Here is a 131161-nt window from a genome sequence, read left to right as displayed (position 1 = left end):
TTATAAGTATTGCTTTTATTGTTTTTCTTTTCTTAGAGCCAGTTGTTAACTTCACATCTGTGTGTAGATTTTGCTTATGTTACCCACTTATTTATTTGGAAGGAAAATTCTGAAAGAAATCGTGGTGATGTGGCAGCAGTGTATCTGTTTCTCAAAGATTAATTGAATAGAATAAAAATGTCTTACCTACATCTACCATGACCACAAGGAGAGCATGGAAGGCCGTTGGATGCTTAGCGTATTTCTAGAAAGGCTGTCCTGCTGTGGACGGTTGAGGGCCACGCTGAGATCCTGAAGGGTCATGCACAAGCTGTAGCTGAAATCTTAGATCTAATCACCTGCCTTCCAACCTCCTGCCTGTCCACTCCAATGACCAGCAACCTCTCACGCCCTCAGTCTCTACCCCGGGGAGAGTAAGTCCCCAGCTGCCGAAGAATAGCCCGCCTCCTCCAAGCTCAGGACTCTTCTCTATCCCCATCTGCCTCAGGCTGGCCAGGCAAAGTCCAACTCGGATCTCACTCGCTCTCCTCCTCTTCTGTTCTTCTGGAAAGCCTTTCTGTGCTTCTAGTGCTTAGCACAGCTCTTGGAGCCCGGGAAGCGCTTAATAAACATCTGTCACCTATCAGTCGCTCTTCCACTGCGCCTGGCTGCTCCTTTATCCTCATCGTGGCCTTCAATCCTCCACCACTCAGTACTTCCGGCCGCCTTTGCTTTCCCATTCTCTGGCTCGACACTGTTCGCTGCTCTTAATTTGCTCACTCGTCCTATAATATCTGTTCATTAATTGATTAATCAACACGCATTTCTTCTGGGCTCTTGTAACTCCTTTGAGCACTTTGCTTTCACACCTGCTTAATGGGCAGATTCCACTGTATGTTCTGTGCAGTGCACCGCCCGCTGTCCACATACGTTTTTACCTCTGAGCATGGGTAAGAGAGCTGAGAACCCATATCTACGGAAACTCGGATAGGAGCAGAACAGACTGGGCAGAGCAAACAAGGGAAAAGAGGGAAATACGACACTCTGGGATCAGTTCCAAAGATCAAACGTAATCTTTGGGGCCCAAGTCTTGACTGTAAGAACAACCCTGAGACATAGGTTACATCAGTTTTTTACACAGTTGACACTTATCCGCAGTGTTCATCCCCCACCCCACCCCCATTCAAGTCTTTATCATGCTGTCTATATACGCCTTTCTTTGTCTGATACCATTGTCTTTTGTGGAATCTGCCAGCAACCTTCTTAAGGAAAAAAGAATTTAGGGTAAATCAAGGCAGACTCACCATTCTTGAAGAGACTTATCTCAGGCTCAGAGAATGTGGGTGAAGACAGCCAGGGGAGGCCAACGCCCAGGGCTGGTGTCCACGGGGGAGCCATTGGCAAATGTTTGACTAGGTGGCGCTTCCTTTCTGGGACCCTCACAGGGGCCAGTCAAAACAGGTTGAGTCCATGCTTTGCTGCCCTATCTCGGGGTGCCAATAGTGTGGGGATTATAATTGTCCAGTCTGAGCCAGGGCTCTGAGCCAACAGCACTTTATTAAAGGCACCATGGTCCCCTCTAACGAGGGGACCCCTTCTTCCAGGACGTTTTTTATAGGGTTTGATACACAAATATGCAAAAGAGGCATGACAAAATATGGAATCTCACTGGTTGACAGACCTTTCATATGGGCGGGGTCACAGGTTGGGCAAAGCATGAGGCATCTTCACTGACTGAGTGGTCACAAGACAGTCACCTGCATGTGTTGGATGAGACAACACGGTCCAAGGTACGAGAATAAGTTGGGGGACTTTCCAAAGCCCGAAGGCGCCCCACCCATGCTGGGTTTGGACATGGAATCTGAGTAAAACAGGACAGAGAGATCTTAGTCAGCATGCTTGCAGCTGCACAAGTGAGCTTCACCACTGATAAACAAGTAGTGAACACGACATTAAAGTCTGAGACCCAATCATAAAGGCCTACCATGAGAACCCGCATCATCTAATTATCCACCTCTAACCACTTACTCTCCCAGTCTTTTGAAGCTGATTAAATTTTGGGCAAAACCTGACAGGCAGGGGAGGGGCAGGTAGGTGGCATGGTGGGTAGAGTGTCAGACCTGAAGTCAGAAAGATCTGAGTGCCAATCCAACCTCAGAGCATGGGCAAGGGCAGCTGAGTGGCCCAATGGAAAGAGTGCAGGGCCTGGAGTCAGAAAGACCTGGGTTCAAATCCAGCATCACACACTCACTAGCTGTGTGACCCTGGGCAAGTCACTCAGTGACCAGTCCCTTGGCCTCAGTTTCCTCACCCATAAAATGACCTGGAGAAGGAAATGGCAAAGTGCTCCAGTATCTCTGCCAAGAAAACCCCAATGGGGTCATGAAGGGTCAGACACGACTAAAATGACTGAACAACGACCATGGACAAGTCATTTAAACTCTCGATGCCTCATCTTCCTCATCCGTAAAATGGGGATAATAACAGCACTCACCTCACCATGCCGTTCTGAGGGTCAGATGAAATGATATTTGTAGTATTTTACAAACGTTAAGGCACGACTTCAGTGCTGGCTATCAGTAGTAGTGTGTGTGTGTGTGTGTGTGTGTGTGTGTGTGTGTGTGTGTGTGTGCGCGTGTTTTTTCCTTTGGAAGGAAGAGACGCTCCAGACCTGTGATTTCATCAGAACAGAGATCGTGGGGTGGAACCTCCCTTCGCTGTGGAGACTGGCAACTCCACAGTTTGTAGCCTTTGGATGGTCCTAGAACTTCTTCTGGGGACAAAGGAAAGACCCACGCTGAATGCAGTCCGATGCCCACAATAACACAGCCAAGCTCGACCCCAGGAAAAGCGACTAGTGCATACCTCCTGGTCCTTTACTGCGGAGTGGGCCCAGGGACGCTGAGCCCAGTTCTGAGCGTCAGGCTGACCAGATGCATCCATTGGTTTGATAAACTTTCCCCTCTGTTTTACTCTTTGTTATGAGGGATGGTTCTCTGTGAGAGATGATTAGGACAGAAAGATATGGAAAGACATAAGCCACAGGTAATTTTGTTTAGAGTTGCTGAAGGTACTAAGGGGTTAAGCTATTTGCTCAGCGTCACACAGCGACAGGAGTCAGAAGTAGGACTTCAAGTCAGGTCTTCCAGACTCCAAGCACAGGCCTATACCTGGGTACCTCTCTGATGTAAGTATGTGTGTACCTATGCTCCATCTTCTACCTAACAGAAATGGCCAAGCTCTGCTGTTCCTATTTTTTTTTTTTACGTAAGAAACAGTTTTAGATAAACCCTGGTTTGGGGCTGGGGAGCAGAGTGAGTGTGTATATGTGTTTGTGTGCGTGTGCGTGTGTGTGTGAGTGTGTGCACGTTTGCTGGGGCTGTCTGAAGAAGGTCTCTTGCACTGCAGCGGTTTCTGGCTGGGCAGTAAGAGCAGGCAGGAGCCTGGAGCTGCCCCAGACCAAGAGAGGCCCCTGACCATGTGTCACACTGCTATTTTCAGTCAGAGGACTTTCTCCTCTCTGTACAAGGGCACAGCTGTGGAAATACAGGCTCCTTCAGAACCTGGCAGGGCCTGGGAAGCCAGGAAGCACAGGGCTCCCAGCCCAGACAAGTCACACAGGTAGTAAGTGGCAGGGCTGAATCTGAACCCAGATCCTGACTCCAAAGCCAGCACTCATTGCACTGCTCTAACCTCATCCAGGAAAACAGTGGTTCACTGCCAGGAGTCTGGGCTCTCATTTCTTAGCCCAAACCACTCCCCAGGGTCAAAAGCTCTGCTGCTGAGAAGACATGTGAGGCTGGGTGTCCTCTCAGAGGGCCCCTGACTCCCAGCCCCTCTCACCCTCTCTTCACAGTCTCCCAATCTTTCTGCCCCCTCTGAGAATCACCCCCAAGCTAGCCGTATCCATGGGAGACCACAAGGGCATGGCCTACATTTCTAGATCACAGCAGTAGAACCTGCAGGAGGAGGAGGAAGGCTGGACCAAGGCTCAGGAGAGTCTAGGCTCTGCCACTCAGTGGCCAAGTCCCTTGCCTCAGTTTCTTCCACCTGCTCCCCCTGTACAATGAGAAATTGAACCAAACAACTTTCAAGACGCTCCCCAACTTGACCACTCTGTGAATCTTAAGAAATTCATTAGTTGGACCTGATCAAGGCCATTCCTCAAAGGCACACAATGGTAACCCCACAGCTGAGTCACAGGCTCTGGGGTTGAGCCACTGCTCCAATACTTACTGGTTGTATGACCTTGGGCAAGTCACTTAACCTTCATGCCTTAGTGTCTTCAACTGAAAAAATGGAAGCAATAATGCTCCCACTCTCTACCTCAGAAAGGTGTTGTGGAAAGATAATTTGGTAAGCCTTAAGGAATCAGAAAAATGGGTATGATTATGGTTGAGGACACCTCCCATCAGAAAATCCTTCTAAGCTTTCCCTCCAATGTCTGATGCTTTGATAGAAGGGAGACAGAGCTCTCCTTACAGGGAAATTTTTGCAAACTCATCAGACTTATTTTTAATTTAAAAACACATATTACCCATCACAGACTAGGGGTCATACAAGGAAGATACAGACAATCTGATCCCCAGAAACTTGAGCTATTTTAATTGAGTCCCTCACACTCCACTGTGTCTCCTAAGGACTGAAAAAAAAATGATGAGTCTCCCCTTAATGACATTTCTAGGAATCTCTCTCTGGTGTAAAGCCTCTCCCTGAAACACCCAAGAAGGCTTTCCCGCATTCTATCGGTCGGCAGGTATTGGCTTCTTCTCTCCATTGCGGTGGTTCTAATGCCACACGAGGTGTGCTTCCCTTCATTCAGGACGTTCATCACTGATGAGTTCTCTGGTGCTGAGTGAGAGCTGAGCGGTCACCAAAGGCCTTCCCACTCTCACTGCCCTCATGGGGCCTCTTTCCAAAGTGACTTCTCTGGTGTCCAATACGAGCTGAGCTGTGAGTAAAACACTTCCTGCATTTAGTGCAGCCATAGGGTCTCTCTCCAGTGTGGATCCCCTGGTGCTGAGGGAGAGTGGAGCGGTCACCAAAAGCCTTCCCACACTTGCTGCACTCATAGGGCCTCCATCCAGCGTGGCTCTTCTGATGGTCAGTGAGAACACCCCTTTGACTGGATGTTTTTCTGCAGTGTTTGCATTCGTAGGGTCTCTCTCCAGTGTGACTCCTCTGATGCCGAACGAGGACTGAGCTGTGGATGAAGGCTTTTCCACACTCACCACATTCAAATGGCTTTTCTCCTGTGTGGATTCTCAGGTGCTTTCTTTTTTTCCCTTTTTTTTAAATTTTAATTTTTAAAATTTTATTTTATTTATTTTTTTCCCTCAGGTGCTTTCTAAGAGTTGAGCTGTGAGTGAAAGCTTTCCCACACTCATGACATTCATACAGTTTCACTCCAGTATGAATTCTCTGTTGCTAAGTTAGATGGAAGTGCCGACTGAAGGCTTTCCTACATTCACTGCATTCATAGTGTCTCTCTCCAGTATGAATTATCTGATGTTTAATCAGGTCCGCATTACCTTTGAAGGTTCTTTCACATTCATGACAATCATATGGTCTCTCTCCAGTGTGAATTCTCTGGCGGCGAATCACACTGGAGCTCCAGCTAAAAGCTTTCCCACCTCATGACATTCATAACCTTTTCCTCGGGTGTGAATTTTCTGATGAGCCATAAGAGCTGAGGAACAGCTAAAGACTTTCCCACAGTTACCACACTTACAGGGCACCTCCCTGTCATGGATTCTCTGATGAGCCATTAAGTCTGAATTCTGTTGGAAGCCCTTTCTACAAGTGCCACATTTATACGGCATCTCCATAATAGGAACACACTGATAGGAACCGTGGTGAGGGCTCAGAGTGAACTTTCTTTCCAATTCCTTACATTCTTGGCCCCTCTCTCCTAGAAGGATTTTCCTGTGAGGGACATCACTCTCCCAAAAACCCCCCTTCCATCTCACCACTGTGAGAATTCCTGCTGCCTCTCCAAATCTGGGACCCTGGGGATCAGCACTTGGGAATCTTCCCATTATCAATCCTTGCAAACTCTACATCATCAGCAACATTTTGCTTTGGCATCAGTGTCTCCATCGCAGCTTTAGACACGGGACCTGAAATATTCAATAGAAAAGGAAATGTGACTTTTTCCCTGGATGGGAGAATTCCCAAGAGGCAGCTGACCTGAGAGCCAAGAGACGCCGGACCGACTCTGAGCAGCTTCCAGGAGACCATGGCCAAGTCATTTGTCTCCCTTTGGACCTCAATGTCCTCCTTTGTAAACAGAAGTCTAGGGCAGGGTGGCATGGACCCCATTGTTAGTCTGGTGAAACCATGCACTCCTCACAATCATGTTTTGTTTTATTTTTTAAATCCATAATGGAAGGCAATGCTAAATTTAGTAAAATGAAGATGTGCTCTTTCTCCCATCCACAAGTGGGGGTCTGCGGACCTCAGGTGAAGAACCCATGGTCTGGGGGATCTCCAAGGCCCCTTCCAGAATCCTCAAGTATGGTGAGAACTGATGGGCCATGGCCTAAGTCTGTGCCCATGAACCCAAAGAGTGCCATTGTTCAGTACTGGGGAGGAAGGGCAGCAGAGACCCTATCTATATGCCTAGTTTGGAGCCCCCAGGATTGTGTGCCCTGGGGGCAAGAGGGCTGAGCTTAGAGAGGGTTTGTCATCATGGGGATATGACGGGCCATGATGGTCAAGCGTTGCTTCTTAGCACAGGCCAGACTAGCACTCAGGAGCCTAGAACAAGATTGGAGCAGGAGGGCTCACATGCCGCCAGGGCCTTTGGTCTCACGACAGCCCCCCGACTCCACAAAGCTCCTTCCTCACACAGTCCCACCACGGCAGTGGATGTCATCCCCATTTCACAGAGGAGGCTACCAAGGCCCAGAGAGGGTGTATCACCAACAGCACGTAAGCGTCCGGGGCGGGGCCAGCGCCTGTTTCTTTTGGTCTTGGCATCACCCCACCCTTGCACTATGCCGGTCACAGACATCCCCCCCCCCCGCGCCAACGCTGGTTCCCTTGAGCTGAACTGTCCATGGTTCCAAAGGAAGCAGCCACCCCAGGGCTTCCCTGAAAGCCCCAGGTCTGATGCTCTCCCCACTGCCCTTTGGGAGGAGGCACAACAGTTCAACACAGCACACATTAAGCACCTAGTGCATGCAGGTCCTGCACTCAGCCCAGACAGCAAGTTGGAGAGGGAGTATCTGAACCTGGATCTACTGTCAGGACCTCTTTGGCCTGGGGACTCCTCAAAATCCAGTTTGGACACCTACATTCCTAGCGGAAAGGAGCCTAAATTTCCACTGGAGTTTAATAACAATGTCATTTTTCCCCATCCAAGGTCATAGACCCCCTTGAACTCAATCCATGGACTCTGACCTAGATGATCCCAAGGAGTCCTCTCTGCTCGGATCTCAGAGCAGGAAGGGGCCAGCAGCCCTCTAGGCCACCCTATGCCTGAAAAAGAATCCCCCTGCTCCCACCCAGCCTCTGCTGAAAGAGCCCTGTGCTGGGACGCACTGCCCACAAGTCAGCCGGCCCCTTCCACCTTTCCTCTTCCATAAAACAAGGGGTTGGCCCAGCTGGCTTTTCTAGGGTGGCTGCTGGCTCTAAACCTATGCTCCTTCCTTGGGTGAGCCTGGTGAAGGGAAGCTGTCTTGAGGCATTTCCAAGGCTGCCCATGGATTAGGCAGGGTTTGCTTGGAGCCCAGGGGCAGAATCAGGGGTAGGGGTGGAGGTCCCAGAGAGGCAGAGTTAGGCTTGAAGAGTTCTGAGGAGGAGGGCTGTTCCAAGGGTGTGCCCACACCGAGCTGTTCCTGAATCATCTGAAGCCACACTCTTCTTCAGTTGTTGTGTGTTCCTCCATTTTTGGTCACGATGACTGTTCAATGAGAAATAAAGGTCACTTGAGTCAGTTGTGAGGTTAGGAGACCCTGCCGGCTAGCACACGCCAAGCTTTAGCCAGACACAGAGGCTGACCCTCCCCCACATCTCCCTGCTCTTTGCAGCGAGGTGGAGGACTACCAGAGCAGAGTGTTATGTACATTTCTAGACTCGGTCATCCTACCTGATGTTTTTGCTTCCCTGTGTTTTTTGGTTGTATGGGAGGGTTCAATTCCAAGAAGGGTTAGAGGCGAATGAGGGGCAGGGGCAGGGCGCAGAGGGTATTTACAGAAATGACTGCTATAAAAACAAAAGCATCAGCAAAACTTATCACAGTCAATAACTATAATACAAGGTGGCCTCTAGTAATGACGGTAAGTCAGAACTAGAGGTTTTACAAAGTGATTTCCTCCTGAGAGTTCTTCAAGATGGACATACAAGGCCTGTATCCCTACGGTGCAGAGAAGGAAACTGAGACTCACACAGGTTTGAGGACTCATCCTGTACACGTGGCTAATAGCTGCCTGAGCCACAATGTAATCAAATGCTCCCCCCTCCACTTGGCCCCTGCCTTCCTCCTGACAACAGCCACGGCCAGCCAAAAGCATTACTGGGTACCTGTAGGAGCTGAGAGTTCCCTCTCCTCTGAGGTCTTTTTAAAAATACACTTTCTTGTGCAAATCAAAACAAGTCTGAGGTACCACCTCACACCTATCAGATTCGCCAGCATGACAAAACAGGAAAATGATAAATGTTGGAGAAGATGTGGGGAAATTGGAACACTAATGCATTGTTGGTGCAGTTGTGAAATGATCCAACCATTTTGGAGAGCAATTTGGAACTATGCCCAAAGGACTATAAAATTGTGCATGCCCACAACAATACCACTTCTAGGGCTGTATCCCAAAGAGATCACAGAAACAGGGAAAAGGGACCCACATGTACAAAAATATTTACAGCAGCTCTTTTTGTGGTGGCCAAGAATTGGACATTGAGAGGATGCCCATCAATGGCGGAATGGCTGAGCAAGTTGTGGTATATGAATGTAATGGAATACTATTGTGCTACAAGAAATGATGAGCAGGCAGACTTCAGAAAAACCTGGAAAGACTTGTATGGTCTGATGCTGAGCGAAGTGAGCAGAACCAAGAGAACATTGTACACAGTAACAGCCACGTTGTGCGGTGGCTAATGTTGATAGACTTAACCCTTCCCAGCAATACAAGGATCTAAGACATCTCCAAAGGCCTCATGATGGAAAATGTGATCCACAAAGAAGAAAGAACTATGGAGTTTGAATGCTGATCGAAGCATACTATTCGCCATTTTTTTTCTTCTGTTGTGTTCTGTTTCCTCTTTCTAGTGGTTCCTCCCATTGGTTCTAATTCTTCCTTACAACATGACTAATGTGAAAACATGTTTAATAGGAACGTATATGTATAGCCTATATCAGATTGTGTGATGTCTTGGGAAGGGTGGTGGGGAGGAAGGGGGAGAAAAATTTAAAACTCAAAAACTTATGAAAGTGATTGATTGTTGATAAATCAAATAAAATAATAAAATAATAAAAATACACTTTATTGACACTTTTTAGAAACCACTGCTGTCATGCCAATACCAGGCCCCCAAAAGAACCCTCCCTCGTAAGAAAGTATGGTTAAAATGAAACAAATGGACATACTGAGCACATGGGACAGTGCATGCCTCCCACTGCACCAGCAGGCTACCACCTGTCTGCCAAAAGGAGGGAGATTTGTTTCCTCCACAGTCTTCTGGCGACAAGACTACTCAATGAATTAACCAAAGCCAAGATGTCCTTTTCTGCCACTGTGGATGCTGTACTTTCTTCTCTTCATTCCCCTTCCTCTGCCTCTTTGAATCCCCTCTACTTGTCATCTGGGGGAACAGTAACAATACTCCAGGACATTCCTTTACCATGTCCATCCAGCTGTCCCCCAATTGCTGGGTCCCCGTTTGGTCTCCAGGACCATGCAGCTACAAGAGCAGCTAGGACTGCTGTATTGTACATGGGGCCCTCAGTTCTGTGGTTGTTGGCACTACAATACAACCCCTGGCCTGAAGGGCGTAGATGGGACCCCTCTTCCCGTAAGGGTCCCCACCAATCTGAGAGCTGTAATTCTACAGCTATTATAAAGAGACCAGGCAGCCAGGGATGGCCAGGTCATGCACGTAGGATTGAAGCTGGGAGGGACTTCATTGTACAAGTGAGGAAACCGAGGTCCAGACAGGTGAAGAGACTGGCAGGAAGTCAAACAAGCTCTGAGTGGCAGGACCAGGCCTCCAGCCTAGAGTGTCCAGGCTGTGGCCGAGGCGGGAGGAGCCTCCGAGGAGGCCCAGCTCCCCTGGGACCTGGCTGTGCAGGGAACCAGCACTGCGTGGCCTCCCTGGGGGAGACCAGAGGGCCAAGAGGAGGGTTTGACACTGACCAGATTCATCGTCACCACAGGCTGGTCCTCCTGGTCTACCTCCACTGGGCCCTCTGCCCCCATCTTGGCAACATCTCTGGGAGCTGCGACCCAGGCCACGGAAAGAGGGCAGACTGGCCTGGGAAGGTCCCTCAAGCAGGCAGCCCACCCCGATCTGACCTCGGAGGGACCCTCCCCACCTCTGCGCCATTGGGTGTGACCTTTTCTCTCACCAGGGGAGATTTCCCACTTCCCAGGAGAGGGTGGGGGGCAGGGAGGGGTTCTCTCTTCCTCACTCTCCCCCGGAAGTGCCTGGGTCAAGCTCTCTACTGGGGCCAGCCTGGCTGGAGACCTCCCTCCCCCTCCCTCAGCCCCTCTAGCAGATCCGCCCCCCCAAGAGAGGGAAGCAGCACTTACATAGTGCCTACCGTGTGCCAGGCACTGTGCTAAGTACGGTACAATTATTATCTCACTGGATCCTCACAACCACCCGGGAGGCAGGGGCTCTTATTACCCCATTTTACAGATGAGGAAACTGAGGCGAACAGAGACATGAGTCGCCCAGGGTCTCACAGGTAGGAAGTGTCTGAGGCCGGTTAACCTCAGTTGTCCTTGACTCCAGGTTCACTGCTGGGCACCCCCAGCTGCCTCTAACGAGAAGAGACAGCCTTTCCCAAGCCCAGCAGGTGCCTGCTTGGGTAGCTTTAGGTGCAGAGGAGACAAGGTCAGCAGAGGCCAGCAGCCTTGGCCACAAAGTCCGGCCCCCATCTTCAAGGCCCTCCCCAGCTCTTCCGGCCCTTGGTCACCCCACATCCTTTCCCCAGTTACCCCCAAACTGGCAGGAGGGCAGAGTGCTGAGAGAGCATCTAGTTCAAACTTGGCTTTTTAGAAGTGGGGAAACTGAGTCCCACAGAGGGACAGGGCCGTCTGGGTCCCAAGCGCACTGCCCGCCTCATTTACCTGGCTGGGGAGCCAAGCGCTTTACAAACACGATCTCATTGGCTCCGCACAACTGCCCTGGGACACGGGGGCTATTCTTGTCCCCATTTTACAGGGGGGGAACTGAGGCAGGCTTGCCCCGGGGAAGTGACACTGGACCACCTCTGCTGGCCGAGAGCCTCTGCCAACGAGCTGCTGCTGGGAGACCCTGGGCCACTGCCCTAACCCCCCCCCCTCCACGGGACTTAGTTTCCCCCTCTGTAAAGTGAGAGGGCCGGACTGGAGGATCTCTAAGCACCCTTCTGGCATTGACATCATCGATCACTCAAATCAATAAGAACTTATTAAGACACGACGGCAAGGGGGACCTAGCTCTCTCCGGGGCTCGGTTTCCTCATTTGTAAAATGGGGGAAAGGAACGAAGAAGGGGTGTCCAGCACCAAGCCCATGGTCTCCAGCAAGGCAGCGTTTCCATGGTGACCACGGCGGACACGACGTAATGACGTTACGCACAGGGCGCGGGGCGTTGCTCTAGTGACCCACCGCCTCCGCGCGCTTGCGCAGCCCGAGCCTCCTGCCGGGGGGTGGACAGGGATGAGAGCAGAGAGTGCGGGATGGAGGCGAGGAGGACTCCGGGCCGCCCTCCCTAGACTTACCTCGCTCACGTGGGCTCCGAGCCCTGCTCGGGCAGCCACTTCCGTTCAAACGGACTCGGGGGAGCGTCGCCGCGGCTGCGCGCGTGCACAAGAGAGAACTACACTCCCCAGGGGCCTTTGCGGCTAACAGTTGTCCTGGTTGGTGACTGAGTGTAGGCTCATGCCCACAACTCGCGTTATGCTAGGTAGAGCACGAAGCGAGCGCTGGTGGGACGGGACCCCGCTGCCCGCGGAAGGTGGGGGGCTGTAGGTGTGATGGGAAGTGGTTCGGTGACGCTGCCCATACGTTAACCGATAGCGCTCCCGGAGATATACTCAAGGAATGACTTTACGACGTACGAATTTACAGAGACACCCTTCCTAAGTCGGGGTGGGGGTGGAAGGATGGGAAGTGGAAAGAGGCAAGGGGGAAAAACCACGCACCATCACTACTACCGCACATTATGCTCTGCAAGGGGGCGCTGCGAACGCCCAATCAGAGAGCGCAGCGTCCTGCCCTCGTGGCTACTGGGAAACGTAGTCCTGTCCCACCAAGCAATCATGAACAAGATTCTGCAGAAGTTGAAGCGTGAAGAGGCAGGGAGAGGGGCAATACCTGACCCCGTGTACTATTAAAGAGATGCTGAAGAGAATCTCACACACTATTAATTTATTAACAATCTCCCTATCGCCCCGTCGCTCCGCCGAGAAGGGGCTCAGCCAATCACGCGGCGCAGAACGCGGTGACGCCACCCGTATGCAGCCTGATCCAGACATCTGTATCCCCAAAGCAACTGCCCGTTATTCCTGTAGGTGTACGGCCTGATCCAAGGGGGAAAAGCCCATTTGTCAGAAGGGATGCCAGCTCCGCCCTACCCTGTAGCGAGCCCCTTTTCCCTTCCCTCAAAAGGTTCGCCCTGAAGGCTAGGACACTAACCCTGGGCAGATTATCAGGGTCCCGCGAGCCTTGGAGGAGTTCAGTCAGTCACGTGGAGCGAAAGGTCTAACGTCATCTGTCACTGGCAGATTCTTCAGAGCCTGGACTCCGAGTCCCCACCTTTCTTTACTCCCGCCCTCAGAGGCAATTCAGCCTATCAGGAGCAGCGAACTTTCCATGTCAGTGGTCACTGGGCAGATCGGGCGAAGGGGTGTGAAGACACCGCCCCAACACGCCTCCACCCACACAATCCAATCTTCGTTGTGGGGAAAGCCGGGAAGAGTGAGAGACAGAGAGCTCAGACAGTGACTGCGTCGAGAACGCATCCCCACACTTTAGTTGTGGAAGGCGCCTGGTCCGAACTACATATTCCATGATGCTCCGGGAGCGGAGCGCCGCCTCCATTGGCCAGAGGGTCTCGCGGGAGCAGAGAGGCGACTGCAGCGCTCTCCTGCCGCAGCCCCGCCGCCGCGCTAGGGGGCGGCCGTCTCTCTTGGGAGCCTCCCGGCCTGGGAGGTAGAGGCTTTGGGTTCGAAATCTGACGCGTTTACCCTAACAGAGGAATGCAAGCTACTCCACCGCGTGGGCTGCCAGACTCTCCCTGGAACCCGCGGTACCTGAAGGCCTCGAAGGGAGCCTAGAGGCCGTCTAGGGCCACCTGGGGCGGCTAGGGGGCGCCCGAGCGCGCGCAGCGCCCGCCTGTAGCCCCAGACCCTACTGGCTGGTGACCCTGTAGTGAGCTGGAGGGGGAAATGGCGGCCCTCTCCAGTATGTTTGCCGAGAAAACCCCAGGTGGGGTCCCCAGGGGTCCCAGAGACAGGGCTGCGCAACAGCAGAGACCCCTTGTACAGATGGAGCCCAGAGTGCCAAAGCCATCGCTTGAATTCACTGAGCCATTCTGTCTGTGGTGCGGAAATAGAAGGGCAGGAGCCCGGCACGTGACCAGCACGTGACCAGCAGCGAGGCTGGCGGCGCATGGGCTCGGTCAGCCAGCCTCTGGGCTACCTCCGTGTGCCCGCCATATTGGAAGGCCAAGAGGCTGTCCACGGCTGGAGGCGCGTGCCCCCGGGCTTAGGGAGCAAGATGCGTTTTGTCTTTGAGCCGCTTTCATTTGTTTTTATTCACTTGTGTATGCTATCATGTTTGCTTTTGCCGAGCATCTTTTCAATGTACAACCATTATGTCCTAATGGAGGACACGGACTCTTTTTATTGACTGTATCCCCAGTGCCTGGCACATAGTAGGGCTTCATGTTTATTGAACTGGCTACAGCCCTCCCCCAGTGAATCTGCTTGTACTTTAGACTGACTATGTGTACGTATCCCATTTAGAACATCAGCTCCCTGAAAAGAAGGGACTGTCCCGACTTTCATGTCTGGATCTATCGCTAGCACTTGGGGTGTAAGGGTAAGTGCTTAATAAATACATCCCGGACCCAGGCAGCTTAGGCTAACTATTCCTTCCACAAATTGGAGCTCTTCATATGAAGTGGGCTGTTACTTGTAAATTCGGGGAGTGTTTGGAGCTTCATTTCAGGTATGGACAAATGGCAGTCCATGGACATCTCAGTAGCCCTAAGCCAGTGCTGCTTTCCAGAGATGGGTGGTTCGTGTGCTCTTCTGGCCAGGAGAGACTAATGTTGGTACCTAGGTCCTCTTGGTCTTGCAGACAGCACAGTGGATAGAGTGCTGGGCCTGGAGTCGAGAGGACCTGAGTTTAAATCTGGCCTCAGACATCTACCAGCTGTGTGACCTGGAGCAAGTCACTTAGCCCTGTTTGCCTCAGTTTCCTCATCTGTAAAATGATCTGGAGAAGGAAATGGCAAACCTCTCCAGTATCTTTGCCAAGAAAACCCCAATTGGGGTCACAGAGAGTTGTACAGGACTCACAACTCAACAAGCAGAAGCTAAAATGATAACCCAGAGAAGATGACTCGTGGAACTCGGAGCCAGGCCTCTATGGTAAACATACAAATGAGCCTGAGATTTGTACCAGAGAGTGCACCATCAATGGATATGAATTTTGTCGCAAGGGAGCCTCCTTGCCTCAGCTGTCAGTATGTGACTAGTATGGAGAGCCATTGTATTGCAAAATCTTTAAGACGGGATGATGCTATCAAGAACGATGCCCTGCATTCCTGTTAATGTTTGACCGAGAACCATTTTTAACCCATTCACGACTTAAAATTGTCCCTTGGCTAAGAGTTTGATTGAAGGAAGCCTCCCACCTAGCTATGAGAAGGGGGAAGAGGAAGGGAAGAAGCATCTATACTGCACCTACTATGTGTCAGGCACTGTGCTAAGCACTTTAAAAGCAAATATTATCGATGGCCACAATCAGGAGAGCTGAGAGGAACCAGCCCCACTGCATTGCTTGGGTGCGCTATCAGGAACTCCAGCCAGGGGGCAGAGTCTCGCTAAAGGAATCCACCGAAACTATAAGCATTTGAAAGACAGGCAACCCACCCAAAGTAGCCCAGAGAATATTCATGGTCCTGAAAAGACCACAGAATAGTTCACAGCCACTCGTTCCCTCTAAAGGAGTCAGGCATGCTCTACAACCCGGAGTTAAAGAACAAAAGAAAGCCTACCGAGCAGGTTCCACAAAGTCAGACAACAAACGTTAAGTGCCTGCTGCGTGCCAAGCAGTGCTGAGGAGTGGGATACAAAGAAGAGGAGAAGACAGTCCCTGTTCTCAGCGAGCTCACAGTCTAAAGGGAAGACTGCCTACCGACCCTGTAAAAACAAGTCAGGGTAGACTAGAGAGAAGCAACTGAGGGAAATAGGATAGGCTCCCACAGAAGGTAGGACTTCACAGGAGAGATAGATGAGCATTCCAGCCTGGGGGACAGCCAGCAAGAATGCCTGGAGTGTAGCAGGGACAGTATTACTGAATCACAGGATACATGGGGGAGGGTGGTGTAAGGTGTAAGAAGACTGGAGAGGGTGGAACCTGTAGATCATGAAAGGCTTTGAATGCCAAGAGAATTTTCTATTTGATCCTGGAGGTGATGGGGAGTCACAATGTAGTAAGAGTATTCAGCTGGCATTCAGTGAAATAGAGGACTTTCAAGTATTCCTGATGAAAAGACCAGAGCTGAAAAGAAAATTTGACTTTCAAATACAAGACTCAAGAGAAGCATGAAGAGGTAAACGGGAAAGAGAAATCATAAGGGACTTATTAAGGTTGAACTGTTTACATTCCTGCATGGAAAGATGGTATTTGTAACTCATGAGACCTTTGTCAGTATTAGGGTAGTTGGAGGGAAAAAATTAGATAGATAGATAGATAGATAGATAGATAGATAGATAGATAGATAGATAGATAGATAGATAGATAGATAGATGGCACAGGGTGAGTTGAAGATGAAAGGGTGATATCTGGAGAATAAAATTAAGGAGTGAGAGAGGATTATACTGAGAGAAGGAGAAAGGGAGAGGTAGAATGGAGTAAATTATCTCACATAAAATGAACAAGAAAAGGCTTTTACAGTGGAGGGGAAGTGGGGGAGGGTGAGAAGGAATGAGTGAATCTTATTCTCTGTGGATTTGACTTAAAGAGGGAATACCGTACATACTCAATTGAGTATGGAAATCTATCTTACCCTACAGGAAAATAGGGGGAAGGGGATAAGAGAGGGGAAAGATGATGAAGGGGAGGGCAGATAGGGGGAGGGGGTAATCAGAAGCAAACATTTCTGAGGAGGGACAGGGTTAAAAGAGAATAGAATAAATGGGGAGGGGGGCCTCAGGTTAGGATGAAGGGAAATAGAGTTAATTTTCCAGAACATGACTACTATGGAAGTGTTTTGCATGACTACGCATGTATAACCTGTATCGGGTTGCTTGCCTTCTCAATGAGGGTGGGGGAAGGGAGAAAATTTGGAACCCAAAGTTTTAAAAACAAATGTTAAAAATTGTTTTCACATGCAACTGGGAAATAAGATATACAGACAATAGGATATCGAAATCTGTCCTGCCTTACCAGAAAATAGAAAAGGAAGGGGATAAGAGAAGGGGTGGGGGGAGATAGAAGGGAGGCAGATTAAGGGGAGGGGTATTCAGAATGCATGGTGTTTTAGGGTGGGGGGAGGGATGAGATGGGGAGAAAATTTGGAATTCAAAATCTTGTGGAAGTGAATGTTGAAAACTAAAATCAAAAAATAAATTTTAAACCCCCCCAAAAAAAAAGAAAAAAAAAGAGTATTCGGGTGGGAGGTGGAGGAAGGTGTGATGTGGTCAGCCCTGCACTTGAATATCATTTTGACAGCTGAGGGGAGGATGGACTGGTGTGGGGAGAGACTCAAGGCAGACACACCACCCAACAGCTACTGTAATAGTCCAGGTGTGAGGTGATGAGGGTCTGCACCAGGGTTGGGCAGTGTCAGAGGGGAGAAGGGGCCATACTGGAGAGGTGTTGTAGAAAGTGAGGAATCAAGAATCACCCCTAGGTTGCCAGCCTGGATGACTGGAAGAATGGTGGGAGGAGGAGAGGGTTTTGGGGAAAGATAATGAGTTCCATTTTAGACATGTTGGACATATTGAGTTTAAGATGTCCATGGGATATCCAGTTCCAGATGTCCAAGTTTGCCATGCTAGACTGGAGGTCAGCAGAGAGGTTAGGTCTATCGATCAATAAACATTTATTAGATACCTACTACATGCCAAGCACTGTGCCAGAGATACAAAAAGAAGTAAAAACAGTTCCTGCCTTCAAGAGCTTACAATAGAGTAGGGGAGACAACATACAGACACATATATACTAATGGCTAAACACAGGATAAATAGGAAATTATTAACAGAGGGAGGGCATGGCAATTAAGAAAGGCTGGGGAAGGCTTCCTATAGGAGGTGGAATTTTAGTGGGGACTTCAATGAAGCCAGGAGGCAGAGGTAAGGGAGAGAGCATTCCAGGCATGGGGGACAGTCAGAGAAATTGCCTGGAGCCAAGAGATTGAAGGTCTTGTTCTTGGACCAGCCAGGAGGCCAGTGTTAACTGGTGTAGGGGAGCGAGGTGTAAAAAGACTGGTGAGGTGGGGTGTGGGGAAGGCTGTGAAGGGCTTTGAAAGCCAAAAAGAGCATTTTATATTTTATCCTAGAAACAATAAGCCACTGAAGGAAGGGGGGAAGGTTTGGCATGATTGGACCTACACTTTAGTGGTTGAATGGAGGATGGATTGGAGTGGGGAGAGACTTGAGGAAGCAGACCTCCCCTCCAGTAGGCTCTTGAAATAATCCAGGGGTAAGGTGAGGAGAGGCTGCCCCAGGCTGCTGTCGGTGAAAGAGAAAAGAAGAGGGCATGTTGGAAAGATGCTGCAAAGGTGAAATCCACAGGCCCTGGCACCATATTGGATGTGGTAGATGAGAGATAATGAGGATTTCAGGATGACTGAGGGACTGAGAGGATGGTGTTGCCCTCTACAGTAATTGGGAAGGTAGGAGAAGGGAAGGGCTTAGGGGGAAAGATGAATTCTGTTTTGGTTATATTGAGTTTAAGATGTCTACAGGTCATCCCATTCAAGACGACTGAAAGGCAATGGGAGATGTGAGATTGGAGGTCAGCAGAGAGTTTGGGGCAGGGTAAGGAGACTTGACAGTTGTCAGCATAGAGATGGTCATTAAATCCATGGGAACTGATGAGATCACCACGTCATAGAGGGGGAAAAGAGAAGAGGCCCAAGGACAGAGCCCTGAGGGACGCTGGGGTTAGAGGGCATGGTCTGGTGGAAGATCCAGCAGAGGAGATGGGGGAGGAGAACAAGCAGAGAGGGTGTCCTCAGAACCTGCAGAGAAGAGAGGACCGAGGAGAAGGCTGCAGAAAGGGCGCGGAGATGAAGAAAGGCTGTTGGATCTGGCCACTAAGAGATCAGAGGGAAGTGTGGAGGGTAGTTTGGGTGGAATGATGAAGTCAGTGCCAGGAGGCAAGAACAAGGTGAGAGGAGAGGAAGTGGAGGCACCTATCATAGCAGCCATTTCCAGGAGTTTAGCCACAAAGGGTAGGAGAGATGTGGGATGATAGTTAACAGGGATAGAAGGATCAAGTGGGGGGGTTTCAGGATCGGGGAGACATGGGCATGTGTGAAGGCAGTAGGGAAGGACTCAGTAGAGAGGGAGAGATTGAAAATAAGTGACAGTTGGACGACAGAAAAAGGGGCGATCTGGAGGAGGAGATAAGATGGAAGGTAGAGGGGTCAGCCTTGGACAAGAATCAGGCCACCTCATCATGTGAGACAGGAGTGAAGGAGGAGGGAGGGGCAGAAGGCAACTGAGCAATGGGAGATGAGGAGGAGGAGAGAAAAGGATGCTCACATTGAATGGTCCAAATAAGTAGATTTGAGATCTAGCTGCAGATGGGCTTTAAGGGTCACAATAGCTCAGGAGGAGATGCTTTGGATGGTGAGGACACTATGTCAGTGCCTGCAGGGATCGGGAATTCAGCAGTCTGTCCATTCCCGAATGAGATCTGTGTCGAGGTGGGAGGAGGGGAGTGGGACTGAGTCTAGATGTTTCCTCCTTTGAAGCCCCAGAAACCCCTAGGCAGTGGAGGACAGCCATGAAGGCTGAAGAGAGCAATAGCCTGGCCTGGGCTATCTACAGATTCAGGATTCAGCTCGCAGGCTGGTAAGGCTGAGGATCTCGAAGGTGCAGAGCTGACCACAGGTCTCTGCTGAAACCCAAGAACACTCAGAAGTGACTCAATTGACTGGTGATGCTTTCCCAGTGATGGTGGGAGCGGCTACTACACCCAGAGCCGGGTGACACCCACTGAAGACATGCACGTGATGCTTACTACTGCAAAGGTGATGGCCTGAAGGCCCATGTGGTGGACTAAAACATCATCGGGAAATGTTTAACAGAACACATAAAATAAAAAGCATCCTAGGTAATGTTAATTTACAGTTTTATAGTGGCCCGCAGGGTCTGTTCCTCTTTGAGTCTGACCCACAGAATGATGCACATTGGTTGTGTCCTGTTGCCACATGGATTCTTATCAGATGTGCCGTGCGCTCGGGTGACTGGTTCCTGTCTGCACCTGGTAGGCTGCGCCGTGCATAGCATAGGACCGCCCTATCTGGTCTGCACGTGCAGTGACTAATTACTCTACCGACTCTATCCTGCAGTTTGGCGTGTGTTCATGCACACTGCTGCATGAAGTTCCATTTGGATGACGATCAGCTGCGCCTATTTGTGCTTATTAATGAATAATTATAGTGGTTAAAGATATTATGACCTGCTACATCTAATTTTGCAGGAATGCACACTATTTTTTTCTGGCTATGAAGAGTAGCAAGGAACCTCAATGGAGAATTGCCATATTCTCATAATGCTTTATGGTCAAGTTAACGTCCTCCCCAGGAGAATGCTCGAACTCCCCAGCGCACGGCACTTTGGGCAAGTCACTTCATGCTGTTTGCCTCAGTTTCCTCATCTGTAAAATGAGCTGGAGAAGGAAATGGCAAACCACTCCAGTCTCTTGGCCAAGAAAACCCCAAATGGGGTCACAGAGTGTTGATCGTGACTTAACAACAACAGATAAAGGCTTGATTTTGTTTTGTTCACTTGTCTAGACTGAAGTGATGGAGAAAAGGTTGATAATGCAGAAGAACTGTAAGAATGTCTCATGGGTACAGGCCTCTGGAGAGCTGGTTGTTAAACATTTGCCAGCATACTACCAGCTCCAACGAGGACAGAGAAGTGCTAAACCTGAGAAGATGAGAAGAGAGAAGCTAGAGAGAAAGCAGAGCAGGGGGAGAAATGACCGCTCTAGGTTTTACCCCCAACAGTTGAAAGCCAAGGAGGTGTCTGCCTATAACCCCCAGCTAAATTCAGATCTGCCTTCCTGTTAAAGTCAGTATGGAGGCAGCAGCCTGAGTCGGGTCCAAGCCATGGACAGAAGCAGCTAGGCCACTTTCCATGACTGTCTGAGCTTAGCAGGCATGTGTGAGGGCCAGTGCAGCCCCAAGAACTGGAACCACGGCCCTTCCCACCCCTGTGAGTGATGGCTATTCCCTTGTAGAAGAAGTGCCAGCGGCGCTGCTGGGGATGTGGCCATGGCGCTCCACGGGCAGGGCTCGGGGACTGGAGAGATGCCAGACTCCCTTCTCGGGATGGAGGATGGACAAGAAGGTGGCGGTGGGGTGTATTCCATCTGATGCCTGATGTACCAATGAGTGCAAGCCAATTGTTCTGATTTCTGCACCGCCCCACTCGTTAAGTAAAAGTTCTTGGTCTTTTCAGGGAGGAATTCAGAGCAGGAGTGAGGGCACAGAGCATTCTTGTTGGACAAGAAGGGAGCTGGAATCCAAAGCCAAGTTGATGGAGGGAGGGAGGTGATGGTCTAGGGTACCTGTTACCACAGAATAAGAGCCAGAGATGACAAGAGATGCCTAGAGATAGATGCAGAAGAGAGACAGGGATAGCATGAGGAATGGGAGAGACTGGGGTGGGTGAGAGACACTGAGAATCAGAGAGAGATGGAGAGGGAAGACCACAGTGAAGGACTCAGACAAGCTGAGTCTGACAGGGAGGCTCAGAGACAAAGGGAACCAGTCAGATAAATGGTGATAAGGAGATGGAGAGAGATAGGCACGCAGAACGGCTGGAAAAGCCAGATGAGGCAAAGACGCAAGCCTTTCCCCTCCCAGATCAAGTCTAGAAAGGTGTCTCTTTGGTTCCTCTGGACACTGAGCCAGGATATGGTCACAGGGCACTCCAAGATTTCCATCCTGGTAAGCCATGGAGAACCCCATCTGGAATGGCGTCTAGATGTCACACATAGGAGGGATATGACAACGAGGCCCAAGAGGACTCACAGGATCTCAAGTTTGGAAGAAACCTCCAAGGCCCTCCAGTCCCACCTATCTCTGAATAAACATCCTTTTCCTCTAGCTGCCATTTGAAGACCTCCCGTGACCTCCTGGAGCAGCCTTTCCCGTGGTCAGACTGTTATCGGGAATGCTTTTCCTGACATCAAGCCTCTACAATTTCTACTCCTTGCATTTATTTCTGGAATTAGAACAAGCCTCATCCCCGTTGCTAGATAGGACAATGGATAGGGAACTGGACCCAAAGTCTAGAAGAAGAGTTTGTATTCAGCCTCTGCCACCTACGTGACCTGTGTGACCCTGGGCAAGTGGCTTGACCTCTCTGCCTCAGTTTCCTTATCTGTAAAATGGGATAACTGCACCTACTTCTCAAGGTTGTTGTAAGGATAAACTGAGACAGTATTTGTAAAGCTCCATGCCAACCTCAGAGCACTATACTATGCTAGTTATTATTCTTATTATTTTCCACAGGACAGTACTAATACTTTTAGACAGTTAACATGTCCCGCTCCCCTAAAATACAGTGTGGTAGCTGGACAAGGGACTAGGGTCTCTTTAAAAGAAGACAGTCGGTGTCAGAGATCAGATGGATCTGAGATGATGGTTGCAATGGAAATAATTGCATACATATGTTTGTTTTTTAGTTCACCCAATTAAGTGGAGAGGCAGGATGACATGATGGGAGAGAGCCGGTCTCAGAGCCACCTCCAATACATGCTAACTGTGTGGTCCTTGCAATTCACACCCCTTCTCAGTACCCCAGGCAACTCTCTGACTCAAGATTGTAAAGAGGGTGCCAGCCTTTGCTGGCAGAGGGAGTGAGCCTCCTTATCTGGGAAATTCACTACGTCAATGAAACCAAAAGTCCAGTCCCCATCCAACTAAGCTATTCATCAGGAGAGATGTGAACCAAGACCTGTCATTAAACAGAAGAAAAAACAGGTGAAGAGATTGGTGGGGCTACCATGGAAAGGTCCTCACTCCTAAGTGTGATCACAGCAGTCTGTTCTTCCTGGTCCACACGGAGGCGAGACAGGACACGAAGATATTGAGTGACAGCAGGTGCATTCTGGTGGAACAGGAATTCCAGAAGGCCATCAAAAGCTATTTATCACATGAGCTCTACCTGCCCAAGCAGAATGAGTCGATTATATGTGGGTGGGATGAAGCTGGAATTCACTCTGCATGAGATGCTTGGAACTGTCACTTATGGGGAGAACTCACATTTCACACCCATTCGTTGGCATAGCAGGCAAAGGAGTCACCATATAAATTGTTATACACGCCCTGCCTTTCTTTGGTGGGGACTTCATTCTCCATCCTTCCTCAATGACGTCAGTGCCTGGCTGAGTCTCTCCCCTTCCCAGCTCCTGCTGTCATACGAGGAGACTGCCACATACACACTGATATTCCCTCAAACACCCCAACCTCTCTGTTCCTTACTCTATTCAGCTCCTGTGACCTACTCCTGTGCCCCACCTGAGCTCTGCACGGACATGATCAGTCATGTCCTTGATCCTAATATTCTGCCCTTATGTGCCAAATGGCAAACTACTCCAGTATCTTTGCCAAGAAAACCCTGGGGGGGGGGGGTCACAAAGAGTAGGACAGGACTGAAAAACACCTTAACAGCAACAAAGCTCCTCTTTTAAGAGCATGAACTTGGAAATTCCTTCACCAGAGCACAGTCTTCTACCGTTTCTTTCCCCCTCTGCCTTATAACCCCTAGCCCATGGAGTTCATACTCAACGGGACCCCTAATCCTCCTGCACAGCTCCGCTCTCCTCTCTTCCCAGGCCTGACCCCAGGCCAACACCACACCACCCCCTACTCTAGAATATAGCCCACTTTTCTGCTGCCCATAATGACTTACCGAACACCAACCTGGGATTGTCTCCACACCTTTCTCCTTTGCTTCTGTTCATATGCTGCTAGAAAGGAGTTAGAGGAAGTTCTGAAACTGGGCTGATTCTCTGCCACCACCAAGAGGGTGCCCTCATCACCTCTCACTCAGACTCCCTGTGTCTAGTGTGTCCTCCCTACCAACCAGCTTCTACTTGGCTGCCCGAGGGATGTGCTATAAGAGCAGGTCTGACCATGCCATTCACTGCCTCCTCAGAAACCGCCATGACTCCTATTACTTCTAGGGTCAAATAAAAAGTCCTCAATGTTATTCAACACTCTTCAGAACCTAGTCCCTTCCTGGTCCCTTTTTAAGCTTTTTTTTTTTTAAAAAAAAGTGTTATTCCCCTCCAGCCATACTGACCTGCTCTTTCTTGCACACAGCCCTCCAGTTCCCATTTCCATGCCTTTGCACTGGCTGAGACCCATGCGTGGAATACCCTCCCTCCTCACCTTTGCCTCTTGAAATCCTTGGCTTCCTTTGAGACTGGGCTCAAAAGCCCCCTTGTACAGGAAGCCTTTCCTGGCTCCCTTCCCAACCTACCCTGGCTGCCAACACCTTCTCCTCCAAGGTTACCATCCATTCCCCTCTGGATGTATCTTGCACCTACCGAATTATTTACTATTATCTTCTTTGTTAGAATATAAACTCCTTGAAGATGTGAGAAAATTGGAACACTAATGCATTGTTGGTGGAGTTGTGAAATGATCCAACCATTTTGGAGAGCAATTTGGAACTATGCCCAAAGAGCTATAAAAATGTGCATACCCTTTGACCCAGCAATAGCACTTCTAGGGCTATATCCCAAAGAGATCATACAAATGGAAAAAGGACCCACATGTACAAAAGTATTCATAACACCTCTTTTTGTGGTGGCGAAGGATTGGAAATTGAGAGGATGCCCATCAATCAATTGGGGAATGACTGAGCAAGTTGTGGTATATGAATGTAATGGAATACTATTGTGCTGTGGGAAATGATGAAGAGGCTGACTTGAGAAAAACCTGGAAAGATTTGTATGGTCTGATGCTGAGTGAAGTGAGCAGAACCAGGAGAACATTGTACACAATAACAGCCACGTTGTGTGATGACTAATATTGATAAACTTAACCCTTCCCAGCAATACAAGGATCTAAGACATCTACAGAGGCCTCATGATGGAAAATGCTATCCACATCCAAAGAAAGAACTATGGAAGTTGAATTGCTATTTTTTTTCTCTTCTGTTGAGTTTTGTTTCCTCTTTCTGATGGCTCCTCCTATTGGTTTTAATTTTTACTTACATCACTAATGTGAAAATATGTTTAATAGGAATGTAAATATATAGCCTATATCAAAGTATGCGCTGCCTCGGGGAAGGTGGTGGGGAGGAAGGGGGAGAAAAATTTTAAACTCAAAACCATATAGAAGTGATTATTGATAAAATCAAAATAAATTAATAAAAAAAAGAAACAGAGAAAAAAAAGAATATAAGCTCCTTGAGGGCAGGGACTATTTTTACCTTTCTGTCTTCACTGGTATTTAGTGAATGCTTGTGGACCTATAGTTTAATTCTCAGAAATAAAATGCTGGTAGGAGGTAGGTAGTCTCACTGTAATCATTGGGAAGTTTTCTCTGCCGAGGCTAGATTTCCAGGGAAGTTTGCAGCTGCCCCCTCCATAGCTCTTCTTCTGCTCGGCAGAACTGATCTGAGCCTTTCTTCTTCCAAGGGAAAGCCCTTCTGAGACAGTCCAGATGCCCCACCAACTAAATCATCTCCATGGGCAAAATATCCCCAGTGCCTTCAGCCTCTCCTGGCGTGGAAGGATCTGGACGTGCTGCTGTTCTCCGCTGATCTGTTGGCACTAAATGTGATCATCCAGATGGGTCTAAGCAGGGTGGCCGAGGTAGGAGCCCAGGCGCTGAGCCCAACTCTGTTGCTTAGCCTGCCTAGAGTGTCCCTGTTGGCTTTCTTGGCTGGCTCAGCCCACTGCAGACAAAGAACGAAAGCCCCAGATTCCGAGTCAGACGAGCTGCCGGTCAGCAGTGCCTCTTTTATCATGCATTTGGGAAATAGACCTTTCCAACTTAAGTTCAAAGTGTGACAGGTGTGTCCCTGGTCCATTTTTTGTTATCAGATTCAGCCGGGGTTCTAGCCAGGGAAGAGTTTCCTGAACCCTGTCTTCCAGCTATTCCTTCCAGCTTTGCCTCATTGGCAAATTTGACATGTGTACCATCTATGACTTAATCCAAGCCTCTAATAAAAATGTTAAGTAGCCCGGGGCCAAACACAGATCCCTGGGGTATGCCCCTAGAGACCTCTCAAATAGACATCAGACCATTCCTTCAACTCTTTCAGTTAGGCTTTTCAGCCCATGCCAAATCCCTCTATCATGATCTAGCCTATCTCTCTCTTCCACAAGAATAGCACGAGTGATTTTGTAATACTCCTCTGATCAAACACTTTGTTTAAACTATCAACAGAGGAAAGGAGCTATGCCCTACATGAGCTAGTTGGGTTTTTTAAGGACATTAAAAGCCAAATAGTGTCTAAAATGTTTTAAATATATTTTGGTTTATTTCATTAAATATGTCCCAATTACATGTAAAAATTTTTAACATTTTAAAAAATTTTGAGCCCCAGATTCTTTCCTTCCCTTCTATCCCTCCTCTACCCCTTGAGAAGATAATATGATATTGATTATATATGAGAAGTCATGCAAAAGATATTTCCTCATTAGCCATGTTGCAAAAGAAAACACACACACACAAATAAAGGAAGTTAAAAAAGTATGCTTCAAATGGCACTCAAAGTGCATTAGTCCTCTCTCTGGAGGTGGGTGACATTTTTCATCATGAGTCCTTTGGAATTGTCTGGGATCATTGTCTTGACCAGAGTAGCTAAGAAGTCTTTCACAAATGATTATCTGCATAATATTGGTGTTAATATAGACAATGTTCTCCTGGTTCTGCTCACTTCACTTGGCATCAGTTCATATAGGTCTTCCCAGGTTTTTCTGAAACGATCACCTTCATCATTTCTTAGAGCACAATAGTATTCCATCACAACCATATCGCACAACTTGTTCAGACATTCCTCAGCAGGAATTATTCTCCACTAATGCCATATTGGAACTGGGTGATCATTGCTTTCTCTCTCTGAGGTTCAACTGTCCTTATCCTTGTAATAATATGCCCTAGAATTTTGACAGAAGAGATCCACTTCCCTGGCTCAGCATCTGCAGGCACCATCTTTTTTTAATGGAGCTATCTGCCCTTCCACAGTTCTGTGGTGCCTCTCTACTTCTCCATGACCTTTCACACATAGCTAACTAGAGGTATTTTCAAACATCACACCCACCAGTTCTGGGAGTCCCTTGGGATGTTGTTCACTGGGGCCCACTGACCACTCCAGAGCAGTTGGGTGTTCATTTAGAATCCCTTCACTTCTCTTGGTTTGCAGCCACTTTTAGCCATTTTCATTGGGTCCCTGCCAGCTGGAGCCCCACTCCCGTTGGCAGAGGTTATGAGAATGGGGCAGCCCTCTCTCTTCCCTGCTGTTGTTTCTCCAGCCTCAGCAGTGGGCCTGCCACTTCTCTATCTCTTTCTGGCTCATAGAGTTTCAAAACAAAAATTTTAAACTCCACATTCTTGTTATCTTTGGCCTTCTTCACTAACTTCAACTCATACTGACTCTGTCCTATTTCCATATTCATTCTGTAAGTGGCCCTTGAAGGCTTCCATCTTGTATACCTAATTTTTGAAACTATGAGAGTTGATAAGTTCCTTGTGCCTCCAAACTGGCTTCTTTAAACCAAGCAACCATTCAGTCAATCAATAAACCTTTATTAAGCACCTACTATGTACTAGGCACTGTGCTAAGTGTACCCCCCCTTCCTAATTGAAATTTTTGTGTCTTCAGGATTTATTCTTGAGAATTTCCCATCCTTTTTGGGCAGGTTTCCCTTTTGGAGCCTTAGGCCAGAGGAGCGTTAACTATCCATTGTCTGAGCCCTGGGAAATCTGTTCTCCCAAGATCTAGGGTGTACTTCAGATTTATGCCTGATTTTCCTCCATAGCACAATTCTAAAATGGAGTGATCACTTCTTGCTAAGGTTCCTATCATTTCCACCTCAGTAACCCAATAGCAAAGGCAGTGTGGCCTAATAGAATTTTGGCTTTGCAGTCAGGAAAACTGGGGTTGGGGATTTGAATCTTGCTTCCAGTACTACTAGCTGTGTGGCCATGGGCAAATCACTTAACCTCTCTGAGCTGTAGTTCCCCCAATCTGTATAATGGTGACCTACCTCAAAGGGTTATTGTGAGGGTCAAAAGAAATGGTACATGTAAAGTGTCTTAGAAACCCTCAAGGGGACTCTGGGGGCCAGTGCCCTGCTTGTCTTGAGCTTTGTTTTCCCCTGAGCCCCGAGAGATGATCACAAAGAGATTGGCAAAGCAATTTCTGACTCTCCCAGCACAAGTGGGTGATTTCTCTTCCTCCACCTGCTCTCCTCTAGGGCTGAGATCAGAAATCAGAGGATAGGATGAGGGAAAATGATTTGCATGCTCCACCTCTCCCTTTTCCTTTCCAGTCTTCCTACCCCTGACCTTGCCATTTAGACTTCCAGGAGAGAAAAGAAATGGCCAAGGCTGGATGACCGGCGACCACGTGGAGAGGTGAGGACACTCCAGCAGCTCTACCCAGAAACCCTCCAGATCCCATTTGGATGCTGGGCTGAGGGAAGCTGCTTTTCCCTTTTAATCCATGATCACAAGACAGGGAGGTAAAGGCCTGTGGAATCCATGACCCAAGGTGGGGTGAGCTAGACATAGACGGCAGATTTCTTTTATTTTAATATTTTGAGTCCTATTTCATTCCACCCCCTAGATTCAGTTGGGACCCAGTCAGCAAGGGAGCCTCTTTAGGGCTGCTGTTACCAACCATGCTCTGCAATGAGCAGGCTAGGCTTTGAATGCTGAGCGCCCTCTAGTGGCCAGTGAGGATACTGCAGCCTCTTAGGAAAGGGCGATCCCAGGGTACATGTATCAGAAAACAGATAATTGATCAATTAAGCCCTGGGTGAGAGGCTCGAAGGAGGCCATTACCTGATAGGCAATTCAGATATTGCACTCTAATTAGACAGCCTTGCTGGATCGTTAGCATTGTGATAGATATACACTGCCTTTCTATAGATTCAAAAGAGGCGTTGCTTGGGCTGTAAAACGGAAGGGCCTTCTACAGGACTAGAATCACAGCTAAATCAATATTAGCTATTGCTGTTGTCATAAAGCTCAGGGAGTGGATGGAGTCCTGCCTTGGACACAAGAGCCACCAGAGTGAAGAGTCTCTGAATCAAAGTTAGGTGGTTTCTGTGTGCTCCAGGCAATTCCCTGGGACCGACCCAAGTCCCAGACTGTGGGGATGCTTCATCACTGATCCTTCTGCATATTTACCTCATACCGTTATTAGTTTGCGCTGTGGCTAAGAACTACATCCAGAACAGAATTTCCCTTCTTTGGCTCTTCCACATTTTGGAGGATGAAATGATGATTAAGGTAAGTCAAGAGACTGCTCTGCTTTGGCTGAAAGAGAGCTTTTGCAGCTTTCTAGCCAACCGAAGGCCCCATTCAATTCTAGGCTTGGAATCCATTTAACAAACTCATATTTTTTTCATCCTGTCTAGGTGATCCAAAATGCACACCAATGACAATGTTACTTTTGTTTCTGCCTTTGTCCGTGGTCTTTATCACCCAAACCCCGCACTGTGGTTCCTGGATATCCTCATATCTACATCTCTTTTTTTGGGGGGGGGTGAGGCAATTGGGGTTAAGTGACTTGCCCAGGGTCATATAACTGTCAAGTGTCTGAGGCTGGATTTGAACTCAGGTCCTCCTGACTCCAAGGCCAGAACTCTATCCACTGTGCCACCTCACTGCCCCATAACATCTCTTCTAAAAGCTCCTTACCCCCTTTTACCTATCCCAATGTTCTGGAACAAGATATGCCCTTTGGGATATCTCAGTGATACCAGCAGGTAAGTTTTGGCTCCCGGCATCAAGGTTTGCCTGGCTCCCTGCTCATACTTAGATATCTAAGGCCATCGGTTGGACTCATGGCTCCTTCCTTAGGTTTTGTCTCCTATGAACTCCGTGTCTCTTCTGCTATTCTTCCCATCTTGTATCTGCTGCCATCTGGAGGCTTGGTGGGCACACAAAGACAGTTTTCTTCCTCCCCCATCCTTTTCAGTTGAAAGGCCTTTTGATTGGGTTTTATAAGACTACAAGTAAGTGCATTATCACATGGAAGGTTGGAGCCAGAAGAAACCTTACAACATAGAATGTCAGAGATGGGAGGAAAGCAGAAAGTCAGTTTGAACATGGAATGTCAAGATTTAAAGGGACCTTAGAATATAGAAAATCAAAACTGGGAGGGACCCTAGAAGCCAGAATGTCAAGTCTGGGGCAGGGGGGACCTTAGGACATGGGGTGTCCTAAGAGCTGGGAGGGACCTTAGAACATTCCTTGCACAAGGTCCTGTGTTAGGTGCCAGGGGTTCAAAGATTCAAAAGGAGAATCCTTGCACTTATATTCTCCTAGTGAGATATGACACCAGGATAGACAGTGGTCTAGGAAGATGTGAGGAGGCAGAGAACACTTTCAGGAGGGATCTGAGAGCATAGAACAAAGCGTGTTAGCACTGGGAGGCACTTTAAAGATGTTGTTCTGTCCATCAGTCATGTCCAACTCTCTGTGACCCCATCTGGGGTTCTCTGGGCAGAGATCCTGGAGTGGTTTGCCATTTCCTTCTCCAGCTCATTTTACAGACGAAGAAACGGAGGCAAACAGGGTGAAGTGACTTGCCCAGGGTCACACAGCCAGAAAGTGTCTGAGGCCAGATTGAAACTCAGGTCCTAATTCCAGAGTGTTCTATCTACTGCACCACCTAGCTGTCCCACCTTAGAGATAATCCAGTCCCACTACTTTGTTGAGAAAACAGAAGCCCAAAGAGGGGAAGGGACTTAGCTCAGATCATGCAGCAGTTTAGAATTACAGAATACTGAAACTGGAAGAGAACTCAGATCATCCAGTCCAAACCCCCTTACTTTAGAGATGAATAGGGAATGGTGGCAGAGACAGAGTGGGAGAGATACAGAGAGACATGGAAAAGTAGAGAGAGGGGTGAAAGAGAGAGAGTAGAGAAAGAAACAGAGTGAAAGAAAGACAAAGTAAAAGAGAGAGACATACAGAGAGGAAGGGAGGGAAAAAGAAGGGTGAGAGAGAGAGAGAGAGAGAGAGAGAGAGAGAGAGAGAGAGAGGGAGGGAGGGAGGGAGGAGGGGGAGAGAGAGACAGAGGAGAAGGAGAGAGGAGGAGACAGAGAGAGAGAGGCAGAGAAGGAGGGAGGGGGGTAGAGAAGAAGGGAGGCATGAGGCAGAGCCAGAGAAAGGGAGACAAAGGTAATAGGAAACTGGAGATGAAGGAGGGAATGGAAAAGCAGAGTGGCAGTAACTGTTTCCTGTTTCCTTAGGAGGGGTCAGGGAAAAAAATGGGAGAGAGAGAGGAGCAGGGAGGCCAGGCCTGGGCAACAGTGAAGAGAGGCACAGATGGAGCCCAGGGACTGGGACAACCGAGGAGGCAGAGAATGAAGGGAGAAGACAGGGATAAGAGATGAAGAAGGGGAGGTAAAGAAGGGGCGACTGGAGAGGATGAGCAGGGCAGACACAGAGGGTTTGCTGCAGGAAGGGCTCAGACCATGGGCTGTCAGCCCAGGAAAGGTCCTAGGGATGGACTTAAACAGGAGACAGTGAGGCCCAGAGAGACAAAGGCCCGTGCCAAGAGTCACCCGGGTCACAGGGAGCAGACCAGGACTGAAGTCCAGCTCTCCCGCCTGCCTCTGAGAGACTCCTTCCACCAGGGTCTTCTGTGGCCTGTCAGGGTCCCTCTACCTTTCAGCCACGCTCTCACCTGTTAGGTATGTCCCCTGGATTTCCTGAATCTTCTTCTGGGCCAGAGCCACCACTGGAGAGAGCTGGCCAAGTCCTAAGGGCGGAAGTGCTGGACGTGGAATCACAAAGACCTGGGTTCAGATCTTACCTCAGACGCTAGTTCTGTAACCTTGTGTGAATTACTTAACCTTTCTTGGCCTTAGTTTCTCATAGGAAAAATGAGATGACCTCAAGGTCACTTCCTATTCTAAATCCGTGACCCTATTATCCACTCAAAACCATAGCTCATGAGCCCCAGTCAAGGAGCTTATTTTTCATAGTCAGCCAGATGACACAATTAGTTCAAAGTAAAGGCATTATGACAAGAAAGTAGCAATCATTCCCTATTACTATGAGGAATAACACTGTCCACAACCTAGCAGTCATCTGGGTCTCCTCGCTACCTCTCATGCCCCATATCCAAGCTGTTGCCAACATCTGCTGATTTCACCTCTGCAGCATCTCCTTCTTTCTTCTGACTCTGCCCCCCCCCCGGCAGAGACCCCCCTCATCTCCACACTTGGGTAATTGTAATAGCCTGTTTGGTACACCTTATACCCTTCCATGTACTCTTCAATTCAGTGACACAAACCTCCTGGCTGCTCCTCAAACGATACTTTGTCTCTCAGCTCCAAGCATTTTCTCTGCAAAGATCTCGCTCCTCTCCTTTGACTGCTGACCTCCCTGGCTTCCTTGAAGTCCCAACTAAAATCCCACCTACCTAAAGTGATGCAGCTAGCCAACGTCTAACAGTAGGATCTGAACTCGGGTCTTTCCGAGTCTGGTACTCCACACTGTGCACCACCTAGCTGCCTTGCCTCAACAGCACTTTTAGATAGGCAGGGCCCTCTTGTATCTAGTCATCGGATGACAGAAAAACCCGGTTGCTTTTTCTACCCCCACAACAAGACTGTCATTCTGAGAGCCTTGATTGTGAGAGGCACTGAGCTATTGAAACACAGTGTGGCTAGTGATCTAAATAGCACCTGAGAGCTCCCAGTGTATTTCCTTACCTGCCGCTGCTCAGAGGAAGGCATCTGTCATGGGCCTCTCTCTGACTCAGGGTTAGAAAGCCCTTGTAACTCTTTACAGAACTGTCTGATTGCTAACCTATACGGGCATAGGGCCTATACCCATTCAGTATCATTTTAGGGCTATCCTTCCAACAAGCCACCAAGAGTTGTCTAGGTTGGATGACCCCCTCCCCTTCTGTTAGTCTCATGTCAATGAAGGGCAGTGGAAAGGTACAGGAGCTAAACCTCATTTAGGTAGAGAAGCTATTCCAAAGTCTGCCTTTACTGTGTGTGTGCATGTGGCCTTAATGGGATTAGAGCCCCACCTTGGCCACAACCATCTCCCCCCCTACAGTGTGCTGAATAGAGGCAGAGAAGCAAGAGGAACTGCAGGGTGAGGACCCCTCCTCCAAGGCTCAGAAACTCTCCTGCGGCTAAGGCCAGCCTTCCTGCCTGTCTTGGCTGCCTGGGACATTGAGGCCATCCCACCCCATGGCTCCTGGTCTCCTGTGAGACCTCAGACTGGCCAACTTCCCTCAGCCCTGCCCTTCCCTGCCAACCCCCACCCTGTCCTATCTTAACATGCCTCCCTCCCCACCTGGGACTCCTCCATCCGGCAGCCCGGCCTCCTGGGGGTTCCCCGAGCAAGGCCCTCCATGTCTTGCTCCAGGCTGTCTCCTCTCTGGCTGTCCCTGTACCTCGAGCACCCTCCCTCCTCAGCTCCAGGCTAAAAGCCCCTCTCCCCCATCCATTGTTACTTCCAGGGCCTTCCCTAGCTCACTGGGTTCCTACTCACCTTGGATAGAGCTTGTTTGTGTATTTCTGTTTGTCTCCCCCACTAGAGAGCTGGTTTCTTGTCTTCTGCCCCTTTTGGGTCCCTGGCACTTAGCAGCACAGTGCCTGGCACATAGTGGGTGCTGCATATTCTTTACTGGCTGACTGGCTCCTTTCCCTCAAGCAATAAACATATAAAAATCCTTTCTGTTGACTCTCTTACCCTCTGGGGCTCTGGTCTCCATTCTGTTCTCAAGCTCCTCCCTGACTTCTCTGCTGTTAGTGTCTCCTCCTGCTGCTCTTTACCCCTGCCCTGTGTGGGTCCTGCCCTGCCCCCGTTCCTTTCCCTTCCCTTCCCCATTCCCCTTTCCTTCCCCTTCCCCTTCCCTTCTCTTCCCCATTCCCCTTTCCTTCCCCTTCCCCATTCCCCTTTCCTTCCCCTTCCCCATTCCCCTTCCCTTCCCCATTCCCCTTTCCTTCCCCTTCCCCTTCCCTTCCCCTTACCCATTCCCCTTTCCTTCCCCTTCCCCTTCCCTTCCCCATTTCCCTTCCCTTCCCTTCCCTTCCCCTCCCTCCCCCATTCTCCTTCCCTCCCCTCCCCTCCCCCTTCCCCAGTATGCAAGAGATGGAGGAGGGATCCAGGCCTGGGGAGTCACAGATGGTGTTGGGGCTGGACACCTCAAGCCGCCTGGAGGGAAACAACCTATCTGATTCAGAGGGCCACCGGCTAGGGCCAGTGGAGGTCAGGAGAGAGGGCACTGAGAGGGGAGGGGGAGCAGAGGGTGGGCTTGGAGATAGGAGAAAGTCCGAGATGAGTAAGAAGACCAGTTTGATTAGATGAAGGGTGTATGGAGGAAAGGGATGTACGTGCTAGAAGGAGAGAACTGGGGACCTGGTTTCAAATCCTGCCTCTCTTACTACCTGGGGATGCTTAAGCCAGTCCTTGAATCTCTCCTGGCCTCAGTCCCTTATCTGGACAGCCTCCAAGGTCCCTTCTAGTTCTGGGGGGGGAGAGGTAAATGAGTGGGAAGGGAAGAGGCTAGAGAGAGACATTGGGCAGGGCCAATCGCCAGAGGCCCAGAGACTGGTGGGGCAGACGGCAGAGTTGTCCCTGAACAGTCTCCCTAGTTCCTTGAGGACTAAGCCATCAGTATCTTGAGGGACCCAAGAATGTAGGCCTGGCAGGGTGTCTTGAATAGAATTCTGATTGTAGCAGGCCCCTCCTCCCTCAGGGGCCTAGGCCTCGGTATGGTCATCCTTCCTCTTCAGTGACTCAGGCAAACTGCTCCCCGAACCTCCTGCTTGGATCCCAGCACCCCAACTCCTCTCTATCCAATGGACTGCAAGGTTCAGGATCCCCAGTCCCTAGCCTGAAGACTCTCAGGGGTCTTGATCCTCCAGCCCCCAGTCCCAAGGCTCCCGGGAGTCCTGATCGTCCAGCCCCCAGCTCCCAGCCCCACAAGGACCCGGGGTCCTGATCTTCCAGCCCCCAGACCTAAAGTTCCCAAGGGTCCTGATCCTCCATCTCCCAATCCCACAGGGATCCAGGGGTCCTGATCCTCCAGGCCCCAGCCCCAAGGCTCCCGGGCGTCCTGATCCTCCAGACTCCAGCCCCACAGGGAGCCCTGCGTCCCCGCCTCGGACAGCTACAATAACCCCCATTCATTCCTCGCACAAAGCGGTCCATTGAGCCTGACCCCGAGGGGGAGGGGGAGCCGCCCCCGAGCACACCCATTGGCGGGCAGCGCTGCCCGTCCAAAGCCTAGCCCCGCCCCCACCCCCTCCACCCCGCCCCCCCGGCTTTCCCACGGCCCGAATCCTTCGAGAACTTCCCATTGGCCGCGGGCCGGCCCGACTCCCTCCTCCAACCTCTGATTGGTCAAGCCGCCGGGCCGGGGGACGCTGATTGGAGGAGACCTGCTCCCGGCGCCCCCGCCCCTCCCTGCGCCCAGGCCCGAGCCCGAGCCCGAGCCGGACAGGAGGGGACAGGAGGGGACAGGAGGGGACAGGAGGGGACAGGCGGGGACGGGCGGCCGAGGCAGGCCCCCGAGCCCGCAGCCGGCGCCCCGCGGCGGCGGCTGGCCCCTGGGACTTCAGCCCCGCCCCCGCACACCTGCCTCACCTGCCTCATCCCCTTATAAGGCCGCAAGCGCCCGGCCCCGCCCCTGGCAGGTGTGACCACGCCCTCCGTGACGTCACGTCTGCCTAGCCCGGCAGGAGGCCGCTGTCGCACCTGGGCGATCCCTCTGCTCCTCTCCTCCTGGGCTCCAGGTAACCCGCCCTCCCCTCCCCGCAGGTAAGGAAGCCCCCCAGCAGGGCAGTCCTGCCAGGTGCGCGCCAGGTGATGCCCTGCCTTCCCCCTCCCCGGGAGCCCCCCAGGTGATTCCCCCAGGTGCGCCAGGTAATCTGCGGCTCCCCCCTCCGAACCCCCTCAGCTATGCCAGGTTATCTCCTGGTTTCTCCCCCCCCCAGTCCCCACCTGCAGGTGCGTCAGGTGATCCACTCCCCTGGGAGCCCCCAGCTGCACTTCCCGTGCCCAGGTGATCCCCCAGGTGTGACCAGTGATTTCCCCCAGGTACATAAGTAATCTCCTGCTCCCCCTTCCGTAGCTCTCCCCAGGTAATATCCCCAGGTGTGCCCAGTGCTCTCCTGCTCCAGCTGGAAACCCCTCAGGTTATCTCCTGTCCCCCCTTCCAGTGATGCCTTGCTCCCTTGGGAGCCCCTATTCCCCTCTCCCACCCCCAGTGAATACCCCCTCCAGGTGATCCCCTACTCCCCCCAGCCCTCTTTGTAGGTGATTCACCTGTTCCCCAGGGACCTCCGTCCAGATAATCCACTGCTTCCTCCCAGGAAACCCCTCAGGTGTGTCAGGCAGCTCCCCCAGGTGAGGCAGTTTAGATGCTGTTCCCCAGGTAATCCGAAGTATGCCAGGTAGCCGACCCCTGCTCCAGATAATACTCTGCACACTCATGTAACCCCCAGGAACACCAAGTAATCTCTTGATACTGCAGGTAACCCCCTCATTGCTAGGCCATCCCCCAGGCATTCCAGGTAACCCCCTGTTCCCCCCCCCAGGTAACCTCTAGGTGTGCCAGGCAATCCCCTGATTACTTCAGGTAACCCTCCAGTGTGCCAGGCAATCTGTTCTCCCAGGCAACTGCCCCCCACAACTCCCCTCTCCAAGTAGGGGAGATTAACCCTGTGCACCAGGTAACACCCCCCCCCTTTTCAGGCAGTGTCCTCCTCTAGCCAGGCAACCTCTACAGTGATTCAGGTAGTTACCTGTTCCCCCAGGTAACCCCCCAGGGAAGCCTCTAGTGCCCTGACTAATCCCCTGCCCTTACTCATCCCCCTCACTAAGCCCACCTACCACAGGGCAGTAATCCCCCCAAGCCAGGATACAAACCCCTTCTCCCACACCTTTCCTCTCCAGATGATGCCCCTCCCAACACAAACACCCAGTAACTGTCCACAGTGCCAAGGACCCTCTCCCTTACCCCCTGGCATGTGCCAGGTAACTCCCCCTCCCCTCTCTCTTCTGCCAGTGACCCCTCCCTTCCTTCTGTACCAGGCGACTCCCTGTCCCCCCTCTTTTTGCCAGACCTCCAACCAGATACTCTTGGGCTAAGCACCCTATGACCCTCCCCCTACACACACACTCTGAGAGCAAGTAAGCTGGGGCCATAGGTTATTGAGCATCTGAGGGGCCTTGTGCCAAAGGGTTGAAGTGGCAGCAGTTTGTGGGGAGACTGGGGGCCTCGGGGCAAGGCTGGGGGCAAAGGCAGAGTCACCCAGTTAGTTCACTGAACGAAGTGGGAGCCAGACTCCAGGATGCCTGCCTCGTGGGAAGGACTGGGGGATGGGATGGTGGCAAGTTCTGACCTGGTCTACTAACAAGGGCCAGGGTATGACTTAGTCCATGCCATATTCCACCCCCCCAGTACCGACTCCTGGACCCTGCCCTTCTGGCCCAGGACCCCCAAGCTAAGACATTCAGCCTCCTTTCCTCCCTGTCTCCTTCATTCCCTTACAGTCTCCTTAAGGCTCAGGGGAGGGGAACAGAGGCAATAGTCAGCGGGACAACCTGGCTGTTTGGGACTTTGGAGCTGGGGAGATGGGTGCCAGCATCCCTAAGGGAGAGGGGCACGCCGAGCTGAGGGTGTGGGGTCCTGAGTGGAGTGGGACACTTGGCAGGGGCCTGGCAGAGGGCATATGCTAGGGTCTTCAAGGGACCTTGGGGCTGAGTGCCTAGCCCTCTGAGGGGTCTGGACCTTGGTCTGGGTGGGAGATGGCGAGGGGATGCAGGAGGGTAGTGGCTGCTGAGGGCCTGGACCCTCGCTTATCCCTAGCCCAGGATCCACATCTGTGCTTACCACACACAAGCTCTGTTGGGCCCAGGTCCCTTCTCGCTTGGGCAGGGGAGCCGGGGGGATCCTCCTTCCTTCCATTGGTATCTCCAGGTCAGCTCCTTTCTTGTCCCCGGTGGCGGGAGAGGGGGCCCCCTGAGCCCTTGAGAGAAGCCTGAGTGCCCAGGTTTTTGAGCAGTAGAGTGTGTGTGTGTGTGTGTGTGTGTGTGTGTGTGTGTGTGTGTGTGTGTGGCATGGGTGTGTATCTGTGTGTATCTGTGTGTGCTTTGAGGGGGGTGCTGGGGACAGGGAAGACTGGTGGCCTGGGTCCCTGAGGACCCCAGGGCTGCCGGGCTTAGTGGCTGAGACTGGGAGGCCAGGGGCCAGGATGCCAGTGGAGGCAGAAGGCGAGGGAGAGGAAGGCAAGATGCCAGAGTCTCTGAGCCTGGGCAGGGAGCCTGTCCCGAAGGGGACCGGGCTGCTGGCTGGAGGGGCCAGGGCTGGGCCCAGAGAAGGGCAGCAGCCATTGGCTGGACAGAGGCCGGAGTCTTCCCAGGCCTGACTCAGCCCCTGAGCTCTGGCAGGGGCGAGGCTCTGGCCAGACTGGCTCACGTCTGGACACCTGCTAATGTGGGCCGGGCTGGGAGCGCCAGGCAGGGCGGGGCTCCTGCACGCCCTCTGTAGCTTGAGTGTTTCCTGGGCCACCAGCCTTCCTCCCCTCCCCCTCCTCAGGCCAGCGAGGCAATGGGCTGATGGGCTGAGGGGAGGAGGGAGCACTAAAGGGAGACTTTAGGAAGCTCTCTTCCAGCTCAAAATCCCCTGATCTTAGGGCTCCCTGTTATGGGTCTAAGTTGGGGGAAGGGGCTGGATAACTGAGTGTTATCAGGTGGAGGCTCAGGATGCCAGGGTCCCTGAGGGAGGAAGGGGCCACAGTAAGGGGGAGGGGTCAGGAGGCTGAAGGGGGCCATGGTGAGGGCAAGGATGCCAGGTTCCCTGAGGGAGGAAGGGGGCTCAGGAACAAGGCTGAATGTATGAATTGGGGGTAGCTGAGTCCTGGGGACTGGTGGCTTATGGAGAAAGAGACTCTGATGCCTCTTGCCCTGAGTCAAAGTGTGCCCCCACCCTTTGCCCAGTGACCTGAGTAACAAGTAATAAGGCCTGACAGGGGCGAGGCCCAGGCCCTGGGCATCTGTGAAAGCAGGTGGGGCTGGGCAGGCGGTCCCGTGTCTCCTGAGCCAGAGGCACTAGTGAGGCGGGGGGCCAAGGGAGGAGGGCACATCCCAAGGAAAATCGAAAGTCTTCCTGGTCAAAGGCCCTGGGCCTTGAGGTGTGTCCTGCTTGCCAGGGGTGCCGGGGATTACAGTTTCCAGGATGGAGGCGAAGAGAAGCAGGCTGAGTGGGGCCCTGAGGGACGCTGAGGTGAGCCCTCAGAGGCCTGGGGTAGCAGGCAAGGAGCTGAGAACCCTGGGGAGACCCAGAACCCCGGCAGGAAGGCAGGGATGGGCACTCCATCAGTGACTGGGGAAGGACAGAAGATCTGGGGGCAGCTGGAAAGGGGGGGCCTGGAGGGAAAGAAAGAGCGGAGACCGACGTGGGCAGAGGGAGTAGAGGCTCGCCAGGGTCCTGGGCAGAGTTGGGGTGGGGCCCAGAGGTGAGAAGGGAGAGCCGGATTAATGATGATGATATAATTGGAATGATAATAGCTAACGACTTCAGCACTCAGAAGGATGTACCTCTGAGGGGAAGGACTTGCCAGTAGAATTATTCCCTTTTTACAGAGAAGGAAACTGAGGCCTGAGGGTGGGGCAGGGACTCCTGTGTGTGAGGGCCACAGGCTGGAGCTTTGGAGCATCCGAGTTAGGGGTGTGAGGTCCTAATGGGGGCTGAGACTGGAGGTAGCCCCCAAGCTTGGGGGGATAGAGGGCAGTGGTGAGGCTGGAGGGCAGCGGGAACAGGGGCATCCCGGTCACAGGAGGAGGATAGAGGGCAGCCGGCTGGGTGCTGAGGCTGGGAGAGTATCTGCCGGGAGGAGGGCGGCGGGGGCAGGGGTGGGCATGTGTGACATCAGGGGTCCATGAGCAGGTGCACAGAGATGGGGGAGGCCCCAAGGTTGGCATCACTGGTCTCAAGGGTGCATGGCTGGCTGGTGCTTCCCATGGGGCTGTCCGAGCTGTCTCTCTGGGCCTAGTCCCCTGTTGGGAAGGTGACAGAGGCCCCTTGGCAGCCTCATTCTGTCTCCGAGGGCCCTTTTGGCCTGGACGCCTGCTTTCTGACCCTGGTTGAGGCCCTGCCATTCTCTGGGCCTTGGTATCCCCTCCGTTGGGTGGGGGGGTTGGCCCAGCTTGGCTCCTCACGGCCTCCTCTTGCCCACAGGCCATGGCTGCGGCCAGCACGGTGCGGAAGGCAGCAGGCCCGGTGCCCGAGGCAGCCCAGCCTTTCCTGTTCACCCCACACTCGGGCCCTGGGCAGGTGAGCAGCACGGGCACCCCCCAGGTGGAGTGGGCCGCCCGGCGCCTGGTATGGGTGCCATCCGAGCTGCACGGCTTTGAGGCAGCCGCCCTGCAGGATGAGGGCCCCGAGGAGGTGGAGGTGGAGTTGGCAGAGAGCGGGCGCCGGCTGCGGCTGCCGAGGGACCAGGTCCAGCGCATGAACCCTCCCAAGTTCAGCAAGGCTGAAGACATGGCAGACCTCACGTGCCTCAATGAAGCCTCCGTTCTGCACAACCTACGGGAGAGATACTACTCTGGCCTCATCTATGTGAGTGTGCCCCCAGATGTCCGCCTTCTCCCCCCTCCCAGGAGCTCCCCATGCTCCAGCTGTGTGTCCAGCCTCTAAAGCTTGTCCCCAGGGCCCAAGCCCAAATTGGATTGATTGATCAGGACCCCAGGTGTCAGACCTCTGGGCCTCCCTCTATCCTCTCCCCATCCCTCTCACTGGGAGCTCTGGATTCAAAACCTGGCTTGGTTCTGCCCTTTGTGAGCTTGGCCAACTCCCAGAATTCCCTGCTCTGGGCCTCAGTTTTTCTGCCCGTCAAAAGAGGGGGGTTGAGCAGAGCTACCTCTGCAGGAAGTGGGGATCCCGTCTGGCCAGGAGCTGAGCTTGTGGGGTGAGGCTCAGCCCGCTCCCGTCCATACCTCTGCCAGAACCCAGCGCTGGTCCGACTCTGCCTCTGGCTTTCTGCAGGCCCAGGCCAAGAATCTGTCCCTCTCTGATCCTTAGCTGTAAAGTGGCTCCCTCTCATGCCTCTGGGCCATCCCTTGCTGGCCTCAGTCTCCCCCAGGAGCGGTGTGGAGGCCCCTCTGTGCTCCGAGGGCAGATGCCTGAGCCCTGCCTCTGTCCAGGACACCTCTGACCTCTTAGGGCCTCAGTCTGTGCCTGCAGAAAGGGGGAATGACATCCTCCCAGCTTCCGCCTCGGTGGACTGCTTTGGAGGTCTCAGGGCATTGGCCCAGCCCCCACCTGCCCTGACCTGAGGAAGAGGAGATACAGATGTGCCTGTGGTTCATCCAGGGCTGGCTGCCCCTGCCAGCCACTTTAATGCTCATGGACGAGACCACCCTATCCAAACCCTTCACTTTGGAGATGGGGAAACTGAGGCCAGGGAGAGGTGGCCCAGATGACGCCTTGAGTGACCAGAGGAGGGGGGTTGAGGTTTGGGGCCCCCAGGAGGCCGGGGCTGACCTGGGCAGGTCACCTGGAGCTCTGGGCCTCAGCTGCCCATCTATGAAACCAAGAAGGCTGAAGGGCCCCCGCCTCTCCCCTCCCCCTCCACCCTGGGGACTCAGGCTTCCCTTGATGCTGGGTGTGGCCATCCCAGCCTGCCCTTTGGTCCCCGCCAGGCTCAGATTCTGGATGCTTCCTTGGGTGTTGCCCTGGGAGCAGGTGAGGCCGGGAAGGAGGAAGCTCCCCCTCTCTCATTGAGAGAGCATGGGCCTCAGTTTCTTGATCTGTTAAGTGTGTGTGTGGGGGGGATATTGTGTAGTAGGCAAGAGACAGGCTGAGAAGGCGGCTCTGTCTCTTCATCCTTGGGCCCATCTGGCCATGACTTTGCAGGGAGACAGGCCGGCTCCAGGCCTCCTGAACCCCCAGGCCCAGGCTAACGCGTCCCGGCACTTGGGGGGGCACCCCTCATGGAGGCGCCACCAAGCATGAGCTACCTGGCCTGGGAATGTGGGTGGGCGGGCCCGCCCTCCACAGGCGTTGAGAGGTGGGGGGGGTTGCAAGAAGAGAGGATGGTGAGATCTGTCTGGGTGCCAGGCCCAGGGTGGGGCCCCTCACCCACCCGACCGGTTGCTCTGGCTCTGCCAGGAGCGGCCTCCCTCCAGCTCTCCTCCCTCCCCACCTTGGCCGCTGCCCCCTCCGCACCCCTCCCCCTTTCCCTCTCCCTTTCCCTCCCTCACCATCCCTTCCTCCTCCTCTCCCTCCCCCCTTCCCACTCCCCCCTTCCCACTCCCCCCTTCTCTCTCCTCCTCCCCCTCTCCTTTCCTCTTCCCCCCCTCCTCCCCCTCTCCTTCCCCCTCCCTCTCCCCCTTTCCTCCTCTCCATCCCCCCTCCTCTCCTCTCCCTCCCCTCTCCTTTTCTCTCCCTTTCCCTTCCCTTCCCCCCAGGGGTCCCCAAGGTCTAGGAGGGGCATGGTCAGGGTCACTCTGGTCTCAGGGCCTGCTGAACACCGTGTTGACATGGTGCCTGTGGGTTGGCCAAACACTTTGCATGTGCTGTCATTAATCAACACCAGCCAAATTCCAGGCTCAGATCTGTACTCATTCATACATTCGACAAGCATTTATTAAGCACCTGCTGTGTGCTCCCCCCCTTTCCTCTCAGTCACCTGGGAGGGGTCACAGAACACGGCTGAATCACCTCCGTTTTATCGATGAGCCAGACCCACACGGCCAAGTCCAGGCCTCAGGCTGGAGCCTGGGGAGCAGGACCCTCTCTGACTCTCTTCCCTCCCCGCAGACCTACTCGGGCCTCTTCTGTGTGGTCATCAATCCTTATAAGCAGTTGCCCATCTATACGGAAGCCATCGTGGAGATGTACCGCGGCAAGAAGCGCCACGAGGTTCCGCCCCACGTGTATGCGGTGACCGAGGGGGCCTACCGCAGCATGCTGCAAGGTCAGGTGGGAGGGTCACCCCCAAAGTGAGGCAAGCGGGCCACAGGGGGCAGGCCTGAGGGCCCCCCAAGAGCCTAGATGAGCCCAGCAGCCTCTGCAGCTGTCTGCATGTCCTGTGGCAAATGGCAGCAGCGGAGGCCGCACCCTCCCTGGGTGTCTAGAACACCCTTGCTCTGCCTGGCCCCAGGATGGGGGCGGGGACGAGGGGGCACAGAGAGGAAGAGAGCCCTGCGAGGGCCGGGCCTCGGATCATGAGCAGCAGCGTCCTTGGGGGTCAGAACGGCAAGGCCATGCTGACAGTACAGACTGCTTTCCAGATGCTGCCCAAAGACCTCTGGAAGAGAAAAATGGTGTCAGGAAAGTCAGCGTGAGCCAAGAGCTTGAGCAGGCACCCTAAGAAATGAGCCTGGTCTGAGGCTACAGGGAGAGGCATCGTGCCAGATGGGAGGGCCAGGCCGGGGCCCACTCTGCCCTGCTGCGGCCAGGCCACATTGGGAGGACGAGGCTGTGAGGCATGGGAAAGAAGCTGGCCCGGGGGCTCAGATCCCAGCTCTGCCCCTTAGCTGCTGGGCATCCCTGGGCTGGTGGGTTCCTGTGTGCGTGTGTGCGCGTGTGTGCACACGTGTGCGTGACAGAGGGTCCTCGTGTGTCTGTACCCAGGAACCTTCCCAGCAGAGGGGCTTCCTCCGCAGGGGCTGCTTGGCCAGAACACACAGGGCAGTCTTCCACACTCAATGACAGTGCGGGAGAGGAGCTTAGGGTCCCATTGTGGACCTATGCCTTGTGCCCAGGGCGCTTCCCCAGACTCTGGATGAGCTACAAAGACTGAAGCTTTTAAAAAAAATCTTTTTCAGTTAGCAAGCATTTAATTTGTGTCCCACGAGAAGAAGAAAATGAGCACGCATAGCTGAGCAAAGCCGGTGCCCACGTTGGCCAGGCTCACTGAGGCCTAGTCCTGTGCCTCGAGGCCAAGCTCTGGGCAGCCCAGAGGGCCGGCTGCTCGAGACCCCTGTGGTGACGGCAGCCTGGCAGGTCCTTGGAGCCAGCAGGCATCCTGTCTAGCTAAGCAGCCCATAGAGGACAGGACAGGGGAGCTGCAGAGGCGCTGCGAGCTCATCCCCTACACCCCTTGCTTCGCAGAGGGGGAAACCAAGGCAGGGCAGAGATTGACCCCAGGTCCCTCAACTGGGCCTGGGCCCAGTCTATGGGGCCTCATGGGACTTGGGGTTCGGGCAGGGGGGTCAGCTGCCAGGCCTGTGGGCTGTCAGCAGCATCTCAGTGACATCTGTCTCTGTCCCCTACAGACCGGGAGGATCAATCCATACTGTGCACGTGAGTGACCCCCACCCCCAGATTCTGAGGGAGGCGGGATGGCTTGGGGAGGGGGGAGTGAGGCCTGCTGACCTCCCCCTGCTGCCTCTCCCTCAGAGGCGAGTCTGGGGCTGGCAAGACAGAAAACACAAAGAAAGTCATTCAGTACCTGGCTCATGTGGCCTCGTCCCCGAAGGGCCGGCGGGAGCAGGGCGCCCCGGTGAGTCTCCCTCCCGCCGCCCATCCAGGCCCCGGGTTCCTCTGCCCCAGACCCCCCCCCCAAGACCTGTCCATCCAGGTCCTTAGCCTTCCCACCTCAGGGCCCTGCTTCCTGCCCCTTCCCTCCTGGACTCTCCCCTGCAGCACCTCCCTCGGCTCTCCTCTGCCCACCTTCCCTCGTGGTCCAGGTGGGGAAACTGAGAGCCAGCATGGGTAAGGGGCTTCCCTGAGGCTCCGCAGTGAGCCCTGGCTTGGCCTTAAAGTCGCCTGTTGGTGCTTTCTGATTATCAGCCCACCCCCAGCCTGAAAGTCAGTGCAGCCTCAGCCCCGAGGCCCTGAAAGCAGCTGGCTGCTCTGCGAGGGCGGGGGAGTCCAAGGCCCAGAGCTGCGGGGATTTGCCCAGATTTGGGCCACACTCTGGCTTCTTGCCTCCTTAGCTAGGGGGGCCTGCTCCCGTGACTTGTTCAATCCATCATTTCTGGGCCAGGGGAGAGGAAGGGGCTCTCTGGTCGTTAGGAGCCATGGAACCTCTAAAAAATCCTGGAGTGCCTCCGACTTCCTCGTTTGTAAAATGGGGGTAACGAGCCTTGTAGCACGCAAAGAGCTGTGAAGATAGGGCCGTGATGGTTCCGAGGGCAGAAAGTGAGAGGCCAGGACCCAGGGGCCCCCAAAGGTGGCACCTCTGCCCTCTGTGGGATGAGTGAGAGGCTGGGACATGGAGGCCCCCAAAGATGGCACCTCTGGGGGATGAGTGAGAGACCAAGGCCCAGGGGCCCCCAAAGGCAGCACCTCTGGGGGATGAGAGGCCAGGACCCAGGGGCCCCCAAAGGTGGCACCTCTGGGGGACAAGTGAGAGGCCAGGACCAGGGGGCCCCGAAAGGCGACACCTCTGCCCTCTGTGGGATGAGTGAGAGGCCGGGACCTGCGGCCCCCAAAAGCGGCACCTCTGCCCTGTGGGGGACAAGGGCACAAATGATTGTCCCGAAGCAGAGTGGGTCTGGATCAGGGGGAGAGGAGGAGCCCCAAGAAATGGGAGCTTTGGGAGGCCTCTCAGAAGAGGTGCAATGAGTGGGGCTCACAAAGATGCCCAGGGACAGGCTCCTGGCCCAAGGGAAGAAAAATGAGCTCAAGGTACCAGGTGGCCAGTGGAGGCCTTGAATGCCAGGATGAGGAGGGCTGTGTACTCCCGGACCTAAAGCGTGAACAACTAACCATGGGGGCCCTCCGTGTGTCTGTCCTGTGTTCCACTTGCCGTGTCCTGGTCCGTGTCCTGTGTTCCCGTGTGCTGGGTCTGTGTTCTGCCTTCCTGTGAATTCCCCAGACCCCTGCCAGCATGGTGGCCTATGTGAGTAGCGGCCTCCCTCTGCCCAGACCCACCCCCCCACAGTGCCCTGACCCCACGGCCTCCCCCAACCCCCACCCCCACCCCGGCTCAGCCTGCCGGTGACCCCTGTCCCTGGCCCCTCAGGGTGAGCTGGAACGGCAGCTGCTCCAGGCCAACCCCATCTTGGAGGCCTTCGGGAACGCCAAGACCGTGAAGAATGACAACTCTTCTCGCTTCGTGAGCCGTGGGGCCCCGGCGGGTGGGAGCTCCGGGTCTCCGACCCCCCTGTGGGGGACCAGGGCTGGGCAGAGCAGAAGCTGATGTCCCTGGGAGCCGCGCAGGGTGGGCGGGGGACGGATCCCGGGGAGGAGGCAGCGGGCCTGGGGAGTCACCCAGGGCGGGGGGCTTCCACAAGGGGCTGAGGCCTTCCCTGAAAGTGGGAGCAGGCAGAGAAGGGAGGAAGAGCCAGCCCAGCGGAGACAGTCTCCAATTTCCTCTTCTCTCCCGCCCCAGGGCAAATTCATCAGGATCAACTTCGATGTGGCGGGTTACATTGTGGGGGCCAACATCGAGACCTGTATCCTTGGGGCTGGGGGCTTGGAGTGGGGGGCAGCGGGGAGGAGGGCTGGGGGCAGAGGTGGGGAGCATCTGGGGGCTCAGTGTGGGAGGCAGCGGGGAGGAGGGCTGGGGGGGCAGCAGGGAGAGGGGCTAGGGGCAGAGGTGGGGAGCATCTGGGGGCTCAGTATGGGGGGCAGCCACAGAGCTTGCTCGGGTGGGGTCATTGTGGCCTGGCTCCTTGACCGCCCTCACCCCAGACTTGCTGGAGAAGTCCCGGGCCATCCGGCAGGCCAAAGACGAATGCAGCTTCCACATCTTCTACCAGCTCCTTGGGGGCGCCGGGGAGCAGCTGAAAGGTCCGTGGGCTCCTCCTCCCCAGTACGCAGTCATAGGGAGGATGGGGCCCCATAAAACCAAAGGGCTAGTGGGGTCCGGAGAAGAATGCCCTCCCCCCCGTTCTCTGCTCTCAGGCCCCTCCCGGCTTAGGCCAGATCTGAGACCTTCCATGGAGCCCCCGCACTCGTTCTCTGTCCTCTGACCCTGGGATTCTCTTTCTTCCTCCTCTCCAAAGCCCCAGCCCCTCAGAGATGGGGGCCGAGGCTCTCCCCTTTCCGCACTCCACACCCTCTTTTTTTGCTCCCTTCCCCTCTGCCACAGAGGACCTCCTCCTCCAGCCGTGCTCCGAGTATCGCTTCCTCACCAATGGGCCAGCTTCATCCCCAGGCCAGGATCGCGAGCTGTTCCACGAGACTTTGGAATCCCTGCGTGTCCTGGGCTTTACCCACGAGGAGATTGTCTGTGAGTGGGGCTGGGGCCTGAGCTGGGGCACTGGCTTCCGGTCCATCTGCCGGGCCTGAACAGAACATCCCCAGGAGAGGCAACTCCCAGCAGGAGGGGACCCAGCTGCAGCGTGATGCCCGGGTTTCATGCCCAAGTCTGATGGCTCCACATTGGCCATGTTTCCCATGGTGCCCTGCAGTATTGACTTGGAAAGAAGCATGAGACAGAGAGAGAACCCCAGCCAGAGACATGGTTCAAGGCCCAGACTGGCCCCGAGTTGGGGTTGGAGTCTATCAGTCATCAACAAACACTAATTCAGCCCAGCTCTGTCGCAGGCCCTGGGGGGTGGTGTAGAGCAGCTCAGTTAAAACTGGAAAGGCCAGCTCTTAGAGGAACTTGTCTGGCCCTAGTCTTAGAGGGGTAAACTGAGGCAAAGAGAGACTCCATCACATCAGCTTAGAGCTAGAATCACCTGGGCTTCTTTGGCTCTCCCAGACCTGAGCACTTCCGTTTCTAAAACTGACTTCCTTGGGCTTTTCTGCGAGGTTGATAGGGCTGTTTTCATAGACGCGCAGAGGCCCACATGTTACTGGCTCATTTCAGGTCATAGGTGTCAGTCGCTGGGCCCTGCCCATTTTTCAGGTGAGGGTGTCTTCCTCTGTCTTCCTCCAAGAGCTGCCGGCTCCCCTGGGGGCCCATAGGCGCCTCTGGCTTTTCCTCTGGCTTTAGGACCCAGCCCAGGTCTCCGGACCTTCAGCCTCATGCTATCTCCAAGGGCTCAGCAGTCCGCCTACAGACAGACTGGTTTCTACACGCAGAGCCTGGGGTGCTGTTCCCATAAAAAACAATTATGGCAATTAACCAAGCAAGCTGACGATTGTGATCGAAAGCTGAGTTTATAAAAGGCTGCAATGGAGCATGGGAATGGAGGAAGTTTAGCTAGAGTGCTAGTCATATGGAAAAAACCTGAAGGTCTTAGTGGACCACAGCTCAATATGTGTCCATGGCTCCACAACACCTACCATGATTGTAAAGCGCTCAGGGAGAGGAGATGAACTGGGCTGTGTAGGAGAAGTAGGTTTGTTTTGTTTGGCCCCAGGGGTAGCACATTTATTAAGCACCTACTTGTGCCAGGCAGTGGGGACACAGATCTATGAGGGAGGCAGCCTTGCCCTCCAGGAGCCCATGTCCCACACAGACAGGCCCCAGACCCGGGGGACTCACTAACTCCTGGGGGATCAGCAGAGAGGAGGCGTCTGAGCTGATCTGCCACAGGCTGAGGCAGAGGGCAGGGCACATCCTCCCAGGTCCTGATGTCCAGGCCGGGCCGAAGCTTGGGTTGGGGCTAGCCGGATGCTAGCTGGGCAAGGCAGTGCCCACCTGCAGAGGCCCAGAATAAGTCTTGGTGGCAGCTGAGCCCCAGGGCTCGGGCCTTCTTGGCAGGGGTGTTCAGACAGAGGCTGGAGGACCGTGGTGGGGGCTGACCGTTGGTAGTGTCTCGCCATCAGGGCAGGTGCCTGCCTGTCCCCCACCCCAGGAGGGCAGGGTGTGGCCAGCCAAAGAGCAGGCCTTTGGAATGCTCCCAGCTTCCCCCACCTCCCACCTCCGGCCCAGAGGGCTCTTCAGTAGCTGAGGAAGGACACTTGGCATTCCAGTCTGAGCTCCTCAAGACCTGACCCAACAGATGGGGGATGGGGGATGGGCACCAGGCAGCTTGGACCAAGGCCTGGGCCGCCCTGCGGCACTCAGGAGGAGCGAGGGGGCCTGGGGTCAGATCTGGGAGCAGGGGCAGTGAAGGCCTGCTGGGCCTGTTAGGTGGCTAAAGAGAGAGAGAGAGGCAGAGGCAGGTCACAGCCTGCAGGGGCCTGGGGCCCAATTTCATTCTCATACATTCCATGTGCACAAAAGAGAACCAGGCCCTGCTCACCAAGGGCAAGAACCCAGGATGGGGCCTTGGGATGCCCCTGCAGGTGGGGTGAAGGGACAGTGATGAACCCCTGCAGAAGGGTCCCCCAGGAAGGTGTGAGGAGCTAGGCAGAGGAGGGGCAGAGCCTTTAGAGATCAACAATGAGATTTTTGAGGCCAGAGTATTGGGCAGAACTGGGGAGGAGCTGGCCAGGGGACAGCGTGGCTCAGCTCCTCTCTCTCCCAACTCCCACAGCCATGTTACGAGTGGTATCTGCTGTTCTCCAGTTTGGAAACATCTCCCTGAAGAAAGAGAGACATTCAGATCAGGCCACCATGCCAGACAACACAGGTAGCCCCAGGGAGCTGCCAGGGGGCAGTGACTGGGATGAGGGTCTGAGAGGTGCTTTAGGAGACAGCGTCGACTTTGGGGGTAGTGAGCTCCCTGTCACTTGAAGTGTTCAAGCAGCATCTGGCTGATGTAGCTGGAATCCCTGAGCTGGTACATTTAGCTGTACCTAGGTAGCCCCTGGGGCCTCTCCCTCTGTGTGTGTGTGTGTGTGTGTGTGTGTGTGTGTGTGTGTGTGTGTGTGTGTTCCACACATCCAGTCAAGTCCTTGATAAAAGTGTGCAATGATAACAGGGTTGAGAAGTGTCACGGCATTTTAAAATGTCAAAAGGCTTTCCCAGCGACCCCCAAGCATCACAAAGCACCAAGATTCTCTGCCCCTTTGGACGGATGTTTGAAGTCCTCTGATTGGTGCATCAGTGTTTGAATAGAGCCTTCCCACTCCCGCCTGGCAAGCCTGCCCTTGGACCCAAAAAACAGGCAGGCAAAGCCGAGACGCACCTTGACCCCTGGAGAGGAGCAGGCTCCTGGGCTGCTGGCCTGGAGGGTTATTTGGTTACTCTTTCTGTTCTCTTTGCCTGGCTGTCCTGGTCTAGTTTGCTTATCTAGCCCTGCGTACTTGTACAGGCCGTATCAACTTGTATGCCCTTTCCCACATTTCTCTGAGTTCCTCACTTCGTCCTCCTTTTGGTACAAGAGGTCACTCAGCCACCTGCCCATTTGTTTAGCCATTCCCCATTAGGGGCAAAGTCGGAATTAGGTTTCGCTACTACCACAAAGTGCTACTAGGAATCTTTTGGTATTTATAGTACTTTTCATTCTGTGTTTGGCTTTTTTTTTCTTTTTGGTGAGGCAATTGGGTGAAGTGACTTGCCCAGTCACACAGCTAGGGAGTGTTCTATGTCTGAGGCTGGACTTGAACTCGGGTCCTTCTGACTCCAGGGCTGGTGCTCTATGCACTGCATCACCTAGCTGCTTCTGTCCTTGGCTTTATTGAGGGTTTGAAGAACAAAGGATAGGGGTGCTTTAGCCAGTCAGTCAACAAGTGCCCCCTCTGTGCCCAGTTCTGGGGATACAAAGAAAAAGCAAAAACAGTTCCTCCCTCCCCCCCCACCCGCCAGGGAGTTTTCCTTCTAATGGGAGAGACAACATTTATAAATCTGAGCATGTCAATACAGAGCAGATGGAAGGTGACCTTAGAGGAGGCATCACTAACAATTTCAGAGACCATGATGGCCTTCTGAACATGGTGACTTGAGTCAAGGCTTGAAAGAAGTCAGGGACGCTAACAGTTGGAGGCCAGGAGGTAGAAGAACAGCTAGTGCAGAGGCCGACAGTGGGGATGGAGTCACGCTGGTCATGTTCAGAGAGGAGCAGATGACCAGGGCAGCCAGCCTGTGGAGTACCCAGAGAAGAGCACACCATATAGAGCTCCACCAACTATGTATTAGTGTCCCTGTCTTTCTTCAACCTCTCCAACTTTCACTATTCCTATCTCTTGCCATCTTTGCCAGTTCACTGACAGGGAGGTGAAACTCGGAAGTATTCTGAATCATACTCCTCTCATTACTAGTGATTTGGAGGCCATCTCTTTCCTATGGTTGATAAGTTAGCAATTCTTCTTTTGAGAAACTGTTCATATCCTTTGACCACTCACCTATTGGGAAATGACTCTGGGTCTTCTATGTTTTATTATTTCCCTGCATCAGGCCTTTATCAGAGAGATTTTATGTAATTTTTCCCCTAGACTAGAGTGGCCCCTATCCTGGCTGCACTGATTTTGTTTGTGCAAAAGCTTTTTTATCTGCTGTGATGAGATGATCTTTTTTATCTCCTGCAATCTCCTCTATCCTTTGTTTGGTAAACGATTCCTCCCCTAAAATGGCTAAACTCGTTGGGGCACATGGGCGTAATTCAATAATAACTGCACCATAAGAAACCAAAAATAAGAGAAAATTGGAGCCCAGGAAGGTGTATCAGAACTGATGGACAGAAAGAAGAGAAAGCAGGAGAGTGATGGTGGGGATAACATCAGTGGAAAGAACAAAGATGCTGAAATGCTGCCTGATGAGCCCAGAGAAGGTCACTGTTATCAGGAAGATGTGCCTCTCACCTGTCTGTGCAGCAGGGGCTCTGCACACGCTGGCAGGACCAGCCCATTTGGCTGAATGCTCACTCTCTTTTTAACATCCTTATTGGGAGGGAGGGGAGGAAAAGGTTACAGATGAACCAAAGTCAATTTTTTAAAAAGATACATCTAAAGAAATAAAATCTCAGGCAAAGAAAAAAGCAAATTCTTCCCTTAGGTGTAGTCATGAAAGATTTCTCCACCTGTTTTCCTCCAAGAGGGCTCAAGACCTTAACCTGCTTCTTTCCTCCCTGACAGCGGCCCAGAAACTCTGCCGTCTGCTGGGCTTGGGGGTGACCGATTTCTCCCGAGCCCTGCTCTCCCCCCGCATCAAGGTTGGTCGTGACTATGTACAGAAGGCTCAGACCAAGGAGCAGGTACCGACCAGGGTGGGTGGAGGGAGGGGATGGCAGGAGAAGGGCACCCTGGGGAACTGGGAGGGAGCAAGACAGGAAAGGGCGCGTGCCTGGGGGAAAAGAGCTGATTTCTGGTCAGGGTGAGGAATAAGTTCCTCCCCACTGAGAGCTGTCCCATCATGGAATGGGCTGCCAGAGGAAGGAGGGAGAGGACTGTGACTGACCCCATGTGAGGGGTGTTGTGGGAGGTAGGGGTTAAACAAAAGCCCTCTGAGAATGTCTCCTTTCTGCCTCTAACCCCTCATGCTCCTCCATTCTGTCTCTTCTGTTTCTTCTGTCCCATCTCTCCCCCGTCTCTGTCCCTTTCCCCCTCCCCCTCTCTGTCTTCATCCCTCCCCAGACCTCTCTCTCACCCCCTCTGTCTCTGCCCCACCTCCCATCTCTGTCCCTCTCCCAGGGCTCTCACTGCCTGGGGTCAAGGGGACGCCTCCCCAGGTTGGGGGTGGGGGTTGGCCCGAAAGGCCTCTCAGGGCCTGTGTGGCTCAGATGTCCCTCTGATGGCTCCTGCTGTGGTCACGGCGCAGTTGTGGCTCCTGACTCCATCCTGTCTCCAACCCTTCTGGGCCCTCTCTTGCGCACAGGCTGACTTCGCCTTGGAAGCCTTGGCCAAAGCCTCCTATGAGCGCCTCTTTCGCTGGCTTGTGCTTCGCCTCAACCGTGCCCTGGACCGAAGCCCTCGCCAGGGGGCCTCCTTCCTGCTGGGCATCCTGGACATCGCTGGCTTCGAGATCTTCCAAGTGAGATTTGGGCCTTCCCCTGCCCTGTTCTTGGCTGTCCTCAGCGCCTGTTCTGGGCCTCCTCCCACCCAGGCCTCAACTTCTCAGCTTTTCCCCCTCACCACACCGAGGGGTCACCAGCTAGGAAGTCTATGTCTCCTTCCTTGTTCCCTCCCCGTGCCCTCTGTGGCCCTCACCTGTCATACTTGTCCCGTTAGCAGGCCTAGGACTTGGGGTCCTTGTCTTCATGCTGTGGTGGAAAAGCTAAGGGGGAGATGGGCCTGGCCTGGCTGTCCAGCCCCGCCCACCTGGCCTGCCCCACCCACTCTCTGGCCCCTCCCCCTGACCAGCCAGCCCCATCCACTCTCGAGCCCCGCCCGCTCACCTGGCAGGCCGCTCTTTGCAGCTGAACTCCTTTGAGCAGCTGTGCATCAACTACACCAATGAGAAGCTGCAGCAGCTCTTCAACCACACCATGTTCGTGCTGGAGCAGGAGGAGTACCAGCGCGAGGGCATCCCCTGGACCTTCCTGGACTTTGGCCTCGACCTGCAGCCCTGCATTGACCTCATCGAGAGGCCCGTGAGCGCCGCTGCTGCTGCTGGGGGGAGAAGAGGGGCCAGGAGGGAGGAGGGCCTTGGGGGGGGCTCCCAACTCGCTGACCCCATGCCGGCCTCCCCCCCCAGGCCAACCCCCCCCGGGGCTCCTGGCCCTGCTGGACGAGGAGTGCTGGTTTCCCAAGGCCACGGACAAATCCTTTGTGGAGAAGGTGGCCCAAGAGCAGGGCAGCCACCCCAAGTTCCAGCGGCCCCGGCAGCTGCGCGACCAGGCGGACTTCAGCGTGTTGCACTACGCCGGGAAGGTGCGTGCACGTGTGTGTACGCGTGAATGTATATGTGCGTGTGTGAGCACGTGTGTGGTATGCCAGGGCAATGGGGAACCAGGCTGACCCCAGCGAGCTCCATCTACTTGGAAGGGGCGTGTGTAATGCCTGAAAATGAAGGAGAGAACAGTGATAGCGGATGGGAGTGAGCCCAGGATTCCAATTACGGACAGGCCCCCCCCCCATCCCATTTTATACTGTCCGGATGTTGGGGGGAGGGGTAGAAAGGAGTTCCAGCACTTCCATCCTTACGTGACTGAGCCTGAGAGGCAGGAGCCTGACCCCTGCCCCGCCTCCCTCTCCTCCCCACAGGTGGACTACAAGGCCAACGAGTGGCTGATGAAAAACATGGACCCACTGAATGACAGCGTCGCAGCCCTCCTGCACCAGAGCACGGACAAGCTCACAGCGGAGATCTGGAAGGACGGTGAGGACGGCCGGAGGGTGCCTCTGACTGCCCCTACTGACCCCCACCCCAACCCGTAGGTCCTGGACACACTGCCATGCCGAGCCTCTAGAAAGAACCTCCAAAAGCAGACCTCTAGCCTAGGAAAAGAGGGCACCTAGCCATTGGCAGCCGTGAGACAGGAGACTTCGGAGCCAGACGTGGACGGGGGCTTCATCGAAGCTCCTGGAAGGCTTTGTGTGTGACTATATGTCCTCCACCATATGGGGCCAAACCCTGACCGCCCCGCCAAGTATTCCTCCTTCCCTCCCTCCTCTCTCCTCTCCCCTCCTCTCTCTCTCTCCCCTCTCCTTCTCTCTTTCCCTCCCTTCCTATCTGTCTTTCTGTCTTTCTCTCCCTGTCTCTCTCTCTCTCCCTCTCTTTCTGTCTCTCTCTCTCTCTCTCTCTCTCTCTCTCTCTCTCTCTCTCTCTCTCTCTCTCTCTCTCTCCCTCTCTCTGTATCCCTGTCTCTGTCTTTCTGCCTGTCTATTTCTCCCTCCCTCCTTCTTCCACCTCTGGGAGTGACCCTCCCCATCACCCCTCTTGACAGCTACCTTTCCCCTCCACCCTAAGACCCTGGAGTACCCCGCCCCCACCCTGTCTCCCAGTAGCCCATTTCAGGTTATCTCGTGGCTTAAGTCACTTAAGTCACTCTCTTCGGGTGCCTCCCTGGCCCTGGCCCTGCCCTCTGGGGTGACCCCTGCCCCTTCCGGGTCTCCCTGACTCCTGTCTCTCTGTGGCCCGGCCTTGCAGTGGAAGGCATCGTGGGTCTGGAGCAGGTGAGCAGCCTCGGGGACGGGGGTGCACCTGGGGGACGCCCGCGCCGCGGCATGTTCCGGACAGTGGGTCAGCTGTACAAGGAGTCCCTGAGTCGGCTCATGGCCACGCTGAGCAACACCAACCCCAGCTTTGTGCGCTGCATCATCCCCAACCACGAGAAGAGGGTGAGCGCCTGGGACCCTCGAGCCGTCCTGGATGTGGGCCTCTGGCCCCCAGAACCCTCTCAGAGCCTGGCAGCACACAGCAGGGGCTTAATGCATGCTTTTGGAACTCACCCCCAGGTTCAAGCCGTAGAGGAGCAAAGCTAGGTTTGGAGTCAGGGGCTATGTTCAAATCCTGTCCCTCCCCCTTCATACCTGTCAGGGTGGAATTGTAAAGTCTTTAAGACCCCTTCCTGCTCTGAGTCCCCACTCCCACCGGCCCCTGCTCCTGTTGGATTTCTATCAGGAGCCTTCAGGGACGTTCTGGAGAGGCTGCAACTTGTTGAGCTTGGGGTCCACTAAGAGCCCGACCTCCATTTCACATGACCTATGGTAATAATAAGACTAATAGCTAACATTTGTGTAGCGCTTTAAGCTCTATAAGCAAGGTGCTTTACAGAGGTCACCTCATTGTAATGTCTAATGAGGCTTCCTCAGTCTTTGGCTGGTGAAGCTAATTTTTGAAACCTGAAAGTAAGACGATCTTTGTTCCGAGTGGAGTAGATTGTCTTGGCTTCAGCCTCACATCCCAGCCAGTCATGCTTCTGGTGGCCATTGCCCCACGCTCCAGGCGTTCCTCTGCAGTCACAGGGCCCTCACACAGTATGCAGCAAGCCTCTAAGCCCACCCGTGAGGCACTAGTACATTGTGGACTAGACTGTCTGTGCGAGGAGGGTCAGAGAGCCCTGACTGCTGAGGGAGGCCAGGATGACCATGGGTCAGAGAAGGAGGAGGAAGAGGGGGAGGAGGAGGAAGAAGGAAGGGAAGAGGAGGGGAGGAGGAAGAGAAGGAGGGAGAAGAGGAAGAAGAAGGGGAGAGGAGGAAGGAGAAAAGAAGGGAGGAAAAGTTGATCAGGGTCGGGGCAAGGAGGAGGAGGAGGGGGAAGGGGAGGGGAGGAGGAGGATGAAGGAGAAAAGAAGGAAGGGAAGAGGAGGGGAGGAGGAAGAAAAGGGAGAAGAGGGAGAGGAAGGGGGAGGAGGAAGAAGAAAAGGAAGAAGGGGAGATGAGGTGGGAGAGTGGAAGGAAGAAGAGGAGGGGGAGGAAGATGAAGAGGGGAAGGAAGAAGAAAAGGAGGGGGAAGAGGAAGAAGAAAAGAAAGAAAGGAAGAGGATGGGGAGGAAGAAGAAAAGAAGGAAGGGAGGGGGAGGGGAGGAGGAGGAAGAAGAGGAGGAGGGAGCTGTCTAAGGTTGTGCAGCCAATTTTGCCAGGGGCTCTCTTCCCCACCCCCCACCCCTGCCCCCAGCTCCAGCCTGACTTCCTCTCCTGTCCCAGGCAGGGAAGCTGGAGCCTCGGCTGGTGCTGGACCAGCTACGCTGTAATGGGGTCCTGGAGGGGATCCGCATCTGCCGCCAGGGCTTCCCCAATCGAATCCTGTTTCAGGAATTTCGGCAGAGGTGAGCAGTGGGCCGTGGCGGGGCTGGAGCCGAGGGAAGGGGCTGGTTGGGGCTGGTGGGAGGAGAGGGGACTCTCCTCATGGCCCTCCCAGGGATGGCAGGGGTAGGAGGGGCGGTGATCTAGCCAGACGGTGGGGTAACAGGGACATCCAGGCCTGCACTCCCTGGGAAGATATTCTAACGCCCTTGGCCTTTGACTGGTGGCCTTGCTGCGGCTCCTCTCTGGGAGGTGCCACCATTGGGAGACACGGCCAGGTGGGGAAAGGGGCTCTCTCCCCTGACCCCCAAATCACAGTCCGGCCACAACGTCGAACGACAGAGTTGTCCAAATAGGAAGTTGCCAGCTAGGCTGCCCGAGACCCCAAGTCCTTGCTCTGGGCTCAAAGCTTCCTAATTAATGGCTCCGAGGCAGGGAAGGCCTACGCGGGTGGGTGTATTGGATGGCTGATGATTGGGCTAGAAGGAGCCGGTCCTGCTGGCCATGGGGGTGGGGGGCTCCCAGGTGCCCGGCCCTCTCTCCTCCTCATCCACCTCACTGTCCTTCCCTTCTCCTCGGCTCACTCGGCAGGTATGAGATCCTGACTCCCAATGCCATCCCCAAGGGCTTCATGGATGGGAAACAGGCCTGCGAGAAGATGGTAAGGGCTGGGGCGGGGCCTGAGTGTGCTAAGTATGGAGGGGCAGGGCTGGGCTGGCCTGGAGGGTAGGGCGGGGCTCCTCACCTTTCACCCCACCCCATCCCAACTGACTCTCCCCATGCTCCCCGCCCCAGATCCAGGCCCTGGAGCTGGACCCCAACCTGTACCGTGTCGGCCAAAGCAAAATCTTTTTCCGGGCCGGTGTCCTGGCCCAGTTGGAGGAAGAGCGGGACCTCAAGATCACAGACATCATCGTGTCCTTCCAAGCGGCTGCCCGAGGATACTTGGCCCGAAGGTGGGCAGAAGGCTGGCTTACTCGGGATGCCCTGGCTCGATCCCTTTTCTGCCCTTGAAGGGCTCCCCACAGGCAACTGAGCCCCAAGGGGCCTCCCCCATTTCTGAGCCAGGGCCCCGGGGGAGAGGGGAAGGATGTGTGATGAGGGGCCCGGGAGCCTGGGGCTTGAATCTATCCAATGACAGCAGGTAACAAACGGGCAGCTCACCACCTTATCTGGTCTAGAGTAACTTCCATCTTGTTTCAAAGGAGGGTATTAGATGAGGTGCCCTTCCCTACCCCCGGGTGCCCTCCTCCACCCCCGGGTGCCCTCCTGAGCCTCTGCGGGCAGGTGGGCTGAGCCAGCCCCCCCCTGGGCCCACAGGGCTTTCCACAGACGCCAGCAGCAGCAGAGTGCCCTGCGGGTGATGCAGAGGAACTGCGCCGCCTACCTCAAGCTCCGCCATTGGCAGTGGTGGCGCCTCTTTACCAAGGTGAGGGACTGTCCCATCCTGCCACCCTGTGGGGAGCTGAGGGGGGGACCTAGAAATCAGCCCCATTTCACAGAGGAGGACACTGAGGCCTGGCAGATAGCAAGGAATAAAGGCAGGATGTGAGCTCGGCTCTCTCCACTGCCCCTCTGTCTCTCCCCAAGTCCAGCCCCAATCGCTGCCCGTTTTGTCTATGGGGAGATGGAGCTTCTAGTGCTTGTGGGTGGCACAGCTAGACTTTGGGCAGACAGGGATTTGTAATGTATCACACACCCTCCAGGTGTGAGTACAGCCCCTCCCCAGCCTGCCTTCTCATTTCCATTCTTAGCTGACAGAGGGTGCTCACCACTGTCCCCCCTGCCCCCTGCCCCTGGCCAGCCAAGGGAGCCGCCCTCCCCCTGAGGTGACCTCGAGCCTCTGCCCCCCCTGCCCTCTGCTCCCTGCCCCCAGCCAGCCGAGGGAGCCGCCCTCCCCCTGAGGTGACCTCGAGCCTCTGCCCCCCCTGCCCTCTGCTCCCTGCCCCCCAGCCAGCCGAGGGAGCCGCCCTCCCCCTGAGGTGACCTCGAGCCTCTGCCCCCCCTGCCCTCTGCTCCCTGCCCCCCAGCCAGCCGAGGGAGCCGCCCTCCCCTGAGGTGACCTCGAGCCTCTGCCCCCCTGCCCTCTGCTTCCTGCCCCCAGCCAGCCGAGGAGCTGCCCTCCCCCTGAGGTGACCTCGAGCCTCTGCCCCCCTGCCCTCTGCTCCCTGCCCCCCAGCCAGCCGAGGGAGCTGCCCTCCCCCTGAGGTGACCTTGTGTCTCTTCTGTATGTATCTTTCATGCTCCCAGTTCTGCCCACGTGTTGTTGGCCCCATTAGAGCATAAAGCCCCAGCAGGGCAGGACTAGCTTAGCCCAGCACCTGGTACATCATTAATACTTGTTGGTCAATTGACAAAAGTTTGGGATTTCTGGACATAAACCTGGAAGGGCCCTTAGAGTCCCTCCCCCTCTCACCATCATTTTACAGATGAGGAAATTGAGGCCCAGAGATAGGAAGAGCCATGCCCAGAGGGTACAAGGCCTCTCAGAGTGGGCAGGGGAGGTGTCCTTTAACTACCCCCACCCAAGTCCTTTATTTTTCCTTTTCCAAAGCATTGCTATGGAGAAGTGTGGGCTCTTAGACCCTGGCCTGTCTGGCCCTTCTCCCATAGCAGGGTCCCTCCTCTCTGCTCTCCCCTCACTCCTCTGACCTTCCCTTCCCCCTCTCCAGGTGAAGCCGCTTCTTCAGGTGACCCGCCAGGATGAAGTACTCCAGGCACGGGCCCAGGAGCTCCAGAAGGTGCAAGAGCTGCAGCAACAGAGTGCCCGTGAGCTGGATCAGCTCCAAGAACGAGTGCACCAGGTGAGGTACAGGGATGAGCTTGGGCCCCCTTCCCCTCACCATCAGAGTGACCAGCATAGGTAGTGACCTCTCTGTCCATGGAGGGATGAGCCTGGCCCCCTTCCCCTCACCATCAGACTGACCAGTATAGGTAGTGACCTCTCTGTCCATAGAGGGATGAGCCTGGCCCCCTTCCCCTCACCATCAGAGTGATCAGTATAGGTAGTGACCTCTCTGTCCATGGAGGGATGAGCCTGGCCCCCTTGCCCTCACCATCAGAGAGGTCACTACCAGTATAGGTAGTGACCTCTCTGTCCATAGAGGGATGAACCTGGGGCCCTCAGCTTGGTCTAAAATGGTAGGACCACAGCAGACAGATGGCCCAGGAAATGCCCCGTCTGGCAGATGGGGAGAGAACAGCTCAGAGATTATCGGGTGGGAATCACTGCACAGAGGTAGAGAGCCATCAGGAGAAGACTGGAGACCTTGCAGGCCATAGGGAGCTATGGGAGATTCTAGAGCAGAGTGGGGATGTTGTTTCACCCTGAGGTTGTCAGAGTGTGACCTTGCACATGTGATGGTGTGTCCAGGGTGTGTGTGACCCTGCATGTACACAGGCTTGGGGAGGGTTCATCAATGAAGAATGGGAGAACTGAAGGGGTGGGGAGGAGGGAAGGCTTCAGAGGAGAGGTTCCAAAACAGGGTGACCACGTGGGCAGAGCCAGACACAGGTAATGACATGTCAGGCTCAGGGTCAGGAACCCGGTACTACGTGCAGAAAGGGGCGGGCAATGAGGCCCAAGAAGCCAGGGCTCCCTTGTTGAAAGCCTCGAATGCCAGGATCAGAGGCAGTGCCTCTGGGGCCAGTGGACCTGCCACCTCCTTGACCTTTGCTCCCCTGCCCCTCATTCAGCTGGAGGAGGAGAGAGCCCGGCTCTCGGAGCAGCTGCGGGCAGAGGCTGAGCTGTGTGCCGAGGCCGAGGAGACCCGGGGCCGCCTGGCGGCCCGGAAGCAGGAGCTGGAGACGGTGGTGGGCATGTTGGAGGCCCGGGTGGGTGAGGAAGAGGAGCGTAGCGTGCAGCTGGAGACGGACAAGAAGCGGCTGCAGCAGCATGTGCAGGTGACCAGCCTCGAGTGCTGCCTCTGTGTGACCCTGGCCAGTCACATGGCCACTCACTGCTCTTTGAGAAGGTCTCCACCTGTGTCAGCGGAGGGAATTGCCTCACCTGGGAGCCTCCTTCAGTCCCTCTCCCTGGCTTCCCTCTTGTTTGGTGGGCATGACCTGTGTGGGGCGGGAGGACCAGTACCACCTGTGTAGGGAGCTGGGCCACCTACAGAGTGAAGGTGGGCCGCCCAGGGCAGGGGCACCCGAGAGGCAGGTGGGAGGCAGCCCCGTGCTGTGGTGACTCTTCCGCTCCCTCCACCCCAGGAGCTGGAACAGCACCTCGAGGCAGAGGAGGGGGCCCGACAGAAACTGCAGCTGGAGAAGGTGACCACTGAGGCCCGGCTGAAGAAGATGGAAGAGGATCTGCTGCTTTTGGAGGACCAGAACGCCAAGCTGGGCAAGGTGGGCCACGTGCCTCCGCTGACTCCTCTGTAAGATCAGGGGGTTAGAGCAGGCCAAGCTCAGGAAGCAGCGGCTGCTGCTGCTGCGGACCTGTGGGGGATGGTAGTGAGCTCCCCATCACTGGAGGCCCAGGACAGGCAGGGGAGCCCCGCTGACACATGCCTCCCCCTGTGTCCCCAGGAGCGGCGGCTGCTAGAGGAGCGTCTGGCAGAGTTCTCCTCCCAGGCGGCTGAAGAGGAAGAAAAGGTGAAGAGCCTTAGCAAACTCAGGCACAAATATGAGGCCGTGATGGCCGACATGGAAGGTGAGACACGCCCCACCCCGCGTGGGTGTGCCTCCCTCTGCCACACCACGTTCTGTGTCCCCCCCAGCTCTGCCACGCCGTGTTCTGTGTCCCCACCAGCTCTGCCACGCCGTGTTCTGTGTCCCCCCCCGCTCTGCCACGCCGTGTTCTGTGTCCCCCCCCAGCTCTGCCACGCCGTGTTCTGTGTCCCCACCAGCTCTGCCACGCCGTGTTCTGTGTCCCCACCAGCTCTGCCACGCCGTGTTCTGTGTCCCCCCCCGCTCTGCCACGCCGTGTTCTGTGTCCCCCCCAGCTCTGCCACGCCGTGTTCTGTGTCCCCCCCAGCTCTGCCACGCCGTGTTCTGTGTCCCGAGCCTCCCCCGCCCCAGCTCCAACATTCCTGTCATTTTCCTCCTAATTTTCCCCCTGCCCCCACCCCTGGCACACTCCCTCCTAACTTCAAGGAGCTAATGGCGCCATGGGGCCTGGCGGATCTGGGCACCCTGGCCCGGTCCCATGGCGGCCAGCCTGGTCCTGGCTTTGGGTGGGACCCTGCTTTGTGGGCTGTGCCCCAGTTCACACGGGCCAGGTTGTGTTCCTTTGGATTCTCAGGGCCCAGGATCCCCACCATTCTGGTGTGGAGAGGCCCTTCCACACCCTCACCGCTGCCCTCTGGGCCCCTCCCCCTGCAGAACGGCTCAAGCTGGAGGAGAAAAGCCGCCAAGAGCTGGAGAAAACCAAGCGGCGCCTGGACGGGGAGAGCTCAGAGCTGCAGGAGCAGATGCTGGAGCAGCAGCGCCGGGCGGAGGAGCTCCGTGCCCAGCTGGGCCGCAAGGAGGAGGAGCTCCAGGCTGCCCTGGCCAGGTAGGCAGCCTGCCCCCCCCAGGGACCCCGAGACCCCCCAGCCACCAGCCCCCCCAGGGACCCTGAGACCCCCCCAAGCCACCAGCGCCCCCAGGGACCCCGAGATCCCCCCCAGCCACCAGCCCCCCCAGGGACCCTGAGAACCCTCCCAGCCACCAGCCCCTGGGGGGCCCTGAGGCCCCCCCAGCCACCAGACCCCCAGGGACCCTGAGACCCCCCCAAGCCACCAGCCCCCCCAGGGACCCCGAGATCCCCCCCAGCCACCAGCCTCCCCAGGGACCCGAGAACCCCCCAGCCATCAGCCCCCCCAGGGACCCCGAGAACCCCCAGCCATCAGCCCCCCAGGAACCCCGAGAACCCTCCCAGCCACCAGCCCCCCCCAGGGACCCTGAGAACCCTCCCAGCCACCAGCCCCTGGGGGGCCCTGAGGCCCCCCCAGCCACCAGACCCCCAGGGACCCCGAGACCGCCCCAGCCACCAGCCTCCCCAGGGACCCCGAGACCCCCCCCAGCCACCAGCCCCCCCAGGGACCCTGAGACCCCCCCAGCCACCAGCCCCCCCAGGGACCCCGAGACCCCCTCCAGCCACCAGCCCCCCCAGGGACCCCGAGACCCCCTCCAGCCACCAGCCCCCCCAGGGACCCTGAGACCCCCCCAAGCCACCAGCCCCCCCAGGGACCCTGAGACCCCCCAGCCACCAGCCCCCCCCAGGGACCCTGAGAACCCTCCCAGCCACCAGCCCCCCCAGGGACCCCGAGACCCCCCAGCCACCAGCCCCCCCAGGGACCCCGAGACCCCCCAGCCATCAGCCCCCCCCCGGAACCCCAAGAACCCTCCCAGCCACCAGCCCCCCCAGGGACCCCGAGACCCCCCCAGCCACCAGCCCCCCCAGGGACCCTGAGATCCCTGGGGGGGCTGGTGGCTGGGGGAGTCTTGGGGGGGACCTCGGTAGTGCCCCTGCGTGAGGCAGGAATCCCCCCCCCACTGCAGACCCCACTCCCAGAAATCCAGGCCCAAGGACTCCACAGTCTAAGCTGGGGGCGCCGTCAGCCTGCCCCCCCCAGAGCGTTCAGTCCCCTCCCTTCCTCCCCAGGGCCGAGGAGGAGGGCGGGGCCCGGGCCACGCTGCTCAAGTCCCTTCGAGAGGCCCAGGCAGGGCTGGCCGAAGCCCAGGAAGACCTGGAAGCCGAGAGGGCAGCGCGGACGAAGGCGGAGAAGCAGCGTCGAGACCTTGGGGAGGAGCTGGAGGCCCTCCGGGGGGAGCTGGAAGACACGCTGGACTCCACCAATGCCCAGCAGGAGCTCCGGTGAGAGAAGCGGGAGGCCTTTCTGGGACCCTGGGCAAGCACTCCCTCCTTTGTAAAATGGACTCAGGGGGCTAAACATATAGGCCTGGGTTCGAGTCCTGACCTGTGGGATCCTGGGCAGATTCCTTCACTTCTCTGGGCCTCCAGTCCTGGAGTGCTCCCCACCCATCCAGACAACAGGCATTGATGAGAGTAAGGTCCTCCTTGTACCTACCCTGGGGAGCTCCTGTAGGGGATGGCTGATGCTGATACCTGCTGATGGGGGCTGGGGTGGTCCTTATCAATCAGGACCCTCCAGAAAGGTTTTCTGGAGGAGGCGGCATTTGAGCTGACTTCTACAGGTAGTGATGGGGAGTGAGAATGATCTCGGCATGGTTAGTGCAGCAGCAAATGCTTGGCGGTGGGAAGGTTTGGGGGACGTTGTGTGAAGGCTGGAAAGGGGAAGGCTGAACTCCTAGCTAAGGGACCCTGGCCCTACTCTGTGGGTGGCAGGGAGTACGTGTGTGAGCCCACAGGAGGACAAGACCAGGCCTATGCAGGAGGCTGGTGCCCTTAGGGCCTGGAGGATGAGGCCTGGGGTGGGGGTGGGGTTCCCAAGGGAGGCCTGTTGTTTCAACATGAACTTTCCAGTCCACACAAAGCCCAGATCTCTCTCAGACCAGCTGCTGCGAGACTTTCCTCCCCAAGTCCACGTAGGAAATTGATTTCTCGAACCCAAGTATAAAACCTGACATTGGTCCCTTATTCAGAATTTCTTGAGCCCAACGGTAAAGCCAGACATCGATCCCTTGGCCCTGGGCAGGCTGCCTGTGCCCTGACTCTGCCCTGCAGCCCTCCCAGTGGTGTGGGGTCCTCCACAGGCCTGATAAGGCTCCAGTTACAAATCATTCTTTCTCTTTCACTCACCAGGACCAAGCGGGAGCAGGAAGTGTCCGAGCTGAAGCGGGCACTGGAGGAAGAGACGCGCAGCCATGAAGCTGTCGTCCAGGAGCTACGGCAACGTCACGGCCAGGCCCTGGGCGAGCTAGGCGAACAGTTAGAACAGGCGCGGCGGGTGAGAGCGAGGGCTGGTGCCCCCACCCCCCAGCCTCGGTGTCCCAGCTCTGCTCTGGCTCTCCAGTGACAGGCCTGAGCAAGCTGCAAAGTGAAGGTTTAATGGCCACCATCCAGGGTCCCTTCTAGCCTGGAAAGCCACTGCTGGACATGTGTCACTTGGCTGTACCTCCCTCTTTCCCGCCTCTGGAGAGTCGATTCCCTAGCAAAGTCCCTAGGAATGGCCACTGGTTCTCACGGTCTGGAAACAAGGACCTGAGCAACAGTCCCAGGACCTAATGGGTGTCATCAGCCATTACATTCTCTGCCTCTTTGCCTGGGTCCGTCCCCCCAGGCAGGGAGTGGCAGTTCTGGTCTGGCTGAAGAGCCCCAGGAGGGCCTAGAGGTCGCTTCAGGGCAGGGGGAGGGTGTGAAAAGAGGGAGGCCCTGGCATCAGACCCCTTCTCAGGAAAATGAGGGGCTGACTGGCTGGACAGTCTGTTTTATTTATTTACTTACTTATTGGTGATGCAGTTGGAGTTAAGTGACTTGCCCAGAGTCACACAGCTACTGAGTGTTATGTGCCTGAGTCCAGATTTGAGCTCAAGTCTTCCTGACTCCCAGGCCGGTGCTCTGTCCACTGCGCCACCTAACTGCCCCTTCCAATAGTCTGTTAAAAGCCTTTCTAGGGAGCAGGCCCCAAGAGAGGGAGGGAGCCTCCCTCTCCTGCTTCAGAGAGACTGGCTTCTGAGATTCCTCGAGCCGTGTCCCTGGAAAAGACATGGGCCTTAATGGAGAAATGCTGGTCCTGAGAGATGGGGCTGAGGCTCTAAGACCATCAGCTGAGACACAACCCTTCTTGGGGCACAGGGCACCGCATTGGGCACAGGAAGACCTGAGTTCAAAACTGGCTGCAGCCTGGTAGCTGGGCAAGTCATGTCACCTCTGCCTCAGTTTCCTCACCTATAAAATGAAGGGGTTGGACCCAATGGCCTAAATCTATGGCCCTGTAATCTCTCTGTGTCTCTCTCTCCCTTCCTCTCTCTTTCCCCATCCCTCCTTCCCTCCTTTCTCTTCCACCTCCCCTCCCCCCTCTGTCTCTGTCTTTCTGGCCCTGAACTGAGCCCCAGCTGGGCCTTTTCTGGACGTGAGGGGTCAGAACCTGGCCTTGCAGGAAGCAGGGGATGTTCTCAAGGTCACCCCGGGTCACAGATAACCACTGGCTCTCTCCCGTCTGCTTTGACATATGTGTGAGACCTGCCAGGCCGGCCAAAGGGAGGGGCGAGCCTGAGGAGAAAGCCCCCTCTAGGGGCAGCTAGATGGCACAGTGGATTGAGCTCTGCCCTTGAAATCAGGAAGACATGAGTTCAAATCCAGTCTCAGACACATGACACTTACTAGCTGTGTGACACTGGGGGAGGTCACTTAACCCCAATTGCCTCACCAAAAGGAAAAAAGAAAAACAAGTCCCCTCTGCCTCCCGGCCTCAGGCTTAGGGCCTGAGCCTCCCAGGCAGGGATCCCCCCAGGGCCGGGCCCCGAGTGCAGGAAGCCCTTTCTGTGTCCACATCCCTGATTTCATCAGGCAGGGCTGTTCCTGTGGAGGAAACTCCTCCCCTGAGACACGAGTCCCCTCCGCAGCGAGCTGACCCCAGGGGCTGCTGGCCCTGAGAGGCAGGGAGGGTGAGCATTATCAGCGCCACCTTCAGGCAAGGAAACAGGCTTGGAGGAGAACACAGCTTGCTCAAGATCACTTAGCTAGGATTCGAACCCAGGTCACTTGACTCCAAGGCACTGAACCAGTACACCGATCAGCGTGCATTTACTAAATCTCTGCAGTGTGCCAGGCAGTGCAGCAGGCGCTGGCATGTGAAGCAGAGCCCTGCCCTCACATATCTTATCAAAACAGACACAGAACACATACAGTGGAAGTGGGGTGGGGGGAGCGGGGACCTCGTGTAGGAGGTCGCACTAGAACTGAGCTTGGAAAGAAAGCTGGGATTGATTTTAAGAGGCAGAGGTGAGGAGAGAGCATTCCAGGCATGAGGCACAGCAGCCAAAGGCCCAGGAATGGGAGATGGAGTGGTGTGTGTGAATGGGAGAGCTCAGTGGCTCTCTAGATCATGGGGTAAAACTCAGTCAAAACAAGGGTCCCTAAACCGTATCACAGGATTCCTACCAGCTTAGAAACCACAGGTTAGTGGTAGTGGTAGTAGTAGTAGTAGTAGTAGTAGTAGTAGTAGTAGTAGTAGTAGTAGTAGTAGTAGTAGTAATGCACATTAAAATCCCAGAGGAGCAATGAGGCCGCCCTCACTGGACAGCTCCCATCTCCCTCCGTGAGACTGTGGCCCTGCTCCGGATTGAACAGTTGATAAGTGGCAGAAACAGGCCTCCAATCTGGGTCTTCCAACTCAGAGACAAAGAGCAGAAGGACCGAGGACCTGGGTTTGGGTCCTGTTTTGGGTACTCGGTAGCTGCGTGGTCCCAGTAAATCCTCTCTCCTGTCTCAGGCATTTTATCTGTAAGATCGGGTACCTACTGTGCCGGGTCATAGACGGACACGTCCTGCAGCCCTTCCAGGGCTGGGCCCAGGACCTCATTCTCTGCCATCTCCCCCAGGGCAAAGGTGCTTGGGAGAAGACCCGACTGGCCCTGGAAGCCGAGGTGTCCGAGCTGCGGGCCGAGCTGGGCAGCCTGCAGGCTTCGCGGCAGGAGGGCGACCAGCGGCGCCGGCGGCTCGAGACCCAGCTGCAGGAGCTGCAGGCCCGGGCTGGCGATGGCGAGCGCACCCGGGCCGAAGCGGCCGACAAGCTGCAGAGAGCCCAGGTGAGCCTGGCCTGCGGCCGGAGGGGACTCAGGTGAGATTGGGAGGTGGGGTCCTTGGCCTTCGGACCCCGGCGAGACCAGCGCGGGCCTGCGCAGCACCCCCCCCCCCCAGGGCTTTTCTTCTCCATCATCAATCAATCCGCAAAGTAGTTAGTGAGCATCCGCTGTACGTCAGGCACTGCCAATCCTGGCAGTGAGGCAGAGCCTGCCCTCAGGAAGCCCAGGGTGCCCAGGTGTTTGGCCACTTCTTTGGCATCGTCCTAGTTCCCTTCCCTGTATTCTCCCGTTTGTCGGCGTCTTTAGAAAGTACTAGACACCGCTGCGGGGTCTCCCCACCCCCGCCGCAGAATCTCCTTTTTTGGCCTCTCTGGGTCTCAGTGTTCCCAACTGTGGAACTGGGAAGGAGGGGATCAGACTTCTCCAAGCCTTTCCCCTCCCACCCTTCGCATGCGGATGACCAGGGAGGGAAGGATCGGGCAGCCAGAGCCGCGCTGATGGGGAGTCTCTGCGCCCCTCTCAGGCGGAGCTGGACAGTGTCTCGGGGGCCCTGAGTGAGGCCGAGTCCAAAGTGATCCGCCTAAGTAAGGAGCTGAGCAGCGCCGAAGTCCAGCTCCATGACGCGCAGGTAAAGAAAGGGGAACGAACACTGCAGCCGACTCACCGCCAGCCCGCCTTCCCTCTGGCACAGTCCCACACGCACAGCCGGGGAGCCTGGTTCCGCCATGTAGAAGCCAGGTCACCTTGGACAAGTCCCCTTCCCTGTCTGGGCCTTGCTGAAGTGATCTCTGGGTCCCTTCCCCCGGTTCTGCATCAGCCCAGGACCCCACCTCTCTAAAATGAAAAAGGGACTCTGGCTAGGCTAGCTCGGAACTCCTGTGACCCCTCCCTCTGTTCATTTGTCCATCCATCTGTCTACCCCCAGTCCTCCCCCAGTGCCCATCCCCATTACTCCTTCTTCCTTCTCCCCCAACCGCCATCAACCTGTCCCACCCCCAGGAGCTCCTGCAGGAGGAGACACGGGCCAAGCTGGCCCTGGGGTCCCGGGTTCGAGGGCTGGAGAGCGAGGCCGCTGGGCTGCGGGAACAGCTGGAGGAAGAGGCAGCGGCCAGGGAGCGAGCCGGGAGGGAGCTGCAGACGGCCCAGGCCCAGGTGAGCTGTGAGGGAAGGGAAATGCCCTTGTCTGGGGCTGTCGGGGGGGGGGGAAGGGGAACACCTGTCATTGATCACCTTGGAGGTTCGGGAGAGGGACGATGGTTGTCCAAAGCAGGAGGACCCGGTTTGAGGAAAGATGCCACAGGTGGCGTGGACCCCCAAGCAGACCAGATACCCGTGTGGATTTATGGCCTCGGCTAAGGAGAGAGGTCAGGGTTGCATGGGAAAGCTGAGAGATGGGCAGGTTGCAGTCACAGCTACAGGAGTGGATGAGAGGGTCCAGAGAAGGCCAATAGAAGCCTGAGACCATCCACGCTGGCCCTGGGAGAGGAGGGTGAAGGGAGGAGGACAGCCATCCCGAGAACTAAAGGAAGGTAGATTGGAGGAGACACCCTTGGCCGACAGCCCCCTCAGGAGCTGGGAGAGGAGACAAGGAAGGTGCCATAGGAGACGTCTCACCCAAGATCTCGGTGGCCACATATGACGGAAATTCTCACCGGGACATTAAAGTGGTAGTCTGGCCTAGTGCGCAGAGCCCAGGCTAGAGCCAGCCCGGGGTGAGGGAGGACCAGAGCTGGCATAGGAGGAGGGGGAAGAGACTCGAAGATTGGATGATGGATTGGTGGGATGTTTAGAGGGTCCGGAGCTCGGGAGGAGGGGATCACTGGCTGACATCCCCATGACCACGAGGGCAGAGAGAAGGAACCCTGGAGGACCCCCAAAGTGAAGAGCGGGAGAAACACGGGAGGGGTTCCAGGACAGAGCCTGAGGTGTGGGAGAGGCTGGCTGCCCACCCTGAAGGAAGTTCAGGACTCAGGCCTCTGGGGCCGAGCATTGAGGGCTCAAGGTGAACCCCATCCCCCAGCTGTCAGAGTGGCGGCGGCGGCAAGAGGAAGAGGCAGGAGCCCTGGAGGCCGGAGAGGAGGCCCGCCGGCGGGCGGCCCGAGAGGCCGAGGCCTTGGCCCAGAGGCTGGCCGAGAAGACCGAGGCGACCGAGCGGCTGGAGAGGGGCCGGCGGCAGCTGCAGCAGGAGCTAGACGATGTCTCCATGGATCTGGAGCAGCAGCGGCACCTCGTCAGCAGCCTGGAGAAGAAACAGAAGAAGTTCGACCAGGTACTTGGGGAGTAGGGTGAGGAGCCTCAGAGCTGGAAGTGACGGGGACCTCTGCTTGGAGACCTCCAGTGCCAAGAGGCAGCTCAGACTCGGGAATCCAGACCCTGTGGGAGTCGGTCAGACTCGCCCCCTGCCAGGTCAGGCTCAACCTGGTTTCTCTGCTTTCTGGGCCATCCCCTGGACAGCCCTCTTGTCCCTCAAGTCAGGTGAACTTGCAGACTTACTGTGTGTGCTGGGGATAGAAAGAAAGGCAAAACCTCAGTCCTGGCCCGGGAGGAGCTCCACACCTGGCCAATAATGATGAGCCCAGGAGCTCATCACCCAGGCAGGAGAAACTGGGGGTTCTGTTGGAGGGAAGGAGGAAGGGGGGGGTTGTAGCCCCGATTGTAGCCTCAGTCCTGGGCCCCAGACTCTCTCAGAGCCCAGGAGGGGCCAGGCCCTGGGAGTTCTTTTTGGTCCCCACCGACCTGGTTCTCGTGAGCACAGACATTGTGTTTGTCTGGGCCTTGGGCACGATGTGGCCCAGAGAAGGCCAGGAGCTGGTGTGGTCACCCAACCAGGCCGAAGCTTTGGGCTCCCTGGGCTCATCCGTCGGACTGTACATCTTTCCTCCTCCTCATCCTCCTGGGGGCTTGTGCCTCTTTCTGATCAGCTCCTGGCAGAGGAGAAAGCAGTGTCCCAGAGGGCGGTGGAGGAACGGGAGCGGGCAGAGGCTGAGGGCAGGGAGCGAGAGGCCCGGGCCCTGGCGCTGGCCCGGGCCCTGGAAGAGGAGCGTGAGGCTCGGGAGGAGTTGGAGCGGCAGAACCGGGCCCTCCGGGCAGAGCTGGAGGAGCTGCTGAGTAACAAGGACGACGTGGGCAAGAGCGTAAGGCCGGACCCTGCCAGCCGGCGGGCCCCTCCTTGTCCCCGGGGCCCCTCCCCGCAGCCGGGGCCCCTCCCCCTGCCCGCGGGCCCCTCCTCGCCCCCTCAGGGCCCCGGGCTCCCTCTGTGCCTCCCCCGGCCTAGTGCTCACTCGCTAGTCTCCCCAGGTGCACGAAATGGAGAGAGCCCGCCGGGCAGCGGAGCAGGCGGCCGCCGACCTTCGCACTCAGGTAACGGAGCTGGAGGACGAGCTGATGGCCGCCGAGGACGCTAAGCTGCGCCTGGAGGTGACGGCCCAGGCGCTGAAGGCTCAGCATGAGCGGGAGCTGCAGGGCCGGGATGAGGCTGGCGAGGAGAGGAGGCGGCTTCTGGCCAAGCAGGTGGGGCCCCGGGCGGCGAGGCCCCCCAAGGAGGGAGGAGGCACCCTAGGGAGTAGAGAAGCCCCCAAGGAAGTGGGGAGGCCCCCGAGGGAGTAGGGAGGCCCTGAGGCAGGGGGGAGGAAGCAGGGAGGCGTTGAGGCAGGGGGGGGCCCCGAGAGCTGAGGGAAGCAGGCTGGCCAGCAGGCCCCAGTGGGTGGGCTGACCTGCCCCTCGTCTGCCCCCTTCCCTTAGTTAAGGGACGCGGAGGTCGAGCGCGATGAGGAGAGGAAGCAGAGGGCGCTGGCCATGGCCGCCCGCAAGAAGGCAGAGCTGGAGCTGGAGGAGTTGAAGGCCCAGGTGGGCTCTGCGGGTCAGGGAAAGGAAGAGGCCATGAAGCAGCTGCGGAAGACACAGGTGGGCACAGGGCTGCGGCCGGGTGGGTGGCCCTGGCATCCAAGCGGACACCACAAGAATTGATTTACTTTGTCTTTCCTGAATTTAATGATCCCCCTCACCCCAATTGCATTTTCAGAGTAGAACAGAAAGAGCAAATGGGAATATTGCATGTAGCTTACATAGGCATTTATTAAGCACCTGCTGTTTACCAGGCACCACTAAGTGAGAGGGATTGGGTCCAGGCTTACTTTATAAGGGGAGAGGAGTCACCCCTGACTCAAAAAAGTGCCCTCCTCCCCCAAACATTTTCTTCTAAGCCCATGCTCCCAGACTGCCTTTCTTTCTTTCCTGGGCATGGCATAGAAGGGTTTCTTTGAGGGGCAAGGGTCACCCTAAATGCCTCTGAGGTTCTTTCCACCTCTGAGATGATTAGATTCTATAACTAGGGTTAGACCAAAGGGGGTTTGTGGCCTCCGAGTTGGTGATGGGCGTCTTCCTGCTGGGCCCCAGGGTCCAAGTTTGTGGGCAGAAGCTGTCTCTTTCTGGAACCATCTGGAAAGAGTCCCAGACTGGGAAGCCAGGCCCAGGGTCCTGTCTCCCTCTTTGCCACTGGCCTACGTAAGGCCCTGGATCAGCCATTCCAGCAGATGTTTTATTGAGCATCTGTTATGTACCAGGTAATGCAATCACAGAGGTGAGCTAGCCCCTGCCTCCTGAGAGCTCTTGTCTGGGGCCGGTGGGAGGTCATGGGGACCTTGGGCTGAGCCTATACCCATGTGCCTGCCCAGCCCTCCCCCCCCACCAGCCCAGCCTGGGGACTCCAAGTGTCCAGGGAGAGGGCTGTGACATCTGAATCTGGGGCCTGGCTTAAGGGAGGGCCCCTCTAAGTCATCCCCAGAGACTATTCCAAGGGCTGCCCTCACTGCTAGGAGCTGTTCTTGTCCCTTTGGGGCTGAGCAGAGAACCCTGCAAAGGCTCCCCCAGCCTCCCCTCCTCTGGCTGCTGTCCAGCTTAGCCAGAATTAGGCTGGTAGATAGCCTGACCAGGCCATCCACAGCTATTACTTTACAGGGGTGCCATTTTCTTTGTCCCCAGGACTTAGCCGGGGGCCTAGTGAGTGTTTAATAAATGTTTGTTGACTGACTCAAAGGAATCTCCAGTTCAGCAAACTCTGCTAAGCACCTACTGTGTACTAAGTGCCATACTAGACTCTGGAGATGCAGCTACAACAGCAAGACCTTCCCTGCCCTCGAGTAACTTATGTTCTCTGGGACACAGAATGTCTGGCGGGTGGGGAGTGGCCTGTATTTGGACAGAGACCGGTATACGAAGCTGATGGTGCTGTATCAGTCCCCACCTAGACTGCCCGTTTCCACCTTTGACATTAATACTAATGATAAAGAGGCAAATACAGCTTACAAGTACAATCTCATCTGTCCCTCACAACATCCCTGGGAGGCAAGTGCTATTAGGTTACCCATTTACAGATGGGGAAGCCGAGGCAAGCAGGAGCAGTGACTTGCCCAGGGTCACCCAGCTAGTAGATGTCTGAGGTCATATCTGAACTCGGTCTTCCTGATTTCGGGTCAGATGCTTGCTCCACAGAGCCATCGGCTATCTCAAAAACAAAACTGCCCTGAAAACTGCCCCCCTTCTATGCAGCCTATGTGTGTCCTGGCTCTGCCTCTAAGAGTCTGTGTGACCTTGGACAAGTCCTTTCCCCTCCCCTGGGACTCCTCGAGGGTTCCAGGGCCCCTCTTCATACTCAAGGGGGTTTACTGGCAGGAGGAGGAGGGCCAGAGTGGAAAGGGTGGCCCTGAGCCCTCGAACCTGACCTCTGGACCACCCCCACAGCCCAGCAGTCACAGCCCCTGGGTCTAGAATACTTTCCAACTGGCCAAGCGCTCGACAGAAATGACCTCATTGGATCCTCACAACGACCTGGGAGGCGGGGGCTTTTAGGATCCCCATTGTACAGATGGGGACACTGAGGCTGAGCACGGTTCCATGCCATAGCTGGGAGGGCTGCTGATGGTGGTCATTGCTGGAGAGAAGAGGAACTGGACCCTTTGAGGGCTCCCAATGTTCATTAACTCCTTCTGGACACAGAAATGTGCTTTTTTTTAAAAAAAAAAAAAAAGCTGGGAGTGGGAGGGAATGACCAAGACAACCCCGGTTTTTTTTTCCTGTCTAAACTCATTCCATGCTGATGCCCCTCGTGCTAGGAGGGCAACCTGACATCTGGATCACCCTCTCTCAGCCTTAGTTTCCTCCTCTGTGAAATGAGGTCGGACTCTGATCCAGGCACGAAAGGCGAAGGAGAGGGGGGAGGGCGGCGATGGGGGCTCCCCGGAACAGGGCATGGAGAGGCTGGGGGCGGGGGGTGGGGAACGGCTCTCGGCGAGTCCAAGGTCTTTCTTCCAGGCCCAGATGAAGGAGCTGTGGCGGGAAGTGGAGGAGTCTCGAACTTCCCGGGAGGAGATCTTTACCCAGAACCGGGAGAATGAGAAGAGGCTCAAGAGCCTTGAGGAGGAGCTGCTGAAGCTGCAGGAGGTGAGGAGGCTGCTCGGAGCCCTTATCAGGGAAAGCCCGGGATTCGGGGAAAAGGAGCAGAGGAGTGCCTGCCTGAAGAAGCTGGCCTTCCCCTGTGGGGAGGGGCATGATACCATGAGCTTATCTAGGGAGTGCCTTCTGGCTGGAAGGTACAGCGCGCCCAAATGCAGCCTGGCTGGAGATAAAGTATCGAGTTTGAGGGAAAGCTCCTGGAGTTCCAGTGCCTGATTAGGAGGCTTCAGGGCTGCAACCTAGAGCCAGCCCTGCCTCCTGGGGAGGAGGATCAGCTGCATGGCCCTGGTCCAAGTGGGAGGGGAGGGGAAAGGGTCTGTACCCGGGAGGTGGCCGGCCCTGTGAGTAGGAGGCGAACGACGAGAGAGCATCGTTCTCAAAACTGAGCCGGCAGGATCGAGGTGAAGACGGGGATGGGTGGCGTCAGGAGATGAGGCCCAAGAAAAGGGGTTCGGGTTTAGCACTGGAGGGATGCTGGACCGGGGGAAGACCCTGCAGGGGAGGCCGGGGCGCATACGGCCCGGAAGGAGGGAGATGAGGCTAGGCCAACGAGACTTCCCACTGCCCGCAGGGGCAGAAGCCTCGAGGGAAACGAATTCTCTGACAGCCCCAGTGAAGTCCGGGCTGTTCGGAGGGAGGAGCAGGTCTCAGCATGGGGCCGACCTCCGGGCACCACAGCCCCGGGTAATGCCCGTGAAGAAGGGCCGGCTGACCTGCGCGTGTCCCTTCTCCACTTGCCCGCAGGAGCTCGCGGCCTCGGACCGGGCCCGGCGCCAAGCGCAGCAGGATCGGGACGACATGGCAGACGAGGCAGCCAACGGGAACCTGGCCAAGTGCGTCTACCCCGCCCCCGCCCCCAGTCCTTTCCCGGTGTCGTGCCCCACCCCTGGCTTGCGCCGGGCTGCTTAGGTATTAACGCCCCTCCCTGCCCTCCAGGGCGGCCCTAGCAGAGGAGAAGCGGCAGCTCGAGGGGCGACTGGGCCAACTGGAAGAGGAGCTGGAGGAAGAGCATGGGAACCTGGAGCTGCTCAATGACCGTTACCGCAAGCTGCTGCTGCAGGTGGGCCCGGGGGCGAGCAAGGGCAACCCAGGCCTCCTGGGCGAGCTGATCCACCCCTCTGGGGCCTCTGGCCGGGTAGCCCGTTCTCCTGCATGGGACCTCCTCTTCCTGCCCCACACGCCCTGCTCTGGAGGGGGAGGAAGGGGCCCGCCCACCTAGGGGGAGGAAGGGGAGCGCCTACATAGGGATAGGAAGGGGAGCGCCCACCTAAGGGGAGAAAGGAGCCTCGCCCACTCAGGGGAGGAAGGAACTAGCCCCGCCCACCTAGGTGCAGAAAAACATCTTCCTCTTCACTAAAGGATCATAGATGGAGAGTTCGAAGGGAATTTGGAGGCCATGGAGTCCAACTCCTTCATTTTTGTAAAGAGAGAAACTGAGGCCTAGACTTAGCCGGAACTCCCTCCCAGCCCAGGAGCCTGCTGGGGGTGGGGGATAAGGGGGCCAGGCTTGGGGTTTCACTGGGATAGGGAACCGCCAGGTGAGGAGCTATCTACCAAAGACAGCACAGGCTGACACCCTCTCTGCAAGTACTGGTAAACAGAGGCGGGTGGTGTCCTGACAGGTTAAGGTCTTCCTGGTGGCTCTGGGCCGGTGCTAGGCCAAAAGCCAAGGGAGCTGGGGGGAGGTGGATAGAATCATAGGCCAGCCCAGACACAACGTGAAACAGCTCCCCGGCTCCGAGAGCTGGGAGTACCTGAGAGGTAGGTCACCTCCCCACCCCCATCCCGGAGACCCTCCTCCGGACCACTCCTCAGTGACCTTCCTAATGGAAGTCCTTGCAAAGTCCTGTCCCAAGGCTGGATGCAGTCACGGCGACATGGCCTGGCCGGGCACAGGGCAGGGACACTGGTCCTCTCCCTCTCTCAGAACCCCGGGATGTAGCTGAGGCTGCTAGGGGCTCCCCAACCCTTGAGCTTCAAGCAGAGATGGGCCAGAGGGTGATACAATCACCTTCGAGCCTTGGGAAAGGGGCAGGAGCTTCCTGACAGTTCTGAAGTTCTGGCATTCTTGGCCTGGGTCTCCCTGGCCTCCAGCTCCCCCAGTTCCATAACCCCACCGAGCCCTGCTCAGGGTACCTGCCTTCTCCTAGCTCCATGCCCCCACCTTCCCCTATGCTCCTGCCCCCACCTACCCCCATGCTCCTGCCCCCTTTCTCCCTGCCCCACCTCCTGTTCAGAGTACCTGCCTCCCCCCCAGCTCCATGCCCCCGCCTGCCCCCAGCTCCATGCCCCCACCTCCCCCCATGCTCCTGCCCCCACCTCCTCCCAGCTCCATGACCCCACTTCCCCCCAGCTCCATGCCCCCATCTCCCCCCATGCTCCTGCCCCCTTCCCCCCAAGACCCCGCCTCCCTTGCCATTACCACCACCCTCCCCCTTCCTCTGGCCAGGTGGAGTCTCTGACCACGGAGCTATCGGCTGAGCGGAGTTTCTCCGCCAAGGCAGAAAGTGGACGGCAGCAGCTGGAGCGTCAGATCCAGGAACTGCGAGGCCGCCTGGGCGAGGAGGATGCTGGGGTCAGAGCCCGCCACAAGATGCTCATCGCATCTCTAGAGTCCAAGCTGGCCCAGGCTGAGGAGCAGCTGGAGCAGGAGAGCAGGTGAGGCCGGAGAGAGGATTTCGCTTTGCTGCCTCAGCTAGAGAATGGGCTGACATTTCTAGGCATCGGTCTAGCCTGGACAGCCTTGTCACTCAGTTAAGGGCAGCTCTAGAGTCTGAGAAGATGGGTGGGCGAGGGAGAGAAGAATGAAAGAGGCGATGATGGATGAAAAACTGCACTGGGGAGTGGGAATATGGGCAGGAACTTGGGGGAAAGGGTGTCAAGAAACGGGGGCAACAATTGCCTCCGAGGGCCTGGGGAACCCCAGTCAGGGAACCATCGGAGTGGTGACTCCCCGTCTTCCTGCCCCAGGGAGCGCATTCTGTCGGGGAAGCTTGTCCGGAGAGCTGAGAAGCGCCTGAAGGAGGTGGTCCTGCAGGTGGATGAGGAGAGGAGGGTGGCTGACCAGCTCCGGGACCAGGTGAGGGGCTCATCGGCCAGCCTGCACAGGGGCCTTGGGCCGCTGGCCATTCTGGGCCTCAGCTTCCCCTCCTGTGAAATCAGGTGCTAGGGCTGGCTACTGTCAGGCACCTCAGCGCCTTCTCCCTCTGCCATCCTCAGAAGCTAAGAGGCCCAAGGGGAGAGCAGGGGACCGTGAGGGTGGGCAGCTGGGCCTGGAACGGGGAGAGGAGAATTGGTCTTCACAGGCTAATGAGGCAACTCTGAGATGGGGAGAGGATGTAGTGTGGACAGACAAATAGAGGCAGGGAGACCCTGGTGGAGATGGAGAGAGAAGGGGGAGAGATCTCCTAGAGGGCGCAAGGAGACAGAGAATGGGGTAGACAGAACCGGAACCCCAGAGAGAGAGGCGATGGTGGAGATGGAGAGAAGGGGACGACTGAGCCGGCCGGCCTGCCTGCCTGCCTTCTCCCCACCTCGGCAGCTGGAGAAGGGCAACCTGCGGCTGAAACAGCTGAAGCGGCAGCTGGAGGAGGCCGAGGAAGAGGCCTCCAGAGCCCAAGCTGGCCGTCGGCGGCTGCAGCGGGAGTTGGATGACGTCACTGAGTCGGCAGAGTCCATGAACCGGGAGGTCACCACGCTGAGGAACCGGCTTCGGTGAGGCCCCACGGGAGTCCTCGGACCCCCCTGGGCAGAGCTGGGGGGAGGAGGGAGGGGAGGGGGCCCAAGCTCCACCCTTTGTCTCCATCTCTCCGTGCAGGCGAGGGCCCCTCACCTTCACCACAAGGACAGTGCGTCAGGTCTTCCGCCTGGAGGAAGGGGTCGCCTCCGATGAGGAAGGAGAAGAAGCAGAAGGAGGCACTGGTCCCCCTGCTCCAGAACCTGATGTCCCCCCCCAGTCCCAGCCACAGTGACCCTCTTGTTGATTCTCTGCTCCAAATCCCCTTCCCCTCCTGCCTTCTTGCACTTTGGAGACCCCAGTGCCCAAACCAGGCACTTTAAGTCATCAAAGCTCCCAGCCCCAAATCAAGCAGTGGGCCTGGCACTTAGCTGGGGGCAGGCTTGGGGAGGGGTTCATGCCTGCTTTCCTCCCAGCCCCCAAGTCTTTGTACAACAAAAAGGGGAAGGCCCCGGCTTTCCCCTTCCCGTTTTGACTTTCTCCTTTTTACTCATTCCTCTCCTTCCCATCATACCCAATTTCTGTCCTCTTTCTTCCCAGCCTCCCTCTTCTTTGGAACAGCTTCTTCCCACCCCAAGCCCCTCTTTTCCTCATCTCCCTCTCCTCTTTCTCAGCACCATCTCCCTGTCTCCTTGCCTTCTATTTCCCCACCTCTCCTCATCTTTGCCTCCATCCTCTCATCTCCTTCTTCCCCCTCATCTTGTCTCCCTTTTCCCCTCCTCAGCATTGTCATCTTCCTCTCTTCCATCCTCAGCCCTGTATTCTCCCCTCATCTCCTCCTTTTAGGTTATTTCATCCCCTCTCTTCATCTTATCCCCCCTTCCCTCCTCATGCTTTTGTATCCCTTTGTATCTTCAGCACTTAGCACAATGCCTGGTACATAGTAGGTGCTTAATACATGTTTACTGATTGATCGATCCTTCTCATCTCACTCTCTTCCATCCTCATCTCATGCTCATCATCTCATCTCACCTCTTTTCTCCCTCCTTATCCTTCTCATCTCCCTTTCTCCTATCTCCCTTTTCTTGTCTCCTCTCCCCTCCTTTCCTCATTGCCTATTTCCCTCTCCTCATTTCTCTCCGCCATGTCTTTCATTCCCCTCTTTTCTGTCATCTGCCCTCTACCCATCCAGTCTCATTCCTTCTTTACCTCCCTTCCTCTGTTCTCCACTCTCTTCCTCTCACCTCTTTCTCGCTCCATTTCTCTCCATCTCCTTTTCCCTCCATCAGCCTCTCCTTCCCACTTCCCCACCTGATGCTCTGGTGGCTTCTGTGTGGTTTAGGTTGGCGTTTCAGGGTCAGGTATAACAGTAGCATGTGTCCTGTTCCCCTCAGCCCCTGCCCTTCCCGCTCCAGTGGAAATAAACTTCAAAGCCTTACTCGGTCCCCGAGTCCTGCCTTATTAGGTGTCCAGGGAGTGCAAACAGCTTCAAATTCTGGAGCCTCCAGCCCACTAAGCCAAGCAGCCCTACAGCATCTTGGCCTCCAAGAGTGAGGGTCAGGCCGTGGGGAATCCACTAGGACTGGGAAGTGGTGATGGAGCCCAGTCCAGGTTCATGAAGTCAGAGATAGGACCTCAGAGGCCCCCTGCAGACCATTTCCAAGCCCTATGGAGTGGGCTTGGTTTTCGTGCTGTGGCCCTGGGCACCACCTGCCCTAATGGGGGGGGGGGGAGATGGACCTTGCTCGGCAGCTGGCCAGACCCTGCTGAGGCCCAGGGAGTCACCATGAGTCTGGTGAGATTCAAGCCCAGATCCTCTGCCATCAGAACCATGGTTTGTGTCCAGAGTTGACACATGTAACCATGGAGAACGAGATATGGGAGGGTCATAGTCTTCCCATCTACCCTTGCAGTATGTCAGGTGCCCCAGGTGTGTCCAGAAGCCTGGCGTCAGAGGTTAGGGACTAGGTGAAGGGGGAAGGAGCCCTGTGTCAACCAGTGGCTCTGAAGAACATCCTCCAAACCTGGGGAAATTGTAAGAGGTACAACCAGTGCGGGCTTTGAAGTCATCACAGTGGTGCCAGCCATTTACCACTTGGAGCTTGTGTCTGCCTCTAGAAAATGGAGAGGTGGGGAGGGGGCCAACGTCCTGCGGATGTGTGTGACTGAGGTTCAGAGTGCCTGCCTCACCCCAGAGCCCCAGCTGATGAGGCAGTGTCCTGCTCTAGCACGGGCTCTTACTTCCCTGGTCGCGACGTGTACCCCGGCAGATCAGTCCCTTGTCAGCCAACAGAACCCAGATGTCAAGATGTGGGGTAGAGGAAGAGCTGGGAAAGCGCGTGTGCATTGTCAGATCCCTGACGTCATCATCAGACCATCATCAGCTGGATGTGAGACAGGGCCATGGCCTGCCGCCCGATGCCCTGTGAGTGGGGGCCAGTGCCCGATCCAGCAAGAACCCAGACATCCCACTACTCCTCCCCCCTACCCCCGCCAAATAAAGAACATCCTCCCTCCCAGTAAGGGGAGTAAGGGCCACGTAAATGAAAAGGGATTTTTTTTATTTGTTTGGGGGAGGGGAAAGGGGGTGACATGCGGCGTCTGCAGCGGGCGGCTCTGCTGGTTCGCGGGTCATGCACCCCTGGGCGGGGAGTGGGGGAGGGCAGGGCTCCCCCCTTCCCCTGTCCTGGGGGTGGGGGGGGAGATACCCCCCATTAGCACCAGAGTTGGAAGTTTGCAGACCTTCCCCCCCAGCCGATTCAGATCCGCCTCCATCCCTGAGAGCCCCCAACCCACCCCCGCACACACCCTCCCCCCACTTTCTGTGGGACTCCCTGGGAACGGGTGGGGGGGATCTTTATTGCTATGTGTGTGGGGTGGAGTGGGGGCACAGGACCCCCTCCCCATGACCTGCCCCCACTCCCCCAATCCCCAGGAGCTCTCAGATGGGGGCCAGTGGTACCAGGACCCACCCCTACTCTTTCCTCCCCTAGCAAAAAAGGGGGGCACGAGATTCCCCTCCTAACCGTACCCCCCGTCCCTTGTCATGCGTGGGGAGGGGGAGGCATCCGCAGACATGCAGATCATGCGTGTAGTTGCGTGTGCGTGGCGGCCAGAGGGAGACCAGGGGGCATTTAGGGGGAGGGAAGTCCTCCCTCCCCAAATCCCACACTCCCCAAATAAAGTTGTATCGAAGTTTATTTTTGTAAAAAGCTAACTGAAAGCTTTGTTGGAGGTGGGGACCAGGGGGAGGATCCTTTGAGGGGGGGCCTCCAAACTCGCCAAGTCTCAAAACCTGGGAGAGGGAGGGTGTGTATGTGTACGTATGTGTGTGTGGATGGGTGGGGGGAGGAGGGATGGTGGTGGAGAATGTTTAAGCCTTTGGCACAATTGTCCCTACTTCTCTTCGTTCCCCACCTGGGACCCAGGCATCCCCTCCTCCCACCCACTTCCAGCCCCATCTAGGTTCCCAGCCAGGGATTTGGCATCCATGGTAACATTAATCATCAGAGAACTCTGGCTTCTTGCCCCCAACCCTGATCTTCCAGGCTTGGTAGCAAGGGAAAAGGATAGAAGAGTAGAGGAGGGCGGGGATGTCTAAGGAGCCCCTTGCATAGGAAACTTTGCATAAGGAGAAACTCCCTGCCCCTCCCCCAGAGGAGAGAGGGGGATTTGGGGCAAATTCTGCGGGTCTAGGAGTTATAGAAGAGGGGTACAGGCCAATCCTTGGTTTGGGGAAGGTGCTTGGGTCCATGCAGGGCATGGGGGGTAGGGAGAGCAATTGGCTTACCAACTTAGTGACCTCCCCCTCAGCTGTGGGGGGAATTGCACTTTCTCCTGGGACGCTAGGGATGTGACACTATACATTCCATATCCCTTTTGGGGGGGGGTGATATGTGATGGCTGCATTTTGGTAGTGCTGAAGATGAGTTGGAAGCCTAGTGAGGGAAGGTCTGGGACCGTTCATGAGCACAGTTAACACAAGGCCATGACCAGACAATGCAATGCTAGGCTGGGGGTGGGGCGCAGATGTCCTTGGAGAACTCAGGGGAGATAAATTGTCAAAAAGTAGATCAGAGAACCCAGAAGAGGGCTTCTGGCAAGACCTGGAAGCCCCAATGTGCAAAATAGTGTTTGAGCGCAGCTACCTCTGAGATACTGTGGCCAGGCTGGCTGGGGGGGTGGGGTGGGCACACAGAGGACTGGGAGTCACGAGATGAGGGAGGGAGAAACTCTGCCTCCAAATCTAGCCACCGGCCACACCCAAACTCCTGGAGGATGGAAATAGAGGGAGGGCTCTAGGTAAAGACCCCCAGGCACCCAACGGGTGTGTGGATGTGAGAGAGACCACGGGCTAGGAGGAGGAGTACACCACACACTGCAATCTGCTTGTGAGAACGGAAGGTGATGCTGATGCTGAGCGTCTGGGGGTCCCTGACGAAGCAGCATCAGGAGCCTGGCCTCGAGCAGGGTTTTGGGGACATCCCAGTGATTTCCCTTGTGTCCCACGAGTCCCATCCCCCGGACCCCGCTGGGATGTGGGGGTTTCAGGGGGTGAGAAGACACGGAACAGAGGAGGATCTCTTGGGAGCTCATGCACATGCAGACCCAGTCCCCACGATCTGCTCCAGGTGAGGGGAATAGATAAGAAAGACGAGGGGGCCCAGGGGGCTGCAGTCCTCAGGGAGGACATTCCCCAAGCTTGGGCATGAGAGTACATGGTGGGGGGGAGTTGCCCTGGTCTGTGAATTCAGCCTGGCAACTCCAGAATTAGAATGTGTGTGTGTGTGGCGGGGGGAGGCAGCGATTGAGAACAGCAAGACGCTGGCGGGGAGGGCAGGTCCATCCCTTTCCAGAGGGAGGTGGGTCAGGGAGATGGAGTGATCCAATCCTGGAAAGTCTCATGCCCACTATCACCATCCATGTACACATGCATGCACTCTCACACAAATACGCGTACACACACATACATGCACACACATATACGCACGCGCGCACGCGCGCGCACACACACACACACACACATACACACAAACACGTCTACATAGCACTACCCCACTACATCTCCGTGCATGGCTCATCACCTTTGTGGGCCAGTGGCACAGACATGCGCCACATTTCACCCCAACACTCACTACTATGACCTTTAAAAGATGACAACCCGTTACTTCCCCAGATCCACTTCCAGTCCCTCTCTGGGCCTTGGCACCTCCACCCCACCTCGTTTCTTTTTGTCTTTGATTTGCAATCAAATCCTCAGCTCCTTCTACTGCAGACTGGGGCCAAGGTGACCAAGGAAGGCCCAGGGGATGGATGGACTCCCCCCAACTCCCTATTGCCCGGGTGGTCTAGGGTGGGACACAGCATGCGGCCAGAGGCAGCTTATTGCTCTTGCAGGGAATTGGGGCTCTAGGGGGGACATGCACAAAGATGGAAGAGGACAGAGGCTGCCTCAGAAACCGTGGGGCAGCCGAAAGGGTGTCCCAAAGTTAACCGGCACAGTTCTCACTTATTTACACATTTCAATGAGCGTGTGGATTTGGGAGGGGGCAATATGGCTCATGGAGACCTGAGAAGGCTTTTGGGGGGTACTGAGGCTCTGCCCCTCCTTCTTGGGGGCCTAGAGGAAGTGGGGAGGGGGTCTGGGGGTTTGCTGGCGGTCATATCAATTGCATATTATTTGTGACCCTTTAAAAAATACCGCCCCCACCCCTACACCTGGAACCATCCCCCACCACCCCTGAGTCCCCCCGAAGAGGGGGATGGGGGCTAGAGAATGGAGGGCAGGGCAGGAGGGGCACGGCGGGCAGCCCTTGGGGAGCCAGGGGGAGTGGCAAGGGGGGCAAGACGCAAGGACACCCCACTGAGCCCCGCGATGCTGCTCAGGCTGCGGGACTTCTCATAACCTGGGGGAGGGAACGGGAGGGGTCAGAGACAAAGAGAGAGGGGGACGCAGGAAGGGACAAAGACCAAGAAATGGACAGGGGCCCAGAGATATCAGGACCAAGAGACAAACCCAAAGAAAGAGATGAAACAGAGACAGACAGAGAGAGAGGTGGATGGGAACAGATGGAGAGACACACACAGAGACCAAGAGAGAGACACAGAAACAGAGATAGACAGGCATTCAGACCCAAATAAAGAGAGACGGACATGGATGCAGAGATGGAGGCCGAGAGATAGGGACAGAGAGATACACAGAGTCCCAAGTGATGGGAAGCAGGACAAAAACAAAGGAGAGAGGAGAAAGATAGAGACGGAAAGAGACAGAGGCAAGGAGGGGAAGAGAGAGAGAGAGAGAGAGAGAGAGAGAGAGAGAGAGAGAGAGAGAGAGAGAGAGAGAAACAGTCAATGCCAGAAAGGGGGGACAGAGACATTGGGGTGGGGGGAAGAGATGCAGGGTTAGGAGGCAGACCGGAGCTTGTGGCCCTCCCCACTCCCCTCCAACCCTGCCTATTCCCTACCCCAGGTTCCATTGCCTAAGATGGGGGGAGGGGGCAGAAGGCGAATGATGAGGTGATATGGGCATGAAGCTGCAGGTGTGGGCGAGTGGGACAGGGCACTGGTCAGTCTCTCCTCCCCTTGGGTTGGGACACATGCTGGAGAACTGGAGATGGCGAGGGCATGGAGGCAGGAGGCCGTGGGAAGGGATGGCTGAAGCATCCCATTGGGAAGGCCAGTTAAGCTGTCAAAGGGAGGGGTGGAGTTCGGGCCAAAGATCAAGGAAGGGCGCTCAGGGTCCCGGGCACAGCCATGGGTGAAGGTTGTGGCAGGGAAATGGATGGAAAGGGGATGGAGTCCTCCAGTGGGCCAACGTTGGCAAGCTCCCGGGGCCCACGATAATACCAAGTGTCTCAGGCAGCATCAACAAGGCTTTGAGAGCTCCTTGGCGCCCTAAGTCGGGGCAGCAGGGGACCCACTTCCTGCCGGGCTCAGACGTGTGGGGGACCTGTCCCTCCTTTACTGCCTGAAGTCCTTCCAGCTCTAAAGCTGCAACCAAGGACCTGGAGAGGCACTCCTAAGGATGTGACTTGGAGAGTCTGAGAGATTTCGGAGGTTCGGAGGGCATTTGTGGAGGGTATCTTGAGGGTTCTAAGACTGTCTTATGGCCTCTAAAGGGTGTATCCTGAGAGTGCTGAGGGGGTACCTGGAATTTTCTTAGCAGTAGGAGGGCTATCTAGAAGGCTCTAAGAGCATGTTACAGTGGGGGGCCCCCTCCCAGCCAATCCCAGCTGCTGACCTGGGGGAGAGGGGCAGGGGGGGGCCCACGGATCTCGAGAGGTCTCAGGCGGTGACAAGAGCTGGGGACAGAAACACAGAGTCACAGGGGGTGGAGGGGGGCCCCCCAACACTGCCTTGCTGTTGGGGGTGGGGGAGAAACCCCTGGGGCTCCGTCCTCCTCCTCTGTGGTGGTTTCCGGGAGTAGAGGAAGAGCAGCAAAATGGGGGTGGCCAGAGACACCAAATATAGGAGGAGCATCTGGGGCGACTGGGGGAGGTAGTGGGGTGGGGGAGGGGGGAGGGAGATCGACATGGGCTGGGATTGGGAAGCTGGGGCAGGAAGGAACTAGGCAGAGGATCCAGCTGGCCCCATCTGCTCCGCCGATATTTGTGCTCAGTGAATGGATCTCGGCATCAAAGGGAAGGGAAAGTGAGCCACTGAAGACCTCCCCCCACCCAAGCCACACCCAGATCCCACCCCAAATCTCCACATCCCACCCCACTCCCTGGAGGGTGAGCCAGAGGCCACACAACAGAAAGAGAGAGCAAGCAGGGAAGAAGGGAAAAGACAGGGAGGGAGACGGGGAGGGCTGTGGAGGGCATGGATGGAGATGAAGATGAAGAGGAGGTCGGGGATGATGGCAGAGGAGGCTGAGAACTTGGTGGGGGGATTACTACGTGAAGGGAAGGAAAGAGAAAGGGGCACTTGGGGGGAGTGGTTAGCAGGACAGGCTGGACGACAGTGAGGTCGTTGGGGTGAGGCTTGTTAGTTCTGGGCTCTGTGAGTCTAGGGGATGAGTTGTGTGGCTGGGCCTGCGTGCTCAGTGAAAGCCCAGGGCATGAGTTAGGTGGTAGGAGCAGGTGATGACCAAAGGCCTGGCAGCTGCTCAGTCAGGAGACGGTGGGTGTTAGTCAGGGAAAAGCTGGTCCCAGGGGTGAGAGGAGCCTGGACAGCCAGCCAGGGATCACTTACCAGGGGGGCTGGGGGAGCGTCCAGCTAGGGGGGGATCCAGGCTGCAGCGTTGGCGTTGAGGTCGGCTAGAAAGCCAGGTGGGCCAGGCTTCCGCCAGTCCGGGGGGGGCGGCGGGGGGGCACTGGTGGCTGAGTTTTTTGGGGGAGGTAGCAGAAAGGGACCAGGGAATCAAGGGGGAGGGGATGGAGATGGAACAAAACAACAGATGAGGGGGGCAGTGGTGAAGTGGCCTGGGAGGGGAAGAGGGGGGCAAGGATAAGAGGAAGGTGGCAGCAGGAGTGGGGCCCCACTGGGGTGGGCAGGGGGAGGATGGCAGCTTGGACACCCCTGCAGTAAAGTCTTTCCCTTGTCCAAATCTCTACCTCCTCCCCTGTGTCCCTCTCTTCTTCTCCCACAGGGACCTTGGGCTAGGGGGCACCTCGGGATGGGGAGGGGTCCTAGGCAGGGGGAGGAGGTCTCACCTTTTCGGATGGAGCCATCTGGGGAAGCTGTGTAATCAGCCAGCAAGAAGCATGCCCGGTCTCGTCCATAGCGGCCACGGCTCCCAGGGGTGATGGGACTCTTGTCTTCCGGGGACAGGGCTGCCTGGTCAATTGCAGGGCAGTCCTCATGAGCTAGGGCAGCAGCTGCCGGGTCCCCATTAGGGCGAGGGTCTAGTTCCCCAGAGGAAAGGTGGGGAGGGTGGACAGAACAGACAGAGATGAAGAGAATAGAGAGAGACAGAATTAATGGAATCCTTGAGGAGCAGAGCAGCAAGGGCCTTCAGAGGTTACCTGTCTGAGCCCTGTGTTCTACATCAGAAGAAACTTGGGTCCAGAGAGAGGAAGGCGCAGATGGGGATAATGGCAAGAGCCCTGGAGCCAAAGGGCCTAGGTTCTGCCACTTCCCCCTCTGTGACCTGGGGCCAGCGACTGCAGAGGGAGGGGGAGGGGGAGGGGAGAGAAGAGAGGAGAGGAGAAAAGAGAAGAGGAAGGGAAGCTGCAGTCAGAATCATGGGCCAGGCTAGAGGGAAAGAGACAGAGACAGAGGTAGAAATGCCAGGACTTTGAGGAAAGAGATGGATCTGGAAGCAAGGAGAAAGGGAAGGGGGAAGAAGGCAGCATAGGGAAAGGAAGGTCTGAAGGAGTCTGGGGTGTGAGAATTAAGAGGGGGAGTGAAGTGTGAGACAATAGGGTGTAAGAGGGTGGGAAGGTGGAAGGAAGTCTAAGGAATTGGGGATTGTAATGGGGGAATGAGACATGAAGGAACATGGGGGACAGTGAATGAAGAGGCATGGGGAGTGAGGGGGGCAGGGTGTGGCAAGACAAGACAGGTACAAAGCATAGTTAGGCAGCAAAGGCATCCCCAGGGTCACCACCGGGATGGTGAAGAGCCTCCAGCTTGCAACATAAAGAGATCCTATTGTAGGAACTGAGGAAGTCTAGCCTGGTGAAGAGAGGGCTGAGGGAATTTAGATTTAGAATTCATATTCTTATCTTCAAGAACCTAAGGGAATGTCACATGGAGGAGGGTTTAGGACCATGGGATCCTAGATCTGGAGGAGGCAGGGACATTAGGGGGTCCATCTCCATTTTACAGATGAGGAAACTGAGGCCCACAGTGAAAGGCTTTGTCCAGGTCCCACCACAAGTCAACAGCCCAGGTGGGATTGGTTAGACTCCTTCTTTGACCAGTGATGGCAGAAGTAGAAATTTAGAAGGGGGGAAAAGCCCCAGCTCTGGAGCAGAAGGACCCCAGTTCAAATTTCACCACAGAGCTGATATACTTCCTATGTCACTCTCTGGGACTTTTCCCCCGACCTACAAAATGAAGAGGTGGGCTGAAAGTCACTGAGGTCCCTTCTAACTCTCAAATTCTGGCATTTGGTGCCATGAAAGCTTTTCTCTTGGCATCACAAGGGCCATACCGTGGAAGAGGGGTTGCATTTGGCAGAACCAGGAACAGGGGAGGCAGGCGCAGAGAAGCCCATTTAATCTGGAGATGGAGGGGGGAGCTGTCCAAAAGTAGCCTGGGCTACTTTAAGAGGTGTGGTGATTTTGTGAGGGTGTGAATAGGGATTGGATGTGAGGGTGCTAAGAGGTGGGATGGAGTAAAGGAGGAGCTGGCAGAATCACGGGTCAGGCCAGAAGAACCTTATTTCCTGCTTTGACAAGTTACAAGACTGGTGGATCAGGTGGATGCAGGAGGTGCCGTTTACCTAGATTTGGGCAAAACACTTGACAAAGTCTTAATGCTACAGTGGAAAAGAGAATCGAGAGCTAAACATAGATGTGGGACTGGTTAGCTGGCCAGACCTGAAGAGCAGTCAGTCATTAATGGTTCAATGTCACCTCGGCAGGCAGTCTGGAGTGGAGTGCCCCAGGGATCTGTGCTGCTTAACATTTTTATCAGTGACTGAGATAAAGGCTGGCCTGGCAAGCTCACTGAATTTGCAGGTGAAACTGACAGGAACCAAGACTCAAAAAGGCTAACGTGGCAGTTCTCAAGAATTTGAGAGGTCCAAGCTATTTTCACAATAGCACCAAGACTTTTAAATGTCTACTATATTGGTAAATATAAATATAATTTACAAAAACAAAAAGGTCCTGGACAGCAGGGTAGCATCTTCAAAAATTTTTAAGAGTGTAAAGTTTGAATTTGTTTGAAAATGACTAGGCTAAAGCATTGGGCTGAGATAAAAACTCAATAGGGAGAAATGGAAACTATTAACATGAATTCAAAAGGTCAATCCCACAAGTTAAAAGTGGGGAGTTATGGCTGGAGGGCAGCTCATGCGAATAAAAAAATGAGGGGGAGTTCTAGTTCAACTAGGGGGCACCAGAGTGCACAGAGGCCTGGGCCTGGAGTCAGAAAGACCTGAGTTCAAATTCAGCCTCAGATACTTCTTAGCTGCATGACCCTGGACAAGTCCCTTCACCTCTGCTCAGTTTCATCATCTGTAAAATGGGGATCATAATAGCACTTCCTTCCTAGAGTGAAGGACAAATTTGCTTCTGGTGGACTGAAAGGGCAATATAAGTCAATGAGGTAGTATGACCATCCAAAGTGTGAATGGTTCTTGGGCATAGGAGCTGGGCACCAAATGCCAGTGTGACTATTCTCTGCCCTTATGATCAGCTTGGGTTGCCACCTTTGAAGAAGGACTTGGATAAACTGGAAAATGTGCAGAAAGCCACAGGAATGGGAAGGAGGTCTGTAGTCTATGCCATCCCTAAGAGAACCAATGGAAGGAACCAGGACTGTTTAGCTTGGAAAAGAGAAGGCTGGGAGATGGGGCAATAGAGAGGGGAGACGTACATGCCAGCTGCCTCCAAGTATTTGAAGGCCTGTCTTGTGGGAGATGGAGTTGACTTGGGCTGTGTGGCCCCAAAGAACAGACAGGAGTAAGTGGGGGGCAAATTGGCAAAAAAGGCAATTAAGTCCTTAGGGAAGGATGATGTCCTAAGCAGCCCTTGAACCTGCCATGAAACGGACTGGGCTGACAGAACATTGTCTCCCCACTCACTGGTGGTCCTCAAGGCAAGGGTAGGTGAGCCCCTCCTGGCCATGCTATCACAGGGATTTGGGTTCAGGTACACATAGGGCCAGATGGCCTTGAAGGTGCCTTCCAACAAGAACATTTGGCAGGTCTCTAGGTATGAGGGAGTGCAGATGGGAGTGGGGGAGTGATGGGGGCAGGGGAGGTGATGTGAGGAGGACATAGCTCACAAAGTGTTCAGGCATAATGGCAAATGGGAGAGGGCATCATGAAGACCGGAAGGGCAATGAAGGTATATAGACCTGAAGAAAGAGGTAAGGGTTTGGGGGAGGACATGGGATGCATGAGTGGAAGGAGGGGGAGGGGGAATGGGAAGGGGGACTCGAGTTATTTTTAATTGGTTTGAATGTGGGTCAGCTGCTAAGGGAGCAGGGACTAGGCTGCTCAGTCTTTTTTCTCCCCCCACCCCCAACCACCACGACTGACCTACTTTAAGCAAAGGAGGAGAAGTGATGGAGGCCCCCCTCATTTTCACTGCTCTGATTAGCTGCTCACTCAGCCTCCTTCCCTCTCCCGTCCAGCCTCCACAGAGGCCAAGACCTCTGAGAGACCCCTTCCAGTGTCTGTCCGTCTCCTTCTCCGTAGCTGCCCATCTCCTCTCTCTCTGAGGCTGTCGTACTGACACTCTGTCCTTTTATTTGTGACTATCCCTGTCTTTTGCCAGTTACCATCCCTGTATCTCCTTCCCTGACACCTTCTCCAGAACCTGTACCTCCATCTGGTACCTGTTACTCCCCTCCCATGCTTTTCTTGCTTGGTGTTTGTCCCAATAACCATCACTGAGGTCTCCAGGACCATTTCTTTTTCTGGCCTGTTTCTCTGGCTTGGTGGTTAGATCACCTCTCTGTCTCCGACCATCTTTCAATGTCTCAGTCTCTTGGCTCAGTGACAATCTATATACCTTTTCCTGTCTCTCAGTGACAATATAACTCTCAGAAGGTGTGTGAGTGTCTCTGTGTCTCTCCCCCTGACCATCTATGTGTGTTTCTGTTACTAGGGACAATTTCTCTGTATCTAGTAGCTTTCCCTGTATCTCTCCTGCCATCTCTATCACTCTCTCTTTGACTACCTCCATGGCCATTACCAGGAGTGGCTCTCAGGTTCTGTGCACACACCCCCTTCCCTCCCACTTCTCAGAATCCCTGGATTCCTTCAAGACTTAGTTTACCAACTGGGAAACCGAACCTCCCCAACCTGCTTTCTTGCCTTCCTCCTCCAATTCTCATGTGTATCCACATTTGGGTATGAGTTCTAACCCTCCCCACCCTTCCAAATAGGAATTCTCTGATGGCAGGAATTATTTAGCTTTTGTCTATGTGTCCCCAGGACAAAAGGTGCTTAATAAGTGCTGGTTGGGTTAGATACAACCTGTTGCATTTCTGTTTCTCCATCTCTGTGATATTCTGTCTCTCAGCAACCATCCCTCTGCATCTCTCTTCATCCCAGTGACAGTACTTTGCCTCTCATCACCCTTCTATGTCTCTCTCCTCTGGGATAGTCTATCTCTGACCCCCCTTTCTGTCTTTCCATCTCAGTCCTTGTCTCTGACCATCCCGCTGCATCTCTTTCTATCTCAGTGACAGTCTTTGTCTCTTATTGAACAAACTGTTTCCCTGTCTCTGAGTCAGTTTGTCTCTCAGAGACCATTCCCTTTTCTCTTCATCTCTGATACTGTCTCTAATCATCTCTGTGTCTGTCTTCTGTCTCTGACCATCCTCCTGTGTCTCTCCTCTGTGATGGTCATTGCACTCATCCCTCTGTCTCTATCTCTGTGACAGTCTTTCAGTGACCACCTCTCTGTCTCCCTCCATCTCTGTGAGTCTCTGTCTCTGTGACCATCCTTGTGTCCCCTCCTATTACTGCCACAGTCTTTGTCTCTGGAACGATTCCTTTGTGCTTCTGATTGGCTGTGACCTTCTCTCTCAGTGACCTTCTCTCTGTGTCATTCCATCTCTGATCACCTCTCTTGATCTCAGCGACCACCTTCCCATTACTACTTTGTGTTTTCTTCTTGCAGTGACCCCTCTCTCCCTTGCTGGCCCTTTTCTACTTCCTCCCCTCCCCTCCCCCCCAGCCCCTTGTCACCTTCTTCCTCACCTGCCCTGTTGATGTCAATCACCTCCTCCTGAGCCAGCGGACAAGGCTCTCCAGGGGCAGGCAGAGGGGGCAGGCCCATTCCCGCAAGCCCCCCCGCCCCACCCCTCAAGAGCCCTGGGTGCACATGGCCATGGGGCCCAGGCAGCCCCGTTGGGTACGATCCAGGTGGGGGAGGGCTGAGGCCACTGTGATGATGGGGGAGCCCGGGGGCTGGGGGCGGAGGGGAAGGGGGCTCAGGCTTGCAGTAATTGGGTGAGCCCGGCTGAGGGGGGCGAGGAATATGCTTATTTTTTTTCTTGGGCAGCTTCTGTTTGGCCATAGCCAGCGAGTAATACATGCCGAAATTGTTGACGATGACAGGAACAGGCATAGCGATGGTAAGGACACCTGCCAGGGCACACAGCGCCCCCACCAGCATCCCTGACCAAGTCTTGGGGTACATGTCTCCATACCCCAGGGTTGTCATGGTAACCACGGCCCACCAGAAGCCAATGGGGATGTTCTTGAAGTAAGTGTGGTTGGAGCCCAGGATATCATCAGGGTCAGCCCCAATTCGCTCCGCATAGTAGATCATGGTGGCAAAGATGAGCACTCCCAAAGCCAGGAAGATGATGAGCAGGAGGAATTCATTGGTACTGGCTCGAAGTGTGTGTCCCAGCACCCGAAGCCCCACAAAGTGTCGAGTCAGCTTGAAAATGCGGAGGATCCGCACAAAGCGGACCACCCGAAGGAAGCCCAGTACATCCTTGGCGGCCTTGGAGCTCAGCCCTGACAAGCCCACCTCCAGGTAGAAGGGGAGGATGGCCACGCAGTCAATGATGTTCAGGCTACTCTTTAGGAACTCAACCTTGTCCGGGCAGAAGGTGACTCGCATGAGGAACTCAAAGGTGAACCAGACCACACATACACCCTCCACATAGGTCAGGAAGGGTTCTGTCTCCACTTCCACGTTGGTCACATTCTCTGGCGGCTCCCCCGGCACCGAGGATGCCTGTGTCACCGTCTTGTTGTGGATGTGAATGAAGCCCTCGTGGGTCTCCAGGCAGAAGGTGGTGATGGAGATGAGAATGAAGAAGAGGGAGGCAAAGGCAACATACTGCAGGAGGGGGAAGGGAAAAGAAGAGGTGACCCAGGAGCCTGAGCTGGCCCCTCCACCCACACTCATGCCAGTTCTATGTAGGGAGCCAAACAGCCAAACCTCCCTCAACCTTAGCTCTCTAGGCATCAAGGCACTCCCCCCAGCTTCCCTCAGGGAGCTGGACATTCAGGCCCCTACCTCCCCTCAGACCCAAATGTGCAGCCTACAGCCCCTGTCGCAGATCTTAGCTTCCAGACTCCTACAACCTTCTGCCCCTCTAGAGATCTAAGGGTCAAGGCCCCACAGATCCCCTTAGAAAGTCACATGTCTGGCTCCCTCTAGCTGATGAGAGATCCCAGAGTTTGCTTTAGGGAAAGAAGAGGGACAGGGACCCTTGGTCGACAGACTGTGAACAGTCCTGCTGTCTCCCTCCCACCTCCTCACCCCTTGCTCATGGAGTTAGTGGGATGGGAGACCCTGGCATCTGAGTCAGAAGGTGTTTGGGGATACTGGGGCCTCAGCTCTGTGGGACAAGCTCTGTGCGCTGCCTGTGTCTCTCTTCGTAGGCGGTGTGGGACATCTGGGTCTGAACCCAGGCTCTGACTGACTTGCTATGTGACCTTGGGCCTGTCTCCTTCCCCTATCTGGGTAAGGGGCTTGGGCATATCTCCGCTACCTGAATGTGTTTCCTTTCCAGCCTCGCCCCCCTTCCCCCCCCCCCCTACGCTTTTCCGCAGTGATCTGGGTGATAGGGCGCCGCAGTGCGCACGCTCAGGACTCCCTCCCTCCCGCGGCGAAAGTTGCGGCACTGCAGTGGGGGCGGGGAGCGGCCAGCACCGCGGCCAGCTCCCGCCGCACTGCGCAGCCGCACCGTAAATTTGGCCTTAACCCCATCCCTACCGGAGCCGCACTGCGCAGCTGCGGAGCCTACGAATGCCCTCCCTCCTCCTCCCCCCATCTTAACTCCTTCCCAACCCGGCCAGAGTAGAAAGGGAGGAAGGGGAGAAGGGGAGCAAGGGAGGGAGGGGCGCCCTCCGAAGTTCGAAGCCTCAGAAGCTGCTCCTGACCCACAACGGGTTTAACTCCTCTCCCGGATAGCTGAGTGGCGGAAGGGGGGAGGGTCGAGAGGGAGGGGAGGCCCCGCGCCCCCCACCAGTTCTCCCGAAAAGAGGTCACCGGAGGGGGTGTATCTAAGAGCCACGTGCCCCCATCCTCCTCCCCCCTCCTCCAATCCTGCATACTCAGCGTTTCTCTGGGACCTAACTTCCCCGGGAATACAAACCGCCTCCTCCACGCAGCCCCCCCTGGGGGAGGAGAAGGAGAAAGAGGGAGGGGGAAGAGGGATGCGGCATTGCGGTGGCTCCCTGTCCTTTCTTGGCCCGGGACGCAGCCAGCCCTTGGGGGGAGGGGAACGGACAGCAGACACCGGGCTCCTGACCCTCCGAATCTCCTGGCCCTGCAGGGGGTGGCAACTCCCCTAGAGGATACCCGGTTATCCTCCCCCTTCCCCTTTTCCTCATCCCCTTCTCGGACACAAAGAGAGCACCAGATTCTTCCCTCCCTCCAACATGATTTGGGATGAGATCTCGATGGTCGGGGGAAGGGAAGAGTCCAGGGTTCTCTGGACGGCGGAGAGGGAGCACTCCAGAAGAGGGGGAGGGGGGCGAAAAGTCATCTAAAGTTTTTCAAAGGGGCAAGGGATACAGGATGCAGGAGGGGGGCGGGTCTTCGTGGGGAAAGGGGATCCCGCAGCTGACGTCTCTGGGGCTTGGGAACCGAGAGAGGTTTCCAGAGGCTAGAGATTGGTGGCAGCCGATCTGGGCCGCGGGCTTTAGCTAGACATTCCCAAGGCTAGGAGTTGCATCCGTCCTGGGGCTTTAGGGCAGGCCTGAGGGGGAGGGGGAGAAACGCTCTGTTTGGGTGACCCTTGGTAGGAGTCTGGGGGCCGGGTATGTAGACTTTGAAGGGGGTACATCCCGAGGATCAGAGAAGCTCAGCTCTGGGGGTGGGGTGGGGTGAGGGGCAGCCCCCTGCGGAATCTCCCAGGGTTGGGGGGGAGGGGATAGCAAGCCCCCGGAAGGGGCGGGGGGGGCCTCCTTACCCTGGCCGCCCGGGACGAGTAGGGGTCTTCGAAGAGCGCCCACACTTTGGGCTGCCAGCGACGCCACCACGTCGCCCCCGCGGCCCCCCCGGGCCCGGCTGCGGCCCCACCGGCCGCATCCTGGAAGCAGAGTCTCTTGAGCTCCCCTCCGGCCCCGGCGGCGTCCAAGCCACCCGCCTCGTCGTCCCCTAGCCCTCCGGGACCGGCCCCAGGTCCCCCGGGGCCTCCGGCGGCGGCGGCCGGCTCTGGGGTCTCGAAGGAGTCCAGCGCCTCCTCAGCGTCGCGGTGCTGCCGATAGGTCATCCAGCAGCAAGCCTCCACGTCGGTCTCGTCGATGCCCCAGAACGCGAGCTCCTCCTCGAACAGGGGTCCGCACACGTCGGCCGGGCAGTGCAGCTTGCCAGTACGGTAGTAGTTGAGAACGTAGGCGAAGACGCCTGGGTGCCGGTCGAAGAAGAACTCGTCGCTGCGCGGGTCGTAGTCGAAGTTGGCTGCCGCCCCCGGCTCCGTGAGGCCGGCCAGCCGCGTCCCGGGTAGGGTGCGCAGCGTCGAGCGGTACGTCTCATGGCGCACGCCGCCCACGTTGATCACGATCTTGTCGCTGTCGCCGCCGCCGCCGTGTCGCCCCATGGCCGGGCCCCCGGGGCATGGCGCGCCCCCCGCGGGCGGCCCAGGAGGAGCCGGGCCGGGGCCCGGGACCGAGGCGGACCCGGGCCCGGGGCAGGGACCCGGACAGGGACAGGGACAGGGGCCGGGACTGGGACAGGGACAGGGACAGGGGCTGGGAGGAGGAGGCGGAGGCGGAGGAGGAGGAGGAGCAGGAGGAGGCTGCGCCGGCGGCTGCTGCGGCTGTTTGGCCGCCGTGCGCCCGCGGAAGGAGGAGACACAGACTGAGCTCAGCATTGGAGGGGCGGGGCGCCCAGGGCCGGGGGGCGGGGCCCAGGCGGGGGGCGGGCCAGGCCCCCCCGGGGGCGGGGTGGATCTTGGAGGAGAGGGGCAAGAAGGAGGGAGGTAGAGCCAGGCGCGAGGAAGGGGCGGGGCTCTCCACTAGGGGAGGGCGGGGCTCAGGCTGTTGGCCCAGTCCTTCTCAGCTGGAGGGCGGGGGCTGGTGGGAGCACTCCAGGGGTCGGTGGGCTGGCCCGCAGGCTGCGCATCCCTGAAGGCGGAACTGAGAGGGAGGGAGGAGGGAAAGGGGCGGAGGCATCCGTGGAAGGCGGACCTGGGGAGGGGCGGGGGGGGAGAAACAGAGAAAGGGAGGGGTCAGGACTGCCCCCCCCCACTCTTTCGGCCGGCCTCATTTTCCGACAGCATCCCTCATTCCTGAAGTCTTTGTCTTTCTAGGTGTAGGTTTCTGAGAATCTCTATCTTTGTCTCTGTCTTACTAAGTTTCATAGTCTGTTTCTCTGTCTCTTCTGTATTTCTCTCTCCCTTGAATCTCTCCTTCGGAATCTTCGTGTCTCCATGTTTCTCTCTTTACTCACGTATGTTTCTACCCTCCCCCTCATCTCCATCTCTGAGTCTCCCTATATCTCCCTCTGCGGCTCACTCTCTCTGTGTCTCTCTGTCTCTGCGTCTTCTACTTCTCTTCTCTTCCCCCCCCCTCCGCACTGAGGACTCTGGCTCACTACCAGACCGCAGAGTTGGAGGGGTGGCCTCCCTGCAGGGCCCCAGCCAACCCTGCCCTGCCGGACTCCCCCCTCCCCAGTCCTCTTCGCATGCATCCAGAGCTCCCCCTTCTATCTGGACACTGTCGTGTCCATGCCAGGCATTGATTCCCCTCACCACCTCCACTGACCCCTGACTCTTCTGGGGTCTCTCATTCTCCAACAGGATACTTCCCCACCGTCTGCTTGGGGGACTAGAAAGAGCTGATCCACTACCATCAGGACCCAGGCGTCCTTGGCTCCCCTCGCCCCACAAAGAAGAAACAGTCAACCCCCGACACCATGAGACTGAACAAAGTCACTGCCTTCGGTGAGAAGGGAAGGGGGCTGAAGAGGAAAGGGGGAGAAATAGGAAGAAGGGAGAATGGAAAAGAGGGGAGGTGGGCTGGGGAAGGGAGAGGAGAGAAAGGATGAGAAATGGAAGGTGAGGAATGAAGAACGGGGAGGGGAAGAGGGAGAAGGTGCTGGGGAAAGAAGGGATGAGAATTAGGAGAGGGGGAAAGGGAGAGAAGATTAAAGCTCTGGTGTCTGGGATGGAGAAGTGAGTGGGCCGACTGTGGTGGTGAAGTGGATGCAGGGCTAATGGACAGATCTGAAAGAAGAGGTCTGAAGGGCCAGGTGACTGGTCTGGGAGGAAATGAAATGGATGCTTTAGGCTAGGGGCCCCTGGAAGACTGGATTCTGGAGAATGGCAGTGGGGAGGATGTCTAGGTCATGGGATATGGGCTCAGGGTGAACTTCAAATTGATTCTTGACTCTCGGGTCCCCTTCCTCTGCCCTGATCGAGGAGGCAAAAAGATGGAAGGCCAGAGATTGCCTGAGGTTTGAGCTGTTTGGGATCCAGAAGTATCTCCACAATCTCTCCCCCCACCCAAACAAAATATCTGGAGCTCTTGCTCCTTCAAGGCCTCTTCTCACACTTGCCTCTCTCCGGTAAGACAGACTCCAGGCAGGCTTCTCTTGCCCTTCCCCTCTTCTCTTTCCTTCCAGCCCAGCCCATGATCCTAATCCCTTCTCTCCATTCCCCCCCATCTCTGTCCCTCATTCTTGGCCTCTCTATCCTCACCCCACCACCACCGGCACTTCCTCTCTCTTCTGAGTTCCATGTCTTCCCTTGAGACCCCTCCCCAGTCCTTCATCTATTCCTGGTAGCCTAGATGACTATGCCCTCTTCCCCCTCCTCCCTCCCCCTGACTCCAGGTTCCAAGGTCCCTTCAACCCACCTCTCTTCCTTTCCCCTCCCCCCATTCCTCCAGTCCCCCTCTCTTCCTGGGTCCTTCAGGCTCCCTCACTCCCCAGTCAGCCCCCTCTCTCCCCAGCCCTAATCTGATGGTTTCTTTAGCTTTTCAGAGGCCATTATTCCCCCACCACCACCACCTTGATTCCGCCTTTCCTGCTCCGCTCTCTCCACCTGTGGCTTCTGAGACCCCAGGCTGGTCTCTTTCACAGGCCTGGGCTGGCTTCTTCATTCTTGCTCTCCTTCTCTCTCTGCATCCCTTCCAATTCATTCTACATGGTCTTCCTCTTCTCCCTCTTTTCTCACTGTGGTTTCTCCCCATCTCCCTTTGTCCTTCCTTCTCACCCCACCCCCAGCTCCATCTATTTTTCCCCTTCCCCCACCCCTCCCATCCCTCATCCTGTCTTCTATCTGGTCATCCTCTCTTGCCACCTTAGCACCATCTCTCTCTTCTGACATCAATCTGCCCATCTCACTCAGTCCTTCCCCCTCCCCCTCCTCAGTTTCACCAAATCTTAGACCCAGAAGGGATCGTCTGGTGAGGCCAACCCCTTCATTTTACAAACTGGAAATCCGAAACCTAACAAATGACTTGCTCTGGGTCATGCAGGCAATGATAGCCCAATCTGGATTGGAACCCAGGTCCTCGGACTGCTGATCCAGAGCTCTTTCTCCTCTCCCTTGCGGAATGCTAGTCTCCCTTTTCATGCAATGCCCTCAGTCTTCTCTCGACAGCCTCATCAGCCATGCCTTTCCTTTGGCCCCTCCCTGGGTCTCCTGCCTTCAGAATCCCCTTCCCTAGCTCCTTCTCTCCTCATCTCTGTGCCCTTCTCTGTCGGACCCTTCCCCTTCCTCGTCCCCATCCATCAGACCCCCCACCCCAGTCACCGACTCCCTCTCCAACTCCCCCTAGGCTCCTCTCCCTGTCCAGCCCACGCAGTCTCTGTCTCATCTCCAGCCCTTTCCTCAATCCCCACAGTCCCCGTCCCCCTCTCCCCCTCATTCTTCTCTCCCTATATCTTCTTCACTCCATTCCTGCTACACCTTTAATACAGGCTTGTTCCAATTTCCTGCCAAGTCCCTCTGGGCCTCTATCCCTAACCCCCATGGTCCCCCCTCCCCCACCTCCATGTCCCCTTCCTCGGTCTGGAGTGTCTTTTTCTCCCCACCGCAACCCAGCCAGATTCTACCCTCAGTTTGGCCCCCCTCTCCCGCACCAACCTCCTCCCGTACTCACGGTGGGGGCGGGGTAGTGGTTTCCGGGGGGGGGGGCGGGGTGGCTCCAGGCCTTGGCCCCTGGGACAGGAGGAGAGAGCAAGGGAAGAGGTGGGGGCTCAGGCCGCGGGGCTTGGACCCGGGCCGGCGGCTCCGGGATCCGGGCGGTGGCTGCTGCTCGGGGGGGAGGGGGAGGGGGCCGGAGTTGGGGGGATGGTCTGACATCACTACCCGTGGCGGGGGGGGGGAGGGACCACCCTAACCCACCCACCCCCATCCCACCCCTGGGCCTCTGGAGGCTGCTGGCCCCACCCCTGCGGCGGACCCTGGCATCCCTCGCTAGGAGAGCAGGGGAGGGGCGGGCCGGCCCAGCCCAGCCACCTGTCAGTCGGTAGCCCGCCCAACACCGGCCAGGGCGGGAGAGAGAAGCTCAGGAGCTCCGAGCTGAGGGACTACAACTTCCGGCATGCTTGGGGGGAGCTGGCCTGCACTCCGGACGCAGCTTGGCCGCGGAGCACGCCGGGACTTGTAGTTCTCTCTCTCAGACGACGCTCCCTTTCCCCACCCCCATCGGGCTGCGGGCAGGCGCCAGGCGCCCACGCGGGGCGGGCGCGCGCGAGGGACCAAGGGAAGGACGCAGAGGAAAAGACACATCGCAGCTTTTTATTCGGCAGTTGAGGGGAGGCAGAAGAGGGGGCAAGATGCTGCCGAGGAGAGGCGCGGCCTGGCCCGGGACTGCAAACTCCCCCTCAACCCCACTCCCACCCCTGGAGATCCCCAAGCGCGGAGCCGAAGAGGATCCCCGAGCGCCGACCCAAAAAGGAACCCCAAGGCAGCCCCGTAGGATCTCCTGGCGTAGGGGTGCGGGGCGCATCCCGCTCAGGGGTCTAGATGCGGGGGACGCGGTGCTCAGCTCAAGGGTCTGGGCGGGGCCGGGGGGAATCGGGGGACTTGGAGGAAGGGTCGGGGAGCTCCCAGTTCAAGGGCCCCGGAGGGCCCTCCGCGCCCGTGCCAGCCCCACGCGGGCTGCCCCCCGGTCAAACACAGCCACATGAGGCCCTAAGAAGACGTCACCGAGGATCCAGAACGGGCCGGCGGGCGGTGGCACGTCCAGCGCCAAGAAGCCGGACAGACAGAGGCGGGTGCGGCCGCTGGCCAGCTGCGGGGCGAGGGCAGGAGCGTCTGGGCAGGCCCGCCCCCCCCCAGCGGTCACCCCGGCCGCAGCCCAAGAGCATCCCCGGAGGCGGCGGCGGCGGAGCCCGTGGGACACCAGCAGGTCATCGCGCCCCGCCCCCCAAGGGTCCCCCTCCCACAGCACTGCCTAGTTCTGAGCTCCCTCTGGGCCGGAAATAGGGTCCCAGTCTCATCCCGGGGCGGCCAGAGGTGAAGTCACTCCTGGGGCCCCTGGCCCTGTCCCTTGGGGCCCCTGGCGTGGCGTAGCTAACCTCCACCCCCTCCCCCATAACTGGACAACTCCCCGCACGCAGTTGATTGGTGACGTCACTGCGGGGTGGGGGGTGGCGGACCTCGTTCAAAGGCCTGTGACGTCAATAGAAGCTCCCAGCCTCCTGCTCCTATCTCATTCCCCTCTCCCCTTCCCCCAGGGGTACTGCCCTATTCCTCACCCAGGGGGGCTCCTGCTGCATTCTTGGGATACAGCCCACTCCGCAGGTCTATGCGTCTACCCCTCCCCTCAAATTCCCCCACCAAATTCCAGATTTCTTCATTTTCCCAGGAAACGCAAGTCCTATTCCTTGAATTTTCTATGACGTCACAGTGCAGGGAGAGGAGGAGTATTTCTGTGCTTTGGTCAATAGGGGGAAGGAAGGTGACGGGAGCCCAACCTCACCTTCTGCAGTCGCCCAAGCTCTGGCCCCCTGGTGCAAGGAGCCTAGAGGGTCCACCCGCACATTCCCCCCAGTTCCTGTGACTTGAGTAATTAGCCTCGAGCGAGCCCCCCTACCTGGAGGACATAATCTTGGGCGGTCAGGTTGAACCAGACACCACCGAGCAGGAAGGAGATGGGTGGGAGGACCGGGAGTCGGTCACAGGGGATCAGATACTGCGGGGAGGGGGAGGGGGGAGTCCATTCTGCTGTGTCACGCTCATCTCTTCCTTGTCCATTCACTCCTTTGCACCCATCAGAATCCTCCGCTCCCCTTCTTCGCGCTCCTCCTGGGGGCCCTACTGAGCACAATCCCCTCCCCCACCCCACCCCGCCTAGGCTGGCCCTTCTCCAGCCTCCTCTTGCCCACGGGTCTCTGAGTCTGCCCTGGGCTCCCCGTAACGTCCAGTTTACAGCAGGCTCTGCGGGAAAAGCTGTTCTCCAATCCCCTCCTAGTAGCTGGTTCCTGGCATCCAGGGCACCCCATCCCCGCCCCCCCAGCTCTGCTGCTTAAAGCTGACTTCCATCTATGGTTCTCCTTTGCAAAGTCCTTTAGATACAAGCTTCTATTGGAGCTCATAGCAACTGCCTGAGGGCATTTCCCCTCCTCCAACCCCTATACACCTGTTCGGTCCCATCACCAGGACTCCATTATCACTTCCGACGGCCCTGGGCCCACTGCCCACCCTGCCGTTCCTTCGCGCGGCGGCCAGCAGAGCACCCAGGGCTTCTGCCTGTCTTCCTCCTCAATGCCCCGCACGGTGGGGTTCTCCTTCCTTGCAGCCCCATCTCAGCTCCCAGCACAGAGCCTGACTCTTTCCTCTCCGTGCTTTCTCAGAGCGCAGTACAGCACTCCAGCCCCTGGCGGGGATGCTGAGAATCATCCCTGACCCAAAGGTCTGAATGTGGGTTAGGCCCCTTCTTACAGAAGTCAGGATGAGCAAATGTCAGTTGGACAAACGATCCCAGCCCTATCCCTTTACCCTCCATCCTGAGTCCCAGAGATCTGGGCCCCCCTAGCTTCTCCCCTTCCCAACCTTCTCCTCTCACCTCCCCAGCCAGCAGCGGGAAACCACCAATGAGTTTGTGCAGCGCCCCGATCTCCTTGGAGGGCCCCGTGATGAGTGAAGTGCCCGTGTCCAGAATAGTAGCACAGCCTTTAGGGCACAGAGTCAGGGAGTGGCCCACAGTCACACTGGGGAGAAAGATAGGGCATGAGCTCCTTACCCAGGCACCTGTCTCTCCAGCCCCACCCTTCACTGACTGACCTAGGCACCTGTCCCTCCAGGCCCTCCCCCCGCCACTGACCCAAGCATCCTTCCTTAGAGACTCCAGGGGAGTCAATTATACCGGCAATCGAGTCGCAGCCTTCTCCAGCCTTTGGCGCTGTTCAACCCCGCCTCCCCCCCACCCCCCCAGCCTCATCCCCCTTAAGGAGCTAGGCATTTAAGCCCCTCACCGGTCCATATGGATCTGCCAATAGGCTGGCCGGGTGACAGGCAGGAAGGTGAGCGGGGGGATATAGAGAGCTGGATCTGAGCCTCCTAGAATCACTTCTCCACCCGGGACTGCTTCAGGGTCTCTGCGTGGCAAGAACGGAGTTTCTAGAGCCCAGGGGACCTGAAAGACCACTCAGTCCCTCCCCTTCATTCACAGAAGGGGATCTGAAGGGGAAAGTGACCTGCCTTTGGTGACCCAGTTAATAAATCTGGGAACCAGTATTGAAACCCAGCTCTCCTGCCTCTCAACCATGGCTCTGTGCCGGGTTGGGGGAGGATCACCAGGTCCCCAGGGGCAGGGGCAGGGGCAGGGGGCAGGGTACATACAAGCTCAGGAAGGGACTGCAGGATTTCCAGGGTTTCCCAGTTAAGAGGGTTGAACTGCCTATGTCTATGAGGGCCCTGACAACATGGGAGGAAGAACCGGGAAGGACCTTGGGAAACATCTCACCCAGTCCCACTTCATAGAACGAAAGGGACTCAGAAAGGGGAGGGGGTTATTTACCCCACAAGGTGGGCTGTCCTAAGAGGAGAGGGAGGAGAGAGGATGGGCGGGGCTTCCCAACCGGGAGGGGAGAGTGGGGGAGGGGACAGGCGGGGCTTCTCATGGGGGGCGGGGTTTCCCATCCCTTGCTTGCACCTGTTGAGGTAAAAGGAGAAGACGGGCTGATCCAGCAGCCCCAGGTCCAGCAGTGTGTCCAGCGGAGGCTGCACTCCGGCCACGGCCAGAGTTGGGAAACCCAAGCCGAAGATTCCGTCGAAGCGGGCCAGTGCAAAGGCCAGGCTTGGCTCCCATAAGGCTTCCCCAAAAACCAGAGGGCCCCCCCCAATGCCTCCAATCTGGGGGGACAGGAGGGGTCACGATGCAAACCCAAGGGTCACATAGGAAGTCCCTCCCCTTGAAAACAGTAGCAACTTTCATGAAGTGAGAATCTCATCCCCAATCCCTCAGAAGTCGTAGTCCTAGGGGCAGCACACCTGCCTCCCTAACCATTCATTTCACGAGGCACTGGCCCAAGGTTTTATGTCTGCTGTCATTCAAGCCTCATCTCAGCCCTAAAAGGGAGGTTCTATAATCGATATGGTCGTTTTACAAATGAGGAGACTGAGGCAGAGGCCAAGGCTTTGTAGCTAGTGAAGACATTCAGGGTCTGAACCCAGCCCTAAAGCCAAAAAGTGATGGTTGAGTTGACTCACAGTCAGCATGTCCTCACTCAAAATGCCATCCAGCCGCCCCGTCCCGTAGCGGATGGAAAATTGGGTCCCATTAGGTCGGAAGGAGCTGGAAGCCTTGGGGTCATATCGATGATGGAACCCTGGGCCATGAAGGGACATGAGAGTGTTAAGGGGAGTCGCTGTGACATCCCTCACCCCATTCCCTTGGCCCTGGCCCTGGCATTTGGCCACCAGAGCCAGAAAGGCCTGCCCAGCCTAGCCCTCCCAACTGACAGAGGAGGAAACTGAGGAGTGACCAGGGACACTCGTCAATGGTCAAAGAAGATCACGGAGGGGATAATGGCTTCCCTGAAGGATAGACCATCCTCAGGAAGAGGCAGCAGACCTGTCCTGCTGGGCCCCAGACAGCAGACACTGGCAAGGACTGCCCACCATGAAATGCCAATCACCCTCATCCAGGGGGCAAGGCATTCCCATCTCGGCTCAGGTTGGAATCGATGACCTCTGCGATCTTTTCCTGGCTGGAGAAGCCATGATTTAGGGAGACTGAGGCCCAGAGAGGGGAGGTCACCAGCAGCCTTGGGGTCTACAACCTCCCTGATCTGACAGGCCCAGGAAGGGGTCTTTTCCAAGGTCACACAGCATGCATAGGTGTCATCTAGCATCTAGGCCTCTTCCTTATTTGACTGAGGAGGCTCAGACAAGGGAAGGGAAGGGACACTACCTGCTCACTGAGCAGCAGGAGGCACGGCCAGGCTTTTGTCTCCTATGGAGGCGTCCTGCACCCCCCTCCCCAAACCCTCCCACTTCCCGCCTTCTCACAGCAGCCCAGGCTGAAGAAGCTACATCGGCGAGATGGGACCCAGAGGTTGGAGGAGCCGGTGTCAAAGATGACGGAGAAGTTCTGGGGAGGCGTCCCCAGCCCTATCTCCCCGTAATACTGAGCCTGCTTGGAGAAGGAGAGAGAGAAGAGGCTGAGAAGAGGCCCGAATGGGCAGGGGGAGATGAATGGTGTGGGGGGAAGGGGGCCAGGGCACTCACGTCCAAATAGTTGGAAAGCGGCACAAGAATGGGCCCGTCCTTGGGCAGAGGGACCTGGGGGGTCCTCCAGCCCCTCAGTGAGTGGAGGGTGCCAGGCAAGCCTGGAACCCTGTGCAGGGGGATCCTGTAGAGAAGGGGAGGGCACTGTTGAGGGAGCTCGTGAGGATGGCTCCCAGCCCCTGCCCTGGCAAACACTGGAGACCTCAGGGGGTGAGGCTTCCTTGGCCTTGGCCTCCAGGAAGCCCTCCTGGATTTCACCCTTGTTCCTCTTCATTTTCTCCTTCTCCATACGCATGGGACATCCCCCAATCTGAACTTGAGCTCCCTGAGGGTAGGCTGTCTTGGGTGCCCTTTGGGTATTTGTTCTGTGTGCTATCAGGCAAATCGAAGGATGCTTAATACGTGGTTGTTGCCTGAATGAATAACTGATTTGTATCCCCAGCATAACACCCCACACTCGGTAGGTGTGCAATAAATGCCCATTATATCGAATTAAAATATTCAAGACCCATAAGTGACAGCATTATAGAGGCACCGAGGTGTTGCAGTGGATAGTCCTGGGCCTGGAGTCAGGAAGACCTGAGTTCAAATCTAGCCTCAGACACTTTACTAGTGGTATGATGCTGGGCAAGTCACTTAACCAGTGTCTGCGTCAGTTTCCTAACCTGTAAAATGGAGAAATAATAGCCCCAAGCTCCTAGGATTGTTGAAATATTAAATGAGATAATAACTGTAAAGTACTTACCACAGTGTCTAGCATAGTAGGCACCAGAGAAATACTTATTCTCTTCCCTCCCCCTTCTTCTTCTCCACATCATCCCAAAGACCATCCTCTCTTCCCCCACTCCCCATCCCTGAAGAGCATGAAGAATGCAGGGGTAGGGGGAGCCTTCTCCCCATTAAGGGTTAGAGTGGGAAATGCCCTATGGCAATTGAAAGACATTTTGAGGAAAATGGGAAAAAAAGTTGGAAGGGAATTTGAAGGTGTCCAGGTCAGGGAGGAAGGTGCTGGGGGTGGGGGAGGAGAGAAGGTATCTGGGAGAGGAGGGAGGATTCTGGGGAAGAAGGGTCCCCCACTACCTGATGAGGGAGGCCACCACGGAGCTCAGAAGCACCAGCAGAAGCAGCTCCTGACACAGATACATCTTGGAGCAGGTATGAGGGGCCAAGAGTGATTGTGGATCTTTCCTTAGAGTCCCTACCCCACCCTGCCACGCCCTCCAGGAAGGCAGAAAGGGCTGAGTGGTAGTGCTTAGAACAGGAAGGGCCCTTCAAAGTCCTCTAGTACAAACCCCTTTTTGTTGGGAGAACATGCGGACCCAGGTAGGAGCTTGGGGTCACCCAGAGCACCCATCACAAACCCTTCTTCCCCCCCTCTCCTTGATCTGAAGGGTCTTAGTGATTGTTCAGAGCCTGGGGTGACTGGTCTCCCCCCTCCCCCAAAAAGCCTGGTGCTTCCTCTCCTCCTCCCAATTCTACATGTATTCTGCTAGAAAGGAATGGCATTGGAGCATGCTGGGGGCATTATTTTATGGTTCTGCCTCAGTTTACTCATCTGCAAAGAATGGGTGAACCATCTATCTCTTAAATCCTTTGAAGCTAGGATACTGGATATGATGTTAGACAAAGCTCTTTCCCTCTCTGTGCCTCAGTTTCTTCAAATGTAAAACAAGGATTGACCTGAGAGGTTTCTAAGCCCCAGCCCTTCTGGAGAGGCCAAGATCAGCCGATACCCCTGGGGAATTTCCAGGGCCTCAGCCTTCTCTCCCTGTCCTTCTCTCCACCCCAGGCCAGTTCCTTCCCTAGATCCTAGTGAATAATTAACCTCAAGGGTCCCTTCTAGGGGAACAGAAGCGCCCTAGAAGGGGCCCCCATGTTTGGAAAGGGTCTGGGCTGGGCTACTGGCCAAACTGGAGAAGCTTAAGGAAGGTGGAGACCACTCCAGAGTCCCAGGGTCTCCAGGAATCACAGTCTCCGAAGTGGAAGGACCTGGGGACCAGCTAGCCCAGGCTGTACCTGAGCCAGACTCTTGTCCCCAACACACCTGATGTGCTTGGAATGCTCACATAAACCCCCCCCCCACCAGAGGCCCCTCCACATCCCCTCACCCCTCCCCTCTCCTCCTAGGCTCCAGGCTCTGATGGTGTCCTTGGCCAAGGCCTGCCCCCTGGAGGGCTCTCAAGCCTTTCTCCTGCTGTCTCTGAGGCTGTTGTCTCCCTCCTTTCTCATCTCCCATCTCTCCCTGGCTACAGCGCCTTGCTTGTTGTCTACAAACAGGCCCAGGTCTCCCCTCCTGGCATTCCTTTAGGCTTTCAGCTTATGATTCTCCCCACTTTATAGCCAAATTCCTAGACTGCCCACATCCTGGCCTCCTCTTGCATCCTTTTCCTCACCTCCTCCTCACTCACCCCTTGAAAATCTGACTTTTGACCCACTATGGTGTGAAAGCCACTCTCAACCACAAAAGGGAATTACAAACGATAAAATAGTTAACTTTGATTGCCTGAAACTGAAAAACTTCTGCATAGACAACATTAATGCACTTAGGATAAGAAGGGATATGGTTGAATGGGAAAAAAAATTGTATCAAATTTCTCTGATAAGGATTTAGTACCAAAGATATATAAATAATTAATATACACACATACATACATACATACATACACACATGACAAATAGTCATTCCCTCAGAGTTCCTCACTGCTAAATTCAATGGCTTATCCTCATTCACTCTGCTTTTTTATTTAGTTTTTTTTTCAACTAACAAACATTTATTTTCTTCCCTCTCACCCAGCTTCCATTGAGGAGGAGGGAGGGGAGAGGAGAGAGAGAGAGAGAGAGAGAGAGAGAGAGAGAGAGAGAGAGAGAGAGAGAGAGAGAGAGAATGAATCCTTGGAACAAATATGAAAGTCAAGCAAAACAAATTCCTCTGTCCTCAGTCAATGTAGTCCCAGCTACTAAAGGCCTGGAAAGTTCTTCTCCTGAAGTTCCCTGGTGCTGTCAAATGGTTCAACCTCAGAAATGAACAGGACTTTAGCTAAGAAGCAAACCTAAAGAAGATGCTTGGCCATCTGTTTCTCCCTGAAGCCCTTTGCATCTCACTCATGTTTGAAATCTCCTGTGTGAATGTGAGAGAACTGTCCTGTTTTTGTGTTTGTCAGCACAGTGCTTCACACACAGCAGGTGCCCAATAGATTCCTTTTCAGTCAACCAGTCAATCAACAACTATTTGTTAAGGACCTCCTCTGTGCTAAATTCTGGGGATAGAAAGACAAAATGAAAGAATCACCATCGATCTCTTGCCGGCATTTGAGATTTCCAACCACCCCCTTCCTTCTGGATGCACTTCCTTCCTTGTCTTTGATGACACCACTGTCTCCCAACTCTTCTACCAGTCTGACTGTTCTGTCTCAGCCTCCTTTGCTAGATCATTCTCTCACACCCTTGGACAAATCACTTAACCCCCCTACACCTCAGTTTTCTCATCTGTAAAATCAGAGGATGGACCCAAGATGAAGTAGGTACACCCACCTTCAGCCAGGAAGGTGATGGACTCAAGACACAGAATCGGATAGATAGTTTTGGACATGACCAAAGAGGGAATTTCCTTCACTCGCCTATGTGTATTCATGTGGTTTCTTTCTCTTTTGTTCAATTGGTGTTGGTGGAGGGAGAAAATAAATGTTTGTTGATTGGAAAAGATAAAATGAAATGAGGGGTTGGAGTAGCTGGCTCTCAAGGTCCTTTCTAGCGCTACAATCCTCTGAACCATTAAGCATGGATGTCTTCCACATGGCTCTGTCCTGAGCCTCTTCTTTGCTCTCTAGACTTGGTGACTTCCTCGGCTCCTGTGTATTCAATTATGATCTTTATTCAGATGACTATCGAATCTATGCATATAGACATAACCTCTGTCCTGAATTCAAGTAGCTGCTAGACATCTCTGACCCTGGGCATTTCAAAGTCAGCGTAACCAAAAGAGGATTCAATGTCCTTGCCTTTAAAAACATCCCTCTCCATACTTCCCTGTTTCTGCTGAAGGCACAACCACCTTCTCATTATCCAAGTTCCCAATCTCAGAGTCATCTCTGACCCTTCCCTTTTCCTCACTCCAATCTGTTGCTAAATCTCATTGAATCTATTTTCATGACATCTCTTGCATCTGCCTCCCCTCTCTTCCCTCAAATGACCACTGCCATAGTTCCAGTCCTCATCTCCTCTCATCTGGACTATTTGTAACTGGACTCTTGGCTTCCAATGTCTCCCCCTCTCCATTCCATCCTGCACATGGCTTCCAAAATGATCTTCGTAAATAAAACACTTGGTTTGTTTGATACCCATGGAATCAGACACCTAGAGAAATGTGGCTTGGGGTATTATATTATAATTGTACAAACCGCCAGGTGGCATTGGAAGCTCGTGTTCCATCAGCTCAACAAACTAAGGACTTACCAGTTTAGGAATGATTGCTCTGTAAATTATAACCTGTCAAGCAGTTCAGCTCCCATTCTCACTTGGGTTCCTGACCTTAATTTCCCTTCTTGTAATAGCTGCAAAAGATTTGTTCACTCAGCATTTGCAGTAGATGGAGCTCACTAAAAGGAAATTGAAAGTAAAGTTTTAACAGCATTGAAAATCTGAAATGGCTTAAGCAGACCAAGGCAACTGGGCAGCCCAGTGGGTAGAGTACTGGGCCTGCAGTCAGGAAGACCTGAGTCCCAACTCCAGTCTCAGACACTAGCTGCGTGACCCTGGGCAAGTCACTTCAGTTTCTCCATCTGTAAAATGGGGCATTATCGTAGCATGTACCACTCCTGAGGTTGTTGTGAGAATCAAATGAGATGGGCTTTGCAAACCTTCCAGTGCTAGAGAAATGTCAGCTGTTGTTATTATTACAATTATTGTGACTAGCTCTGGTAGAGTTCTCCGCCCTTCCTTCTGTGTTCTGTTCCCTTCTTCAAGGGGGACAGATACTCTCACAATTTTTATTGAAGATGAGAGCCAGCTTCCCTGCCTTAGAGAGTCCCTACCTTCCTGCAAGGCCTGGCTGGAGTACTACATCCTACACGACGTCCGCCTTGATCTTCTCCCCCAAGCTGTCAATGCCCTCTCTCGCAGAAATTATTGACTTTGTTTATATTCAACATTGACTTCTCAGGACCCGCTGCACCTAGCTATTGCATCTCTGAACTTTTTGGTGCCTCACAATCTAGAAACTGCAAGAGGAGAGACACTAAGGTCTAACAGCAGATGCTATTTCTTCTTTTTTCAATTGATTTCTTTTGTTTTTTACATCATCATAGTTTTCCTTGGTATTCTTCCCACACGCCTGACAGGGAGTCATCTCATAACAAATAGTATTTTTTTAAGGCAATTAAAAGGAAGAGGAAAAAAATCAGCATAACTCATCAATATATTGAAAAAGTCTGAAACCCGGTGTCAGTGTGTAAGCCCTGTGAACCTCCCAGCTCCATGAAGAGGTAGATTGGGAGTGTCCTCTCATATCCCATATTTCTCCATTTGAGTCCTATTGGATTTTTATAATTTTGTTACATTTACTGTTGGTGTTTTGGTATGTTATTGTTCTTTCCATTTATATTGTTACTATCACCATTGTGATGGTAATAATAAACATTATTGTTCTTTTGGTTCTGCTTATTTCACTCTGCATCAGTTCATATTGATCTTTCCATGCTTCTCTATTTATCAATCTATTATTTCTTACAGCATTGTAATATACCATTCTATTCACATGTATCACAATTTGTTTAGCCATTCCCCAATCTATGGTCGTCTACTTTGTTTCCAATTCTTTGCTATCATAAAAACTACGTCTATAAATATATTTGTGTATGGGAGGCCTTTCTGTTTTTTATGGCTTTTTTGGAGTGAAAGCCAGCAATGAAATCTCAGGGTCAAAAGGTATAGTCATTTTATTTGCATATTTCCAATTTGTTTTCCAAAATGGATGTAGTGACTCACAGCTCCACCAACAGTATATTAATGTACCTAACTCTCCACAACCCTTTGACTATTGTCATTTTTGCTTATTTTTGCCAATTTCCAAGGTGTGAAGTAAAGCTTCAGAATTATTTTGATTTCTATTTCTCTTATTATTAGTGATTTAGGCATTTCTTTTCATATGGCTATTAATATTTCACAAGTCTTATTTTGAGAATTGTTTGATCATATTTTTATTTTGGGGGTTGGGGAATTAGGCAATGGGGTTAAGTGACTTGCCCAGGATCACACAAGTAGTAAGTGTCAAGTATCTGAGGCCAGCTTTGAACTGAAGTCCTCCTGACTCCAGCGCCAGTGCTCTATCCACTGCACCACCTAGCTGTCACAAAGTTGTGGGTTTGGGGGGGGTTTTTTGCAAGGCAATTGGAGTTAAGTGACTTGCCTAGGGTCATATTTGTTCATATCTTTTGACCATTTACTTATTGGGGAATGACTATTTGTCATGTGTGTATGTATGTATGTATGTATGTGTGTATATTAATTATTTATATATCTTTGGTACTAAATCCTTATCAGAGAAATTTGATACAATTTTTTTTCCCATTCAACCATATCCCTTCTTATCCTAAGTGCATTAATGTTGTCTATGCAGAAGTTTTTCAGTTTCAGGCAATCAAAGTTAACTATTTTATCGTTTGTAATTCCCTTTTGTTTGGTTAAGAAAAGATTTCTTATCCATAGCTATGAGAGGTATATGATGTCTTTCTTTTCTAATTTTTTTTTATAGTATGGACTTTAATATTAAGGTCATGTATCCATTAGAATGTATTATGAAATGTAAGATAAGTCTAATTTCTGCCAGAATGCTTTCCAGTTTCCCTAGCAGTTCATATATACATACATACATACATACATGTATATATATATATATATATACACACACACACACACACACACACACACACACACACACACCACACACATAGATAGATCGATAGATAGTATCTCCTCGGTAATTTTAGTGGTGTCTCACTAAACGTGTAAGTTAACTTTGGTAGTATCGCCATTTTCATTTTGTTGACATGACCTTGCCATAAGCACTGAATATTCCTGCAGGTATTTAAATCATTCTTTATTTTTTTAAGGAGCACTTTATAATTGAGTCTACGTAAGTCTTTTGTGTGATTTGGCAAACTGATCCCCGGATACATTATATATTTCATAGTTATTTAGAATAGGGTGTTTCTATTATTATCTCTTGAATTTTGTTATTATTATATAGAAATGGAGTTGATTTTTAAGAGTTTATTTTGGGGCATGCAACTTTGCTGAAGCTAGCAATTGTCTCAATTGGTATCTTTATTGATTCTTTAGGAAATCAAGTAAACTATCATATCATCAGCAAGTAGGGAGAGTTTTATACCATTTTTACTTATATTTATGCTTTTAATTTCTTTCTCTTGTCTTGTTGTGTGTGTTTTTTCTTTTTCCTTTTTTTTTTTTTTAGCATTTCTAGAACTATATCAAATAATAGTGGAAAGACTGGGTATCCTTCTTTACTCTTGTATTCATTGGAAAAGGTTCTAGTGTATCCTCATTGCATATAATGCTGGATATTGGTTTAAGATAAATACTTTTTATAATATCAAAAAAGGCCCCTCTATGCCTCCTCTTCATAGGGATTTGATTTTTAAAAAATATTTTCCTAAATACATTTAAAACAATTTTTGACATTCATTTTTTAAAATTTCTAGTTCCAAATTCTCTCCCTCCTTCTCTCTCCTCCCCCTTTATTGAAAAGGCAGGCAATTTTATATAGATTATGCATATACAGTCATACAAAATATATTTCCATGTTAGTTGTGTTATGAAAGAAAACACAAACCAAAAAATCCTTAAGAAAAAGGAAAAGTATGCTTCGATCTGCATTCAAACTCCATCAGTTCTTTCTTTGGAAGTAGGTAGCATTTTTCATCATAAGTCCTTTAGAATTGTCTTGGTATTACTGAAATAGTTAAGTCATTCACAATTGATCATCCTATGGTATTGTTGTTACTGTATACAGTGTTCTACTGGTTCTGCTCATTTCACTTTGCATCAATTCATATAAGTCTTTCCAGGTTTTTTTTCTGAAATCATTCTGCTTGTCATTTCTTATAGCACAATAGCATTCTTTATTATTATGATTTTTATTATTAATTTATTTTGATTTATCACTTCCATAAGCTTTTGAGTTTTAAATTTTTCTCCCCCTTCCTCCCCAACTCAGCACACAATCTGATATAGGCTGTACATATACATTCCTATTAAACATATTTTCACGTTAGTGATGTTGTAAGAATTAGAACCAATAGGAGGAACCACAAGAAAGAGAAAACAAAGCAGAAGAAAAAAATAGCAAATAGCATGCTTTGATCTGTATTTAAACTCCATAGTTCTTTCGTTGGATGTGGATAACATTTTCCATCATGAGACCTTTGGAAATGTCTTAGATCCTTGCATTGCTGAGAAGAGCTAAGTTTATCAATGTTAGTCATCACACAAAGTGGCCATTACTGTGTACAATGTTCTCCTGGTTCTACTTGCTTCACTCAGCATCAGTCCACACAAGTTTTTCCAGGTTTTTCTGAAGCCTGCTCGTGATTTCTTTTAGCACAATACTATTTCATTACATTCACATACCACAACTTGCTCAGCCATTCACCAATTGATAAGCATCCCCTCAATTTCCAATTCTTTGCCACCACAAAAAGAGCTACTATAAATATTTTTGTACATGTGGGTCCTTTTCCCATTTGTATGATCTCTTTGGGATATAGCCCTGGAAGTAGCACAATAGTATTCCATCACAATCATATACCACAACTTGTTCAACTATCTCCAAATGATGGGCATTCCCTCATTTTCCAATTCTTTGCCAAAAACAAAAAGTTGCTATAAATATTTTTGTACATGTGGGTCCTTTTCCTTTTTTTTTTTAATCTCTTTTGGACACAGACTCAGTTGTGGTATTGTTGGGTTAAAAGGTATGCAGTTTTACAGCCCTTTGAGCATAGTTCCAAATTGCTGTCCAGAATGATTGAATTAGTTCATAACTTGACCAACAGTGCATTAGTGTCTCGATTTCCCCACATCCCCTCCAACATTTGTTATTTCTTTTTCTGCCATATTAGCCAATCTGATAGGTGTGAGGTGATGCCTCAGAGTTGTTTTAATTTACATTTCTCTAATCAATAGTGATTTAGAGCATTTTTGTATAACTATAGACAGCTTTAATTTTTTCATCTTAAAACTGCCTATTCATATCCTTTGACCATTTATCAACTGGGGAATGACATATTCTTTTTTTTTTCTTTTAAAGCTAGGCAATGGGGTTAAGTGACTTGCCCAGGGTCACACGGCTAGTAAGTGTTATGTGTCTGAGGCCAGATTTGAACTCAGGTCCTCCTGTCTTCAGGGCCAGTGCTCTATCCACTATGCCACCTAGCTGACCCTACACATTCTTTTTCAAAAATTCATTTATTTTAATTTATCAACAATCACTTCCATAATCTTTTTTAAAATTTATTTATTTTTTTTAATTTTTAGGCAATTGGGGTTAAGTGACTTGCCCAGAGACACCCAGCTAGTATGTGTCAAGTGTTTGATCTGAGGCTGGATTTGAACTCAAGTTCTCCTGACTTCAGGGCAGGTGCTCTATCTGCTTCACCACCTAGCTGCCCCTCCATAAGCTTTTGAATTTTAAATTTTTCTCCCACTTCCTCCCCAAAACAGCACCCAATCTGATATAGGCTATACATATACGTTTGGGGAATGACTTACATTCTTATGAATTTGACTCTGTTCTCTTCATATTTGAGAAATGAGGTGTTTATCAGAGAAACTTGCTGTAAAAGTTTTTTGCAGTTATGACTACTAACTATATGTCTCTCTCTACCCTATTTCTCCATTTCTTCTTCTCTCTCTCTCTCTCTTTTTCCCCTGTTCTTCCTCCAAAGTGTTTTGCTTCTGACCACTGCCTCCCCCAATCCACCCACCTTTCTATTACCCCCTTATCTTATCCCATTCCCCTCCTACTTCCCCGTAGGGTAAGATAGATTTCTATACCTATGAATATGTATGTTATTCCTTCTTTGAGACAATTCTGATGAGAGTAAGGTTCAAGCATTGTCCATCACTCCCCCTTTCTTCCTCTACTGTAAAAGTTCTTTCCTGCCTTTTAAAATGTGAGATAATTCACTTCATTCTACCTCTCCCTTCCCCCTTCTCCCAGGGCATCCCTCTTTTTCACTCCTAAATTTTATTTTTTTTATATCGTCCCACCACAGTCAACTCACACTTGTGCTCTCTGTCTATGTATACTCCTTTTACCAGCCTCAGTAATGATGAGGTGTTACAAGTATCATCATCCCGTGGAGGAATGTAAACAGTTTAACTTAATTGAATCACTAATGATTTCTCTTTCCTGTTTACATCTTTATGCTTCTTTTAAATGTTGTATTTGAAAATAAAATTTTCTATTAGGCTCTTGTCTTTTCATCAGGAATGCTTGACAGTCCCCTATTTCATTGAATATGCATTTCCCCCCTGAAGGATTACACTGAGTTTTGCTGGGTGGGTAATTCTTGGTTGTAATCCTAGCTCCTTTGCTTTCCAAAATATCATATTGCAAGCCCTCTGATCTTTAAATGTAGAAGCTGTGAAGTTTTGTGTTATCCTGACTGTGGCTCCATGATATTTAAATGGTTCCTTTCTGGTTGCTTGCACTATTTTTCTTCTTGACTCTGAAATTTGGTTGCAATATTCCTGAAAGTTTTCATTTTGAGATCTCTTTTAGGAAGTGATTCATGGACACTTTCAGTTTCTTTTTTAATCCCCTGGTTCTAGAATATTGGGGAAGTTTTCCTTGATAATTTCTTAAAAGATGATATCTAGGGTATTTTTTTGATCATGGCTTTCAGGCAGTCCAATAATTTTTAAAATTCTCTCTCCTCTATTTCCAGGTCAGTTGTTTTTCCAAGGAGATATTTCACATTCTTCTCCTTCTTCTTCTTCTTCTTCTTCTTCTTCTTCTTCTTCTTCTTCTTCTTCTTCTTCTTCTTTCTTCTTCTTCTTCTTCTTTCTTCTTCTTCTTCTTCTTCTCCTCCTCCTCCTCCTCTTCCTCCTCCTTCTTCCAATTGTATTTTATTGTTTCTTGATGTCTCATGGGGCAGCTAGATGATGCAGTAGACAGAGTGTCAGCCTTGGAGTCAGCAAGACCTGACTTCAGATTTGGACTCAGCCACTTACTAGCTGTGTGACCTTGGGCAAATCACTTGACTCTGTTTGTCTCAGTTTCCTTATCTGTAAAATAAGCTGAAGAAGGAAACTCTAGTATCTTTACCAAGAAAACCACAATGAAGTCACACAGAGTTGGACATGACTGAAACAACTGAACAACAGATGTGTCATGGGGTCATTAGCTCTTACTTGCACAATTCTAATTTTTAAGTAATTGTTTTCTTTGGTCAATTCTTATACCTCATTTTCTCCTTTAGCCAATTCTGCTTTTTAAGGCATTCTTGTTAGTGAATTTTTGTGCATCTTTTTTTCCATTTGGCTAATTCTGATTTTTAAGGAATTCTTCTCTTTGGTGGATTTTTGTGCCTCTTTTACCATTTGGTCTATTTTATTTTTTAAGGTATTATTTTCTTCAGAATTTTTTGGTGCCTCCTTTACCAAGCTATTGACTCTTTTTTCATCATTTTCTTATAGCATTCTCATTTCTTCTTCCAATTTTTCCTCTACCTCTCTTGTTTGATTTTTAAAATATTTTCGAACTCTTGTAGAAATTCTTTTTTGGGGCCTGAGACCAATTCACATCTTTCTTTGAGGCTTTGGATGTAGCTGTTTTGACTCTGCTGTCTTCTTCTGCGTTTATGTTTTGATCTTCCCTGTCACCACAGTAACTTTCTATGGTGAGGTTCTTTTTATTTTTTTGCTCATTTTCTCAGCCTATTTCTTTCTTTCTTTTTTTTTCATTCTTTTGCTTTTGTTTGACTGAGTCTTGCTCTCTCATAGAGTCATTAGCTTCCATTTGCCCAATTCTAATTTTTAACAAATTGTTTTCTTCTATTAGATTTTGTACTTCCTTCCCCATTTGGCCAATTGTATATTTTAGGGACTTGTTTTCTTCAGTGTACTTTTTTTCCAGTTGGCCAATTGTACTTTTTAAGGGCTTGTTTTCTACACTTAATTTTTGTCCTTCCTTTTCCAAGCTATTGACTCTGTCTTGCATACCTCTCATTTCTTTTCCCATTTTTTCTTCTACTTCTCTCATTTGACTTTTAAAATCCTTCTTGAGCTCTTCTAAGAAGGCTTTTTGGGCTTCAGACCAGTTCATATTCCCTTTTGAGGTTCCAGATGTAGGTTTGTTGACAACGTTGTCCTCTTCAGAATTTCTGCCTTGATCTTCACTCTTCTCATAATATGAATCTACAGTACCTTTCTTCTTGCTCATGGTGTTTGCTTATTTCCTGGCCTTTAAAGAAACTGAGCTCTCTTGCTGGGGAGCAGAGGGCACTGACCCAAGCTTCTTGTGTTGGGAGCCTAGGGCCTTGTCACTGGCTTTGTATGCTGGGGCCTCTGACGTTGGCAGTTGGAGGCTGTAGGGTTCGGAAGCTTCCCTGGTGTTGGGCTGGAATCAGCAACACTGGAACTCTAGGGGTAGGATTGGGTAGTGTGGCTCCTGGAGATTTTCTGCTCACCTGAGCCTTTCCTTCCTTCCACTTTCTTCAGCTCCTTGCAGATGGATATTGCAAGATGTTTATCTGCCTGGGGCCTCTTGCAGCACTGCTTCCCTTGGTTTTGATGAAGTACAGGGAGAGCCAGTTGCTGTAGAATGCCAAGGCACCTGGTGGTTTTCCAAGCTGGGTTCCACTGGTTCCCCTGCCCTCAATGAGGCACTAGGGGTCCAGGTGTTGGTGTTTGCCTGCTCCACCACCTGGGTTTCAGGATCTCCCCCTGGTATGCTGAGGGGGGGGCTTTCTGCTATCTTACTGGGATATCTCCTGTTCTGTACTGCTTCACTTCCCCCAGGGCAAAAGGGGCCTTTCCCATTAATTCCTCAAGCTACCTGGTCTACTCGACTGCGGCGCTCCATCTTCTGGATCAGCTATTCCAGGGTTTTTCCTGGGGTGATATTTTCTGGGCTTTCAGAGGCTCCAGCCTATTTTTCGACTTTTAACTTCATGCTAAAGTTGGACTGTGCTCCCACTGTGCTCCATTCTCGCCCTGGTATGACAAACCTTTTCTGCCAACCTTCTAAATTATCTTGATCTGGAAAATTATTTTACCCTATCCTTTTGTTAGCTTTGCTGCTTCAGCATTCATTCTGAGGTGTTTTTTTTTGTTTGTTTTTGGCTTTTTTAGCATTGTTTTGTGGAGTCCAAAATTGTCCAATCTCCAAGAAAAACCACTCAGGCAGAGCTCTGAGTCAATAACCATTTATTAAAGGGACCAGACTCCTTCAATGAATCTGAGGTTCCACTCAGATCTTCCTCTCCATAAAATATTCTTTTAGGCAAATGTACGCCTGACATTCAAATAACACGATCAGCCCATGAGAGTTGCACTCTCTGCTGTAGAATTTGAGTGCTTGGCAGTTTATTTCGAGAAAGGATCTCAGTGTCTGGCATCTTGTCCTGCCAGGTGATCTTCAGAATCCTCCTAAGACAATTCAAATCAAAGTCCAGGTTTCACAGGCATACAACAATGAAGTCAGCACAATGGCTCTGTAGACCTTCAGTTTGGTACTCAATCTGATACCTCTTCTCTCCCACTCTTTCATTTGGAGACTCCCAAACACTGAGCTAGCTCTGACAATGTGTACTTCATCTTCTATCAATGTGCACATCCCTGGAAAGTATACTACCAAGGTAAGTGAACTTATCCATAGCATTCAAAACTTCTCCATTTGCTGTAACCAATGGTTCCATGGTGTGTTGCTGGCTAGTGGAGAACCTCTGTTTTCTTGGTGTTAATTGTTAGGCAAAATTCGCACCAGCAGCAAAGAACTGATCCATATTTTGTTGCATCTCAGCTTCAGAGGTTGCATTGAATGCACAATCATCTGCAAACAAAAAGTCACACATCAACTCTCCTTCCACTTTAGTCTTAGCTTGTAGCCTTTTCAAGTCAAGTAATTTAGTATCAGTGTGGTAGCTGACCTTGATGCTACGATCATCCTCATGAAAGGTGTCTGATTACATGACTGGAAATATCATGTTAAGAAGCATGGGAGCAAGCACACAGCCCTGCTTTATTCCATTGGTGACATCATCCATTAACCAGAACCCAGCAGGCATGCCATCATGGAACTGGCATGCAATACTGATGAACTTCTCCAGGCACCCACATTTTGCCCTGTACTACAACAGTATTCATTGGTAGAGTTCATTTTTTTTCCTGTAGCATGTCCATATCAGGACAGTGCAGCAGGTCAGCCCAAGTGAACTCTGTCCTGGCCAGCAGACTGGGGATGGGAGATGGATGCCAGGGCCGACTCCCCTCATTGTTCCAATTAGTGCTGAGTGTGGCAGCGTCAGCCTGCAGAACTGTGTGTGTCCATATTTAAGGGTTCACATATAAGGGTTTCTGTGTGGTCTCTGGCTGTGTCCAGGCAGCTCTCCAGTCAGTCAGTCAATAAGCATTTATTAAGCACCTACTATGTATCAGATGCTATTTTAAGCACTGCCGGTACAAAGAAAGGCAAAAGATAGTTCCTGCCCTCAAGGAGCTCCCAGTCTAATGGGGAGACAGCATGCAAACAATGTTGTATGGACAAACTTTAGATGGGATAAATCAGAGATAACAGAGAAAGGAACAGCAGAGGATTCTGTAGAAGATGGGGTTTTAGCTGGGCCTCAATGCAAGCAGGGAGGCTGGGAGGTGGAGATGAGGAGAGAGCTCTCCAGGCGTGGAGCCCAGAGACGGAGGGTCTTGTTTGTGGAATAGCCAAGAGGCCGCTGTCACTGAATTGAAGTGTACGTGGTGAGGAGTAAGGCATAAGAAGACTGGGAAGGGAGGAGCAGTCAGTCTGAAGGGCATTTTGTATCTGATCCTGAAAGTGACAGGGAGTCACTGCAGGCTACTCAGTAGGAGTTGGGGTACAGCGATGCAGTTGGGCTGGGCTGTAGGAGAATCCTTTGAGGCAAGCAGACCCCCTCCCCTCTAGAGATGTGAAGTGCTGAGAGTCTGCACCAGAGCCGTGGCAGCATCGCAGGAGAGAAGGGGGCATGTCAGAGGGATGTCACACAGATGAAATCTACAGTCCTTGGCACCATATTGGATGGGAGGAGGGGTATGAGGGTAGTGAGGAGTCCAGGATGACTCCTCCGTTGGGAGACTGAGGGCCTGGGAGGGCGGAGCCCTCTATTGTAATGGATGGGCAGGGCTTAGGGGGAAAGATGAAGAGTTCTGTTTTGTACACATGGAATTTAAGACGCCAGATGGGGCAGTAGATAGAGCATCTGGAGTTAGGAAGGCTCTCCTGAGTTAAAATCTGACCTCAGACACTTACTAGTTGTGTGGTCCTGTCTGCCTCAGTTTCCTCATCTGTAAAAGGAGTTGGAGAAGGGAATGGCGAGCCACCCACTCCAGTATCTCTGTTAAGAAACCCTCAAATGGGGTCCCCAAGAGTTGAATACGACTGAACAACAACTGGACATAGAGAGATGTCTGAAGGGCAGTTGGAGAGATCAGATCAGAAGTCAGGAGAACGAGTGGGGCAAGAAGAGCAGATTTGAGAATCCACGGCGTAGAAATGGTCCTTAAATCCACGGGAGTCAATGAGGTCGCCAACGGAAGGGGGATGGAGGGAGAAGAGGGCCCCGGACAGAGCCCTGAGGGACATCCACGGCTAGAGGGCATGGGCTGGACACAGAGGAGAAGCGGTCAGAGAGGGAGGAGGAGGTCCAGCAGGGGGAGGGGGCCTGAGAACCTGGGGAGAGGAGAGGAGCCCCTCGCCCCAGAACCTCCAGAGCAGGAAGAGTCCCCCCATCAGGGGAGAGCTGGGGAGATAGCCCTGAAGAGGGTCTTTGGCTGTCTCCATAGGATACCCAGGGATCTCTGGCCCGAGCCTCCGGCCGTCTCTGAGCAGTCTCCGCACCGCCTCTGAGCCTGGATCTCTGCTGGGTCTCGGGCCCCCTAGGGCGGCTCCGAGGAATGAGACCCCGCCCTTCCTCCTGTCAATCCCCCTTGTCCCGGCCCCCCGACGGTCCCTCCTCCTCCGCCTCCTGCGCATGACCGGAAGCCCCGCCGCAGTCATTCTCTCAGTACGCAGGCGCGGCGGCCGCTTGGGCTGGCGGCTCCGCGGACATGGGCTGCTCCCCCCTCCCCACGTGGGCTTGTGCTCGGCCGGTGAGTCGACGCGCGCCCCGCGGAGGGGAGGGGGGCCGCACCGCCATGGTGAGGGGAGCCAAGACACGTGAGCGGCTGGTCGGCTCCCACGGAGGCCGTGTGAGTGGGGGGAAGCACGTGGCGGGGGGAGGGGCGCGCAGGTGGGGGGGAGGGGTGCCGGGGGCCCCCAGACTCGCCTCTTTCTTTAAGGCCCGAGGCTTCGGACCCCCCTGAGGAGGGGGTCGGGAGAGGGCGGATCCGGCGGTCTGCAAACATTTAGTAAGCGCCTGCCGGGCGCCAGGGCCGGGCCTCGGTTTCCCCCTCTTGCTGCTCCCTCGCAGCTCTCAGTCTGTGATTCTGCCCAGCCCCCGCCCCCCCCGCAGAGGGGGCCCTGCGTGTGGGGGTCAGAATCGGCTTCCCGTGGTGCTCCGGCATAGACCTGGCGCCCCTCTGGTGAGAGTCCCCACCCCCGTGGGTCAGGAGGGGGAACGGGACCCTCAGACCTTTCAGAGAGTGGGGCTGTTGGGGGGGGCAGCCCCGACTTGGGGATCCCTGCGGGGGCGCCCTGCTCGAGCTGGGTGGGGGGTGGGAACCTTTGGAGGTCAGCCCCGGGGGTCGGCTCCAGACCATGGACTCCCCCCACAAGAGGCCCTGTGGGGGGTCTCACTTAAGTATAAGCTGATGGAGCCTCCGTTCTGTCTCCCAGACCCCCCCTCCCCCCCTGGGGAGGTGCAGGCCCAGACCCCAATGATGCCAGCACTGGGCGCTGACTCTGATGAAGACAGACGTGGTGCCCCCTGGCCTTGACTCCCAGGGGTCTGAGGGGCCTCGGCTCTGGCCTCCCCCCATCCTTCCCCTTCAGTTCTGCTCCGCCCCAACCTTCTTGTCCTCTCCTTTCTGCCCTGCAGACACCCTGGTCTTAGGGTCAGAGGGCGAGGTGACCGTCTGGAGAGGATGCTGTCTGTAAGGGGCAGAGGTGAGTCTGTCACTGGAAGTCTGACTTGGACCCCTCCTGTGAAACGGGTGTGCGGGGCCCCAGATGTGTCAGGGGCATGGTAACCGCCCGGGCACCCCGATGATGCCAGCACAGGGCGCTGACTCCCTCTGAAGGACAGACCAAGTGCCCCCTGAGGGTCTTGGGTGCGAAGACTTTCCAAGGGCAGGGCAGGACCTGTGACCAATTGAAGCCTAGGCTTCTGAGGGGAGAGCAGGGTTGAGGGGGTACCCCCAGTCCTGAGTCTGGAAGTCCGATACCACCCCCCCCCAGCTGGTCACACTTTCCTTGAGCTGCCCTTCAGAGATGCCCCCGAACCCATCGTCCTCTCCCTGGGGTTTGGTTGCCAGGGCCTGTGGAGCGGACCTGAGCTCAGAGTGGGGATACACAGAGTACGTGGCCCTGGCCGAGGGTCCCCCTTGCCCCATTCCAAGGTGTGTAAGGGAGAGCTGAGCTCACCTGGGCAGCCTGAGGGGCCCCACCCCAAGTGGTCCCTGTCTACAGCCCCGAGTCTGCCCTCAGCCATCTTCAAGTATCACGGTCTGGACTTGCTCTCACCCTCACCCTCCCTGCATGTGCCTGTTTCTGGTCTTTGTGGGTGAGAGTGTCTCCAGCTCTGTGTGTGTGTGTGTGTGTGTGTGTGTGTGTGTGTGTGTGTGTGAGGTATGGTGGTGTTTGTATGTGTGAGCAGGGAGTATATGTATGTATGATGTATGTGTAAGTATGTACAAGTGGGGAGCATGTGCATGACCGTGAGTGTGTTGGGGGGTTGTGTGTGCTGGGGCATGCAGGTGGGGGGTGTCTATTCCTGTCACTGACCACTCTGCTCTGCCCAGACCCGCCTCCCTTCCTCTCTGGTCCCAGCTGTCACACAGACACACGTAGAGACATACACGGGAATCACCTTGCACACGTGTCATTGTCGGTGGCTGCGCTGTTTCGAGTAACAAACATTTATAGAACGCCTACTGCGTGCCAGGCATTCCACTAAGCACTCTGCCAATACTGTCTCGTGATCCTTAGAACAGCCTTGGGAGGTGGGTGCTATTATCATCTCCATTTTACAGATGAGGAGACTGAGGCAGGCAGGGAAGAAGTGATTGTCTCAAGTCACGAAGCTAGGGAATGTCTGAGGCTGGATTAGAGTTCGGGTCTTCCAGATTCCAGGCCTGACGCTCTGTGTCCCAGTGGTGCCCCCAGCAGCCCTCTCCCATCTTTGCCCTGCCCAAGTGATGGTGGACGGCGCATACCCTCACACCACCTGCCCCAGGTAAGTCTGAAATGGGAGGTGGAGGCTGCAGGCCAGCATAAGGGGCAGGGTGGGGAGGGGGCACCCCCTCACGTGCCCAAGGTCCTGAGGAACACAAGTGACGAGCCCACTGGGTGAGGTCGAAGCCCCCTTCCTGCTTCTGCCTCTGAGTCTTTGGGGGCCTCACCAGGACAGTGAAGGGCCCCTTCCCCAATGGAAGTCCCCTTCCCAAGTCCCAGGTTAGACCACCTGAGCCTCACCTCCCTCCCTCATTAGAACATAAAGAAACAGGCTCATTATGTGGGGAGGGGGCAAGCCACCCACAGAGTGGGTGCTGGGTCCCAGCTCCAGGTAACTGGGATGGTCCAGACCAAGCCCTTTAAACCACCCCGACCTCTGGGGAAGGCTGGGGTGCAGGGGGGTCGTTGGGGCCAGAAGGGCAGTGGGACATCACTGAGGGTGTGGGACCCTCGGTCCCAGGGTGCCCCACATGGGCAGGGGTGCCAGACCAGAAAGCCGGCCTCCCATGATGCTCGCACTGGGCTGAGTCCCCTGACAATAAACACTGTGCCCCCCAGGCTTTGACTCCTGGGGGCTGAGGGGTCCTGGCTCTCAGAAGGAAGGCCTGCCCCCATCTGCACAGCTCCAGTTCTGCCTCTCACCCCCTGCCCCCCATTTCTGTTACAGAGGTTCCAGCGAGCCCTCTGAGCCGCTCCCCCACCCCCTCTGGTAAGAACCTTCACCCCGCTTCCCCCAGCCCATCTTCCTGCTCCTGATCTGGGGGTGTCTGGCACAGCCCCCTCCCTGGGTCTGTCTTCAGTGCATGGGTCCTTCTGTGACAATGTCTCACACTCTTTTCTTTTTTTAAGTTACATCTTTTCATTTGTTTTTCTCTCCCTTCTACCGGATTAAAAAGAAAGACCAACCCCTTGCCACAGCTACACAGTCAGTCACGCCAGACTCCACCAATTCCCGCCTTGGCCGCAACCCAAACCTGTCTCCTTTTGCTCCCCCCCCCCCAAGTCCTGGCCTCCCTGGTGTATCTATGCTGATCGAGGCCTTCAGGAGCCCTGCCTCCTCTGGGGCCGTGCTCTTCTTCAGGGCCTCCGGCTCCTTTCCGTCTGTGGGATGTGGGGCTCCAGGTGGTTCTGGATTTCTGTCTTGGGGCTCCCCTGCCCCCCCTACACACACACACACACTCTCTCTGTGTCTGTCTGTCTCTCTCCCTCTCTGTCTTTCTCTGTCTCTCTGTCTCTCTCTGTCTCTCTGTCTCTCTCTCTGTCTCTGTCTCTCGGCTCTCTGGGATTGCAGCTGTCCTGAGCCCTGGTGCAGTCCAGGGCTGGCTCTGCTCATGTTCTGGAACCCTCAGAGCCAGGAGGGACCTGGTGGTCCCAGGGTGCCCACTTACCCTCTGCCTGGGGATGTGGAGGGAGTCCCCGTTAGGGAACAAGAAGGCAGTAGAGTCACTGGATTCTGAACCCTCTCAGTCCCTCACTTCATGCCTCAGTTGGGCAAAAACGCCTTGTTTGGGGGGCAGGTGTCAGTTGAAAATCTAGCTTCCATTTCATTCTGTATCCCAGAAGCCTCTTCTTGGCAAAATCTCAGTTGAGCAGGGCTGGGGGGTCTGGGTTAGGGAGCACTGGTACCCCAATGATGCCAGCACTGGGCTCTGACTTGTGTGAAGACACTCGGTGCCCCCTGGGCCTTTGACTCCCAGGGGTCTGAGGGGCCCCGGCTCTGGGCCAGAGAATGGCTGTTCCCCATGCCGTTATTGCCCCTCTGCAGACTTGTGGAGCTCAGGGTAGGGAGGCAGAAAGAAAGGTCAGTCGTGGAGGCACTGTGCCATCATCCCCTAAAGCCCACCCCAGGGTGGGGAAGCCTGCCCGCCCTCCCCTGCAGTGGGTGACGGTGCATCTGGTGCCCATAGGGTGAGGAGGCCCAGAGGCTGGTTTGCTGCCACTTCTGAGGGCTGTGGGACTTGCAGGCCTTAACTGCAGTTGTCTCTACGCAGATGGGCCGGGTTTGTTTTCTCTTGTGACAAGCTGGCAGATATTTGAACAAAACAAACATTTGACCCACCCCTGTAGGAAGAGATAAAGCCTTAGTAATGACTGAGAACACTTGGAGAAGGGGTGTTGAGGAGTGCCCGTCGTGGGACCTTTGAAAACCGAGCGCTACAGAGGCAGGAAGCTCGGCCGGCTGCCCAGCCAGCTCACCAGCGTAGCCATTGCTGTAGTGAGTCCAAAGGGGATTGGCGCCGTTACTGTTAAAGAAAATAAATTGTTTTGCAAACAGTTCAGCCTGTTCCTTTTTAACTTAGGTGTGTTTTGTAATGTGGACAGAAATACTTGAAACACGTTTTTTGACCCTAGAAGGGAGGCTATCTGGGCCAAGTTGAGCTCAAGAGTGGACTCTGTCCGAATTAGAAAGGAGCCCAAAGTGGGAACCCCAGGCCCAGGATGCCATGTCCAGCCCAGAAGGGAGGTGCTGGGGCTGGGAAGAACTATAGAACCTGGGCCATATGAGGATGGTGGCTGGGAGGGTCCACGCTGGAAGAGGAGCCCCGCCAACCTGGTGGAGGAACGAAGACCTGCAGGCAAGCCTTAGGTTGCTTCTGCCTTCCTGTGGTCTTGGACAAGGGCCTGAGGATCTCTTGAGGGTCATCCCAGCTCCGTGCTCACCCCCTGCACTGCCATTCCTGCGGGGGCCGGGGCCTTGCCTGTGTCAGGAGTGGAGACGACATGGGGTGGGTGGCTTGTGAGGGGGCGGTTCCTCCGCAGATGGACGTTGGCAGGTGTGTGATGGATGGTGATGGCAGAGGGACGTTAGACCCTGGCAAGTCCAGCCTGCCCACTTAACAGATGATCTTGGTCCGGAGCCTGAGAGCAAGGGACGTTAGGGTCGGGTTTTCCTAAGCCTCGCCGGCAGAGGGCAGTGTGATTCCATTGTGTCCAAGGGGCCAGCCTGGAGCAAGAAGTCCATTTAAGTTGGGGTTTGGGAAAACCTGTGGGGGAGGGGGAGTCAGTGGCAGAGTGGACAGAGCACAGGGCCTGGAGTCAAGGGGACTCATCGTTCCGAGTTCAAGTCTGGCCTCATGCTAGCTGTGTGACCCAATCCTGTTTGCCTCAGTTTCCTCATCTGTCAAATGAAGTGTACCGACACTCCAGTATCTCTGCCAAGGAAATCCCAATGGGGTCGTGAAGGGTGGGAGCAGTAAGAGACGATTTGTGTGCTCCAGCGGCCAAGATCGATGGAGGTTTTCAAGTGTGACAACCTCAAATACAAGACAACCTTAGAGAATTCTGCTCTGACTCACCCTGAATGAAGCACTGATTGACAGGACTTGTGCAAATGAGGTCAGACTGGACACTGTTGGGTGATTGTCGTGGTCGGTGAGCACAGGTGCGTGAGCCAGAGAAGCTGGGTCGCCAAGCTGCTCCCCACATTGCAATGTGGAGCGTGTAAGCTTGAAGCTCAACAGCGTTGGGGTAGAAGAGCAAGATGCTGTGAGATGCGTTAGTCATACATTTTACTGAGTGCAATATAATCTAGTTTCCAAAAAGACCCTTCTGCAATTCTAATAATTGTTGGTTGTAGATAATCAGTTGAAATGTTCAACAATTAAATTTAGGTTTAATTGTTTTAAATATGTTATTGTCTAACTTTCAAAAATGAAATATTCTTTTGTGATGGTTTAACACACAGCTGCTTTGAAGAGAAAATCTTCGGAGAAGCCAGAAGCAATACGAGCAAAGACAGTGGAGAGATTTTAAGAAATAAAAATACTTATCTTTCCCCCCAGTTCCCCCCTCCAACCAGCTTCCTCGTTTGTGTCCAGGGCCCTGGCATTCTGGCAATCACGAAGGAATCCTCAAACCTTTGGTGCCCCGTCCCTAGCAGCTGTTCCACTCACAGCCTCCACTCTGGCTTGGGTCCTGGGCACTGTCCGCCTGGACCGCTGCCATGACCTCCTCTTGCTTTCTCCTCAAGGCTCATCCTCCACAAAGATGCAAAGCGATACTTCTAAAACGCAGTTCTGACCATATGAGCTGACAGCTCGGCAGGCAGCTGTTGGTGCAGTGGAGACGGTGCTGGGCCTGGAGTCAGCAAGACTGAGTTCAAATCTGGCTCCAGATGTTTCCTAGCTGTATGGCCCTGGGCAAGTCACTTAGCCTTTGTTTGCCTCCATTTCCTGGTATGTAAAATGGGGATAATGATAGTGCCTACCTCCCAGGGTTGGGAAAATCATATGAGATAATTGTGAAGCACTTAGCACAATGCCTGGCACGTGGCAAGCACTCTATATGTGTTAGTTATTATTATTAATATTATTAAATGAAATAATTGTGAAGTGAGTGCTCAGCTCCGCGCCTGGCACGTAGCAAACACCCTATACGTGTTATCATTAAATGGGACAACATTTGCGAAGTGCTCGGCACAGGGCCTCTAGCGTTTATATCAATGCAGGCACCCCCTTCCTTTCCCCTTCCATGATCTCCAGTGGCTCCTGACAGCACTTGGGACCCAGCACAGATGGCTGTGGGACATCGAACGTCCGTGATCAGGCTTATCGTGCGTCCCTCCTGTTCACGCACTCTAGCCCAGCTGCTGTCGCCATCTCCCTGTTCTTCCCACGCGACCCCCTCTCCCATGTCTGTGCAGGCTGTTCCTCATGCCTGGAATCCCTAGCTTCCTTCCACGCTCTGCTCCAATGCTGCCTCAGCCGTGACGCCTCTCTCAACATCCAGGTGTTCATGCCTCTGCCCAAAGTCACCTTTTGTTCTATTGTATGTAGACATAAAGGGATGGCATCATGGAGTGGACATAGCTGACCTCCCAGCTCCGAGTCAGGAAGGCCTGAGTTAAAAGTCCTACCTTTGGACCCTCCTCAGTGCTCCAAATGACTCTAAATCTATAGGTTCTAGAGGGGGTGCCAACCTTTATTGGTAGAGAGAGTTTCCTCACCTGAGATTTCCCTGTGCCAATGAAACCACAGGACCAGTCGCTGTTGCTCTTCCTAGCCCCTAGTGAACAGTGTGCGGCACTCAGTCAGTGCTTAATACGTGCCTGTTGACGTAAAAACCCAAGTCCTAAAAATACGATCCGCTCTATTTATCACTGGGGTTCCTCAATACCATGAAGCAAGGTCACTGTGGTCACTCTGTGTGGCCACTTTAGAAGTATATGGCTGTCCACTTGGGGTTTTCTTGGCAAAGTTTGCTGCTTCCTTCTCCAGCTCAATATAGAGATGAAGAAACTGAGGCAAACAGGGTTAAGTGACTTGTTTGGGGTCACACAGCTAGTGAGTGTCCGAGGACGGATTTGAGCTCGGGAAGATGTCTTCCCTACTCTAGGCCTGCCATTCTATCCACTGCAGCGTCACCTAGCTGCCCAGAAGCAGACGATACAGTCTCCCACACACGGATACCATTGTGCTGTAAGAAACGATAAGCAGGGTGGTTTTAGAAAGACATGGAAAGACATTCATGAAATAAAGCAGAGTGAAAGGAGCAGAACCAGGAGAACGTTGTCTACAGTAGCAATAGGGTTGTTCAGAGAGTCACTTGAGTGACTGAGCTGTTCTGAGTATTACAAATACCCAAATCAACTACAAAGGACCTGTAAAGGAAGATGCTCTCCAGAGAACGAGCGGATCTTTGAGGGTATACATTGTACAGCTCCGCATGTGCGCCTGCGCCAGGTGGTGGCCTTCTCAATGAGGGGCAACAGCCAAAACCAAACAAATGGATACAAGGAAATCTTAAAAAATGCTTGTTTTAAAAGGGTGACCGTAACACCAGATTGTCCGTGTCCTTTGACCCAGAGATCCTGCTGCTGGGCATGTGCTCCAAAGGGGTCAAAGAAAGACAGACAGAAAGGCCCCCATCATTCATATTCAAAATAGTTATAGCTGAGCCTTTTGTGATAACAAAGGTCCAGAAACAAAGCAGGTACCCATCCCTTCTGGGGTGACTGAATACACTAGAACATTGGTGCAGCCTGACTTGTGTTCTACTGTGTTGCATGAAGGCATCGTACGTTGGTATTAGCATTAAAAAGATGGGGCTTTGTTCTTAAAGAAGTCTGGGGTCATTAAGGGCGCTTTGCAGCCCCATCAAAGTCGGCAAGACCTGGCCCTCTCAGGTGAATTCTGGGCCTGATTGAGCTCAGTTTGTATCGTCTTTCCCAGATACATCCTGCAGGCAGCTCCATCTACCACATCCACCCTTCAGCGGACCCTCTTCTTCCCGTCTTTCCTTCCTGTGTGGGTGGTCAGCCCAAACCACCCTCTCCTGGGAAGCTCTTTGACCATGTGGATTTGTTATCTGCCAACAGGGGTCTGTGACGACCTAGCGTCTGTTTCTTCAGTTTGGACTCCATGCTGCATTTCCGTTGCAGTAGGGAACACTAGGGAACTGTGAAAATATAAACATGAGAGCCTTTGCCCAGGCCTCCCTCATTTAATCCAATTCACTTGTGAGTCATGGCGTCACCTTCCCAATGTCCTGGTCCTCTTCGAGAAGGAAGGGCAAACCACAACCCTGCTGCCCATAAACATGGCCCCATCTCCCCAGTCCTGGAAACCCTCACTCGCTCCCTCCATCTTTGCTGTCGTCTCGTCTACAATCAGGCCCCCCCCCTTCCTCTCAGCTCCTTAAGATCTGGTTTCTGACCTCATCATTCTACCACAATGCTCTCTCCAAAGTAACCAATGATTTCCGAGTTACCAAATCCAACAGACGTTTCTCAGCACTCATTCTTTTTTTTTTTGGGGGGGGGGTAAATGGGGCTAAGTGATTTGCCCAGGGTCACACAGCTAGTAAGCGTCAAGCATCTGGTCTGAGGTTGGATTTGAACTCCAGCTGCTCCTCAGTGCTCATTCTCCCCCGACCTTTCTGTCGCCTTGGACCCTGTGGACCACTCTTCTCTCTAGGTTCTCAAGACGCGCTTATCTCTCCTGGCTGTTCTCCTCCCTCTCTGTCTCTTTCGCTGGCTCCTCCCCAGATCCCACCCCCAAGCACACAGGGCTCAGTCTGGGGCCCTCTCCTCCCTCTGTCCCGCTTCAGTTGGGGATCTCATGCTTTCTATGCATGTGATCCCCAGATCTACTCAGCAGCTCTAACCACTCTGCTGACCTGTGATCTCACATCACCAGTCATCTTTCACACATCTTGAGCTAGATGTCCCGCAGACATCTTAACCTCAATATGTTGAAAGCAGAACTCATTATCCCCCCCCTCCGCCTTCCCTGGTGCTGTAGGGGCTACCCATTCCCCCATTCCCCAGGCTCCCAGCTACGAGTCATCCTCGCCTCTTCACCATCTCACCCCCCACATCCAAGGTGCTGCCAGGCCTGGTGATTTCACCTGGCAGCATCTCTCAAAGGTTCCCCTCTCCGTTCTCTGACATGCTGCCTCCTGGACATGTCGCCTCACACCTGTACTATCTGCGGCACACAGCTGCTGGGGCATCCTCCTGTCTCAGGTCTCTCCCCACTCCAGGCCATCATCCACTCAGCCACTATGATAGCTTTCCTAAATCTCACATCTGTGTCAATGGACTCCTGCAGCTCCCTATCACATTCAGGATCTGACATAAAATCCACTACCTGGTGTTCAAGGCCCATCCCCCAGCGCGCGCGTGTGCGCGCGCGCACACACACACAACACACACACACACACACACACACACACACTCACCTACTCTTCATTCCAGAGTCACTGGGCTCCTGGCTGCTCCTGGCTGCACAAGGTACTCCATCTTTCATTACTTCCTCAGGCTGGCCTGTCTCTCATGCCTGGAATGCTCTCTCTTCTCATCTCTGGGCTTCCCTGGCTTCCTCCAAGTCTCTCCCCATCCATAGTCCACATGGCTGCCAAAGTGATTTTCCTAAAGTGCAGGTCTGACCATGCAACTCCCCTATTCCATTAATGCCAGTGGCGGGCACCCTATTGCTTCCAGGATAAAATGTACAATCATGACCCAGCCAGTCTTGCTGACACTAGTCTTCCTCCCACACTCTGCCACCCGGCCTGACTGGCCTTGCATCTATTCCTCCCATTTCAGAGACCTCCACTCTGGCTGACCCAAGGGCCTGGAGTGCACACCCTTTTCACCTCTGTCTCAGAATCGAACTCCCTGCTATGTACCTTGTAGCTACTATCTTCATTTGTATAGGGATTGTAGCCTATATGTTGCGGATTCTTTCATTCTTTGCATTTGATGCCCCAATGCCTGGGGCACTTAATGATTGCTTTTCGATTAATTGACCATAGATGGGAGCATCCAATTTGATGAGGTCGTGGATCCACTCGAATAGAAGTGAAAAATACGAAGAATTCAGAGAAACATGGAAAACATGAACTGGGGTAGAGCAAAGGCAGCAGAACCAGGAAGAAACAATATTCATGATGGTGACCACAACATAAATGGAAAGTACATATATGGAACTCGGGAGCATTGATTTGGAGCTAGGAGGGACCTCAGAGGTCAGGGTCCAAGCCCTTGAGGAAACGGGTCCCCAGAAAGCTCAGGGGATATGTCTGGGCTCCTACAACTAGGATGTGTTTGAGGCAAGCACTGAAGTCGGATCTTGACTCCAAGCCCAGAGGTCTGTCTGCCATGTAATCCTAATGTTGCTTTGATTTTGGTTTGAAGACTCAGTTTCCCCATCTCACCAAGGCTGGACTTGCAGGGTCACTCCGGGGTGAGATCCCAATACTGATCGGTATGAAAAGAAGTTTTACTCTGCTTCATTTCTTCTGACCTGGGCTAGTCTGCCCACTGTAGGCCCTTTTCTCCCGGGGGCTCTGTGTATTGGTGCAGGACTTAATGCAAACACATGATCAGCTGTAACCCTACTCCAGCTCAGAACTCCTGGACTCAAGTGACCCACCAGCCTTGACCTTTCCAGAGGAGTAAAGACATTAC

At 54.3% G+C, this 131161-nt stretch overlaps 3 protein-coding genes, 1 long non-coding RNA gene and 3 other non-coding genes across 14 annotated transcripts; 5 read left to right on the top strand and 2 right to left on the bottom strand.

Moving 5' to 3' along the window:
• Window positions 1-38971: 38971 nt before the first annotated feature.
• Window positions 38972-78363, top strand: MYH14 (myosin heavy chain 14). The gene is made up of 42 exons (XM_078146443.1): window positions 38972-39064; window positions 40019-40402; window positions 42605-42761; window positions 44065-44092; window positions 44189-44291; window positions 45612-45635; window positions 45759-45851; window positions 46128-46191; window positions 46430-46528; window positions 46830-46970; window positions 49114-49209; window positions 51593-51711; window positions 52332-52487; window positions 52873-53050; window positions 53151-53326; window positions 53660-53774; window positions 54546-54736; window positions 56045-56166; window positions 56735-56804; window positions 56939-57099; window positions 57464-57572; window positions 58816-58947; window positions 59840-60046; window positions 60356-60493; window positions 60674-60797; window positions 61469-61640; window positions 62733-62945; window positions 63855-63999; window positions 66596-66802; window positions 67323-67427; window positions 67799-67951; window positions 68820-69068; window positions 69721-69933; window positions 70097-70309; window positions 70541-70702; window positions 73109-73237; window positions 73994-74082; window positions 74186-74309; window positions 75699-75907; window positions 76220-76328; window positions 76791-76963; window positions 77067-78363. Exons 1-42 carry the CDS (start codon window positions 39017-39019, stop codon window positions 77218-77220), a joined length of 6054 nt encoding a protein of 2017 aa, XP_078002569.1. The 5' UTR covers window positions 38972-39016; the 3' UTR covers window positions 77221-78363.
• Window positions 78364-79465: 1102 nt separating this feature from the next.
• KCNC3 (potassium voltage-gated channel subfamily C member 3) lies at window positions 79466-94869 on the bottom strand. Of its 3 annotated transcripts, XR_002321556.2 has the most exons (6): window positions 93933-94869; window positions 90754-91849; window positions 85580-85771; window positions 85119-85246; window positions 84166-84226; window positions 82803-82831 (listed from the first exon to the last, which is right to left on the bottom strand). XR_002321556.2 is itself a non-coding variant. In XM_020971789.2 (5 exons), the coding sequence occupies exons 1-4, from the start codon at window positions 94833-94835 to the stop codon at window positions 84210-84212; spliced, it is 2208 nt and encodes a 735-aa protein (XP_020827448.1). In that variant the 5' UTR covers window positions 94836-94869; the 3' UTR covers window positions 82749-82831; window positions 84166-84209. The 3 variants fall into 3 exon arrangements, 2 of the variants coding, with proteins under 2 accessions (XP_020827446.1, XP_020827448.1); XM_020971789.2 differs by lacking the exon at window positions 85119-85246 and having other exon boundaries at window positions 82749-82831; XM_020971787.2 differs by lacking the exons at window positions 84166-84226; window positions 85119-85246 and having other exon boundaries at window positions 79466-82831.
• Window positions 94870-98691: 3822 nt separating this feature from the next.
• NAPSA (napsin A aspartic peptidase) lies at window positions 98692-104806 on the bottom strand. The gene is made up of 9 exons (XM_020971976.2): window positions 104730-104806; window positions 103650-103773; window positions 103431-103554; window positions 102630-102748; window positions 102073-102272; window positions 101393-101515; window positions 100984-101128; window positions 100012-100110; window positions 98692-99207 (listed from the first exon to the last, which is right to left on the bottom strand). The coding sequence occupies exons 1-9, from the start codon at window positions 104792-104794 to the stop codon at window positions 99028-99030; spliced, it is 1179 nt and encodes a 392-aa protein (XP_020827635.1). The 5' UTR covers window positions 104795-104806; the 3' UTR covers window positions 98692-99027.
• A 15105-nt stretch (window positions 104807-119911) lies between these two features.
• Window positions 119912-124524, top strand: LOC110197915 (uncharacterized). 6 transcript variants are annotated; one of them, XR_002321598.2, is made up of 7 exons: window positions 119912-120107; window positions 120289-120440; window positions 120896-120963; window positions 121332-121415; window positions 122049-122251; window positions 122918-122959; window positions 124318-124524. It is a non-coding gene; the product is annotated as an uncharacterized LOC110197915 (long non-coding RNA). The 6 variants fall into 6 exon arrangements; XR_002321596.2 differs by lacking the exon at window positions 120289-120440; XR_002321594.2 differs by lacking the exon at window positions 121332-121415.
• Window positions 120727-120816, top strand: LOC144454682 (small nucleolar RNA SNORD88). The gene has a single exon (XR_013483192.1). It is a non-coding gene; the product is annotated as a small nucleolar RNA SNORD88 (small nucleolar RNA).
• LOC144454683 (small nucleolar RNA SNORD88) lies at window positions 122749-122836 on the top strand. Its single transcript, XR_013483193.1, has one exon. It is a non-coding gene; the product is annotated as a small nucleolar RNA SNORD88 (small nucleolar RNA).
• On the top strand, window positions 123873-123962 carry LOC144454681 (small nucleolar RNA SNORD88). Its single transcript, XR_013483191.1, has one exon. It is a non-coding gene; the product is annotated as a small nucleolar RNA SNORD88 (small nucleolar RNA).
• Window positions 124525-131161: the final 6637 nt, after the last annotated feature.

Source organism: Phascolarctos cinereus, unplaced genomic scaffold (assembly GCF_003287225.1).
Source record: "Phascolarctos cinereus isolate Bilbo 61053 unplaced genomic scaffold, phaCin_HiC Scaffold_726;HRSCAF=1367, whole genome shotgun sequence".
Classification (NCBI taxonomy): domain Eukaryota; kingdom Metazoa; phylum Chordata; class Mammalia; order Diprotodontia; family Phascolarctidae; genus Phascolarctos; species Phascolarctos cinereus.
This window is presented reverse-complemented; position numbering and strand designations above follow the sequence as displayed.

Bases quoted from the DNA above. Each gene is read 5' to 3' on its own strand.
- NAPSA (XM_020971976.2), bottom strand. From the start codon at position 104,794: ATGTATCTGTGTCAGGAGCTGCTTCTGCTGGTGCTTCTGAGCTCCGTG. The intron at 100,111-100,983 runs GTGAGAGGAGAA...CCCTCCCCGCAG, and splicing joins TCCCGCTGCTGGCTGGGGAG to TATCTGATCCCCTGTGACCG. The intron at 99,208-100,011 runs GTAGGGGGGCTC...CTCGCCCCGCAG, and splicing joins CCCAAGATTATGTCCTCCAG to CTGGCCAGCGGCCGCACCCG.
- KCNC3 (XM_020971787.2), bottom strand. From the start codon at position 94,835: ATGCTGAGCTCAGTCTGTGTCTCCTCCTTCCGCGGGCGCACGGCGGCC. The intron at 91,850-93,932 runs GTAAGGAGGCCC...CCCCTCCTGCAG, and splicing joins ACTCGTCCCGGGCGGCCAGG to TATGTTGCCTTTGCCTCCCT. The intron at 82,832-85,579 runs GTGAGACCTCCT...TCCCTCCCCCAG, and splicing joins AGATGGCTCCATCCGAAAAG to GTTATGAGAAGTCCCGCAGC.
- MYH14 (XM_078146443.1), top strand. From the start codon at position 39,017: ATGGAGGCGAAGAGAAGCAGGCTGAGTGGGGCCCTGAGGGACGCTGAG. The intron at 45,852-46,127 runs GTGAGCCGTGGG...CTCCCGCCCCAG, and splicing joins ATGACAACTCTTCTCGCTTC to GGCAAATTCATCAGGATCAA. The intron at 49,210-51,592 runs GTAGCCCCAGGG...CCTCCCTGACAG, and splicing joins CACCATGCCAGACAACACAG to CGGCCCAGAAACTCTGCCGT.